This window comes from Phacochoerus africanus, chromosome 7, assembly GCF_016906955.1.
Source record: "Phacochoerus africanus isolate WHEZ1 chromosome 7, ROS_Pafr_v1, whole genome shotgun sequence".
NCBI lineage: Eukaryota > Metazoa > Chordata > Mammalia > Artiodactyla > Suidae > Phacochoerus > Phacochoerus africanus.
In genome coordinates this window covers 7271929-7416107 of record NC_062550.1, presented here as the reverse complement: position 1 = coordinate 7416107, position 144179 = coordinate 7271929, and the positions used below count along the sequence as shown (strand labels likewise).

At 44.5% G+C, this 144179-nt stretch overlaps 1 protein-coding gene and 1 non-coding gene across 2 annotated transcripts; both read left to right on the top strand.

Annotated features, from left to right (window-relative positions):
- The first annotated feature begins 60620 nt into the window (after nucleotides 1-60620).
- EP300 (E1A binding protein p300) lies at nucleotides 60621-142079 on the top strand. Its single transcript, XM_047786165.1, has 31 exons — nucleotides 60621-61679; nucleotides 82726-83363; nucleotides 93455-93631; nucleotides 96307-96574; nucleotides 97730-97843; nucleotides 99000-99245; nucleotides 105397-105490; nucleotides 106282-106419; nucleotides 107650-107767; nucleotides 108528-108702; nucleotides 112087-112164; nucleotides 112621-112730; nucleotides 114590-114727; nucleotides 115493-115930; nucleotides 117196-117375; nucleotides 117766-117910; nucleotides 120066-120184; nucleotides 121671-121910; nucleotides 122513-122601; nucleotides 124626-124706; nucleotides 126608-126664; nucleotides 127118-127195; nucleotides 129883-129950; nucleotides 131224-131374; nucleotides 131501-131647; nucleotides 132358-132471; nucleotides 133258-133423; nucleotides 134147-134311; nucleotides 135871-136032; nucleotides 138374-138655; nucleotides 138793-142079. Exons 1-31 carry the CDS (start codon nucleotides 61586-61588, stop codon nucleotides 140986-140988), a joined length of 7266 nt encoding a protein of 2421 aa, XP_047642121.1. The 5' UTR covers nucleotides 60621-61585; the 3' UTR covers nucleotides 140989-142079.
- On the top strand, nucleotides 130958-131059 carry LOC125131933 (U6 spliceosomal RNA). The gene has a single exon (XR_007136103.1). It is a non-coding gene; the product is annotated as a U6 spliceosomal RNA (small nuclear RNA).
- Nucleotides 142080-144179: the final 2100 nt, after the last annotated feature.

Below are 144179 nucleotides of genomic sequence, written 5' to 3'. Positions count from 1 at the left end.
GTCTGGCTTCTTGGAGTATCACCAAGTATCTCATCATCATTTAGAAGCACCAACAGTGTTGAAGTCACATAGCTTTTCTAAAAACAGGCCAGGAAGCAAATACTCCAAGGGGATGGCCCTACCTGGAGAGCCTGGGCCCTGATACACAGAAGGGCCCAGGGCAGCCGGGCTTCCGGCAGCTTCCCGGGGCCCACTTCCCTGCCAGAGGGAAAGGCTCTTTTATTGGCTTCTCCAGGCCCAGCCTGCTGCCTTCATCACTGCAGCTTCCGCCCTGCACAGGCCCTGTGCCAGAAGCCTCAGAATATTTAATGGGAGGAAGGAGCGAAAACCTGTGTAACTGGGTTTGTCCCACATGGAAGCGTATTACGGCACCGTTGCTAGATTTCTGCGCACATTTCCCTCCAGAGCAAGGAGGCCGAGGGGCGGTCTGCTGAGCACTGAGGTGCGGTGCCCAAGTGCCATTCCCATTATATAGACCAGGAAGCCGAGGCCCAGAGAGGCGATTTGCTGAGGTCACACAGATCCCGTGTGCAAGCGCTGCCTGCCCCTTGGGCAGCGTCTCTTCTACTCGGTCTCCGCGCCTGGGATCCCGGAGCCCTGAATAGGTGGGGGCGGAGCTCGTCAGTCCTGCGGTCGGAAGCCCTGACTCCACCGTCCAGCGCCCGGCCTCCCCCTGCCTTGCAGGGTTTCCTGGCCACAGCCTCCAGTGCGGCGCCGCGGGCCTGGCCGTTCACCGCACGGTCCAGCTGCTTCGCTGTACGGCCCGGGCACACCTGCCCCGGGTGGGGACCGGCCGGGGTCGGGGACTCGCGCCACTTCCGGAGGCTGAGCGGGAAGGGGCCGCGTCTGCTTTTAAACAAGCGATCGAGTCTTTCCTCCGGCCTCCGAGGGCCCAGGCGGAGGGAGGTGGGGGCGGGTCGGAAAAGGGAACTCGGACGGGAAAGCGAACCCCAGGCGGTTTCGTGCGCCCAGACCCGGACACAAAGGCGACTGCGGGCGGAGAGGCGCGGGGCGGCGGCCTTGGACCCGGCGGCTCGGCCAGCGGCCGCAGGCGCCCCCGGCTCTTCCGTGGAGGAGAGAAACCCGGGCGGCTGGGGGCGGCTCGCTCCGGCCACACCCCAACACCTGCACCCCGGCGCAGGAGGGGCCGCGCCCGCCCTCCGGCCCTGGCGCGGGCTGGGCCGCTGCGCCCTCGGGCTCTGCTCTTTCGAATCTTTGTTCTGGCCTCAACTCGAGATCCCCTGGGCCCATCCACCCACACCCCAGGGCTCTGCCCGGGCGTCGACCCCTAACCTTCGCTGCCCCTTTCACTGTTCCGCGATCACAGCCCCCATCCGGGCCCCGCTCCCGCGCGTCACGTGGCCGCGGTGGGGTCGGGGACGCTGGCTCCTGGGACCCCACGGCTGTACGTGCCGGGCCTCTGCCCGGGCGGAGCTCAGCGGGGCGGGGGCGCTGCGTTCTCGCCCTGCTGCAGCCAAGGGGGCTGGGGCTGCGGCTGTGAGGCCGCCGGAGAGCCGGCGGCCCCTGCCCGGGTGGAGCTCGGGGAGGGTCAGTGCCGCGCTAATGGCAGTTCATGGCAGTAAGCGCGCACCGCCTTGTCGCGAGGACAGCACCGACGTCCGACCTGAAAAGCCCGGTAAGAGTTTCTATCCACAAAGTTAGAGGAGTTGGTGATCTCGGAGTTTCCGTTCAGTTTCGTTGTGGAGGATTCGTATCACAAACGAAAGTCCTGTTGGTAAAATGAGCCCCGGTTGCACATCACTCAAATACAAGTACCAACTCATGAGCGTCCGGTTTTGTCTGCCCACCCCCCACCCCCCACCCCCCCACTGCCCCTTCCCATCCTTGGGAAGCAAATCCATGGCACCCGGTTGGGTTTCCGGCGTGCCCCCTGAAACAATCACTGGCGTTTGTTGAAAAAGCCCATTGTTTGTTGAGAAAACTTTAAAAACTGAGTAGATTAAAATGTTAAGGAGTGGAGATAAACATGAAGATAAGGAAATTAAACAGTGAAAGGAGTGGAAAGACTGAAGGGATGGGGGAAAGCCCTGGCAATGCCTCCTGGGACATCATGTTGCCCAGGTGAGAGCTTGAGCAGAAAGGAGCCAGGGAGCTGTGAGAAGAAGTGTGTTCCGGGAACTAATTGAAGGTAGAAGTGACCAGATTGGCTGATGGACAAGACAGGGATCTTGAAGGAGAGAGGCTTCCAGGATAGGACAGTGGATGAATGGCAGTGCTTTCAACTGGCATGGGGAAGACAGGAGAAGGAGCAGCTATGGGGAAAATCAAAATAGGGTTTGTCCCCTACACCTGAGCTGCCATTTAGATGTCCAAGTGGAGACATCACAGAGATAGGTGTTTAAAGACAATTCTCAAAGGTGAGAGCAGGGCTAGAGATTTAAATCCAGACCTTGAGAGCTTCTAGTGGACTCAGAATCATGGGAATGGAATTGGTATAGATGGTGGCCAGTGAAGTTGGAGGGAAATCAGGAGAGTGTGGTCTCCCAGAGTCAGAGGAAGAAAGTGTTCCAGGAAAGCGAAGGGATCAACAGTGTGAAATGCCACTGAGAGGTCAAGGAAGAGGAGGACCAAAAAAAAAAAAAGTGACCATGGATTTAGTAACAGGGACACGCTTGGTGACCTTGGCAGGTGTGACTTCAAAGGAGCCACAGAGGTGAAAGCCAAACCAGAGAGAACTGAGAAAACAGGAATGAGAGAGCGATGAATCTTTGAAGGAATTTTGATGTGAAGAGAAACTAGAGAAATGGGACCAAAGAAAGCATGAAGTCAAGCTACATTAAAACAACAAAAAAACCTTCTAATACAGAAAAACGTCAGGCTTACACAAAAGTAGATTAATATAATGAACCCATACTCAGCCTCCAGCATCAATGATTATCAACATACAGGCAATTTTGTTTCATCTATACCCGCCTGGTTATTTTAAAGCAAATCTCAGAATCCATTCTGTTTCAATCATAGACAGACTTCAGTATGCAGCTCGAACAGATAGGATTCAACCTTTAATAGTTAAGGACTTCATTCTTTATTTTATTTTTATTTTTATGTATTTATTTCTTTTTGTTTTTGTTTTGTTTTTTTGCCTTTTCTAGGGCCGCTCCCACGGCATATGAAGGTTCCCAGGCTCAGGGTCCAATCGGAGCTGTAGCCACTGGCCTACGCCGGAGCCACAGCAACGGGGGACCTGAGCCGCATCTGCAACCTACACCACAGCTCACGGCAATGCCGGATTGTTAACCCACTGAGCAAGGCCAGGGACCGAACCCGCAACCTCATGGTTCCTAGTCAGATTCGTTAACCACTGAACCATTACGGGAACTCCAAGGACTTCATTCTTTAATATAACCACAACATAATTATCCTACCTAAAAACAATTAGCAATAATTCCTTAATAGCATCTAATGTCCAGTCTCCAGTGTTCACATTTTCCTGACAGTCCTATAAGTGATTTTCTAATAATTAGTTTGTTACAATCAGGATCCAAATAGGCCCGTATACTGTATTTGGTTGATATGGCTCTTAAGACTAGATTATGTTTTAATCTATAACATTTCCTCTTCCTCTTTTAAAAAAAAAAAAAATTTAAAGGAGTTCCAGCTATGCTGCTATGGGTTAAGAATCTTACTGTAGCAGCTTGGGTCCCTGTGGAGGTGTAGGTTTAATCCCTGACCTGGTGCAGGGGGGGTTAAAGGATCCAGTATTGGTGTAGCTTTGGTGTAGGTTGTAGCTGTGGCTAGGATTCAGTCCTTTGCTCAGGAATTTCCATGTGCCACGGGTGCAGCCATTGAAAAAAAATTTTAAGAAACCAGATCATTTGTCTTTTAGAATTTCCCACATTCTGGATTTTGCTGATGGCATCCTTCTAACGCTATGAACTTCCTGTTGCGTCGAGTAAAGTCTAGTTGTCTCACTCTGTAGCTGATCAGGTGTTTTCAGCCTGATCCTTCTGTTATAAAGTTCCTCATCAGCCTTTCGCCTGTCACCCCATCAGCATTACAAACCCAATCGTGAGCATTCTTAAAAAAATAATGGTGACGAGAAATCCTTCCCAGGGGCAAAGCTTGGAGCAGACTGTTTCATTGTCCACTTGGTCTAGACTCAGACATGACCTGAGATTAGACTTCTGGGCGATGCTGACAGAGAGCAGAATAAGTAACAGGGAATCTGGAGAAGAGGCTTGTGGAGGGAACCCTCAGAACCGGCACAGTGTGGACATATTTGTGTCTTACGTGCATGCTCTTCAAAGGAGGTCTGTTGTAGAGGAGGCTCTCAAAGTCAAGTGGACAAAATGACACATTCTGTGGCTGTCAGTCAACTTCTCCCCAGCAGCCCTGGTTCAAGTGTGTCCACGTGGCAGGGATGGAGAACAGGCCTGGCTAATAAGGCCATCCCCTCGACACGCTGATCTGGTTACTGCCATTCCTGACAGCTTAACCTTCCAGCAGCAGAGACCAGGACCTCCCTCCCTCCATCGCATATGCCAACATCCCCACCCCCAGGGGAACCAGCCAGCCACCTGCTTGTGGGTTGATTTTGCTGCACCCCTCTCATCATGGAGGGGGCAGCAGTTTTTCTCACTAGAGTAAATATGCCTTCTGCACAGGATTTGCCTCGCCCTGAAGCAAAGCTCCTGCCAGCATCACCATCCATAGTCTTTTGGAATGCCTTTTACACTTTCATGGTATTCCGCAGAACAGTCCATCGATCCAAGGAGTATTTGCCTAGAAAAAGAATTAGAGCTGTAAGCATGCGTGCATAGAATTCAGTAATATTACTATGTACTCCATCACTTAGAAGCAGCCGGCCTGAAAGGATGGTGGAATGGCCTACTGAAGGTTCTGTTCTGGCGCCCGTTGAGAAAAGTACCCCGAAGGGATGGGGGTCTTACACATAATTTCAACCAGTGGTCAGTATGTGGTGCTGTTGGAAGGTCAAGAATAGGAGCAGCTCCTCTCACCATTACACTTACTTGCAATTCCTGCGACCACACCTTTTAAGCTTGATGGGAGGTCTTCGTTCTCATAGGAGGAATATTTCCTAATATTAGGGGATACATTCAACTGTGATTCCATTCAGTTGGAATATGGACCTTTGGCACTTCCCAGCCGGTAAAGAAAGAAATTACTGGCTGGGATGATTCACCCCAATTACCAAATCAAATTACTGCTTGCAAAGGTGGGCTGCAAAACTGTACCTGGAACCCAGAGCATTCTGTGTAGTACCTCTTATTATGTCCAAAAGTAAAAGGTGATAGGAAAGCAGCCCAACAAAGCAGAGCCACAGAGAATCCAAACCCTTTAGGTGTGAGGTTTTAAAGCACTCTACCTGGGGAGTTCAGTCGTGGCTCAGTGGTTAACAAATCCGACTAGGAACCATGAGGTTGCAGGTTCGATCCCTGGCCTTGCTCAGTGGATTAAGGATCTGGCGTTGCTGTGGCTGTGGTGTAGGCCGGTGGCTACAGCTCCGATTCGACCCCTAGCCTGGGAACCTCCATATGCCACAGAGGCGGCCCAAGAAATGGCAAAAAAAATAATAAAATAAAATAAAAGAGAAAAGCACTCTACCTGGTAAAGAACCCTCACTTGCTGAAGTCCGGGCTGAAAGCAGAAGAAATAGAGTGGGTAGTGGAGGAAGGAATTAATAAATAATAGCCTTGGAGTTCCTGTCGTGGCTCAGCAGTTAACGAACCCAACTAGTATCCATGAGGATTCGGATTTGATCCCTGGCCTTACTCAATGGGTTAAGGATCTGGCATTGCTGTGAGCTATAGTTGCAGATGCTATAGGTTGCAGATGCTATAGGTTGCAGATGCGGCTTGGATCCCGCCTTGCTGTGTCTGTGGTATAGGCCAGTGGCTGCAGCTCCAGTTCAACTGCTAGCCTGGGAACCTCCATATGCTGCGGGTGCAGCCCAAAAAAGACAAAAAAAAAAAAAAAGGAGTTCCCTTTGTGGCGCAGCAGAAACAAATCCGACTAGGAACCATGAGGTTGCGGGTTCAATCCCTGGCCTCGCTCAGTGGGTTAAGGATCCGGCGTTGCTGTGGCTGTGGTATAGGCCGGTGGCTGTAGCTCTGATTAGACCCCTAGCCTGGGAACCTCCACATGCAGCGAGTGCGGCCCTAAAAAAGACAAAACAAAAACAAACAAACGAAAAAGCAGCCTTGGGAGCAGTTCTAGACCCCATGCAGAGAGAGGACTGTGGGATTGAGACACTGCAGCTGTGCCTCTTAGAAGGTCATTCTAACATTGTCTCAGACCAGCAGCTTCAAGATGATGTAGTATAAGGTAGGATCAGTGTCAAGTTGGTCGAGATTCTCTAGGACTTGATGGTGATAGAAAGCAGAAGAGTTAGTGTAGGCCTGGGGTGAGACGATGAATGGGGCCTGCTCTTCATCACAGGTGAAAGCAATCTGCTTTGAGCCTCCTTCTTGGTAGCCATTGTTTTTTGGTTGGTTGGTTGGTTGGTTTTTTGCTTGCTTTCTTATTAGGCCTGCACCTACAGCATATGGAAGTTCCCAGACTAGGGGTCGAATCAGAGCTGCAGCTGCCAGCCTACACCACAGCCACAGCAACACCAGATCTGAAGCTGAATCTTCGACCTACATCACAGCCTGTGGCAATGCTAGATCAGTAACCACTGAGTGAGGCCTGGGGTGGAACCAGAGTCCTCATGGATACTAGTTGAATTCCTTTTTTTTTTTGTCTTTTTTCTTTTGTCTTTATAGGGCCACACCCACAGCGCATGGAGGTTCCCAGGCTAGGGGTCCAATTGAAGCTATTGCTGCTGGCCTATGCCAGACCTACAGCAACTCGGGATAAGAGCTGCCTCTGCGATCTACACCACAGCTCACAGCAACGCCAGATCCTTAACCCACTGAGCAAGGCCAGGGATTGAACCCTCAACCTCATGGTTCCTAGTTGGATTCGTTTCCTCTGCACCACAACGGGAACTCCACTAGTTGAATTCTTAACCTGCTGAGCCACAATGGAAACTCCTTGGTAGACATTGAAAGGAGTGTATTTGCCAGGTCAATAGCTGCAAACCAAGTGTTAGAGGCCGTGCTGCTCTGTTACACTAAAGATGCTACATCTGACACAGCAACTGTGATGAGGGCTGCCGTTTAGTTATGAGAGCCTACAGTCATCCACCATCATCCATTCGGCTTTTGCAAAGGTTAGACCGGTGAATGAAATAGGATGCTGATTTCTCCTAGCTCATCTAGAATGCAAGAGTGCTCTGATTTACTATCGAGGAAAGAACCCAATAGTTTCAGGGACTTCTCCTTGACTTTTCCAAACATAAATGTTCTTACTCTCTAAATCAAGAAATAAACGTGTGGGGACCTGCTGGCTGATAAGTAGATCCATTCTGATTATTCACTCAAAGATGTAGGAAATGACCAGAAGACCAGGAGTCCAGTTATCACCAGCTTCCATGTACCTTCATTCTAGCAAGGGGGCCATCATGGTATTTGGGTCTCCTTGTCTCAATGGCAGCTAAGACCTATATCCGAGAGCCCTCCAAAGATCTTACCATTCTGCTGTTCTGTGATATACAGTTACTCTGGTAAATGACTAAAAGTCCTTTTGGAGAAGCCACAGAAGTATGTCCTCTTCGTTGTGGCATTACAAGGTCCTCTCTTGAGGGGACTTGGCCTCCCTTCATTTGATGGGTTCTTGGCCTAAGAACCAGCTCATGTCTGCTACATAGGGGAGAGATTTAGACTTTTCCAATTTAATGCCTGACATCAGTTATCTGCAAAAGCTGTCAATCACCATGAGATCTTGGCATTAAAGGCCACCTGACTGCCATTGCCATTTTGTTCCCCATTACAAAGCGTGTCTACCTTGCCCCTGTTGATTACGTGCTACCACTTAGCCTCTGCTTTTTCAGAATGCCAACATGCAAATTAGCACTAGGGAGCCAAGGTACACAGCCGCATCTTTTATGGAAACCCTGGTCCACGGAGGACGACTACCATTGAGTTTCTCAACCATGCTGACCCCTCATCAGTATATTCTGTACTGCTCTAGTGAAGACAGTGTCTCCTAGAGATGAAGGTCAGGTTCGCTGGTTTTCCATAATAAATTCATCCTAATATGCTTATCTCTCTCAGCTTTATGACTCTTTCCACACACTGCCAAAGCAAGGCCAGCACTTCCATCTAATTTTTTTTTTCATTTTAAACTTTTTTTATGTTTTTGTCTTTTTAGGGCCGTGCCTGCGGCTCATGGACGTTCCCAGGCTAGGGGTCCAATTGGAGCTACAGCTGCCAGCCTACGCCACAGCCACAGCCGCAGCCACATCCATGCCAGATCCAAGCTGCTTCTGCGACCCACACCACAGCTCTCGCAGCAACGTCAGATCCTTAACCCACAGAGCGAGGCCAGAGAGTGAACTGGCGCCCTCATGGATACTAGTCGGGTTCACTAACCCCTGAGCCGCAATGGGAACTCCTCCATCTAATTTTCTGTAGGATATCATTGTTTCCCAGCAGTAAGGAGCTATTCCAGAGGGTGTCAGAACTGGCTCCCAAAGTCCTTGCCGGAATATTAAATCCTGACTTATGAGAGGAGTCCCCTCACATCAGTAAACTCTTCCCATTCCAGCCTTATGCTTCCAAGGACCACCCTCCCTGGTCCATCAGCAGCCAGAATCCATTCCTAGGAATGTTCTCCTTGTTCCTTCTGGAACATACTAGCCAAAAGTTCTAAAACACTTTTAGGGAGACTTGCCCCTAGTTTTTGTTCTAGAATCCTGGAGGGCAGAAAAGAGCAGCTCCCAAGGAGGACAGGTGTCATTAAGACACCTGCCTCTGATGAGGGCTTTGTGTGGTCTCCAGGTGATGGGAAGCTGTTTCCCCAGTGAAGGGAAGCGGATGGTTAAGGTGAACTTGGGTGTTCAAGGTTCTCGGCATCATCTACGCAAATGTCACCCCCAGGCCCCAGAGCCCAGCTCCTCGCCTCTCCAGGCCCTAGCAGAGGAGACTTGCTGGGGCTGCAAGCTCAGCCTCCTTTGTAACTCCTAAAGAAAATCTTTTATTTTTTGCTTTTTTTAGGCCCGCACCCACAGCGAATGGAGGTTCCCAGGCCATGGGTCCAATCAGCGTTGTTGCCACTGGCCTATGCCACAGCCACAGCAGCGCCGGACCTGAGCCTCATCTGTGACCCACACCGCAGCTCACAGCAATGCCGGATCCTCAACCCACTGAGCAAAGCTGGGGATCAAACCTTTGTCCCCGTGGATGCTAGTTAGATTCATTTCCTCTGAGCCACGATGGGAACTCTCCTAAATAAAATCTTGAGCCTGATTTTCAGCACTGTCTGTCCTCTGCTTACAGGAGAAGAGGGTCTCTTTAGATGCTGCCATGGAGACTTGCTGGCTTTCACATTATGCTCTGCATTGCCAGTGGACTGATTTGTGTCTATTGTTTTCTTCCTTCTGGGTTTTTGTGGCAATTAAAGCAGCCAGCCAGCCCCACAACCCTTGCACTAATCCATTATCCTTCCATTTTCAAGGGATAGCAATGTTGCACATGCCAGTGCCACTCTTCCACTCCCCACCTGCCAAAGGTGGGAGGCGTAGTCATTGTGCCAGGGCCAGCGTGTTTGTGGTCGTCTCCGTCCCACTCCTTGTTGCCAAGTGATCCACTTCCAAAATCCCATTCTGAGAGGAGTTCTCGTCTTGGCTCAGCAGTTCACGAATCTGACTGGCATCCATGAGGATGCAGGTTCTATCCCTGGCCTTGCTCAGTGGGTTAAGGATCCGGTACTGCCACAAGCTGTGGGGCAGGTCGCAGACGCAGCGCGGATCCGTTGTTGCTGTGGCTGTGGTGTAGGCCGGCCGCTGCAGCTCGGATTCCACCCCTAGCCCGGGAACTTCCATATGCCAAGGGTGTGGCCCTAAAAATAAGCAAAGAAAAATGTTGAAAATCCCATTCTGAGAGCCTCTTTCCTGGAAGCACTTCTAGTAACATCTTGTTTTCAATTCCGTCCAATACAGATCCTTAGGCAGGAATTTGAGAGCAAGCAGCTTATTTGGAAAATGATCCCAGGCAGCCACAGGTCGAGCAGTGGGAAAGTAAGGAAGCCAAAGTACAGGAAAGGTAAGGAAGCCGAGGTACAGGGTGGGGTTGATGCACAGGGTACATTAACGAGCGGTGCCCACCTCGGGTACCTAGGACACCGTGGCAGACCCCCTCTCAGAGCAGGCCTGGGGATCAGGGAAGCTTGGTATCTGTCCACTGACTTCCACCTCCCGTCAGTGAGGCTGCTCCCCGGCGGTGTTCACTTCCTGGCGCTCACACACGGCCCACCTCCAGGCTGAGCGTGTTCCTGTGGCCAGAGAAAGTCCTTTAGGCAGAGAGCCTGGGTGCTTTTGTACCAGGAAGCCTTGGGTTGCTTTGATGGATGCGTGCTTCAAGGCAAGGAGAGAGGCGATGCGTGCCCTCACAAAAGCTCCCTCAGGACTTCCCGTCTTGGCTCAGTGGAAACGAATGACTAGTACCCATGAGGATGTGGGTTCGATCCCTGGCCTCCCGCTCAGTGGGTTGAGGCTCTGGCATTGCCACGAGCTATGGTGTAGGTCACAGACGCGGCTCGGGTCTGGCATTGCTGTGCCTGTGGCATAGGCTGGCAGCTATAGCTCCGATTCAACCCCTAGCCTGAGAACTTCCATATATTGTGGGTGCAGCCCTAAAAAAAAAAAAAAAATTGGAAACCACCAAGGCAGCGTTTGGCTGTGCCTGGCATGTGGGTGGTTCCCATTTTCCTTTCCTGTCTGTATGTGGTCTTCAGCTTTATTTTACAAACATTCTCCTGCCCAGGGCAGCCCAGGCCCTATGCCTCGAGTGAGCTGTGCAGGGATGTGGGGCTGAGTTCTGTCTCAAAAGAGCTCTGAAATTGTTGTCTGAACATGGGGATTGCCTTCCCTGTGGCCTCAGACCTGCCATGCGGGTCCAGACCCCGGGCCTTTGCCTGTGATGTTCTTTTGCCCAGGAGTGTGATTTCTCCTGTTCGGCCTTCCTTTTTTTTTTTTTTTTATTACTCAATGAATTTATTACATTTATAGTTGAACAATGATCATCACAATCCAGTTTTATAGGATTTCCATCCCACACCCCCAGCGCATTCCCCCACCCCTGTTCCTCCATCCTTGAGACTCCTGCTTCTCTCTCAGGACCTAACTGAACTATTCCCTCTTCTTTCTCTGACTTCCCCATATGGGACTGTAGCTTCCTCTTTGGAATTCACACATGCATGTACACATCTATCATGGCCTGTATTACAACTCTTTTTTTTTTTTTTCTTTTAATCTCTTTTCCTCCAGAGTATGACCTCCTTTCCGGCCTCATTCATCCTTATATCTCTATTCATTTACGCAACAGATCTTTTTTGAGTCCCTGCCTATCCCAGGCGTGGGAGCAGCTCAGTCAATGTCTGCCGAAGGGATGAATGAATTGGTGTGCAGTTGCTACCCCGATGGATGCTGTGTTGCTAGGTGACCAACTCTAGTGATGATGAGAGAGGAGGGGGTGACTGCTGTTGTGTGAGAAGAGTCTACACATCTTCCTGCGGGATCAGGGAAACTCCGTGGGTGGAATTTCCACACTTGAGCACTGCCAGCGTGGCAGGGGTGAGGCTGGGCTTCCGACAGTGATCCTCCTTGTGCGTGGGGAGAGGAAGGACAGGAGGGGGGAGTTAGAGTCTTTCCAGTATATTAGAGGATGTCTTGCCTGCATCTTTCATGTTGAGAATCACTGAATTAAAAGCTTTCTAAATAAGAGTAATAAGGAAACCGAGTGGGCTGGGTTCAACACAAGAGTACACAGACGCCTGCGAGCACCAGGCAGGAAAGTCTAAGCGGGAGCCACTGATCGGAGAAGAGTGTGGCTCATGTCTGGAGGGAGCCGCTGCTCCTCAGCGTAGAGACACTTCTGGGACCTGTGGGCCCCAGATCTTCCGACTTTCTAGGAGAGGCCCCCAAGTCCAGGTTTTAATGTGAAATCTTCCGGGGTTTCAATGTCGAAAGTAAATCTGGGTTTTGCCAAGTCAGGGCTTTTCAGGCTCCGTCTCCTCCAGCCCAACCTGACTCTTCCCTCCACGCGTCAGCCTGGAGCGTGCGTTCCCAGGACACCCTTCCCCAGCATTGCATGGCCTGGCAGGCAGAAGAGCCTGCAGAAGAGTCTGCAGAAGAGTTAATTAAACCCCAGCTGCATGCGGGAGCTGTTTCCTGCTGGGAAGGTATCACTGGAGGAGTCTCTGCCCTGGCTGGGTCTCTCTTGACTCTGATTTGTTGGTTTCTGTGTCCACAACTGGCTTCCCCCTCTGTTCTGTGAGCATCCCGAGGGCAATAACCTCTGTGTTTGGCACAAAAAAGAACAGGAGGTGCTCACAAGAACAAGAGGTGACACCTCCAGGGGACACGGGCCTCCCAGGTTAGGTAGGGCCCAGGGGCAGAGCGGGGACTTTACAGTCGGAGAAATTAGAAGGAAGCATTTCTAACAATGAGATGGGTGGCCTGGAGGGAAGTGAGAAGCTCAGCATCCCTAGAGATATCTGAACAGAGGTGAGCTGACCATCCACGAAAGATGCTGGAAAAAAGGGGAGCCATAGTGGGGAAGAGGCTCTGCTAGATGGTTACCTGTTCCTTCCAGCTTCCTTGGTCTGAACTTTGCTGTTTCTGTAGAGCAAGATTGAGTAAACTGGGAGTTCCCTGTGGCTTAATGTTAGGATCTAGCGTTGTCACTGCTGTGAAGGAAAACAAAAGCTTTGAGTCAACTACTAAACTAGCCACAGAAGCAGTCAAGTGGTTAGAAGCATGGGCTGTGCTTCCAGGCAGACCTGGGTTTGAATCCAGGCTGTGCCATTTTGCTATGCAGCCGTGGGCAGGATGCTTCGCCCTCTCTGAGCATAAGTAGCTTCCTGCTTAGGGGGTCGGGTGCTTCCCGCCTCTTCTCTGCAGGGCTCTGACACAGAGCTAGCTCAGAAGGAAAGGAGAGCAGACACGAAAGCCAGCCATTGAGGTGATCTTTGCTCAGGGTTAAAGCTCCTCTTCCCGGGCGTTCCCGTTGTGGCGCAGCAGAAAAGAATCCAACTGGTATCCTTGAGGATACGGGTTCAACCCCCGGCCTTGATCAGTGACTTAAAGGATCTGGAGTTTCCGTGAGCTGCAGTGTAGGTTGCAAATGCAGCTCAGAGCCCGAGTTGCTGCGGCTGTGGTGTAGGCCGGTAGCTGTATCTCAGATTTGACCCCTAGCCTGGGAAGTGTGGCCCTAAACAAAACAAAACAAAACAAAACAAAAAAAACCTGCAAAATTGCTCTTCACAATCCTTGGGAAGGTGGCCTATGGGAGACTGTCGTGATCCACAGTAAGTTCAACACAAGTTTCCCTCCTGCTCTAGGAAGCAGATCGCAGGTAAGCACAGAGCAGGTGGTTAGCCTGCATCTCAAGGCTAATGTCCTATGAAAAATTCCCGTCCTTGGGCATCAGAATCACTTTTAGTAAAGCGGGAGGGCCACACTCTGCGGGGTCTGATGTTAGAATTGAGTAGATTGGAGAAATGGCAAACTAGGCTCTTTCGCTGCTGTGGGCCAGAGATTTAGAGGTGAGTGGTGGGTGGAGCCTATGTTATTTCAGTCCTTAGTTTTTCTCAGTCTCTCTTTTCTGTATTTGCCAGGCCCATATATCAGAATCTGCATAGCTTACCTTCTTTTTCCTTTTTTTAAAGTTTTTTTAAATTGAGGTATAGTTGATTAACAATGTTGTGCCAATTTCTGCGATACAGCAAAGTGACCCAGTCACACATATACACACACACACTCATTCTTTCTCTCATTTTATTTCCCATCACGGTCTATCCCAGGAGACTGGATATAGTTCCCTGTGCGGTACGGCAGGACCTCATTGCCCATCCATTCTAAATGTAATAGTTTGCATCTACTAACCCCAAGCTCCCCGTCCATCCCACTTCCTCCTCCCACCTCCTTGGCAACAAGAGGTCTGTTCTTCGTGTCTGTGTGTCTGTTTCTGTTTTGTAGATAGGCTCATTTGTGCCACATTTTAGATTCCACATATAAATCATATACGGTATTTTTTTTCTCCTTCTGACTTATTTCACTTAGTATGAGAATCTCTAGTTGCATCCTTCCCCCCCCCCATCCCCCCCCCCACCCCCACCCCCCGGCTTCCCTGCGGCACGTGGAGTTCCCTGGCCAGGGATCAGATCTGTAGTTGCAACTTACACCAAAGCTGCTGCAACGCCCGATCCTTTCCCCACTGTGCCAGGCCAGGGTCAAACCTGGTTCCTAGCGCTCCAGAGACACTGTGGAGGCTGTTATGCCACAGCAGAAACTCCTACATAGATTAATTCAGATAAAAGTACTCTGTGGACTGGGCAACCTGTAACTACGATCCAGGGCTTTGGGTTACCTGCGCTGAGAACTTCGGCCATGGGCCTATGTCCCACCTGCCTGCTCTCTCCCCCAGAAATAGACAGCTGGGTCCTTGGTGCAGCCTGACTCGACATTCTACCAGGTGGAGGTAGAAAAGCTGCAGGCCCTTGAGACCAGCCACCTGTCCCACACAGCTCAGCACACACAGAACAGAATGGCACCTGCCAATCATTTTAAAGTGACGCCGCCTAGCTCGAAAATGACCGTCAAGCTTTGCCTGTGGGGTTAGCTCCTCTTCCCTTAAGGAGCAAGGAAGGGGGAGAAAGAAAGGCTTAGAAGTCTTCTTTATGGGCATTAGGATGAAGGGCCCTCCCTTCCTGTTGGGGCAGCCACATGAGGAGGGGCTTGTAAACGTTCCTTCTCATCCTCACACACTTGCTGTGAGACCATCCACGTAGGGGAATTAGCACACTGCCTGGCACAGGGCGAGCCTTTAAAAAGTGTTCACTGCAGGAGTTCCCGTTGTGGCGCAGTGGTTAACGAATCCGACTAGGAACCATGAGGTTGCGGGTTCGGTCCCTGCCCTTGCTCAGTGGGTTAATGATCCGGCGTTGCCGTGAGCTGTGGTGTAGGTTGCAGACACGGCTCGGATCCCTCGTTGCTGTGGCTCTGGCGTAGGCCGGAGGCTACAGCTCCGATTGGACCCCTAGCCTGGGAATCTCCATATGCCGCGGAAGTGGCCCAAGAAATAGCAAAAAGACAAAAAAAAAAAAAGTGTTCACTGCAGAAGTCCCCGTCGTGGCTCAGTGGTGAAATAACCCGACTAGTATCCATGAGGACCCTAGTTTGATCCCTGGCCTCGCTCAGTGGGTTAAGGATCCGGCATTGCCATGAGCTGTGGTGTAGGTCACAGACACAGCATGGATCCCGCATTGCTGTGGCTGTGGTGGAGGCTGGCAGCTGCAGCTCCCATTCGACCCCTAGCCTGGGAACTTCCATACGCTGCACATGCAGCCCTAAAAAGCAAAAAAAAAAAAAAAAAAAAATATATATATATATATATATATATATATATATAGAAATAAAAATGTTCACTATAGCAAATAATAGTAGCCAACAATTACCATAATAAAAATACAGGAGTTCCCATCATGGCTCAGTGGTAACAAACCTGACTAGGAAACTTGAGGACACATGTTCAATCCCTGGCTTTTCTCAGTGGGTTAAGGATCTGGCACTGCCACAAGCTGTGGTGTAGGTCGCAGACATGGCTTGGATCGCGTGTTGCTGTAGCTGTGGTGTAGGCCGGCAGATGTAGCTCCGATTCAACCCCTAGCCTGGAAATTTCCAATATGCCGTGGGTGCAGCCATAAAAAGACCAAAAAAAAAGTATAATCAATATTTAAATGAAAATATCAACAATAACAAAAATAATAGAAGAGTAAGATAACATCAAACTTCGCTACATGTCAGGTACTATTACAGTCTGCCAAAACAATAACAATCATGTAATAATAACAACCACATATAGTGAGTACTTATGATGTATGTGTCTTTTTCATCCCCATTTTATTCAAAGATTTTTTTGTTTGTTTTTTTTCGGCAGTACCTACCACATGTGGAGGTTCCCCGGCCAGGGCTTGAACCGTTGCCACAGCAGCAACCCAAGCGGAAGCAGTGACAATGCCAGGTCTTTAACCTGCTGAGCCACAGAGGAACTTTATCATCCCCATTTGATAGATAAGAAGAATGAAGCTTAGGGAGTTCCCGTCGTGGCTCAGGGGTTAACGAATCTGACTAGGAACCATGAGGTTGTGGGTTCGGTCCCTGCCCTTGCTCAGTGGGTTAAGGATCCGGTGTTGCCAAGAGCTGTGGTGTAGGTCGGAGGCTATAGCTCCTTTTTGACCCCTAGCCTAGGAACCTCCATATGCCATGGCAGCAGCCCAAGAAATGGCAAAAAGACAAAAAGAAGAAGAAGAAGAAGAAGAAGAATGAAGCTTAGGGGAAGTCACATAATGTAACCAAATTGCACTGCTCGTGACAAAGCCATGTCACCGGGCTTTAGAACCAGGCTCATAAGCGTCGTTCTCCTTACTGCTTATCCGCATTTCACTTATGTGAAGAATCATCAGTAACTCTGATAATTCCAGTCATTGGCATCTCTGGAGACTATCGGGAAGAAATATGCCTGGCCTTCCTCTTGCACTGGTGTAGAAACTGGCTGACAGTTTACTGAGCAGGTGACTGTGAAGCCCCAGGGAGGTACTGTTGTGAGCACGGCTAGGTGGCACAGAGAGGGCGAGGCTCTCCTTTTCTTGACTCTGCTTGCCTCTCTTTCTCTGGGCATGTTTGTCTCATTCCTCTGGCCATAGCCAGACCCTCTCCGACTGGTGGGAAGGGCAGCTGCTGGCCACCCCAGTCTCCACCCTTAAATGTCACAGCCTCAAAGGAGAACCTGTTCCTCCCAGGGTCCCTAGGCAAGACGGACTGGAAAGAACTGATTGGCCCACACTGGGCTACCTGCCCCTTTGACCACTCACTTTGGACAGGAAATTGGGCACTATTATTGTCCACCTCTTGACTACTGGTCCCAGTCTGCCGTCAGGTGAGCAAGGCCCTGTGAGTGACCGTCCCTCCATGGGACAAGGTAGGGCCAGTCTCCCAGTGGAAAGAGGGGTGCAACAAAAACAAAAACAGGCTTTTTGCTGCAAGGAGGCTGGCAAATCATGGATTATTTCAACACACTGTGGTAGGTACTGGATTCTGTGAGTTGCTTCTCACTAGGGTTGAAGGAAGCCCGCTGGCTGGCATGGCCTGGCACCTAGGGTGGTATAAGCTGAGAAGTCCAGTTGTCCTCTGCTGTTCCCATTCTCCCTGGAGGCCCACTGCCTCTGTGATATCATGCCTTCCCCATCCTGGTACAGGAAAAAGAGCCAGAGATGAGAACACAGAATGCTAGAACTTGCGTCTAGCTCTGCCACCCTAGCTAGGTGACCTTGGGTGGGTGGCATCAATAAGGGAGGGCTTTGGACAGCAAGCTGTGAAGAGCAAAGAGGAGTGAAGGACCACCACTTGGCTCATCACTGAACCTCTCTGGACCCACCTCAGCCTCCTCCTCCTATGCCAGCCTTTCCCTCTGGTGATCTCTGCATTTGTCTGGTGGCAAGGAGGAAGACGAGAGAGAAAGAACTGGGTCTCAAACGGGAGAATGTGAACCTGGGCAGCCACTGGGTGGCCAATTCTATGTGGTTTTTTGTGTGTTTGTTTGTTTGCTTGCTTTTTAGGGCTGTGCCCACGGCATATGGAGGTTCCCAAGCTAGGGGTCTAATCGGAGCTACAGCTGCCAGCCTACACCACAGCCGCAGCAACATCAGATCCAAGCCACCTCTGCCACCTACACCACCACTCACAGCAACGCTGGATCCTTAACCCTCTGAGTGAGGCCAGGGATTGAACCCACAACCTCATGGTTCCTAGTCAGATTCGTTTCTGCTGTGCCATGATGGGAACTCCTATATATATATATATATGGGTTTTTTTTTTTTTCAAGGTAAAGGGGACTTAATGATAGAGTTTACAGAACTCCAAATACAGCCCCCAAATGCCTGCCCCTTAAGCCAGCCTAGGTGGATGAGTATCAGGAGACTAAACTGCTGCATAGTTGCCATGGTAACCAGTTTTGTTAGTGATAAAACCTCAGAGCAGCAACGCAGGGAAAGCTGCACCCTACCACCTGTTTGCAGGTTGAAACAGCCAAGTCCTGGGTGTTCGTGGAGGGAATCTCTGGGAGCGAGACAGGATGATGTCGTCTGATGCAAGAACCAGGGAGTGCTGAGCATCCCTGCACCGGTACAGCAAATAAGTAAACCCACGTGACAGCCTGGACCCCTGCTCAGAGGGGCAGAGACCTCACGCTGGGGTCTTGGGGACCAACAGTCTTTCGTCTGGCTTGGCTGAAGCCACCCAGGTGTGTAGGCAGGAGGTGGGGCCTCCCTCGACTAAAATTGCCCTTGTGGGCTTGCTGTGCCATGTGACCAGAGCAGTATTCACTCTTTTGGTTGTGTTCACCCTCCCCCTGCCCCAAGTCTTCCTCAGAATTCCACTCCTCTCTGTCTCCCTCGGGGAGCTCCTCATCTCCTCCTACAGCCCTGGAGGAACCTTAACCTCCAGTTCTGGAAACCCCTTTCAGATCTGGCCCTGCTCACACCTGACATCAGTTCTGCTCTGTTTTATTCCAAGGTAAATGGATCCTACCTAGGAGTTCCCTGGTGGCACAGTGGGTTAAGAACCTGGCATTGTCACTGCAACGGCTTGGGTTGCTGCTATGGCACAGGTTCCGATCCCTGGCCCAGGAACTTCCTCCCTGCCACAGGGACAATGCCCAAAAAAAAAGTCCTACCTAAACTGAATTCTCACTTGGCTGTGCATGGGCGAAAGTAATCAGTTGAGGTCCCACTGTGTATTTTGGGATGAGGACACCAGAAATTCTTCCCTAAATGTTCCGGCCCCTAAATCAGATTATTATCCACTAACCGTTATGATTTCTTTCCTTAAAATTATTTTTTTTTTATTTCTTGGTTTTCATTGTAATATTATCTGACAGAGGAAAATTTGGGAACTCACCTGTAAACTTTTTAAACTTTTTTGTGTATTTCCTTATAGTCTTTTTTCCCTCTTTATTAGGTATATTAAAAAAAAATTTTTTTTTTTTTTTTTGGCTGCACCCTTGGCATGTGGAAGTTCCCAGGCCAAGGAGCAAACCCATGCCACAGCAGTAACCCGAGCCACTGCAGGGACAATGCCAGATCCTTAACCTGCTACACCATAAGGGAACTCCAATTTTAAAAAAAATTATTTCTGGAGTTCCTGTCGTGGTACAGTGGTTAAAGAATCTGACTAGAAACCATGAGGTTGCGGGTTCGAGTCCCGCCCTTGCTCAGTGGGTTAAGGATCCGGTGTTGCCGTGAGCTGTGGTGTCGGTCACAGACGCAACTCGGATCCCGCATTGCTGTAGCTATGGCATAGTGGCAGAGGTTAAGGATCCAGTGTTGCTGTGGCTCTGGTGTAGTGGCAGTGGGTTAAGGATCCAGTGTTGCTGTGGCTTTGACATAGGCTTCCAGCTGCAGCTCCGATTAGACCCCTAGCCTGGGGATTTCCATATGCCTTGGTTTTAGTCCTAAAAAAAAAAAACCTAGAAATTTCTTGTACCCTTGCTATTGTTTAGCACAATGCCTAGCACCCAGGAAGTACTTAATATTATTATTAGTTGGAACAATGTAAAAATGTGTATGTCCCTTGAAGAGACCATGAAAGGAGCACACCAAAAATAACTGTGATTTTTGTGCTGAAGGGGTGTGATTTTTCACTCTATAAATTATATTCTCCAAATAAAAATTTGATAGTGCAAAACCCACAGCCTGATTAAAAATGGGATAGAAAAATGAATAGAGAATATGGACAGATGGTTCTCATAGTGAAAAAGCAAATGAGTCAAACAAATGAAAAAAATGTTTTCTCCCTCATAACAAGGGAAACATACATCATAATTAGCCTGACGTACTCTTTTGAGTCTATCAGATCGGTACGGTCCAAAGAGTTTGAAAGACTGTGTCTCAAGAGTATAGGGAAACAGGTGCTCTCCGACCTCGCTTGTGAGACTGTAAGATGGCACAGTTTGAGGCTGGCAATTTGGCTGTATTTACTAAAATTTTAAACGGATGCACTCTTGATCCACCGCTCTTCTAGGAATTTATCCTACAGTCTACTTACACTTATGCTAAATAGCATGAAAGAGTCTATATTGCCATATTGATCTAACACCAAATGATTAGAACCCATCTAAATGTCCACAAATAGGGTATTTGTTTGAGTAGTCCATACAAAGAAGCGCTCTATAGCTTTTTAAAGGGGTAGGGAGTAAGAGGCTGGGAGTATTAAGAGTATTAAAATGAACAGGGCTCAGTGAGCGTTGTGAAGTGACGGGAGCGAGGTGTGGAGCCGTGTGTCCACCGTGTTCGCTTAGTGTGAAGTGTGAATAAGAAAGGAACGCGTTGCGGAGTTCCTTTGTGGCTCAGCGGAAACAAACCCCACTAGTATCCATGAAGATGTGGGTTCGATCCCTAGCCCTATTCAGTGGATTACGGATCCCGAGTTGTTGTGATTGTGGCATAGGTCAGCAGCTGCAGCTCCAATTCAACCCCTATGCTGCAAATTCGGCCCTTTAAAAAGCAAAAAAAAAAACCAAAAAAAACAAAAAAGAAAGCAGAAAAAAAAAAGGAACGTGTTGGATTTCCCTTGTGGACAGTGGGTCAAGGATCTGGCTTTGTCACCGTTGGGGCTCTGTTTACTGCTGTGGCATGGGTTCTGATCCCTCACCTGGGCACTTCCACATGCTGCAGGTGTGGCCATAAAAGAAAAAAGGAATGTTTTAATCACACACAGTCTATCTCCAGAAAGATACACAGAAGTGTTTGCAGTGGTACGAGGGCCGGGGTGGTCCAGAGTCGCTGAGAATGGGAATAAGGCTTTGCATTGCATACCAATTGTGTAGCTCTTGGTTTGACATATAACCAATTCAAAAACTAACTAAATAACACCGTATTAATTTTTTAAATGTGCAAATGTTATTGCTATTCTTTTAAAAGTCAGGAGTTCCCGTCGTGGCACAGCAGAAACGAATCTGACTAGGAAACATGAAGTTGCGGGTTCGATCCCTGGCCTCACTCAGTGGGTTAAGGATCTGGCATTGCCATGAGCTGTGGTGTAGGTTGCAGATGCAGCTCGGATCTGGCATTGCTGTGGCTGTGGCGTAGGCCGGCAGCTGTAGCTCTGATAAGACCCCCTAGGCTGGGAACCTCCATATGCCTTGGGTGCGGCCCTAAAAAGACAAAAAAAAAAAAAAAGTCAGTGAGCTTGCACTCCCTGGTCACCTGGTTGGGTGGGATAGAATCGGGGTGGGGTGGGGGGGCTTTGGGGGTCTCAGGTCTGGTTCAGCCTCTGACTCAGTGGATCTCCGTGGCTGGTTTTATTCTGAGTCTCCCTTTCTCATCCGTACAGCAGTGGAATTGGTTTAGGGAACCCCTAAAATTCCTTTCGCTCTGTGAGTACCTTTGTAAACACCTTATGGTTTACAAATAAGAAGATAGCATTCACACACATTTGTTAAAGCCAACATTTTATTGAAGTAAGACACACAGGAAAGCACACAAACTTTAAGGGTCCTTTTCCTTCCATTCTTTTCAAGATGTAAACACAGGGTGACCATTGCCAGAAGGTAGTTGCCCTCCACCTTTGTTTCTACCACCGGCCAGTTCTTTGCTGTGAGGAATCCAGTGGCAAAGAACCCGACTACTGTTCTCCGTTCCGCTGCCTATTGCGATGTTAAAGGGAAAATGCCATTACAGACATTTCTAGACAAATCACACAGGAGCAAAGTAAACACGTGGAAGAACTGCCTGGAATGCACTCTCATCAGATAATGGAAAAATCCAGGCTGTCTTCTGGTGTCCTGCACTAACGTACCCTGGGGCGTGTGTCCGGGCTCCCCCCGCCCGCCCCCGCCCCCACCCCCACCCCCACTCCCACTCCCACCCCATCCCGGCTGTGCTCCCCCTGCCTTTGCCGGGTGGCCGCGGGCTGCCAGGGAGCATGTGTTTTGCGCATTAGCAGAGGCCGTGGGATTAGCCGGCTTCCTGTGCGCCCGGGTGTTCGCGCCGCGCAGGGGCAAGATGCGTGCCCGGCCTGGGGTTGGAGACGCAGGCTTGCAGGTCCCTGCTGGCCCTACAGCGTGTGATCGAGGGACTTTCACGTCCCACTTGGCTTATCCGTGTAGCCAGCCTCCCCTGGACGCCCTCGTTGCTTCTGTTGGGTAGTGCCTGTTGTGTCGAAAGACGTCTGCTGATGTAAGGAAAGTTCACCCTGCAAAAAGCCGGCCACCCTTGGCTTGAAAGGAACGAGTGGGGTTCAGGGGTGTGGGGCGGGGGAGGGCTCCGGGGCCCCTGCCTGCTCCCCCTCCCCCACCGCCAGCGGTGGCAGCAGCAGCCGCCCTCGGCGGCCGCGAGTCGGCAGTGATTTATGGCCGGCGGGGCCCAGCTGCTGGCGTGGACGCGGCAGCTGCTCAAGGTTAAGGGGCCTTATGTGAGGGCCTCGAGTCATGGAATGGCCTCGGTGCAGTTGTTCCCTCTCGGGGTCAAGGCGGTGATCATGTTGCCCGTCCCGGAGCCAACACCAGGGAAGGAGAGGCCAGGGCCCCCCACCCCGCCAGCCAGCGTGCAGGCGCTCACCCCACCCCAGCGAAAGCCCAGCGCCGGGCTCTCAGGCTGAGCTGGGCGGTCGCTGAGGAGCCCTGCCTGGGTCAGCCCTGCGGGGACACTAGCTAGTGGGAGCTGCTCGCCCCTGCCCCTGATTGTCCCCGGAGGGCAGGCATCCAAGCACGGGCTGAGAGGGGAGGGAACCTCCAGCTCTTCCTGAAGCCCTGCCGCGTCCAGGCCCCTGCCAAGTGCTTCACTTCCATTTCCTCATCTAACGCTTGGAACAAGCCAGTGAGGTTGATTTCACTAATATGTCCCTGAACCTCCTGAAAACTGAGGTTCCGAGAAGTTAAGGAAACTAACGAAGATCTCACAGCCAGCTGCCTGTCTCTGGAGCCAGAGCCGTTTAACCACTAAACTGCCCACTATGTGTCAGGCAGCTTGCAGAGGGCACAGCAGCACCAGCCCCATTCGGGAGCGGAGGGAGCTGGCGTGGATCTTTCCTAGGGTCACTTAGCAGCCGAGTTGAGATTGCCCTTGGTGTGCTGAACTCTGCCCTCTTTTTCCTACTCCTTCCCGGGACTACGCTCCCTGCTACATCAGGGAGGCTGCAGCCCGGCCCAGGCCCATGGTCGACTTTTTGCCAAAGGTGCTAGACAGTCTGGGGTTGGCCCTGCTTCCTGCTCGCAGCTTCCTGCTTACTCTGCTGCCTTTGACACACTCGATCCCTCCTCCTGCTTGAAACACTCTCCTCTCTTGGCCTCTGCTCGGTGTGTTTCTCGCACCCCATTGTCTGCTCCTATTTAGCCTCCTTTCCTGAACCTCCCTTCTTTCCTCTTTCCAGTGGGGAGAGGTCCCAGGACTTGATCATGAATCCTCTTATCCCTCTACTCACCATTCCAGTAAGAGCCCTCCCAGCCCGGTAACTTCCAGTTTATTTCTGTGGCCCAGTAACTTCCAGTTTAATGCTCCTGCTCCAGCCTCTCCTCTCAGGGGGCACACCGGAGTGCCTCCTTGACAATTTTTAACAACTGTATTGAGATGTAGCTCACATTCCATACAGTTTATGCACTCAGAGTGTACAAATTCTATGGCTTTCAGTATATCCACAGAGCTGAGCAGCCATCACCACTACAGTCAATTTTAGAATATCTTCATTACCCAAAAAGGAAACCCCATACCCATGAGCAGTGACTTCCCATTTCCCCCCAGCTTCCACAGGCTCTGGAAACCACTGATCAGATTTCTGTCTCTATAAATTTACCTATTCTGGATTTTTTTTTTTTTTCTTTTTACAGCCGCACCTGCAGCATATGGGAGTCCCAAGCTAGGGATCGAATCAGAGCTGCAACGAAGCCTATGCCACAGCCATGGCAACACAGGATCTGAGCGGCATCTGGGAGCTTGCAACAATGCCAGATCCTTAACCCACTGAGCGAGGCCAGGGATCACACCTGTGTCCTCATGGATGCTAGTCATATGCGTTGCCACTGAGCCACGATAGGAACTCCTATGTTTGATTTTTTGAGAAATCCCTAAACTGTTTCCACAGAGCTACACTATTTTAAATCCCTACCATCAGTGTCTGAGGATTCCTGCTTCTTCATGTCGTCACAAACACTTGTTATTGTCTATCCTTATGTGGATGTGAAGTAGTATCTAATTGGGGGTTCGATTTGCATTTCCCTGGTGGCTAATGATGTTAAAAATGTTTTCATGTGTTTATTCTTGATTTGTACATCTTTTTTTTTTTTTTTTGACCGCACCCGTGGCATATGGAAATTCCAGGGCCCGGCAATCAAATCGGAACTGCAGCTATGACCTACATCGCAGCTGCAGCAATGCCGAATCTTTACTCACTGTGCCCAGCGCAGGAGCAAACCCCTACCACCACAGGGACAACACTGGCTCCTTAACCCACTGTGCCACAGTGGGAATGTCCTGTATATCTTCTATTATCTGTTCAAATCTTTGCTCATTTTAAAGTTATCTGTCCTTTATTTATTTGGTTGTTGTTGTTATTTGTCCTTTTATTATTGGGTTGTAAATATTCTTTATATGTTGTGGCTGCATGATTTGCAAACATTATCTTCCATCTTGTGGGATATCTTTTCACTTTCTTTCTTTCTTTCTTTCTTTTTTTTGCTTTTTAGGGCAGCACCTGCAGCATATGGAGGATCCCAGGCTAGGGGTCCAATCAGAGCTACAGCTGCCAGCCACAGTCACAGCAACTCAGGATCCAAGCTGTAGATCTGTGACCTACACTACAGCTCATGGCAACGCCGGATGCTTAACCCACTGAGCGAGGCCAAGGATCAAACCTGAGTCCTCACAGATGCCAGTTAGGTTCGTTAACCACCGAGCCTCGACGAGAACTCCAGAATTTTTTATTTTTGATGAGGGCCAATTTATTTATTTTCCTTTGGTTATTTGTGCTTTAGGTGTTATATCTAAGAAACTATTACCTAATTGAAGGTTATGGAAGTTAGTCCTGTGCTTTCTTCTGCGGGTCTTCATAGGTTTAACTCTTACTAACTGTAAATTTAGTAAGATCAAATGGTCTGTGATCCATTTTGAGTTTTTGTGTATGGGATAGAGGTCCAACTTCATTATTTTGCTTATGCATGTCAGTTATCCCAGCAGGATTTCTTAAAAAGATTATCCTTTCCCTCATGAATTGTCTTGACACCCCTGCTGAAAATCAATTAACCATAAATGTACAGTTTATTTCTGAACTGTCTGTTCTTTCCCAGTGATCTATATGCCTTTGCTTATGCCAGTGTCTCCTCAAGATTTAAAATCAGAAAGTTTGAGTCTTCCAACTGTTTCCGGGGCCCTTACATTTTAATTTAAATATTAAGCTCAGTTTGCCAGTTTTAATTTTGGTATTTCTTTTTTGTTAAGTTGGGTTTTTGTTTTTGTTCTTTGTCTTTTTAGGGCTGCACTGTGGCGAATGGAGGTTCCCAGGCCAGGGGTTGAATCGGAGCTACAGCTGCTGGCCTACACCACAGCTCATGGCAATGCCAGATTTTTAGCCCATTAAGCAAGGCCAAGGATCGAACCCACAACCTCACCATTCCTGGTTGGATTTGTTTCTGCTGCGCCATGATGGAAACTCCTCTTTTTTGTTAAGTTTTATTGAAGTATAGTTGATGTACAAGGTTGTGATAATTTCTGCTGTACAACAAAGTGACCCAGTCATACATATCACATATCCCTTCTTTCTCAGATTATTTTCACACATGAATTATCATAGAATACTGGGTAGAGTTCCCTGTGCTGTACCAATTTCTTTTTAAAAAGGCAGCTGGGATTTGGGGGGAGATTGTATTGGATCTGTGAATCAATCAATCTTAAAATACTAGGTCTTTTTTTTTTTTTTTGTCTTTTTGCCATTTCTTGGACCGCTCACACGGCACATGGAGGTTCCCAGGCTAGGGGTCGAATCGGAGCTGTAGCCACCAGCCTATGCCAGAGCCACAGCAACACAGGATCCTTAACCCACTGAGCAAGGCCAGGGATCGAATCCACAACCTCATGGTTCCTAGTCGGATTCGTTAACCACTGAGCCACAACGGGAACTCCAATATTAGGTGTTCTGATCCGTGAACATATGATGTCCTTACATTTTTTTTACATCTGATGTAATTATTTCAACATTGTTCTGCTCTTTCCATTGTACAAATCTTACACGTCTTTTGTTAAAGCTACATACAGCTAAGTATTTTATTCTTTCTGTTGCTACTGTAACTTAGTTTTCTTCATTTCATTTTGGGAATGTTCATTGCTAACATGTAGAAATACAATTGAGGAGTTCCCCTCATGACTCAGTAGTTAACGAATCCGACTAGGAACCATGAGGTTGCGGGTTCGGTCCCTGCCCTTGCTCAGTGGGTTAACGATCCAGCATTGCCGTGAGCTGTGGTGTAGGTTGCAGACGCGGCTCGGATCCCGAGTTGCTGTGGCTCTGGCGTAGGCCGGTGGCTACTGCTCCGATTCAACCCCTAGCCTGGAAACCTCCATATGCCGCAGGAGCGGCCCAAGAAATAGCAAAAAGACAAAAAAAAAGAAAAGAAAAGAAATACAGTTGATTTTCATATATCGATCTTGTATCTTGCAACCTTGTTGAACTCATTTGTTAGTTCTAATATATTTTTAGTGGGTTCCCTAGGATTTTTTGTGTATAAGATTATGTCATTTGTAAACAGAGATCATTTTGCTTATTCCATTCTAGTCTGGATAACTTTTATTTCTTTTATTTCTTTTTTTTTTCCTTTTTTCCTGATTACCCTAGCTAGCACCTCCCAAACAATGACAGATAGAGGTAATGATAGTGGATATCCTTGTCTTATTCTTTTTTTTTCTTCTTTTTTTTGTCTTTTTGTCTTTTTAAGGCCACACCCGTGGCACAAGGAAGTTCCCAGGCTAGGCGTCCAATCAGAGCTGTTGCTGCCGGCCTACGCCAAAGCCACAGCAACGCCAGATCTGAGCTGCTTCTGGAACCTACACCACAGCTCACGGCAACCCCAGATCCTTAACCCACTGAGCAAGGCCAGGGATCGAACCCGCAACCTCATGGTTCCTAGTCGGATTCGTTTCCGCTGCACCATGACGGGAACTTCTCCCCTTGTCTTAATCTTAGGAGGAGATCATTCAGTGTTTCACCATTAAATCTGATGTTAATTATGGGTTTTTCATAGATTCCCTTTATTAGGTTTTGGAAGTCCCCTTCTATTCTTAGTTTGTTGAGTATATTTATCATGAAACGTTTTTGGATTTTGTCATGTTTTTTTCTGCATTTATTGAGATGATCATATGGTGTTTGTCCTTTATTCTGTTAATGTGATATAATACATTAATTGATTTTCATATCCCCAAGACCACCTTCAGGCTCAGTGATTCACAGGGAGAACTGGCAGGATTCAGTAGGTAGTCATACTTATAGCTAAGTTCGGTTATAGAGAAAGGACAGGGAAAAATCAGCAAAAGGAAACAGCGCATGGGCAAAGTCCAGAGGAAAGCAGCACAGGCATGCAGAGATCTCCCACTGGAGTCAACATAGGACACGCCCAGGTCCTCCGACAACAAATCCTGACAACACATGAAGTGTTGACAGCCGTGAAAGTGCATCTGAAATTCAGTGCGCAGTGTCTTTAAGAGAGGCTGGTCATATAAGCATCCTTCACCTAGCGTGTACCAGAATTCCCGACTGCCAGAGGTAAAGTAGGTGTTTAGCCTAAACCACATTATTTCTTTTTTCTTTTTCTTTCTTTCTTTCTTTCTTTCTTTTTCTTTTCTTTTTTTCTTTTTTTTTTTTTTTTGCTTTTTAGGGCCACGTTTGCGGCCTATGAAAGTTCCCAGGCTAGGGGTCGAATTGGAGCTGCAGCTGCCAGCCTACACCACAGCTACAGCAACACAGGATATGACCCAAGTCTGCAACCTACACCACAACTGGTAACAACACCAGATCCCTAACCACTGAGCAAGGCCAGGGATCAAACCCATATCCTCCTGGATACTAGTCAGGATCGTAACCCACTGAGCCACAATGGGAACTCTGTCAACCACATCATTTCTGCAAATAGTATAAGCACGGTGAGCTACTCTTACCAGTCCTGAAATCCACATTCCCAGATGCCAGCCAGGGGCCAGCCTTTCAAGCTGGCAAAGATAGCAGCCTCAAGCTGCATGTGTGAACTCGAACAAGATGTTAAACCAACCTTGTATTCCTGGAAAAATCCCACTTGATCATGGTGTATAGTCTTTAATATATTTTTGGATTCAGTTTGCTGATATTTTATTCAGAACTTTTTTGATCTAAATTCATGAGGGATTTTGGTCTGTGGTTTTTTTTTTTAGTTTTTTGTTTTTTGCCATTTCTTGGGCCACTCCTGAGGCATATGGAGGTTCCCAGGCTAGGGGTCAAATCAGAGCTGTAGCCGCCGGCCTGCGCCAGAGCTACAGCAACGTGGGATCCGAGCCTAATCTGCAACCTATACCACAGTTCACAGCAACGCAGGATCCTTAACCCAGTGAGCAAGGCCAGGGATCAAACCCGCAACCTCATGGTTCCTAGTCAGATTTGTTAACCACTGAGCCACGACGGGAACTCCAAGTCTGTGGTTTTCTCTTCTTGTGATGTCTTTGGTTTTGGTATCAGCAATTCTGGTCTCATGCAATGGTTGGGAAGTGTTCCCGCTTCTTCTGTTTTTAGAAGGGTTTATGGAAGGTTGGTATATTCCTTTCCTTTTGCTGCTATAACAAATTACCACAAAGTTAGTGGCTTAAAATTACTAATTTACAATTTCCCTTGTGGCCGAGCAGGTTAAGGATCTGGTGTTGTCACTGCAATAGCTGGGGTTGCTGCTTTGGCTCGGGTTCCATCCCTGGCCCAGGAGGACTTCCACATGCCATGACATGGCCAAAGAAACAAATTTATTTTTTTACAGTTCTGGAGCATGAGCATCCAAAAATCAGCCTAAAGTGCAAAAATCAAGATGTAACAGGGTAGATTCCTTCTGGAGGCTCCAGGAGAGAATCTGTTTGCTCCTTGCCTCTTCCAGCTTCTAGAGCTGCTCGTGGCTCCTCTTTCCTCCACCGTCAAAGTCAGCCGAGTAGAAGCTTCTCTTTCAGGCTCTGCTTCCCTCTTTCACGTGGTTTTCTGACCCTGACTCTTCCATTAGCCCTCTTGTAAGGACCTTTATGACTACATCACGCCCACTCAGATAGTCTACCCATCTCAAAATTCTTTTTTTTTTTTTTTTTTAAATTTTTTGGCCCTGTCCAAAGCATGTGGAAGTTCCCAGGCCAGGGACTGAACCCACACCCCAGCAGTGACCCCAGCCGCTGCAGGGACAATGCTGGGTCCTTAACTCACTGTACCACAGGAGAACTCCTCAAGATTCTTAACTTTAATCGTATCTGCAAAATCTCTCTCTCTCTCTCTCTTTTTTTTTTAGGGCCTCGCCCTTGGCATATGGAAGGTTCCAGGCTAGGGGTCAAATCCGAGCTACAGCTGCCAGCCTACACCACAGCCACAGCAACACAGGATCCGAGCCACATCTGAGACCTATGCCACAGCTCACAGCAATGCCAGATCCCCGACCCACTGAGCAAAGCCAGGGATCGAACCTGAATCCTCACGGATACTAGTCGGATTCATTTCCGCTGCACCACAACAGGAACTCCAAAATCTCATTTTTCATATAAACTAACATTCATGGGTTCTTTGGATTGGGACAGACATGGATAGCTTTGGGGAGCCATTATTCAGCCTACCATAGGTGGTATCACTTCTTTGGATGTTTAGTAGAATTCACCAGTGAAGCTATTTGGGACTGGACTTTTCTTTGTGGGAAGTTTTTGATTATGGATTTGATGTCTTTACTTGTAACAAGCCTATTCTTATGTTCAGTTTTCTTCTTGAGTCAGTTTTGGTATCTGCACTTTTCTAGAATTTGCCCATTTTATCAAATTATCTAATTTGCTGGCATACAGTTTTCATAGTATTCTCCTTTTCTATTTTCTTCGGCTTTATGGAGGTATAATTGAGAAATGAAATTGTATACCTTAAAAGTGTACAAAACAGGGAGTTCTCTGATGGCCTAGTGGGTTGAAGCTCCTGTGTTCTCACCACTGTGGCTCTGGTTGTTGCTGTGCAGCGTAGGTTCAATCCCTGGAATTCCCAGGAATTCCCACATACTGCCTGTGTGGCAAAAAAGAAAAAAAAAATACAAACAAACAAGAGAGAACCTGAAATAAATGTTGCAACTCTCATTTAAAAAAAAAAAAAAGTGGAGTTCCAGTCGTGCCGCAGTGGTTGACGTATTCGACTAGGAACCATGAGGTTGCAGGTTCGATCACTGGCCTTGCCCAGTGGGTTAAGGATCTGGCATTGCCGTGAGCTGTGGTGTCGGTTGCAGACACGGCTCGGATCCTGAGTTGCTGTGGCTGTGGTGTAGGCCGGCAGCTACAGCTCCTATTAGACCCCCAGGAGCGGCCCAAGAAATGACGCAAAAAAAAAAGTGTACAATGCAATGATTTGACATATGTATACTTTGTGAAATAATGACACAATCAGGTTAATGAAGACATCCATCACAGGTAGTTACCTTTGTGTGTGTGTGTTCAAGATACTTAAGTTCTACTCTCTTAGCAAATTTCAAGCACACAGCACAGTATTATTAATTCTAGTTGCCGTTCTGTACATTAGATCCTTAGGGCTTATTCATCTTGTAGCTCTTGTCCCCTTTGACCAGCATCTCCTCATGTGGTGTCCCCTTAAAATCTTTCTTAGGTCCATAGATTTAATAGTTATGTCCTCTTTTTTATTTCTGATTTTAGTCCTTTGAATCGTCTCTCCTTTTTCTTTGGTCAGACTGACTGAAAGTTTATCACTTTTGTTGATCTTTGCAAAGAACCAGCTTTGGGTTTTGTTGATGTTCGCTATTGTTTTTCTACTCTTTAGTTCATTTGTTTCTGCTCTAGTCTTTATTATTTCCTTCCTTCTCCTTGCTTGGGGTTTTAGTTGCTCTTTTTTTTTCCCCCTAGTTTCTTAAGGTGGAAGTTTGGGTGATTGATTTGAGAATGTTCTTCTTTTTAAAAATAGGCATTTAAGGAGTTCCCGTTATGGTTCAGTGGTAACAAAACCAACTAGTATCCTTGAGAAGGCAGGTTCAAATCCCTGGCCTTGCTCAGTGGGTTAAATGATTTGGCATTGCTGTGGCTATGGCATAGGCCGGAAGCTACAGCTCAGATTCAACCCCTAGCCTGGGAACGTCCATATGCTGCAGGTGGGGCTCTAAAAAGACAAAAAATAATAGTGATAATAATAATAGGTATTTACAGTAATAAATTTCTCCCTGAGTCCTACTTTAACTACATTCTATACATTGTGATCTTTGAGATTTAAGAGGCAGTGTTGCATAGGGGTTAAGGCCACAGGACGGGGAATTCACACACCCTGGGTTGAAATTCACCTCTGCTGTTTATTAGCTACTTGGCTTTAGTCAAATGCTTCCTCTGTAAAATGATATGATAATAATTATAAAGACCTCATAAAATTGTTGTGAGGATAATATATGTATATATATTAAAATACGTATTGGATGTAGGACAATGTCCAGAAAATAGAAAACAGTAAGTATAGCTACTATTATTTATTCAGTGAATATATAGTGAATCCTCACTACACAACAGGCTCGGTTTTCATCAGGTTTTTTTTTTTTTTTTGCTTTTTAGGGCTGTATTTGAGGCATGTAGAGGCTCCCAGACTAGGGGTCTAATCGGTGCTACAGCTGCCGGCCTACACCACAGCCAAAGCAACTCAGGATCCAAACCATGTCTGCAACCTGCAGCCACAACAACGCCGGATCCTTAACCCACTGAGCGAGGCCAGGGATCGAACCCACAACCTCATGGTTCCTAGTTGGATTCGTTTCCGCTGCACCACGACAGGAACTCCCTCATCAGGATTAACAAGAGTAGGTAGAGCACTGCTGTCCTGGCATTTATGTTCCAGTTGGGAGAGGCGGACAGTAAATTAATTTGTTAGCGGAAAGTGCTCTTTTGAGGAATGAAACAGGGTGATGTGCTAGGGACGGGCTGAGGGATTCCTTCAGATCGAGAGGTGGGTTAGGGAAAGCCGGATCCTGGGGAAGTCTGTCAGGGCCAGAACCTGCCAAGCCCAGGGAGGGCTCACGTAGAAGTCCTGCAGTAGGTACAGAATGGAATGTTCCAGACCCCGCAGGAGAGTGGTAACAGAGGAAGTCAGTCTGGGACGTTTAAATGGTTTTATGGGATTCCAGAGTTGGGCTATTCCATAATTTTTAAATATGCTCTTTTTTTTTTTAGAGCCACACATGTGGCATATGGAGGTTCCCAGGCTAGGGGTCGAATCAGAGTTGTAGCCGCCAGCCGACACTATAGCCACAGCAACACACAATCTGAGCCACGTCTGCAACCCACACAGCTCACAGCAACACCAGATCCTTAACCCACGAGGCCACCAGGGAACTCCTCCCTTTTAATTGGAAACAACGTTGCTAAAAAATAAAGGACGGCATTCCTGTTGTGGCTCCGTGGGTTAAGGACCCAACGTTGTCTCTCTGAGGACGAGGGTTCGATCCCTGGCCTTCTTCAGTAGGTTAAGGATCCAGCGTTGCCACAAGCTGCGGCGTAGATTGCAGATGCAACTCAGATCTGGGAACTTCCGTAGGCCACAGGTGCGGCCATAAAAGGATAAATAAATAAATAAGGAATCATAAAGTGGGGGATGGGACTGACTGGGGCACCGCAGGCACATTCTAAAAGATGCTCGTGCTGAGAAGTTAAGCCTTCAGGAGCTACTGAAGAGTCAGTTAGAACTGTCATTTATTAAGAGCTTATTATATGCCTAGTCCTCTACGTCCTTACATGCAAATTCATATTTCATCCTCCTACAAATACTCTGCTATAGCACTATTGGTATCCATCATTGTACAGCCAAAGAAACTAAATTAAAATAACTTGCCAGCAACAGTCACATGGCTCATAAGTGGGGTAGTCTGGATTTGAACCTAGGAAGCTTGACTCCACTTTCAAATTTAAGGACTATATCTGGTGATTGAAGAGGTGGGAACAGGTCAAAGGCAGACCAAGAACACAGTGTCTTCTTCCCATGTGGGAACAGCCCTGAGAGTTTTGAAAGAAATCACTGGTTAAAAAAGAAATAGAGGAGTCCACGTTGTGGCGCAGCGGAAATGAATCCGACTAGTATCCATGAGGATTTGAGTTCGATCCCTGGTCTCGCTCAGTGGGTCAGGGATCCGGCATCGTCATGAGCTGCATTGTAGGTCGCAGATATGGCTTGAATCCTGAGTTGCTGTGGCTGTAGCTCTGATTCAACCCCTAGCCCGGGAACTTCCACATGCTGCGGGTGCAGCCCTAAAAAAGCAATAAATAAATAAATAACATATTTTAAAAAGAAAAGAAAAAATTGCTTACCATTCATGATGTCTTGACTTTACACGCAGGTATCCTATGTGTAGATATTAGTTGGCTTATAATTAGCATCCTCCCTCCATTTTTGCCATTGCGATATAACTAAGTGGGCACACAGTCACCCAAAATAAAATTAAAATCTCTCACCCTCCTTGCACTAGATGTGGCCATGTGTCTAAACACTTGCTGATGGTACATAAGTAGAAGTATTTACATGGCAGTTTCTGGGGACAGAAAATAAAAGGCTCTTGGTATATTCTTCGTCTGCTTCTTCATCTCTCCCCAGCGTCTGCCTGGTTTGCAGATACTGACTTGGTGCCTGAGGCTGAAGGCCACGCATTAGCAATGGAGGGTGATCCAGGGAGCTGGAAGCAGCTGAGCAAGGAATTTCGTGGAGTAAAACTTCTATTCCTGCCCTGGGCTGCATCGGATATTTTCTTTTTTCTTTTCTTTCTTTCTTTTTTTTTTGTCTTTTTGCCTTTTCTAGGGCTGCTTCCCGAGGCATATGGAGGTTCCCAAGCTAGGGGTCTAATCGGAGCTGTAGCTGCCAGCCTATGCCAGAGCCACAGCATCTCGGGATCCGAGCTGCATCTGCGACCTACACCACAGCTCACAGCAACGCCGGATCCTTAACCCGTTAATTAAGGCCAGGGATCGAACCCACAACCTCATGGTTCCTAGTAGGGTTTGTTAACCACTGTGCCACGACAGGAACACCTCTTTTTTATTGTTGCTGTTTTTTTTGTTGTTGTTTTGTTTTTTGGGGGTTTTTTTTTTGTTTGTTTGTTTTTGATGCATCAGATATTTTCGATTCTAGTCTACCTCATTAAAAAAAAAAAAGAGAGAGAGAGAGAGAAAATGCCTGTTGTGGCTCAGCAGGCTAAGAACCCTAATAGGATCCATGAGGATGAGGTTTCAATCCCTGGCCTCGCTCAGTGGGTTAAGGATCTGGCATTGCCACAGCTGCAGATGCTGCGTAGCTCACAGATGCGGCTAAGATCTGGCCTTGCTGTGGCAGTGGTGTAGGCTGGCAGCTGCAGCTCCGATTTGACCCCCAGCCTAAGAACTTGCAAATGCCTCGGTTGCGGGCCTAAAAAGAAAAAAAAAAAAAAAAAGCTACGATCCACTGGTCTTCACAACACACGAATGGGTCACACGTGCCAGCTGCCCTCGAAGGGCAAGCTCCACACAGGGCACGCATGCTGGAGAACCAGCAGGGAACATTTCGCCGTCGAGTGTGTTGGATGCTGTTGGCTGCTTTCAGGAGTCTTCAGAGAGCCAGGCGCAGACTGGAGCACTCGTCTTCAGCAGAAATAGAAAGGAATGTACTCGCTGGCGGCCTGCAACCAAATTGCCCAAGAGTTCCCTAACACAAGGGCTGTGGGGACTGAAAGAAGCCATCTGCTTCGGTATTTCAGACCTAAGCAATTAGGAGTGGCTTCGGAGCCGTCTTGAGCGATAAGACTAACTTTCCCCCAGAGGCCATGAGCCTGAAGGCAGCAAAGGGATTAAGGTATTTGCCTTCCCACCCTGTTTTAGAGAGAGAGAGACTGAAGGTGGCTGTCCTTAGGTGCAGCACAGAGGCACCTTTGTAGACGACCAAGTGTCCAGGCTGAAGTTACTTCTAGGTGACATCTCTGGCTGAGGTCATTTGCACGTGAAGCGCATCATCTGGAAGGGCTGCTACGGTTCGAAAGAATTAAGCAGTCCTACCCCCATCATCTGACAAGTAATGAAACCTATATGTACTGTCATTTTCCAGCATCACTGCTCTTGCGCTTTGGGGCCATTGTTAAGTAAAAAAAAAAAAGAGTTACCTGGGAGTTCTCTTGTCCCACAGTGGGTTAAGGCTCTGGCAGCATCATCACTGCAGCTGCTGGGGTCACTGCTGGGGTGTGAGGTTGATCCCTGGCCAGGGAACTTACCTATGCTGCAGGCACGGCCTTTTTAAAGAAGAAAAAAAGAGTCACCTGAACACGAGCCCTAAGATACGGCCAGTGTCGATCTGATCACCCAAGGCTACTAAATGTCTGAGGGGCAGGAAGTATGTCCAGTGAGGAGACACTGGACAGACGGATGATCCATGTCCCTGGAGGGACAAGGGAGACCGGGCAAGATTTCCTTGCAGATGCAGAACGGTGTGCAAGTTCAAACTTATCAATTGTTTATTTCTGGAATTATCTGTTTAATATTTTCGGACTGTGTGTGACCTTGGGTAATAGAAACAGGGTAAAGTGAAAGCGAAACTGAAACCATGGGCTAGAGGGGACTACTGTATTACCAAAGAAACCACCAACTTGGCCTGAAAAATAATGTGTGACTACACAACCCCGAAGCCATTTCCAGGCACCAAAAAGACACCAGGAGGAAGCAGGCCCTGCAGAGTGCGTGGGTCCCAGGGGCCCATCTCCCCCACACCCACCTCTCCTGGGTCCATAGGGGATAACGGAAAAGGAAGAATCTCCCTGACGGCAGAGCTGGGGCTTATCAGACAGGTGCACTTAGGAACTGATCTGCTGAAGAGAAGGGGATCTTCACTGCTCCGGGTCAGAGGACGTTACTGGGGACAGTGGACCAACACTTTATTTTTATTTTTATTTTTTTTGCTTTTTAGGGCCACACTCATGGCATATGGAGGTTCCCAGGTTAGGGGTCCAACTGAAGCTATAGCTGCCAGTCTATGCCACAACCCTACCAGATCCGAGCCTCGTCTGTGACCTACACCATAGCTCATGGCAACACCAGATCCTTAACCCACTGAGCAAGGCCAGGGATGGAACCCGAAACGTCATGGTTCCTATTTGCATTCATTTCTGCTGCGCTATGATGGGAACTCCAGAACAGTCCTTTTTATTGTGATTATCTTGTTCCTACTCTACTAGCACCTATTTAAAGGTGGTTTGTCTTTTACTTTATAGATTGCACCTATATCTGGACCCAGTGGATAGTTAAAGGATTTGGTTATGGACTTTGAACTGGACACAGTGGGATTTGGAGAGTTGTTTGTTTCTTTTTGTGGTTTTTTGGCTGCACCCTTGGCATGTGGAAGTTCCTGGGCCAGGGGGGTCGAACCCACACCACAGCAGTGACCCACGATGCTGCAGTGGCAATGCCAGATCCTTAACACACTGCACTGCGGGAGAACTCCTAGGGATCTCTCTATTAGGGAACAGATGAGCACGTTTTATAAATGGAGATAAGAATATATAGAGAGTGACCATTTAATTTAGCATCCAAAGTAAGACATTTTAAAAAATATTTATTTTTAATATTGTTTATTCCTGTGTTAATGCAATTATGTATGCATGTTTAATAGTGTTCTAAAGGTGTAACTGACATATAAAAACCTGCACAGGGAGTTCCTGTCATGGCTTGGTGGTTAACGAACCCGACCAGGATCCACGAGGACTCCGGTTCGATCCTTGGCCTTGCTCAGTGGGTTAAGGGTCCGGCGCTGCCCTGAGATGTGATGTAGGTCACAGAAGCGGCTGGGATCCTGCGTTGCTATGGCTGTGGTGTAGGCTGGCAGCTGCAGCTCCGATTTGACCCCTAGCCTCAGAGCTTCCATATGCCGTACATGCAGCCCTTAAAAAAAAAAAAAAAAAAAAAGCAATAAAATAAAATAAAAACCTGCACAGAAGTTGCCTTGTGGCTCAGGGGGTTAAAGATTTGGCGTAGTTACTGCTATCACTCTGGTTACAGCCATGGCACGGGTTCAATCCTCGCCCCCTCCCAACTCCGTACTTAAAGCGTACAAATTGAAAAGCTTTGACATATGTTTTTAACAGCTTTTAAGTGTTTAGGGGCATCAAATACAATCACATGGTTGTGCTACCATCACCCTGTTCATTTCTAGAGCATTTTCATCATCCCGAAGAGAAACTCTTATACCTATTAAATAGTACCTCCTATTTCTTCCACCTCCCAAGCCCTTGTAACCACTTTGTCTTTATGAATTTACCCATTCTAGGTAATGCATATAAATGGAATCATATAGTATTTGTTATTTGTCTGGCTTCTTTCACTTAGTGTAATGTTTTCAGGGTTTATCCATGTCGTAAAAAGTATCAGTATTTCATTCCTTTAATGGTTGAATAATATCTCATTGCATGTATATTCTACATTTTGTTTCTCCATCAATCTGTTGATAGACACTTGGTTATTTCCACCTTTTGGTTATTATGGATAATGCTACCATGAATATTGCTGTACAAATATCTGTTTGGGTCCCTCCTTTCAATTCTTGGGGGTATATTCCTAGAAATAGAATTGCTGGATCATCTGGTAATTTTATGTTTAACTTGAGGACCCATCAAACTTTTTTTTTTTTTTTTTTAAAGGCTGCACACTCGGCATATGGAAATTCCCAGGATAGGGGTTGCGTCCGAGCTACAACTGCCCAGCCTACATCACAGCCAGAGCAACACAACAGCGGAATCTGCACCACAGCTGCGGCCTACCCCACAGCTCACAGCAATGCCGGATCCCCAACTCACTGAGCAAGGCCAGGGATCGAACCTGCATCCTCACGAATACTAGTCGGATTTGTTTCCTCTGCCCCACATTGGGACCTCTTTTTTTCACTTTTGGGTGAAAAGCAATTCTTTCCATCGTTTCGTGGGATAACCTTATGAACCGTGACTATCCCACACACCCCGAGATGCGTGGCGGTCTTTAGCGTACATAGATATATGGGAAGAATGTGGCAGAGAAAATTGTTTCGTAGTGTATGTTCTTTATTCCATCTATAAAATTCCAGTGTGTGTGTGGTCACTTAGCATGAAATCTGTATTTCCAAGGCTGCCTTGCGGGCAGGTGCGGCTGTGTAACTAAGTTCTGGCCCATGGGAAATGTAAAGGCAGCTGCAGCTTCTGGGCGGGTCCTTGCAGGAGCCACCTTCTCCCACTTCCTCCCCCTCCCACCTGGAACAGAAATGTTATCACTGCTGGAACTCGGAACAGAGATAACTGGGAAAGATGCACAGGACAGAGCAATGGGGCAGAAGGAGGTTGGGTCTCTGATTCTGGCTGGATTCCCTGACACCAGCCCCGGACCACCTACCTCTGGACTTTTACCAGGGAAAAAAATAAACTCATGTGTTTTCAGGTTTTCTGATTCTAATTCTTACAGGTACTCTTAGTAGCTAGTGATTGCTTTTTTTTTTTTTTAAGGGCTGCACCTGCAGCATATGGAAGTTCCCAGGCTAAGGGTCAAATCAGAGCTGCAGCTGCTAGCCTCCACCACAGCCACAGCAACACGGGATCCAAGCCATGTTTGCAACCTACACCACAGCCCACGGCAATGCTGACTCCTTAACCCACTGAGTGAGGCCAGAGATTGAACCCACGGCCTCATGGATACTAATCACACTAAACTCCTATTATTTTAATACTCGAAATAGTAGTAAATAGATACATGTTACTGATCTTTCAGTAAGTCTGTGGAAATCCTATGTGACCTAGGCCACAGCTGTGGTAACACCAGATCTTTAACCCACTGCACCAGGCCAGGGATCTAACCCTCAACTCGCAGCAACCCGAGCCACTGCAGTCAGATTCTTTTTTTTTTTTTTTAATTTTTAGATCTTTTTTTTTTTTTCTTTTCCCTCACTTTTTAGGGCCAAACCCACAGCATATGGAGGTTCCCAGGCCGGATCCTTAACCCTCTGAGTGAGGCCAGGGGTCAAACCCTCAACCTCATGGTTCCTAGTTGGATTTGTTTCCACTGCACCATGACGAGAACTCCCTACAGGCAGAGTCTTAACCCACTGTGCCACGATGGGAATTCCTCAGCCCTGCCTTAATCATGCTGCCTTTCCTACTGGGCTAGGGTGCACCGTCACTCTCTTGAACTTTTTATTATCTCTGCAGCTTCACCAGCATCTTTGACTCCTTCTGTGCTCCCACCCCCCACCCCCACCTCTGCCTCCTCTAAGGCAGGAGTCAGCAAACTTTCTGTAAAGGGCAAGATAGCAAATTATTTTAGGCCTTGCTGGCTTTTCTTCCCTTGTAGCAAGAAAGCAGCCATAGACAATAGGTAAATGAATGGGGAGGGGCTCTGTTCCAATAAAATTTTATTTACAAAAACAGCAGCTGTGGTTTGCTGACCCCTGCTCTAGGGCGTTGTTCCGCCAGGCTTTCCCGAGTCCCTTCTGGATTTTTTATTTCTTCCTCTATGCCAATTTCTTCTCCACGTTCTACAAATATATTTGAGTATCTGCCTCTTAATGGGAAAATAGCCGGAACAGGACAGAGGCTGCGTCAAGGGTGAGGGAAGGGAACACAGAACAGTTTGGGGCGGAACCTGAAGGAGAGGGAAATAGACTGAAAGTGATTTCAGTGAACGTAAGTCAAGAGCAAATCCTTGTAATGATAATATCTAAAGCATTAAAAGAGGAGTTCCCGTTGTGGCGAAGTGGAAACTTATCTGACTAGGAACCATGAGGTCGTGGGTTTGATCCCTGACCTTGCTCGGTGGGTTAAGGATCTGGCGTTGCTGTGAGCTGTGTTGTAGGTCGCAGACACAGCTTGGATCCCATATGGCTGTGGCTGTGGCTGTGGCCGTGGCCAGCAGCCAAACCTCTGATTAGACCCCTAGCCTGGGAACTTCCATATGCCGCGGGTTGGACCCTAAAAAAAATAAATAAATAAAATAAAGGCAAAAAATTGAATAAAAAATAACAAGAAATCAGCCCCTTTACTAATTGGAATAGTTTCCAGGGCTATACCAAAGGGAATTTGGATCACTTAGGATTAGATTTGGCTGACAGAAATTGGAAAATCCAAAATAACAATGGCTTAAACAAAAGTGTTTTTCTTTCTCTAAATAAAAATTGAGAGACATAAAGCCCACGGAGGAATGGTTCTCCACAATGACAGGGACCCTGGCTCCTTCCATCCTTTTGTTGTGCCATATACACTTTCCACTTCCAAGAGCACCTCATGGTACAAGGTGGTTGCTCGAGTTCCAGCCACCATCTCTGCCTTCCAGCCAGCAGGTAAAGAGGTGAGCATACTCCCCCTGTGGTGAGCAGCCACTGGCATGGCTCCCAGTTATCCGTGCCTCTCAGGATTCATGTCTTTGTGTAACCCCTTCTCCCTGAGTGTGGGCTGGACTTATTTATTCACTTCTAGGGAAGATAATACAGGAGAAGTGGTGGAATAGTACTTTCAAGATTAGTTCATGAAAAGATGGTGGTTCTGTCTGGGGTGCTTTCTTTCTCTTTCTCTTGGATGGCTCACTGTGGGGAAATCCAGTTGCCATGGAGGCTGTCCTGTGCAGAATCTCATTCGAGTGAATTTGGAAGTGGGTCTTTTGAGGTCCATCAATAGCCAGAAGAGTGAGCTTAGATACAAATCCCCCCCACGCCCCCAGTAGAGTCTTTCCATGACTGCAGCCTCAGCTGATGTATTCCTTGTAGCCTCTGAGAAAGAACCACGTCCTCATGGATACAAGTCAGATTCGTTTCCAGTGAATCACAACAGGAACTCCACGGGTCATTTTTAGTGTAACAGTAAATCATTAAAGCATTCATCTTGGAGTTCCCATCATGGCTCAGCATAAACGAATCTGACTAGCATCCATGAGGATGCAGGTTCGATTCCTGTCCTTGCTCAGTGGGTTAAGGATCCGGCGTTGCGGTGAGCTGCAGTGTAGGTCGCAGTCAAGATTTGCATCCTGCATTGCTGTGGCTGTGGTGTTAGCTGGCAGCTGTAGCTCCGATTCGACCCCTAACCTGGGAACATCCATATGCCTCGGGTTCAGCCCTGAAAAGCAAAAAAAAAAACCCATTTCACTAGGGTTGCATAACAGAGTACCCCAGGCTTGATGGCTTACACAACAGAAACATACTTTCTCACTTCTAGAGTCTAGAAGTCCAAGATCAAGGTGTCAGCAGGTCTGGTTCCTGCTGAGACCTCTCTCCTTGGTTTGTGAACGGCCACTATAAACTGTTTTGTACCACCACATGTGTGTTTTTTTCCACACCAACAACCAGTTCTCCAGCTCTTTTTTTTCCTTTTCTTTCTTTTTTTTTTTTTTCTGCTTTTGCAACCTCATGGTTCCTAGTCGGATTCGTTAACCACTGAGCCACGATGGGAACTCCCTACGTGTCCATTCTTGACCTGTTATATATCATGTCCCATATCAGCCTCTCTGTCCACAGCAGGCACCTCACACTGAACATGTCCAAAATAGAAGTTCTTGTTGTGGTTCAGCAGTCACGAACCCAACTAGTATCCATGAGGACACGGGTTCGATCCCTGGCCTCGCTCAGTGGATTAAAGGATTCGGCATTGCTGTGAGCTGAGGTGTAGGTGGCAGATGCATCATGGATCTGGTGTTGCTTGGCTGTGGTTTAGGCCAGCGGCTACATCTGTTTTTGACCCCTAGCCTGGGAACTTCCATATGCCGCAGGTGCGGCCCTAAAAAGACAAAAAAAAGTCCAAGATAGAACCTATTCTTTGACCCGTGAGGGTGCCCCACTTCCTGTCCTCTTGCTCTCAATGCTTTCACCCTTTCTGCATATATTCCCGTCTGTGGATTAGCACTTCATCAACTTCGCCTCTCTGTCCGTTTACCCCCACGTGCCATGAGCCAGCAAAGTCTTCCACTATGTTTCTCACTCAGTGTTTCTATCCGTTTCCAAAGCCAGTGATTTATTTCAATTCTTCATTATCTCTTGCTCAGACTCTTCTTACCTTCATGAACCATGCGTTCTCTAGCTTTTTCCTCTGGGTTTCTGATGCTTAGAATTAATATTTCCCTGGGATTGCTCCACATATGTCTCAGGCAAAGCCCAGGTGATATCACCAGGAACCACTGTCTTATCTCCTCCCTGCTCTGCTTCCTCTGTGCTGACGCTGTTCCTAGATTCCTTGCTCTGTTCCCCGTGTGCCACCATATCCCTGCCCTTTCTCATTCATATCAGCAATTAAAGACCTACGGTGGAACCTCCCCGGCTCTGATGAGCCAGATTTATGTCATGAGTCCTGTCTTGGACAGATCATTGTGCTCAAGAACACAGAATGTTCTTATTGGCTTAAGACTAGGTCACACGCTCCACCCTGGTATATGGGTAAAAGACGTTTCACCCAAAACGTAACGGTTGATAGTGGGGGAAGGATGGTCCCTTAAGAAAGCAAAACCAGAGTATCATTGTCACAAGAAGCAGATTTGGTCCTGAGCATTGTTTTCATCTCTTGTCTTTTCAGAGGCCACACCCATGGCATATGGAGGTTCCCAGGCTAGGGGTCGAATCGGAGCTGGAGCCGCTGGCCTACACCAGAGCCACAGCAGCGCGGGATCCGAGCCGTGTCTTCGACCTATACCAGAGCTCACGGCAATGCCGGATCCTTAACCCACTGAGCGAGGCCAGGGATCAAACCTGCAACCTCATGGTTCCTACTCGGATTCGTTTCTGATGCACCACAACGGGACCTCGGATGCTGAGCATCTTCTAGGATAAGCTTCCTCTTCCTGTATCCCTTTTCTTATTGAGTCATACCACCTTTAACTTAACCACCTGAGGTAATCCTTGGCACATTCCCCATATCCAGTCAAATCCCACCAAATACCAAGATTCGAATCAATTTTTCCTTTCTGTCCTCAGTGACATGTCGCTAATGCCTATCTTACATGTTCACAAGCATTAACTCCCTCCAACCCTTGACATGTTTCCCTGGTCTGTTAACCTTGGATTTTGCCACTTGATATGCTTTGGCCAGTGGGATGTGAGTGTGTGTGACCTTCGTCACAATTGAGCAGCTTTAAATGCAGTTGTGGGAAGTTCCCATGGGGCTTCAGCCGTAACAAGCCCAACTAGTATCCATGAGGTTGAGGGTTCGATCCCTGGCCTCGCTCAGTGGGTTAAGGATCTGGTGTTGCCATGAGCTGTGGAGCTGTGGTGTAGGTTGCAGATGTGGCTCAGATCCCTTGTTGCTATGGCTGGGGCTGTGGCCAGCAGCTGTAGCTCCGATTCAGCCCCTCACCTGGGAACTTCCACATGCCACAAGTGCAAACGCAAAAAGTAAGTAAGTAAGTAAATAAATAAATAAATAAATAAATAAATAAATAAATGCAGTTGTGTGGCTTGGCTAAGGGACTCTTGCTCTAACCTTCCGCTAGGAGAACAGCATGTCTCAGAAGGTGGCTCTTCTTTCAACTTGGCTTCCAGAAGGAAAACATTCGTGCAGCTGCATCAGGCAGAGGGGTAGTCAACCTGCAACCTTCATGTTATATGAGCAAAAAAATAAATGCATGTTGCCGTATGCCTGGAAATTTTAAAGTTGTTTGTTACACAGCATAGTGTAGAGGAAGCTAAAGTGGTGCACTCACCTGAGTCCAAGGCCTTATTCTTTCTACCCGGACCACTGCCACCACTCCCCACTCCCACCGCAGCATCCTCCCAGCCGGCCTCCTTGTTGGTCATCTGGCCTCCTCCTGCCCATTGTCCACAGTGCATCCACAGGGATCTTTTTATTTCTTTTTTCTTTTTTTTTCTTTTTAGGGCCGCATCTGCAGCATATGGAGGTTCCCAGGCTAGGGATGGAACCGGAGCTACAGCTGCCAGCCGATGTCACAGCCACAGCAATTGGGGATCTGAGCTGCTTCTTCGACCTACACCACAGCTCACGGCCACACGGCTCCTCAAGCCACTGAGTGAGGCCAGGGATCAAAGCTGCATCCTCATGGAGCCTAGTCAGGTTTGTTCACCACTAAGCCACGAAGGGAACTCCCACAGGGATCTTTCTAAAGGGAAAATCTGTTCACATGACCTCCCTGCTTACCTCCAAAGTCTCACCACTATTTCCAGGATAAAATTCAATCTCCTTCTTTAAGTGCACCCCGGCTTTTTCGGAGCTTGTCCAGAACTCCAACCTCGTCTCTTTCTCTTCCCCACACATGCACACATTGCCCTAATCTCACTGAATCCCACAAAGGTACGGAATGCAGCATTTTAAGTTAACAGTACCTCCACCCACACTGCTGGCTCTGCCAGCCGTGTTCTGCCTATTTCTTTCTTTCTCTTTTGCTTTTGTTTGTTTGTTTTTGTTTTTGTTTTTTTGTCTTTCTGTCTTTTCTAGGGCTGCGCCCGCGGCAAGTGAAGGTTTCCAGGCTAGGGGTGGAATCGGAGCTGTAGCCACCAGCCTACACCATAACCACAGCCACATCAGATCCGAGCCATGTCTGCGACCTACACCACAGTTCACGGCAATGCCAGATCCTTAACCCACTGAGCAAGGCCAGGGATCGAACCCGCAACCTCATGGTTCCTAGTCGGATTCGTTAACCACTGAGCCATTACGGGAACTCCAGTTCTGCCTCTTTCTTGTCTGGGTGTCACTTACTTGATCACCAAGATTTACCTCCAGCCGTGTCTTCTATGACAGAACCTCCTGTCCAAGGTGGATTTAGATCTCCTTTTCCCTTCCCCTGAGCTCTCCGGCAGCCTGTGCCCACCTGCCCCTCTCATAACACAAGTCTCTCTAAAGAGACTTCCTGGCCCTGAAGTTCCACACAAGGCCAAGGACAGGGTCTGGTTTGTCTCAGTGTTCCCTGGATTTGGTAATCCCCGGCACAAAGTGTTTGGTGATGCTTGGATGGTGACTAAATGATAACATAAATACATGTGTTGGATTTTGTGCTACCTGTTTCTCCAAATCAGCCAAGCTTCCACATTGCTGCCAGAGCTATCTTATAAACAAGCTTTGATCATGTGACCTCCCTGCTGGAAAAAACTGTCCTGGCTCCTCTTTGCTCTTATTTAGTCCATCTCAGTCTAGTTTCATCAACTCCTTTGACTCAGGCACTATTTGTACCCTGAGGATACCCAAATTTCCAGCCAAGGTCTTTCTCCAGTTTTATGTATAAAACTGACTATGGTTTGGGAGTTCCGGTTGTGGCACAGCGGAAACGAACTCAACTAGTATCCATGAGGATGCAGGTTTGATCCCTGGCCTTGCTCAGTGAGTTAAGGATCCGTCATTGCCGTGAGCTGTGGTGTAGGTCACAGACACAGCTCAGATCCTGTGTTGCTGTGGCTGTGGCAAAAGCCGGCAGCTATAGCTCTGATTTGACCCCCAACCTGGGAACCTCCATATGTTGCAGGGTGTGGCCCTAAAAAGCAATAAATAAATAAATAAAGAAGGCACCTTAAATTGGCAGAATCAGATGGTTCTGAGGTTTTCTTTCTCTAACCTTCTTCCTCTCTTGTGTTTTCTCTCAGTAAATGGCATTGTTAACCTCTCATTTGCCCAAACTTGACATCCAAGAATCACCCTTAAGAGATGGGTTAAGAGCATGAACTTGGCAGCCAGATAAATGGCTTCCAGTGCTGGTTCTACTACACAGTCCCTATGTGGCTTCAACCAAGTTCTTTAACCGCCTTTAAATCTGTAGACTCTCATGGTGGCAAGACCTACCTCCCAGATCCCTGACCACGGAATGGTAGAGTCATGCCGCGTGCTGGGCGGTGACCGCCACATGGCAAATCCTTACCAAATATTAGCTTTTATTATTAGAATGATCCTCTCTCTCCTTCACCATCATCCAGCCACTAAGTCTATAGAGTCTATATTGTCAAGAGCTCTGGAATCTGTCCCATACTTTCTATCCCCACTGCCAACTTCTTGATCCAGCTCCCTGACCTCTCTCACGTGATGATGGCAGAAGTTTCCTAAGCAGCCTTCCAACTCCACTCTTGTCCCTTTTCAATCCTTTCTCCATACTTCTACTCTGGCTTTTTCTGACAACCAGCTCAGCTCATGTCAACTTCCGGCTGAGCTGAACTTCTTTCAGTTCCTCAAATGGACCAAGCTCTGCTCCCCCTCCGCAAATGCTGTTTCCTCTGCTGGGGCCTGTGGTCTCTGTAAGCCACCTCCACAGGCTGTCTCTCTTCTTTCTGCTCCCCATGTCAACAGTAGGCTGCCTGCAAGTCTCTGTTAGATGTGCCCGCTCTGGGTCACCTTCCTCCAAAGGGCCTCCGTGTCCTCTCTTACAGCACGAATCACATATCACCACAATGATGGTTTCAGTGCCTGCCACCTGTCACTAGACCAGGAGCTCCATAAGGCAAAGTCTCTGTTTTGTTCACCACCGTATCTCTAGGATTAGCACAGGACTGGCCCATAATCAGAGCTCATTCTAAAATTACTTGACGTACTTTTAATAGGTGATACACGTACCTGGTAGAAATCCAAACGGGGCAAAGGGGCGTAGAGTAAAAAAATAATTCTTGGGCATTCCCACTGTGGCTCAGGGGGTTAAGAACCCAACACAGTCTCCGTAAGGAGGAGGTTCAATCTCTGGTCTCGCCCAGTGGGTTAAGGATCCGGTGCTGCCACAAGCTGTGGCATAGGTCACAGAGGCAGCTCGGATCCAGCATTGCCGGGGCTGAGGTATAGGCCTGCAGCTGCAGCTCCAATTCAACCCCTACCACAGGAACTCCATATACCGCAGGTAGGGCTGTGCAAAGAAAGAAAAAAAGATCCAATTTCAGAATTTGAAGCATGGTTTCTACTGAAAGAGAATTGCTTTTGCACCATCCTAAAGTTGAACCATCGTAAGTTGGGGACCGTCTTGGGGATAAATTCCTAGAAATGAAGTGGCTGAATGCAACCATACATGCATTTCATAGTGTGTTAGGCATGCCAAACTGATCTCATCAAAGTTCACTAATTTGCACGCCCATCTTTGATGTCCTCTCTACCTTCCTCACATGCCTGCCAATACCCTTGATCTTTGGCCAATCTGATAATAGCAAAAAGAATGCCAGCATAGTTTTGTCATCTCTTTTTATAACTGAGCGTGAGCATCTTGCATACTTAAGATCCATTTGCAAATGACAAATGGCAAAGTAGGAGATTATCAATCGTCCATCAGACAAAGACGAACAAACCAACAGAAAATTGAACAATAACTTGAACAATAATTTCAAGTTATGAAGTGAACTTCTTTCACTTCATAAAAGAGGAAATCCAAAGTGCCCATTGGCAGATGAATGGATTAAGAAGATGTGGTACATATATACAATGGAACACTACTCAGCCATAAAAAAGAACGAAATGTCATTCGCAGCAACATGGATGCAAATACAAATTATCATACTATATGAAGTAAGACAGAAAGAGGACAAACACCATATGATATCACTTATATATGGAAACTAAAATATGGCACAGATGAACCAATTTACAAAACAGAAACAGTCTCACAGGCATGGAGAACAGACTTGTGGTTGCCAGGGGTGGGGGAGGGAGTGGGATGGACTGGGAGTTTGGGGTTACTAGATGCACACTATTATATTTAGAATGGAGAAACAGTAAGGTTCTACTGTACAGCACAGGGAACTATATCCAATCTTTTGGGATAGACCATGATGGAAAATAATATTCTTAAAAAGAAGGTATGTATATATGTGTGTGTGTGTGTGTGTGTGTGTGTGTATACACATATGACTGAGTCACTTTGCTGTATAGCAGAAATTGGCGCAACACTGTATATCAACTATACATTTTTTTTTGCATTTTTTTTAGGGCCGGACCTGCAACATATGGAAGTTCCCAGGCTAGGCGTCGAATCGGAGCTACAGCTGCCAGCCTACACCACAGCCACAGCAACACAGGATCCAAGCCGCATCTGCGACCTATACCACAGCCCATGGCAACACGGGAACCTTAACCCACTGAGTGAGGCCATGGATACTAGTCAGGTTCGTTACCACTAAGCCACCATGGAAACTCCCCAGCAACTACACTTTAATGAAAAAGAAAAAAAAGAAAGAAAAAATCCAAATGGACATTAAGGAAAATACAAATTAATATCACACCAAGACTGCACCACACATCCACCAGAGTAGCTAAAATTGAGAAATCTGGCAACACCAAATGTCCTCCATGACATGGAGCAATAGGAACACTCATAAACTGCTGGTAGGAGTGTAAACTGGTAAACTCAGAAAAATTGAAGATACATGCCATGTATCTTAGAAATTCTATTCCTGGTATCTCTACTTCTTGCAAAAGCCTTGCCCCTGTGTACCAAGAGTTATGTGAATAAATTTCAGAGCAGAACTGCGCCTAATAAAACAAAAATGTAAAATCTTAAGTATCCCTCCATAGTAGGTTGTAAAAATAAATTGTAGTTTATTAATACAGTGGAAAACCATACAGAAGTAGAATGAACACATTACTACGGCGTGTGTCAACATGGCTAGGTTGCATAAAGATGTCAAGCTAAGTCACAAATGAAGAGCACAATTCCCTTTTTTTTTTTTTGTATTTTTGCCTTTTCTAAGGCCACTCTCGTGGCATATGGAGGTTCCCAGGCTAGGGGTCTAATCGGAGCCATAGCCATCGGCCTACGCCACAACTCACAGCAACACCAGATCCTCGACCCACTGAGCAAGGCCAGGGATCGAGGGATCGAACCCGCAACCTCATGGTTCCTAGTCAAATTCGTTAACCACTGCACCACAACGGGAACTCCACAATTCCCTTTATATAAAGGTCAAAATCAGGCGAAACTAAACTACTGTACAGTGTCTGAGGATGCATACGTGGGGGGAAACCTGTATTTAAAAGGCAAGGGAATGATAATGGCTGAAGCCAGTGTAGTGGTTACATCTTCAAAGAAGCAAGGAGTATGTAATAGGAGAAGCCACTCAGCCAGAGGAAGGGCTGCGGAGGTACTGCCCTGATTTTATTTCATGATCTGGATGACGGTCCACAAGGGTTGCCTTTGTCTTTAAAATCAGCATATGGGTTTTGTATTTTGTACTTCATAATACAGAAATAAAAATAAAAAGGGTTCAGAAGAGCGTATGGAAATACCACTTAAGAGAAAAAAAGTTTTTGGAGTTCCCATCATGGCACACTGGAAGCGAATCCAACTAGGAAGCATGAGGTTGCGGGTTCGATCCCTGGCCTCGCTCAGTAGGTTAAGGATCCAGCGTTGTTGTGAGCTGTGTGTAGGTCGAAGACGCAGCTTGGATTTAGCATTGCTGTGGCTCTGGCGTAGACTGGAAGCTGTAGCTCCAATTTGGACCCCCTGGGAACCTCCATGTGCCATGGGTGCGGCCCTAAAAAGACAAAAGGCAAAAAAAAAAAGAGAGAGAGAGAGAAAGTTTTAAATATATAAAGGAATATAAATTTGTTTCCTCATATATGCAGTGATTAGTAGCTCTGGAGGCACACGCAAGAAACTGGTAACAAAGATTGTCACTGGGGAGTTCCTGTCGTGGCTCAGCAGAAACAAATCTGACTAGCATCCAAGAGGATGCAGGTTCAATGCCTGGCCTCACTCAGTGGGTTAAGGATCTGGCATTGCTGTGGCTGTGCTGTAGGCCGATGGCTACAGCTCTGATTCAACTCCTGGCCTGGGAACTTCCATATGCCCTACAAAGCAAAACAAAACAAACAAACAAAACCCCACATATATATAATTAAAATATATTAAAATATTATTATATATAACCTACCTAAAATACATTTACTTTTTTTTTTCCTAGCTTTTTAGGGCCACATTTGTGGCACATGGAGGTTTCCAAGCTAGGGGTCAAATCAGAACTGCAGCTGCTGGCCTACACCACAGCCACAGCAACACAGGATCCAAGCCACATCTGCAAACTACACCTCAGCATACGGCAATGCCGTATCCTTAACCCACTGAGCGAGGCCAGGTATCGAACACGCGTCCTCATGGTTCCTAGTTGGCTTCGTTTCCTCTGCGGCATGACAGGAACTCCACATTTACTTTTTTTAAAAGTCCTTTTTGTGTTTCCTTTCCTGACCTATTGTTTTAGTTCTCTACTGCTACCTAACAAGTTACCACAAATTTAGTGCCTGAAAACAATGCATACATTTATTATCTCATAGTTTATGTGGGTCAGGAGTCCAGGCATGTCTTAGCTGGGTCCTGGGCTCAGGGTTTTCCAGGGCTGTACAAAGTGTTGACTGGGCTGCATTTTCATGTGGAGGCTCGAATGGGGAAGAATCTGAATCCAGGCTTATTCAGATGGTTGGCAGAATTCATTTCCTTGTAGCTGTATGACTGGGGGCCCCAGCTTTCTGTTGGCTGGTGGCCTCCTGTGGTTCCTTGCCACGTGGGCTGCTTCAAGGTGGCTGCTCTTGGTGCAATTTGCTAAGTCTTGATGCAGTGGCACATAACACAGCAAGATCCCATTACCTTGGCTGTATCCTATGGGTTAGAAGGGAGTCACAGATTCTGCCCACACTTGGGGGCAGTGATTACATAGAGGCATGGATCTCAGGAGGTCACAATTACTGGAAGTCACCTTAGGGTTTGTCAGCCACAGTGTTTATTGTTTGCGGAGGGGTTTTGCCAAATTTTTCTCTATTTTTTTTCTTTATTTGCAAAAGCCCTGTGGATTAAACTTTAACCCTTTGTTGTCACATGAAGTACCAATTCAGATCTTTTTTTTTTTTTTTGCCTTTTTAGGGCCTTGCCCACAGCATATGGAAGTCCCAAGGCTAAGGGGTCAAATCAGAGCTATAGATGCCGGCCTACACCATAGCCACAGCAACACAGGATCCGGAGCCACATCTGCACCCTACACCAGAGCTTGTAGCAATGCTGGATCCTTAAACCACAGAGCAGGGCCAGGGATCAAACCTGGGTCCTCATCAATACTAGTCTAGTTTATTTCCACTGAGCCACAACGGGAACTCCACAGATGATTTTTGATGAATTAAAAAATGACTTCACGAATCTCCTATTTGTTCTATACTAGTCGGATTCATTCCCACTGAGCCACCATGGGAACTCCCCCTTTTAACTTTCGTTGTGTGGAAATGTGGAAATTCCCAGGTCGGGGATCGAACACGTGCCACAGCAGCGATCTGAGCCACAGCAGTGGCAACACTGGATCTTTAACCTGCTGAGCCACCAGGGAACTCCTGTTCTAGGCACTTTTAGCTACAGCAACAGTGACTTCCTCAGGCCCTTGTAGCCTGTTTCCCTTGCCCAGTAAGCTGAGCTGAGTCAAAGCAAATTTAATTAAGGTTCAAGGATGGGTGAAAAGACTGATTTGGGCTTGACTTGAAATTGCTCTGACTTTGATTTATGCCAAGATGAGTCAAAGGAGTAGTGCTGAGACTAAACCTGCAAAGAGACTGCTGGTAGGGCGACCAGGCAGATATTCCACCTGAGTCTCGTGGCCATGCACCTGAAGTCCTATGGAAGGAGACATCTATTGGGTTGGCAGAGTGGAGAACTCTGGGTTTGCTGCCTTGTCTCGAATGCCCTCAACCGCCCAAAACATCTTACATCACCAAGCATACATTCAGCTCCCCAGGAAGCCACTCTACCAGTGACCAGTGTCCAGGTTCAGAGGCTTATGTTTGCTGTGCCAGCTCTGGGCACTCTCCCCTTACCTGTGCCTGGACTTACAGAGCCAAAGAAGAGGTGCTCAATTATTTCACGTAGGCTTCTCCTTTATTTATGTATTTATTTTTAACAATGATAACCACTCTGAATCATTCAAGACTCAGCTCCTAGGCTGTCTCCTCCAGGGACACCACAACTTCCAGGCCAAAGTAGTCATACCATCATCTTTTTTTTTTTTTTTGCTTCTTTTTTAGGGCCGCACCTGTGGCACATGGAGATTCCCAGGCTACGGATCCACATCGGAGCTATAGCTGCCAGCCTACACCACAACTACAGCAACATCAGATCTGAGCCGCATCTGCAACCTACACCAAAGCTCACAGCAACACTGGATCTTTAACCCAATGAGCCAGGCCAGGGATCGAACCCTCAACCTCATGGTTCCTAGTCAGATTTGTTTCTGCTGGGCCACAACGGGAACTCCCATACCGTCATCTTTGAGTGAACCTCTGTGTAGCCTTCACTACAGGGCATTGTCACTGATCATTTGTTTCTTTCACTCCATAGCAAGACCCTCCAGGGCAAGGACTGACTTTGATTTCCTACAGACCTGTGTGTCCAAGGGAGATCTCCACGTGGGTGTCTCACAACACATCACCATGTCCAAAGCCAAAATCTCCTGAAGCACCCTGAGTGTCCATAGAACACCCAAGCTCCTTTCATTGCATCTTGGATATGAGATTGTAATTTCCTATGTATGAGCCTATCTCTCCCACTAGGTAGTGAGCAACTGAGGTCAGAAACGATGTGAATTTTATTGGTCTTTGTATATCTGGAGCCCAGCATGATGCCTCCCATATAGAAGCTAGTCAATAAACAAGTGGTCCCTAAACAGAAGTGGACATCTGTATCTTTAGGGCCACGTACAGAGGGGTTACCTCCGAAATGCTCAGGACACATTGGTTACACTAGATTCTAGGAAACGTGCTTTTCCCAGAGCCCTCTGCCTGCCCTCCCTCTCCAGCAGGCTTGGATTAACACTGAGAGCCAATAGTTTGTCACATAGCAACAATAGTAAAGAATGAGCTACCGCCGAATAGAGCAGAAGCGTGCCTGCCGCAGAGAGCAGAGCAGAGCTATTTTGAGATCCTTTAGGTAGAGTCACAGTCTGATAGGCCCACACGTTGTGGCGATGGTTACCGTCAGCTTAGGGGTACAAGACATTGAAAACATCTCATTTGCATATCTGTCTCTTTTGCCACCCTTTAGAGCACCCTTTTAGAATATAAAGTACCAAATTTGAGGCCACGGTTTTTCTTATTTTGCAGTCAATCCGATTTTTATTTGCTATACTACTAAGCTATTTTAATATTCCACTGAATTACTCTACAGATGTGCCAATTTGTAGATCAAAGGACCACAAAACCCAGACAAAAAAGCAGGACTTAGGTCTCAGCCCCAACTTCCCAGCCTGGCACACACAGTCCTTTGTGGCCTGGCCGGGCCCAGTTTTCCGGCATGCTCTCCTGCCTGGCCGTTCTTATTAGCGAATGCTCAGCCTTGGTGAGCAGCATCCAGGCACCAAAGTGACAAGTGGTTTTGCTCATGAATTATCCATTCTTGTTTGCCTTGAGTGCACCTCTGTCACTCTGTCCAGGAACTATTTACCTCTCTGAGTTTCTTTCAAACCAGATGGGGTGCCCGGGAGACAGGATCGCTATCTTTTCCGTGTTGGAATCCGCAGTATCCAGCGACGTGCTGGATACCAAGAAGAGGCGCATTAAGGATGGTTCAGGATATAAAGAGTGCACGTTCTTGGGTTACCTTAACCTCTGCTAGTCCACTTCAGTCCTGATGGTGGGACACCTTGCCTAATAATGTGGACAGTTACGAGTTGAAGTTCTGTGGCTGCTTCTGTGGCTTTGGCACTCTGTGTTCTTCTTCTTCTTTTTTATGATTGCACCTGCGGCATATGGAAATTCCCAGGCCAGGGACTGAATCTGAGCTGAAGCTGCGATCTATACTACAGCCATGGCAACACCGGACCCTTTAACTCACTACAACAGGCTGGGGTTAAATCCCCAGTCCCCTGGGGTGAGCCAAGCTGCTGCGGTCAGATTCTTAACCCATTGTGCCACAGTGGGAACTCCTGTGTTCTTATTTTATAGAAAAGGTATTATGAGTGTGTTTATGTATAGAAGTTTCTTCTCCCTTGATTCGTTCATTCATCCGTTCATTCAGTCAATCAACAATTACTCCTTGGCTATGAATTCTGTGGCAGTTTCTGTAACAGGTGCCAGAGATGCACGGAAGCTGCTTCCTGCCTGAAGGCTTCAGTGGTAAGGGGCCTGTATGTGATGTTGAAAGACCTGAGTTCAAGCCTTTCCTTTGCCTCAGTTTCGGGTCTCATGAAGGACATTTTACTTGCTTTAGAGCCCCCGGTTTCCCAGATCATTAACGAATACAGACATCATTCTCTTTCTGTTGTAATTAAGAAACAGTTCAGGTCAAGGTACTTATGATTCCAAGAGAGGAGTTCCTGTCGTGGCTCAGCAGGTTAAGAACCCTACATAGCGTCTGTGAGGATTCAGGTTCGATCTCCAGCCTTGCTCAGTGGATTAAGGACCTGGTGTGGCCACAAGCTGCAGAGTAGGTCTCAACTGAGGCTCAGATCCCTCTATCCTGCAGGTGCAGCTGGGAAAAAAAAAAAGAGAGAGAGAGAGGGAAAGAATGGCTGGCCCTGTGATAGACAGATAAAATAGGCCATGTCCTTTTCAGGGCCCAAAAGTCCTTGTTGCTGCAATAAAACTGATGAGGACAGGCGGGGAGACCCACCTACCCTGACCAGATTCTCAAATCAATGGTATCTGTTAATTTGCTCGAGAAATTGGAGTTGAGTTCTCATTCTGCATCAGGTCCTGAGTTAGGAGCTGGGGAGAGGGAGATGGATAACACGGTGGCCCTCCCTGCTGCCACAGGGAAGGCGCACAAGGACGATGACAAGGTGAAAGGTGGGGCCATTCAGAAGTGTAGGATGTTGAGTTCCTGCTGCGGCGCAACGGTAAGTAATCCAACTAGTATCCACGAGGATGCAAGTTCAATCCCTGGCCTCGCTTAGTGGGTCGAGGATCCAGCGTTGCCGTGAGCTGTGCTGTAGGCCGGGGCAGCTGCAGCTCTGATCCCACCCCCTCGCCTGGGAACGTCCATATGCTGCACCTGTGGCCCTAAAAGGCAAAATAAATAAAATAAAAATTTTAAAAAGTGTAGGATGGTCGCCCTGGAAGGGCATGGCGGGAGTTGGAAACCTGGACTCAGGGAGTGGGGAGGACTTGACAGAAAAAGGGATGTGTGACAGCACTTGTCACCTTCTAACATAGCATAAAAGTTTCTTAATTTATCGTGTCTCGTAGCTACTGTTTCTCCCCCAGCTAGGATGTACGCAGAGGTTTCCACCTATTTCTTGGTATTCCAAAAGCCTAGACCCATGCCTGGAAGACAACTTATGAGCAATTGATGTTGAACCACAAAGGAAAATTGTTTTGGTTAAAAAAAGGGTGGAGGGGGGAATGTGTGAGCTGAGATCTGAAGGATGATTGGGAATTAGATGAGTGGACGGGAAGGGGGTGGTGAGTGTTTTAGACAGAAAGAATGTATGTGTGAGTGTCCTGGGGACAGAGAGAGCATATAGCACAAGCAGAATAGAAATAATTCCACTTGGCTGCAAGGAGGGAAGTTGAGAGAAATGAGATAGGTCGGCAAGGGCCATTTCTTGAACATGAAACTTTACCCTAACAGCAAAGAGGAACTATTGAAAGTTTTTGAAAAAATGCTTTTTGGTTCTGATTTCACAGACCACGAAAATTTATAATTGAGAATAAAAGCACCCCGTAGCACTGCTTTCACCCCAACGCCTGTAAGAGTTTGGTGCATATTCACTCTGTTTCGAAGTCATTATTATTATTAATTACAGTGCTGTCCTATGATTTTCTTTTTGCCCTTAGGAATATATGGACATCGTTCTGTGGTGGTACATATCCACCAGCTAGGTTTTTTTTGCTTTTTTTTTTTTTTTTTTTTTTTTTTGCTTTTTAGGGCCATACTTCCGGCATATAGAGCCTTGCAGGCTAGGGGTCAAACCGGAGCCGTAGCCACTGGCCTGCACCACAGCCACAGCACTGCCAGATCTGAGCTACATCTGCAGCCTACACCACAGCTCACCACAATGCCGGATCCTTAACCCACCGAGCAAGTCCAGGGATCGAACCTGCATCCTCATGGATACTAGTCAAATTCAGTTCTGCTGAGCCACAACAGGAACTCCTCTACCTGCTCGTTTTTAATGACTGCTAATACTCCATTATCTAACACTGTTTCGTGTTTTTTTAAATGGTGGTTTATATATATAATTTTCATTTTCACCATTTTAAAACTTTGAAGTAAGTGGTGGTAAAATACACATAACATACAAGTTAACCATCATAATTATGCTCATGTGCATAGTGGCATAAAGTACATTCACACTGCTGTGCAGCCAGCACCAGCATCCACCCCCAGAGGAGTTTCGTCTTACCAAACTAAAACGAACTCATTCTACTTTGTCTGTGAATTTGACAACTCCAGGTACTTTATATAAGTGGAACCATATCCGCAGTTGGCTGTTTTTTTGTTTTTGTTTTTGTTTTTCAACCATTCATGTAGAGATGGGCTGTTGGTTTGTTTCCCCTTTTTGGGGTGGGGGAGGGACTGTCACAATGCTGCAGGGACAGTCTTATCTCTGTGTACTTAGAGAATACATCTTAGACATACTGGGTTTCTCTAAGTCTATAAACATTTGTTATGAACCTTAATGTCTGTGCCATGCTCTGTCCCACTAACAGTGTGGATCAAAGCACCCATCAAAGCATCAAAGCTCCACACCTTTGCCAATACTGGCTATTAAAATTTTTTCTAAGAACAGACCTCATTGAATGTGTGACATGAAAAAAATGTGTTCTTGCAGACGTGGACAACATTTCACAAGGATATATAATATATAAATCAGGGATTCCTTGTGATGGCTGTGCAGCCACTCTTACAACCCCGTCCACATTCTCATTTGCAGGCACAAACCAATTTCGTGAACTTTTTTCCCTTGATGACAAAGGCTTTGGAAAAATTTGTGGAGGGCACACCTATAAAGGCCGTTATTAATTTAATTTCTGTGACTAGGCGGCACTTGCACATGGTTCAGCATCTTGCTTTGGAAGACAATTCAGGAAGTAGAATCCACAGGACTTGATGGTTGAGGGCAAGGAAGAAGGCATCGGGAGGACTATGTGGACTTGTAGATGGTGTCCAGATATCCAGCTGGACAAAGAGACAGCAGGATTATTCAGAGGTGTAAGAAACACAAAACAAAAGGTATAGATCCTGGGGAACGGGGGTTGGAGTGAACCAAGACTACTGCGCCTGTGGGTCATATGGGTAGCATCTTGTCTACATGCAGCTGATGGATTCACCCTCGGGTAATACCTTTCTCCTTCTATTTTTGTGCCTACTCTCTAGGGGTATCCTTTTGGCCTTCAGGGTACCTGGGGAGCTAGATTAGTGATCAGTAAGTGGCAAGATAAACAGAGAACATCTCAAAGGAGTTAGATGACCCTGTGAGGCATTTCCTTCTGACTGTGGAGAAGCCAGTGTGGTAGCCAAGGAGCAATGGCCAGGCTCTGGGCACTGCTAATCACCTTACATTGCATTTTCATTCTCCATCCCTTTTGGAAAGGATAACTACAAACAACTAAGGCGTGTTGAGTACTTTCCGTATGCTAGGCACTGTAATAAGCATTGTTCATAAATTATGATGTTTACTTTTCACAACAATAAAGAAAGTCTAATCAAGAAATCCAGGAGTTCCCTGGTGGCCTAGTGGTTAAGGAGTCACTGCTGTGGCACAGGTTCAAACCCCAGCCCCAGAACATCTGCATGCTGTAGGCATAAGCAAAAAAAAAAAAAAAAGAAAGAAAGAAAAGAAAAGAAAAAAGAAAGAAATCCATTTTACCTATGAGGAACCGGCCCAAGTCACAGAGCTGCTAGGTGACAGAGCCAGAATTTAAACCCAGTGTCCCAGCTCTTACTTCTCATATGCCTCTACTGTCTCATGTGCCTCCCTTCCCTGCCCCCACCACACGGCTACTGGCAGACAATTCTTTCTTCATGAACCCACTCTTCATCTATAAGTAGCACTCCACAATCAATTAAATTTATTTGATTAGATAATGGCATCTAATAAAATATCCCCATAACTAAAAATAAAATAAAATAAAATAAAAAATATTTTATTAGGTTAGCTATAAGCCAAGCTGAAGATTCAATTCTCTGGTTTTGAACATACCTGCAGTTTCACCTTGATTGCATTTTGTGCGATAACATTTCTCCAGCCACTTCCAACATGGCTGATTTCAGGGTTGGACTCAGGGTAAAACCCAGAGGAATCAATCCCAGGAAGAAGTGCCATACATCAGAATCCCCTGTGTACAGCAGAGCCTTTCCTTTGGGGCAGGCCCATGGTCCCCTGACTCCTCTTTCTTAGCAGAATTTTCTCACGAGATGTCCCTCAGATCTTCGAGCCTTTCCTATACCTAGTCCCGCAGTATATTTGGCTAGGTGTTTGAACACTGTTTAGTCTCTGCAAAACTAGGCAAATCTTTGCCCAAAAGTCAGAAACTCTTCGAAAAGTCAGATGAGCAACCTCCCCTGAGGAATATACAGGCGAAATTTGCAGGTATTGTCCACATTTCTCTCCTCTGTCCTCTTTACTGAGAGTGTGGGTAAAACAACTAAAAATAATTGAATCATTCTGACCCATTCCGACCTTAGCCCTACCTGGTGAATCCAAACAACTTTAAGGTAAGTCGAACTGTCCTTTTCAATCTGCCTGCTTTTCTACTGCAGTTGAGGTGAATGAGGCCTGAAATCACACCACAGAATTCATCCTTGGTGGCAACCTGAGTTGCTTCGTTAAGATTTTCACTCCTAGGCTCTTAAAAGTTATTCTCCTATCATTTAAAATTCAATAAACAAGTAGTTCAATTCTGGGGAGAGGGGGAGGCAATAAACAACAACAAAAAACAAAGTAAACTCGACAATAGGCAAACATCAACTAAGGAGCATGAGACTTGAAATACGCTTTAAAAGTTTTTAACTATCTCCATTGATACTACTGATAGAAGTTTCTTTAGGGAGACCTTGCCACTTCGAGTACCAATTTACCCAAGGCCAAACACGGAGGAATCCTGTAACGTGTAGGAATGCGAAAGAATGCTGGTGAGGCCCTCCTTTGCACAACAGTTGTCACACACACATTTTATTTATATTCAAGCATTTTCCCCCATCATTACTTCTTTTTCTGTTTTTTTCCCTCCTTACATTACCTTAAGCACAGTATGTTTCTGCTTCTTTTCCCACACATTATCTTTAAGGCACTGCCTAAACGTGTTTGTTGTTGTTTCAAGCTGGTTTTTGAGAGTGGGCTAAAAGAAACACCCTAAAATGTCTTCAGGTCCAGGACGTGTTCAGAAAATAATTCAAGGCTCCTTTGGTGAGAGTGCTACCTGGTAGGGGCGTGTGTCCACGTGGTGAGCAAGAAATAATTTGGATCTGGTCTTAAAACATCTACTCACTGCTGTGATTTTTGTTTCCTGATTATCAAAATAATGTATGTTCATTGGCAAAAAAAAAACTGTAAAGTTAAGGGGAAAAGGAAACAACAACTCGTAATCGGCGTGGTTTCTGGATATGAGCTTTTCCCTTTGGTTAAGAGATGGAGAAGAACGCACTGTCTCTGGCCCGGAATATCGAGCGGCAGGGTATCCTCTGCCTGCTAAATTCATCGGGGTTCGGAAGACCAGCCAGCTAAGGGCCCGGGGCGCAGGGCCATCCCCACGGCGCTCCTATTCCGCCACCTGTGCGGTGACTTGGCGCCTTCCCGGCGTAACTGCTGGGCTCCGTCACCCCCGGTTCCCACCGGGCTCCTACGCAGAGAACCAGCCCAGGCACCTTCCCTGGTAAGTGTCCACCGACTGAAAATAGATCCCAAGTCTGCCCCTGACCCCCCCCCCTCAAAACCTCCCCTTTAAAGGGAGCCACCGGGTGACGCCGGGGGAGTTTGCGGAAGCGCCAACCGCGTTGGGGCCTTGGGCGGATCCCGTGATTGGAGCCGGCCCCGCCCCCGGATCCTCTTCCCCCATTGTGTGAGCCGCTAGGCCCGAGGCCCCGCCCCCTGCCACCTCCCTCCGGAGGCCCAACCCCTCCCCTTTTTTTCACCCCCCCCTTTGGCTCATTTCCGGCCGCCGCTGCTACCGCTAGCCTGTAAGGAGGATTCGGCAGAGGGAAGAAACAACAGCCGCCATCTTGTTTGTGTGCTAGGCTGGGGGGGAGAGAGGGCGAGAGGGAGCGGGCGAGAGTGGGCAAGCGGGACGCCGGGCTGAGTGCGAACTGCGAGAGCGAGAGTACGGAGGGGAGCCGGGCCGGAGAGAGGCGGCAGGGGCCGAGACAGTGGCAGGGGGCCCGGGGCGCACGGGCTGAGGCGACCCCCAGCCCCTCCCGCCCGCACACACCCCCACCGCGGCCCGGGAGCCGGGCCGGCGTCGACGCCTAGGGGGGACCATTACATAACCCCGCGCCCCGCGGCGCCTTCGCCCGCCGCCGAGGGCGGCCCCGAGCGGAGCCCCGGGGGGCGGGCGCTCCCGGCACCTGGTCGCCGGGGGTGGGGGCCGTAGCGGCGGCCGTATTTATTTATTTTCCGCGGGAGGGAAGAGCGAAAGAGGAGAGCGCGGCGCGAGGGGAAGCCGCCTGCGCCGCCCGCCAGAGCGGGGCCTCCTCGGTGGGCTTGGTGTCGGCGCGGGCGGCGCGGCTCGGCCCGGCCCCCTTGGCCCTCTAGGTCGGCGAGCTCCGGGCCCGGCGTCCTCGCCGCGCCTCCGCCGCCCGCCGCGCGATGTGAGGCGGCGGCGCCAGCCTGGCTCTCGGTTCGGGCGAGCTCTCTGCGGCCATTAGGGGCCGGTGCGGCGGCGGCGCGGAGCGCGGCGGCAGGAGGAGGGTTCGGAGGGTGGGGGCTCAGGTCCGGGAGGGGGCACCGGGAGGAGGTGAGTGTCTCTCGTCGCCTCCTCCTCTCCCCCCTTTTCGCCCCCGCCTCCTTGTGGCGATGAGAAGGAGGAGGACAGCGCCGAGGAGGAAGAAGCTGATGGCGGCGGCGGAGCTCCGAGAGACCTCGGCTGGGCAGGGGCCGGCCGTGGCGGGCCGGGGACTGCGCCTCTAGAGTCGCGAGTTCTCGGGAATTCGCCGCAGCGGACGCGCTCGGCGCATTTGTGTGCCTGTGCCCTCCTCCGGGCCTGGGCCCAGGCCCGGCCCCTCGCGCTCGCCCCTACCTTTTCTATCGAGTCCGCATCCCTCTTCAGCCACCGCGATCCGGCGAAGAGAAAAAGGAACTTCCCCCACCCCCTTCGGGGGCCGGCGGAGTCCCCCAAGCCCACCCCAGGGATCCGGGCGGGGACCCCGGCCTGAAGAAGAGATTTCCCGAGGATTCTCGTTTTCCTCGCCTGTATCTCCGAAAGAATTAAAAATGGCCGAGAATGTGGTGGAACCGGGGCCGCCTTCAGCCAAGCGGCCTAAACTCTCATCTCCGGCCCTCTCGGCGTCCGCCAGCGATGGCACAGGTTAGTCTTGGGAGCCCAGGCCTCCCACCTCCTCCTTAATCTTTTCTGCTCGCTGCACCTTTATTCGTCCATGTTTTCTTCCTCTCTTCCTACTTCTTTGCCTCTTGATTAATTTTAAAGGTGTTTGAATGAGCTGGTCGAAGGCGTCCAGTAGCCCAACCATTTTCTTTGCTTCCTAAAACATTCATTGCAACACTATGTCATATCGATGTGTGTTCTGGAATTAGAGCTCCTGAGTGGTGCTATAGAAATGGCCTTTATTGTTGCTCCCATACAGTTTAATTTTGGAATTGCCAGTGCGTTTACATGTAAGGGTTTTTTATGCAGTTTGACTTTTAATTTCTTTTGTTGTTGTTGGTATATGAGAAATTGTCAATCTTTTCTTCTTAATCTCACTTGTCCTGTTTCCTTTCTACTCTTCAAGAATTTCTCTTTGCATAATTTTTTCTGTTGAGAATGGGTGTGTAAAAAGTCTTGGTTTTAATTATTTGTGTGTATGCGATCCAGGATTTTAAGTTTGACGTGAAGTTAAACGTCAAACCTGAAATTTAGCGTGAATTACTTTGCCTGCCATTGCTAGCTTTTTTTGCTTCCACTCCTTATTTGCTTTAAAAATCAATGTGGAGCGCAGTTCATTTTATTTCTCTTATTTCTTTGGTTTAAGATCGAAATGTCTGAAATTCTGGGGTTTTGGGTTGGGAGAGAGTAGAGGCTTTTTCTTTGCAGTTTGTAGTTACTTTCTCTTTGGGGAAGATTGAGGGGCATAACTGGTTTTATGGAGTTATGTACTTGGCAATCAAGATTAGCAGTGAAAGAGCACCAATCATGAACTGCAAACATGAATTGATCACACAAAAGTTTAAAATGTACATTAAGTACGTTTCCTGTGTGTGTATTCTTTTTACACTTTAAACATATATGGAGATTCAGGTATCAGTTTAAAAGAGCTCTTCAAATTTTTTCCTTGGTTGTGGACTGGCCCTTTGGTCAAGGAAGACTTCCATCTATTCCCTTGCGATTAGTTTGGTGCTATCCTGATGGCCACAGGCCTTCTCTTTTGCTCTCATAGTTGTTGGAGGTGCCAGGATAATGAAGACTAAGAATGGCTGACCATCTGACAGTCTACACGCTGTTCCCCTTACTACGGAGCATCTCTTTAACTCCCTGAGAGCAGGCTCAACGTCATCCCTCCATCTGCTATGGAGGGTGCATAATGGAGTTAAATGTACCCTTCGAGTTTGTAGAGAACTTGTAAAAGCATAGTTCTAAGTAGGCTTCGTTTCTTAGAACTATGCTTGGGTGAAAATGTGAGGATATGGCAAATACTCTGGATTCTTTGGTTTTAGGAGAAAGTTGTATCATGAGCCTGAGGTAACCTGCAGTAAGACTTTTGCAGAGTCCGTCCACATTAGGCTTCTAGCATTGGCAATACATGAACTTTGATCTGTCTTCATTCCTTGCAGTGTCTGTAGTCTTGAGAAACTTTTTTTTAACCTGTTTTTTCTCGGAATTCTTACACATATTGAGTATGGTATTACTTTGCACTTAGTAAAATGCACTTAACTAAATGCAGAAGGATATTTAGATCATGTTTAGACATGTTTTTCACCTGTAGGTTTTTGGTGGGTTTTAGTTTTTGTGTACTGTGGTAGTTGTTGCTTTTTTTTTTTTTTTTTTTTTGGTAATGTGGTATTGGATTTTACATTTGAGTTAGCTGGTGACTTGGGGTGTTGTAGAGAATTCTTGTTACATACATTATTTTGATGACTCCTGATTTGAGCAGCTTTGTCTTGAAGTAGTACAAGTCCTGAGAGGGAAGCTGTGCTCGGTTGGGACTGTTCAGGTGCACTACTGCATTCTCCATATTTGATATGTGTACTTGGTAACTTTAGCTAATTCAGTTTGGTAGTGTCTCGCCTGACTAATACACAGAAACTGTTTTGCTACTTGAAATATCTTTGAATAATTATAAGAGTCCTAAATGTATCAAGTGGGTTTTTATAATTAAAAAAAAAAGAACCTCAACACTGAGATTAACTCAGTCTTGGTTAACTCAGTCTAAGGGTTTATCTTAGTCTTGATTACTTTTCTCTAAGTTTTGTAGTGAACTTTGGTTTTGTTCCTCTTGCCCCTTTAAAATTCTGTCTACTCCAGGAATTGTCTGGTATCCTGCAGTTTTTAATCCTAACCAGTCTGGATTTTTTGAAGGGGGAAAGAGGAGAATGGGTATTAAGAACATACTGTCCCCTTGTGAACTTAACTTCAAGTTGGGCACCATTACATTTTGATTGGTTTTTGCATCCAGCACTTTGTAGTCAGTGTAAGTTTATAGGCAACTTTTAACAGAAATACTTTTAAACCTTACGTTTCAAACTTTTTAAATGATTGAGGCTTGCAGGTTTTTTTAGTAGTGTAAGTGTACCTGCCAAGAATGTTCGCATGTGCCAGTTTTATAGGAAAGAAAATTGGAATCCACTTGGGTTGACATGCTAAAGCGTTACAAAACAAATTACATCTCAAATTTGGAATTTCTAAGGTTATCCACTGATGCAGAATAAAAATGATGTATTTAATTCTCAGAGTCTTCTAAAAAGTTTCCAGGTTGGTGATAATTGGAATTAAGTTTAAGTTTTACATGTTGAAATGGGGAGACTTAGAGCTTTTGTATCTTAACGTTCTGGTTTCAGTGTTTGCACTTGATCCATTAAAAACTTTATTTAACTTGGTATTGTTAGGTCAAAACTGTTTGAGAAATCAAATGACTTTCTTCCTATCTCCTCCACTCCCTCACCCCACTCCCAGAATCATAAAGGCCATTTGTAAGTTTTTTGGTAAAGTTATTGACCGAAATAGTTAATAGGTAAATTCTAGAAATACTTCTTGACCCTATTTCTGATGATAGCCTGAGTGTTGGGAATGGTGAGGATGATATGTTGCCTTTGCTGCTCATCGGGCATGTTCTGTCACTGCTTTGTAAATACTTAATTCTATATGCACTGAAAGAACAGCCTTTGGAAAGAGAGGTGACAGCACTAGGATCTGGCGTATATTGAGTGAAAGATCTGGTCTTGGTACAGTTTTGTGGCCCTACTGTGTTGTATACTCATGTGTCAGCATTGGCTTGGATTTTATGCCTGTTTTCATTTTGAAGACCCTGGGCAGATATATCTACATTCTGACCACTAGATTAGTGTACACAGTAGAGCAGTGCCAAGGATTTTTTTTTAATGTCAGCTTTACTTTCTCAAGACACCATTGTGTCTTAATGGTTTATCATCTGACCAGAATATTTTTGGTGGAGGTCATTTTTTTCTCAGCTTTTAAACCTGTGATATTATGTTTTATTTTTATTTTTTGGTCATGGGTGTTTACAGGAGAGTCGTACTTCTGAAGTTTTTTAAGTTATGGCTCTTTGGTCCAGTGAGGTATTCCTGACCTCAGTTTTAAATTAAATTGCCAAACATTTTACTAAGTGCCTTGAACTACAGTAATTGCTTATTCTCAAGGCTTTGTAAGTTCATTTACAGGGCTTCAAGAAAGCTATCTGTGGTTGATAGTGAGATAAGGTGACTTTTGTTAAGTTGTAAATCTTGTATGTGTTACAATAAGGGTGCCCTTTTCCAGCTGGAGTTCACATACTGTTGCAGAGGTAAGAAATGTGTTGGCATGTCCAGGGAATGACTGATGGTGGGGAGGAAAGGGTTTCTGCCCTGGATTGCCTTTTAGCATTACCTTCTCTGTTTCACTTTACTTTTTCTACCTTCTTCTGAGTCTGTTTTATAAGGGGGGGGGGACAAGAAGTTGAAAATTAATACATAGTGGTGTTTCTGAGGACATTAAGTTGTAGATAGGAAAGGAAAAAGAGTAGGAAGAATGTTGCAGATACAAGTGGGAGTATAAAATACTTCTTCCTGGTATATTTACAAAAACAATTCAGGAGTCATTCTGCCAATTCATACACCCAACAATCAGTGGGAAAATAAGACAACTTGTTCTGTGTGTTTTTGAGATTTTAGGGTTTCCTGCTTTGAGAATTTCTGAAGTTGAATTTTTTTTTTTTAGTGTGGCAAGCATTAGAGAAATTAATGGGCAGTTTGAAACTTAATTATGCCAAGTGTGAAAATATTTAAAACATTGGCTTTTGCAGATGATTTTTTTCCTGAGATGGATGGTAGTTTCCTTCTAAAATTTTAATGGGAAAGATTTCTATTACTCAGTTCTCAAAAAATGTTTAAGAGTAAATATTAAGGCCTTAGGTCTCTTCCAAACAACTTGGATATTATTTGTTTTTAGATGTAGGTCTTTTTTTAATAAATGCCCCAAATGGCAATTAGGAGTAATTTAGTTAAACCTGAGTGTAAAATTTAACCTACCCCAAAAAATGAGTGGTTGAGAGAATGGGTTTTGGAGTCAGACTAGTAGGGTTCAGATCCCACACCTGCCTTTATTAATTGTGAACCTTGGGCCTGTTACTTAACCTCTCTGTCTCAGCTTCCTCACCTGTAGTACCCACCTTATAGGATTGTTGGGAGAATAAGTGAGAATTCTCTTTGTTAAATGCTTAGCATAGTGCTTCTAGGCAGCTTAGTATGTGCTCATTAAGTGTAACTCTTTAACCTTACTGCTAAATATACCCTCAAAAAGCAGTAATGGATTTTTTTTTTTTTTTTTTGGTCTTTTTGCTATTTCGTGGGCCGCTTTTGCGGCATATGGAGGTTCCCAGGCTAGGGGTCGAATCGGAGTTATAGCTGCCAGCCTACGCCAGAGCCACAGCAACGCAGGATCCGAGCCACGTCTGCGACCTACACCACAGCTCACGGCAACGCCGGATCCTTAACCCACTGAGCAAGGGCAGGGATCGAACCCGCAACCTCATCATTCCTAGTCGGATTCGTTAACCACTGCGCCACGACGGGAACTCCATAATGGATTTTTTTAATGGATGTCCAGGTAGAGTGGGTACAAAGAAAGCCAAGTGCATACATAAAGTTCAAAGAGTAGTCTTTATACCTAAGGCTTATGTTGCAATTAGCCTATACATTCATCTACTCAAAGATTAAGTTTTTTGAGAATGTAAGTATACGGCAGCAGAGGTTATAAATAAGAATGAAAGGCTGTGTACTGTCACATGGTGAGTCTTGTATGTGTTAGTAATTGAAATGAAAATAAATGGATATTTAAGGCATAATGAGAAATCAAATAGTTCTTATTGGAAATGCTCAAGGTAAGAATGGCTTTTTTTCTAAATTATCGTGTTGTTGAGCATTATTTTTTTATCTGGGTCTTAAAAGACTTATTTAAAGGAGGAGGAAAAGTAGAAGGAGCAGTGCATTGCTTTTCAAAATTTTTTGACCGCTCCCAAATAAGAACTGCATTTTATATGGAGAACCAGAGACCCTATCTCAGCAAGTCAGCAAACAATACTTACCCTACTTGCCTTACTACTTGTAATAGACTCTTATTTTTTATTGCATTTCATTTTTAAGTGTCACTTGTGACCTACCGTATTGATTTCATGACCCATTATGGCTTCTTACAATCTGAAAAATACTAGTTTAAAATAGTTGACAAGCTACCAGTTGTATTGGACCAGCATTTTCTGTATGCAGGGCATTTATCTTCAAAACAGGGAATCCAAACAAACATGGACCCTTCCTTCCTTGAGTTTATGATAAGGGGAGAACAACATTCAAGTCTGATGTCACCAGTTTTATATTTAGGGGTAGTACAGGGTACAGTAGGCGAAATGGGGGACCTGACCTGTTGTTACTGTTACCCTGATGGCGGTCTTTGTGAGGAACTGCTTTCTGATCTTGGGATTTGAAGGATAGGGTTTCTAAGGGTAAACACAGGTTGAAAACACGAGTATGGTTTCTCAGGGAATCTGTAAATTTCATCTGGCTGTGGGAAACAGCAAAAACTAGACCATAGAGGTGAGCAATGGGCCGGCCATTCATGCATAACTTAGTGGAGTTATTGCTTGGTGTAGTTTAGACTTTCCATTTTAGCTCTTTTTTTTTTTTTTTTTTTTTGCTTAGGAATTGAATCCAAGCTACAGCTGCCGGCCTACACCACAGCTCATGGCAACGCCAGGTCCTTAACCCATTGAGCTAGGCCAGGGATCGAACCCAAATCCTCATGGATGCTAGTCGGGTGCATTTCTGCTGTGCTACAGTGGGAACTCCCTCCATTTTAGCTATTTTAAATTTTTTTATTATAGTTGATTTACAGTGTTCTGTCAATTTCTGTTGTACAGCAAAGTGACCCGGTTTTGCATTTATATACATTTCACATTATCCTTCTTCATGTTCCATCCCAAGTGATTAGATATAATTCCCTGTGCTATACAGCAGAACATTTTAGCTCTTTTTTAGGGGGGGGGCGCACCTGCGGCATATGGAGGTTGCCAGGCTAGGGGTCGAATTGGAGCTGTAGCCTCCTGCCTACACCATAGCCACAGCAACACCAGATCTGAGCCATGTCTGGGACCTACACCATGACTCACGGCAACACTGGATTCTTAATCCACTGAGCAAGGCCAGGGATCAAACCCGAAACCTCATGGTTCCTAATTGGATTCGTTTCCACTGTGCCATGATGGGCACTCCCCATTTTAGCTCTTTTAAAAGGACAGAATTGTACCATAGAAGATTGGCTAAAGTGAGGAATGGTTTCAAAAGGAATAGGGGAAAATAGGCAGGGTGACAAGTGAGATGGTTTTTTCAGAATACCGCCTGTGATGAGGGTAGCCTGGATTAGTAAATGGAAAGAAGCAAAAAGATATGAGAGGGTGTGAGTATTCCACAGAACTTGGTGAATGATTAGATGATTAGAGGAGGCAAGGGTAATTCCCAGGTTTCAAGTTTGGGCAGCAGGATTGGCGAGGATGTTATTATTTATAAGACAGCAAACATGGGAAGACAAGTATTCATGTATGGATATGGATGGGGTGGGGTGAGGGGTTGTAATGAGTTAAATTTTGGACATTTTAAAGTCACATGACTCTCCTGAATTGAGTAGTCACTGTTTCATTTTAGCCAACAAACATTGACTGCCAACCAAGTTTTAGGTATTTGGAATGTAAAGATGAATCAAGGTGCAGGGCCTTTTCTCAAAGCCTTTAGGATCTGGTGTAGTTGGTATACATGTCCACACAGTTTTCCTGTGAGTTTCTCAGAAAGGTTTTTCGAATATTCTAGATAAAGCTAGAGGATATGGATTATTTCTGACAGGGTGGGTTTTTGGAGTATCAGGGGCAAAAAAAACTTCATAGAGAAAATGTGTATTTGAATGAGGATGGGAGAGTATGACCTCCTTTTTCTTGGAAGTAGAGAAAGTTGGAAAGGTATTTCAAGTAGAACAAATACAAGTGGTTTTTATGTGACTGAAACATAGACCATATGGTGGAGTTAAAAGTCCTTTTATGAAAAGACAGAAGTATGTTAAGAAATTTGACATTCATCTCAATACCAGGGTAAAAATTGGGTAAGAGTGATGTGATCAGGGGTTCCTGCTGTGGTTCAGTGGAAACGAATCCCACTAGTATCCATGAGGATGTGGGTTTGATCCCTGGCCTTGCTCGGTGGGTCATTGATCACGGTGAGCTGTGGTGTAGGTTGCAGACCTGGCTCCGATCCCATGTTGCTGTGGCTCCAATTTCATACCCTGGCCTGGGATCTTCCATTTGCCGTGAGTGTGACTCTAAAAAGCAAAAAAAAAAAAACGTGATGTCATCAGGGAAAGAATGATTCTAGTGACACTGCACAGAATGAGGAGCAGGAAGGGAACCTAATGGCAGGAAGACGGAAGGTTTGTTGTTTATCTCTTGAAATGTACCTATCATTTGTCTTTGAAGTTTTTGGTAAATTGTAATTACCAAAGTGAATTGTTTATTTTTTTTAAGACCTGAGTTTTGTTTACATATACACATTCATGTAGAAAATATATCAGATAACTCAAAAAAAAAAAAAAAAAGACCCAGATATCCTCCCCTTTTTATTTATTGGTTATACAATTTCTAAGAGGCTTTTTAAGAGATGGTATGATAGCTTTATCATCTATCTACTTAAGCAAACAAATCCAGCCCTCACTGCAAAGCTTCTCACAAGATGTTAACTATACTCAAAATCAAGAAATGATCAGTGGCAGTTAACTTAGCATGTCATCTTTTACTTAATTTCACATCAAGAAGTATCACTGTGTTAATAAATTGATGAAGAGCTAGACAGATAGTGTAAAACTTCTAAAAGTGGGCCCCTGGTCACATTCTTGCCCAGTTATGGCACTCAATCTCTGTTTAAACTTTTGAGACCTAACTTAAATGTGTTGGGGTTAAGAATAAGACTTCAATCACTTCCTAAAATATAGGTACACTTTTTGATTATTATGGTTGCAAGGCAATGTTAAGAGTGCCTTTTTTTTTTTTTTTTTTTTTGCTATTTAGGGCCGCACTTGCTGTATATGGAGGTTCCCAGGCTAGGGGTCTAATCAGAGCTGTAGCTGACAGCCTACGCCACAGCCACAGCCACAGCCACGCCAGATCCGAGCCGAGTTTGCAACCTACACCATAGTTCACGGTAACACCAGATCCTTAACCCACTGAGCGAGGCCAGGGATTGAACCTGCAACCTCACGGTTCCTAGTCGGATTCATTTCCACTGCTCCACAACGGGAACTCCCTAAGGGTGCATATTTTGAAAATTAACTTGCACTTTTGCCCTTTTGGATTTCAAAAGGCAGTAGCTGTCAACACGCATAACTATGTGATTATCATCTTCAGTAAAATTTGTGTGTAACTCGAAGGTTGTTACCAATTATTTTGGAAAGTATTAGAAGTCTTACCTATCTTTCCAGTATGGATATTTCATTACATTTTCTTAGTGTTGCTTCAAATTAAGTAGTGTTTATGCATCTTTTACTTGATGGATGGGTTATTTATGATTAGCTTATTTTACCTTTGTTTTCAGAGTATTAAAATAGTTTCTCTTAAATAAAGTACTGACTGGAGTTCCCATCGTGGCTCAGCAGAAATGAATCTAACTAGCATCCATGAGGATGCAGGTTTCTTGCTGGCTGTAGTGTAGGCCGGCAGCTCCAGCTTCAATTCACCTCCTAGCCTGGGAACCTCCATATGCTGTGAGTGTGGCCCTAAAAGGACTAAATAAATAAATAAAACACTGAATAAAAGGATAGTTATTTTAACCTAATGAATTCATGAAGTTTGCAAAATCATCTCATGTTAAAGGCCACAGGTGTTTTAAAATGTTTCAGGAGTTCACTTCGTGGCATAGCAGAAACAAATGTGATTAGGATCCATGAGGACACAGGTTCGATCCCTGGCCTGGCTCAGTGGGTTAAGGATCTAGAGTTGCCATGAGCTCTAGTGTAGGTTACAGACATGGCTCGGATCTGGCATTGCTGTGGCTGTGGCATGGGCCAGTAGCTACAGCTCCAGTTCGACCCCTAGCCTGGGAACCTCCTTATGCCGCAGGTGCAGCCCTAAAAAAACAAAAAAAAAGTTTTAAATGCTTTTTAAGCACCCAAAACAGCTGAGTTAATGTAAGAATAGAAATGCCCCAAATCAGTAAGGAGGAGAGATCTTTGTGAAATTCATAGTTTCACGTCTAGTCAAACTGTTTTCAGAATTATTAAAGTTCTATAGATTTGACTTTCATCTCCAATCATTGTCTTTAAATCCCAGATCCCTGCTCACCTCTTCAGTCTCCTGGTTCCTTCTAGTTTGAATTCCCTCAGTTGCTGTGGCTTAAGCTTGAGTTGTTCACATCCTGTTCTCCTTCTCTTCACTCTTCTTGTCCAGCTCCTACTCATCCTCTGGCCTCACCATTGGGATGAAAGAAAGGTTTTAAGATTAGAATGTTCATTTTTTAAAAAGCATTTTAATACCACGGGGAAAAACTAACAAAGCAGAATCGATGGGTGGATTCTGTTTTCTAAGTGGATATTTGAGAAATGACTAGCTTTAGAATAATTCTCCAGCTTTTTTTTTTTTCCGTGTGGCATATGGACTTTCCTAGGCTATGGGTCAAATTGGAGCTGCAGCTACTGGCCTCTGCCACAGCCACAGCAACGCCAAATCCGAGCCACATCTGTGACCTACACCATAGCTCACAGCAATGCCAGATCCTTAACCCACTGAGCCGGTCCAGGGATGGAACCTGTGTCCTCATGGATACTAGTCGGGTTCATTACCAATGAGCAACTATGGGAACGCCCAGGTATTTTGCTTAATGTATACAGTTTAAGAACTGAGTTTTTATTTGCCTTCAGTTAACCTGAAATACAAAATTAAGCCTGTTTTATTCAGAAACAGTGTTTGAGGAGTTCCCGTCCTGGTGCAGCGGAAACAAATCTGATCAGCATCCATGAGGACACGGGTTTGATCCCTGGCCTCACTCGGTGGGTTAAGGATCCGGCATTGCCGTGAGCTGTGGTGTAGGTCACAAACAAGGCTCAGATCTGGTGTTGCTGTGGCTCTGGTGTAGCCCGGCAGCTACAGCTCTGATTCGACCCCTAGCCTGGGAACTTCCGTGTGCCGCGGGTGCTGCCCTAGAAATGGCAAAAAGACAAAATAATAATGTTTGAGCCTTCTAAATGGAAAAATTTGTAACTGGAAGAGGTATTGTTATGTCGTAGAATTATAATTTGAGCCAAAATTGTTGCAGTTTTGCACCCTAGTTTATAACTTCAAAAAAAATCTTTTTTTTTTTTTTTTTTTTGACACGCCCCTGACATCTGGAAGTTCCCAGGCAAGGGCTCGAATCTGAGCCATAGCTGCAGCAACACTGGATCCTTAATCCACTGCACCACAGCAGGAACTCCAAAAAAAAATCTCAGAGACAATGCAGTGTTTGGGATTATATTGTTAATAATCCTAATTTTGCCTTTTTTTTTTTTTTTTTTTTTTAAAGGGCCGCACTTGTTGCATTTGGAAGTTCCCTGGCTAGGGGTGGAATCAGAGCTGTAGTGCTGGCCTATGCCACAGCAGCTCAGGATCTGAACCACTTCTGCAGCCTATACCGTGGCTCATGGCATGACCAGATCCTTAACCCACTGAGTGATGCAGGGATCAAACCCCTGTCCTCAGAGATACTAGTTGGGTTCATTACTGCTGAGCCACAACTGGGAACTCCAGTAATCCTCATTTGAAGGTTATACTTCATTTATGTGTTTCTTATGGGAAATATTTGTCTAATTTCTCGGAGTTCCCACTGTGGCTCAATGGTTAATGAATCCGACTAGGAACCATGAGGTTGCGGGTTTGATCCCTGGCCTTGCTCAGTGGGTTAAGGATCCAGCGTTGCCAAGAGCTGTGGTATAGGTCGCAGACGTGGCTTGGATCCCACGTTGCTGTGGCTCTGGCGTAGGCTGGCAGTTACAGCTCCGATTCGACCCCTAGCCTGGGAACCTCCATATGCCGCCGGAGCGGCCCAAGAAATGGCAAAAAGACCAAAAAAAAAAAAAGTGTCTAATTTCTCACGTATCATGAAATTTGTCTTTCGATTTTTGGAAACCTAAGTGAACAGAATACTTTACGAGAGGTTATATGTCTGAATCTGTTGTAAGGACCACAGCAATGTAGAACACATCAAGGGGGACCTGCAGAATCCGTATGTAATAATAATGAAAGGATGTTTTGACTCAACACTAGTTTCCCATGTTTAAGCCAAATTTGTTTTTGCTTAGATTGTCGCCTTTCTAAAACATGGTCTATTGGGTAAGTGTATTATGCTAAACTTTTCAAATCCGATTTAAATCTGCCCTGTCAGTCACATTTTGTGTCTTTGGATCGAATGTACACTCAGATGAAGAAACATTTTGCTCAGTCATTTTGCATTTGAGCATCTGGAAACTTGTCAATAAACTGGTAAAAGTAGTCTGTTGATGATGTTGATTGGTTGATATTTTAGAAAGTACACTGGAAATGTCTTTCTGGAGTTAGTGTGAGTTCATTCATTGAAAGCTGTTTGTGGTAACTGTACTGCAGTATTTGTCATTGGGTAATTTAAAGATAATGGGATAAATTTCAGATTTGTAAATTTCTAATCAAAGAAAGGGTGGGGTTTAGCAGCAAATTAGATATGTAAGAGCTCACCTTAATATCTAGAAAAAGTACTTGCCGTCATTTACTTTCTTACCCCCTACTTCTCAATCCACTGTAGTCTGGCTTTGCTTTTTACAACTTGGCTGAACTACCTAGATTACTAAATACCATCTATTATCTGTATTCATTGAATTCTCTCTAGAGCATGGAACCCCACTGACCTTTCTTTCTTGGAACCTGGTGTTCAAGGACAGTATTCTTGGTGGATGTGCTGGGCAGTGTTGAGTTTTAGCATTCTTTGCTGGTTAAGATCATTGTCCCTTAAATACTGGCATGTCTGGTTGTCCCCTTAATGTCCAGTGGCGACTTAAGCTCCTCATTTCTCTCTCATGTTGCCAGGTGTTCCGCTGATTGCCCATCTGGATAACTATACTCTTAGGTTATGCAAGCCTGAAATTTAGGAGTCATTCTTCTCTTTCTCTTCCTAATCCCCTACATATAGATCTTTTGATTGGCCTCTCTGGTGCCTCTGGCTCTTTAGCGACAGCCTCCTTACCACTCTCCCTGATTCTAGGCTTGTCTGTCCAATTGATTCTTCATCTTATTTGCCTCAGTGGGCTCTAATAAATGCAGATTTGTGTATATAAGTTTCTGCTTAGTATTCTTCAGTAGATCAGTTTTCTCTCTATAGTAAAAATCCCAAGCTAGTATGTCATAGAACCCTCTAGGTTGCCTCTTACATTTGTTGACCATATAAATTTTATTCACTGATCTGAATTCTCCATGAAGAGCAAGCCCGAGATGATTTATTTCAGCTTTAATTTTTTCCCTTTCATTGAAGGAAAAAGGAAGAGCCTGAGGAGCTTAGGCGTGGATTGAAGCTGGTCAGTACTAAAACCCGCTGTCAGGAGTCCCCACTGAGGTGCTGTGGACTAAGGGTACAGACTTGCCACAGCTGTGGTATAAGTTGCAGTTGTAGCTCGGAGGGATCATCCCTGACCCAGAAACTTCTATATGCCGTGGGCGTGGCCAAAAAAACAAAAACCTACTCTAATAAATTATGACATTTAAATTTCCAATTACTTTTCCCTTGCATCTTCATACATACTGCTTTTCCACTAGTTTTAGCCCATCAGTGGGGTTTTTTTATTTTGTTTTGGTTTTGTTTTTGCTTTTTAGGGCTGCACCCGCTGCATATGGCAGTTCCCAGTCTAGGAGTTGAATCAGGAGCTGCAGCTGCCAGCCCACACCACAGCCACAGCAACGCGGGATTCGAGCTATGTCTGCAATCTACACCACAGCTCATGGCAACACCAGATCTTTAACCCACTGAGCGAGGCCAGGGATCAAACCCACATCTTCTTGGATACTAGTTGGGTTTGTTACCACTGAGCCATGCCAGGGACTCCAGACCATTGAGTTTTATTTGGTATTGATGATAAACTGGTTAAAGGTATAAGTTCTTATTGTTAGTAGCCTTTTTCCAATATTCTGCTCATGAGCTTGCAGCCAGGTTATTTCTGAAAAGTCCCTTGCAGAAGGACCTGATGGGATTTTTTTTTTTTTTTTTTAAGAGCTGTACATGGCAGCTTGTAAAAGTTCCCAGGCTAGGGGGTTGAATTGGAGCTGGAGCTGCCAACCTGTGCCACAGCCACAGCAACTTGGGTTCTGAACCTCGTCTGTGACCTACACCACAGCTTGGGGCATTGCTGGATTCTTAACCCACTGAGTGGGGCCAGGATCAGACTGCACCCTCGTGCGGGTTTGTTACCGATGAGCCATAACAGGAACTCCATCATTGGAAATTTGATGGTTAAAATAAAATCCACATATTTTGAGCTTTAGTACTCTTTACTAGTATAGTATTGACTATTTACAATTTGAGTAATTTTTCTTAATCTGGAAATATTTAAATTTTGTTTAAAAATTGTTTTCTCAGTTTAAAAGTATGTAGAAAGGTTTAGTTCTCATAATTTCAATAATTAAAACAACTGCTAAAAATGAAGCTCTTTGCTTATTGCTTACATAGAACATTCACCTGGGATTTAGGAAACTTAATAGTCTGTATTCAATAGGCAATAGTACGATCTTAGGGAACCCAGTTATGCACAAGTTTCTGCATCTATAAAGTGAGAGAATCGGTAATTTCTAAACTTGGGCCGTCCTTGGGAGGGGCAGTGTTTTAAGAGGCCTGAGGAAAATGAATCTTCATTCTCCCAATTCCTTTGCACCCAATATGGTTCTGCTTTTTTTGTCTGTGTTTCTAAGTAAACACTACTAGATGATCCCGAAGGATCCTTTGCTCTGTCCCACCTGGTATGTAACTTTTAAAGAGGATTAATAAGTTTACACATACATATGTAGACACACACATTTATATGATTTAGAATCTATCTTTTAAAATATTAAGAAATGGCGTTCCCGTTGTGGTGTAGTAGAAACGAATCTGACTGGGAAACATGAGGTTATGAGTTCGACCCCTGGCCTTGCTCAGTGTGTTAGAGATCCGGTCTTGCCGTGAGCTGTGGTGTAGGTCTCAGGCATGGCTTGGTTCTGGCCTTGCTATTGCTGTGGCTGTGGTGTAGGCTGGCAGCTGTAGCTCCAGTTGGACCCCTAGCCTGGGAAACTCCATATGCCATGGGTACAGCCCTAAAAAGCAAAAAGAATAAAAAATAAAAAATTAAGGACCATCTCATTGGTTCTTAACTCCATGAAGGAGGTAGAGTAAGTTTTACCGCCTTTTTTTTTTTTTTCCCTCACCTGCAACATGCAAAAATTCCCAGCCAGGGATTGAACCCACTGAGCCCCCAGGGAACTTTTTTTTTTTTTTTTGCTTTATAGGGTCAAACCCACAGCATATGGAAGTTCCCAGGCCAGGGATCAAATCACAGCTGCCAGCAACTCAGGATCTGAGCTGCATCTGTAAGTACACCACGGCTCACAGCAACACTGGATCCTTAACCCACTGAATGAGGCCAGGGATCAAACCTGCATCCTCATGAATGGGTACTAGTAGGATTCCTTTCTTTTGAACCACAATGGGAATTTCCAGAACTTCAAATTTTACTATCTTTTGATAGAAGAAGCAACATGAGCTCACAGGAAAATAATTGGTAAATGAGGTAGTGTAGGATTTGCATTTAGATCCTATTTGGACTCCTTGAGCAGTGCCATGTTGGATACCAGTGATGGCTAATAGCATTCAGGAATCATAAAAGTTCAGAACTTTGAGCTACAATCAGAATGGCTTAGGAGTAATAAAGACAGTGATACCAGCTGAAATAATAAGGTATATGTTTAATCATGGATCAAAGTATGTATGACTTTTTTTACATAGTCTTCCAACTTTAATTAATATAATAATTGAAAATAACACATTTTAAAGAAAATTTTTATATAGGAATTCCTGTCGTGGCACAGCAGAAACGAATCTGACTAGGAACCAAGAGGTTGTGAGTTCGATCCCTTGGCCTCGCTCAGTGGGTTAAGAATCTGGTTTTGCTGTGAGCTGTGGTGTATGTCGAAGACGCAGCTCGGATCTCGCGTGGCTGTGGCGTAGGCCGGCAGCTACAGCTCCGATTGGACCCCTATCCTGGGAACCTCCATATGCCTTGGGTGCAGCCCTGAAAAGACAAAAGACAAAAAATAAAAATAAAATAAAACTTTTATAAAGTTATAAATACCCAATCAGATGTAGTTATAGTATGCAATTGCAGAATTGTTGGAAATGTTTATCATCAAATTCATTCCTTAAGTATGTGCTAGGTGCTATGGGAAATAGAAATAAATATCTGTTAAATTAGACCTTTATCCTTCAAATACTTATAATTTGATGAAGTAAAAGATGCACACAAATATTTAGCTGTAACAAAAGATAGAAGATACAAAGTACATAGTTGAGGTCATAGTAAAGTGAGCCATCTTAGGAAATAGTATTTGTTTTTGTTTTTTGTTTGTTTTGTTTTTTGCTTTTTAGGGCCACACCCAAGGCACTTGGAGGTTCCCAGGCTAGGGGTCTAATTGGAGCTACAGCCGCCGGCCTACACTACAGCCATAGCAACACCAGATCTGAGCCGCGTCTGTGACCTACACCACAGCTCACGACAACACCAGATCGTTAACCCACTGAGCGAGGCCAGGGATCAAATCCGCAAGCTCATGGTTCCTAGTTGGATTTGTTTCTGCTGTGCCACGACAGGAGCTCCAGGAAATAGTATTTGAATCAGTCTTTGCATTGAAATCTGAGTGGGTCTTTTGTAGTGTTCACTGCAATTATGACAGTTGAAAATACAGGATTGCCATTAGAACAACAACCCTCTACCCTTTTATTTTTTCTTTCTTTCAGCCCACACCTTCAGCATATGGAAGTTCCCAGGCTAGGGCTCAAATCCAAGCTGTAGCTGCCAGCCTACACCACAGCAGTGCGGGATCTGAGCCACGTCTGTGGCTACACCGCAGCTCACGGCAACGCTGGATCCTTAACCACTGAACAAGGCCAGGGATTGAACCGGCATCCTCATGGATACTACTCAGATTTGTTTCCACTGAGCACTCCCTAACCTTTATTTTCAAGGTCTGCTAGTGTCAGTGTTGTCTGCTTCAGTGTGGAGCCTAACTTTGTAATGTGGTGTTACCTGCTTTACTTAAACCTGACACAACAAGCAAGTGTAGCAGATTTGGCTATAGGACAGGTTAAGTTAAAGTCCTCAAGACTGGGGCCTAGAATAAGACCTCTGTATTACTTAAGTTGATTTCTCCTCAGTGAACTCTCTACATGTGGTTATTATCTACTTCTGAGAATGAGAATTAACAAGAATGATCCAATTATTGAGGAGCCACACATTGAAAGTACCTGATAAAAACTTGCTCTCATTATTATAAGCCAGTCTTATCTCCTAACAAAGTAATGATTCCACTAAATAAGAATTAGCAGGTAACATTTTCATTGTGCTTAATATATGCCAAGCACTGTTCTGAATAATTAACTCGTTGAATTCTCACAGATAACCTATGAAGTGGATACTTTCCATTTACACAGAGGTGGAAACGAGGTCCTGTGTATACTTTTGAATTATCTGGTTCTTTAAAAAACTTAGAATTTTGATTGGCATTGCATTGAATCTATAGATCAATATTGGGGAAGAGTCAATGTTTTCATATAATATTGAGGATTTGTACCTAGGTATTTGTGATATTATTCTATTTAGGTTGTCTTTAGTTTCACTTTACCATATTTTCGAATAACGTTGACAGATATTTTCCCGTATTTTAAAAATTATTTATACTCATTTTTTACTGATGTACAGAAATGCTATTTAATTTCTTTATATTTGTGGTATATTCAGTCACCTTGCTAACCTATCACTATTTCCAGTTTTTTGCCTTGGATTTTCTGTGTTGACAGTCATATCATTTGCATACAGTAAGTTGTGTTTCTTCCTTTTCAGTCTTGACTCAAATGTTTCTTGTATCATTGCTTTGGCTAGAGACTCTGGTACAGCATTGAATAGAAGTGGTTGTTAGGGATATCTTTTATTGTTCTAATGCTCAGGATGCTCCTTTTTTTTTTTTTTTTTGGTCTTTTGTCTTTTTAGGGCCACACCTGCGGGCATATGGAGGTTCCCAGGCTAGGGGTCCAATTGGAGCTGTAGCTGCCGACCTACACCACAGCCACAGCAATACCAGATCTGAGCCACATCTGCAACCTACACAGCTCATGGCAACACCAGCTCCTAAACTCACTGAGCGAGGCCAGGGATCAAACCTGCAACCTTATGTTTCCTAGTCAGATTCATTTCCCAGCTGCACAATGCCAGGAACTCCAGGATGCTGCTCTTAATGTTGATCCATCATCCATATTTGCTATCAGTTTTTATGTTTTGGAAAAGACTTTTTAAAAAAAAATCAATTTAAGGAAGTTCTGTCAGGTTTTTTTGTGTGTTTTTGGCCATGCCAGTGGCACTATAATTTTGACACCCCTACCCCTGTATACAGTCTTTTTCAGCTGGATTTTTTTTTTGTGGGGTATTGTTTTTTTGTTTGTTTGTTTTGGCCTTATCTGCCGCATGTGGAAGTTCCCAGGCCAGGGATTGAACCCATGCCACAGCAGCAACCCAAGCCCCTGCAGTGACAGTCCCAGATCCTTAACCCACTGCCCGCAAGGGAACTCCTCTGCTGGAGGGTTGGTTTTTTGTTTGTTTGTCACTTTAGGGCTGCTCCCATGGCATATGGAAGTTCCCAGGCCAGAGATTGAATCCAAGCCACAGCTGCGTCCCGAGATTGAACCTGCACCACCATTAGGACCCAAGCTGGTTCTTAATCCACTCTGCCGCAGTGGGAACTCCTCACTTTCTTTCTTTTCCTTTTTTTTTTTTTTTCTCCTTTCCACCAGCTGAATTTGCACTTTACTGTTTGTATCAAGAGTTAGTCCATGCTCGGTTTTCAGACATTTTTAGACTGGAGAAGCTTTGCAGCCTATAAATGAGTAACTCCTAAATGGGACTCTATATGAGCAGCAAAAACTGAAATATGAACTTTAAATCAGTGCCATGCCTTCTCAGTTGATCCTCCCCTTCCCCCAGTACCTGCATACATTTACCCTAAAAAGCATTGCTGTCACTAGTTCAGCCTCCTTCTCAAGGTCCAGAACCGAGGCCTGGAAGATGTTGACAATATGGGCCTTCCCCATAGGAATCGCCATCGATTATGGGAGTTTAGGGGGTGTTCTTCATAACGGTTTTATTCAGTCCAGAATAAGATAGGTGGCTTTCTGTATATGGAGTTCGAGAAAATCTCCCAAGTAGGGGGACCTGAACCGATGACACTGTCCCCAACTCCTGCCTGCTGCCACGTCTTTCTTTCTTAGCTGCAGCTGCCTGCCCTCACTTTGTCTTTTTACTGTCTTTTTTCCCTAGCTTTCCCAGAAGTTTATCTTTTATTACTCTCTTCAAAGAACCAACGTCTGGTTTTGTTAATAACCTCTTGGTTGTAGCTCTGTTTTTTCTCTTTTGTTGTAATTTTATGCTTTTATCTTTGCTCATTTCTACTATTCTTTTTCTAACATAATAAATTGGATATTTAATTCATTAATCTCAAACTTTATTTTCTAACATAAACCTTTCAGTTTTGAAATGTATTTTTATTATTCCTCCTTTTCTTGTGATTTCTCTTTTAATTAATCACTTACATACATGTGTACTTTTCAAATCTCTAAATATAGGTAGAGATTATTTTTGTTTTTTCCCTAAATGTTTAACAGTAAAAATATGCTGATGGTGGAATGTTTCCTTATATACTCCAGGGGGAAAGTAGAATGCAAAATCACTTAAAAGTATATATGATTCCTGTTTTGTGAATTATGTAAATAGAAGGAAATGATGAAGGAAATTTGTCATTATATTAAGCAGTTGTCTTTTGAGAAGTGATGTCAGGTAAATTTTATTTGAAATCTTGTTTATATTCCAAAACTATTCACAAGAGATTTTTATGATGTAGGAACACATACGATTTTTCAAAAGGAAAGAGTAATTCTGTAAGTCTGAATTGTAAATCATGTCCTGAGATCGTGGGCTGCAGTTCAGTTCAACTAAAACGTGACCAGTTGCTTAACTCTGTTGGGCATTAGGCAAGGAGTTGGTGTGTAAGACATGTCCTTCCCAGAGCTACAGACCAGGGTGCATGGGTAGGGTGAGGAGTGGTGCTGGGGAGAAGATGGCAGGAGAGGAGGGGAGAGAGAAAGACACAGGTACTGTTTCTGTGCCATGATAGGATGCCAAAGAATGGGAAGGGAACATAGAGGAAGAGTTGTGCTTATGAACCAAGGGTGATTGGACCAAGAAGATCATTAATAAAGTGGTATTTTGTCTTCACTGGATGGTTTTTTAAATAGGATTATCATTGCAGATTCAAGTATAATTTAATTATTAAATACCCAATAGTGCCCTGTTAGTGTGAAAACTACCTGGAGAATTAAAACTTAATGTTTACCTCGATCTATATAATAAGTTACTACTGTCAGTAGATCAACCATGGACAGTTTTGTGTTTCCAGGGGACATTTGGTGATATTAGGAGACATTTTTAATTGTCACAAATGGGTTTAGGGCTACTACTGGCGTTAAGAGGAGAGACCACAGATGTGCTGAGTATCTTAGAATGCACAGAATAATCTCCCTTTCCCCGAAACAAAGAATTATCCATCCAGCTTAGCATGTTTAATAGTGCCAAAGATGAGAAACTCTAGGTTAATTTATAATTTGCATTTTCTTTTTGACAGGGTTGGGGCAGAGGTGGTTTGGTAGTGGTTTTGGTTCGTATGTTGTTGAAGGTACTAGAGGCATGGTTTTATATCCTATTCAGCTAGATTTTGATTAAGGAAAACTAATCTGTAGTCTGAGGTTGGATGAAAGCAATTTCATTCAGCTTTGTGGCAGGCACTGTGATAGGAATTTGATAAAGAGTGGTAGGTAGACCCTGTCTTCCTGGAACTTAAACTGAATGGCAGGCCTTTTTTTAATCAGGTGTCTTTCTTTTATTATTATATTTTAAAATCTTTTGTTTCGTTCTGAATTTAGTTTGTGTATTGATAAGTTATTTCAACCTCTTCTAAAGAATTCTGGAATAACATACAATTGTATGTCTTTTTCATGGCTGTCAATACAAACTTCCAACAACTTGTGTAAGTGTTGTATTAAGATGTATTCCTTTTCTTTGGTCTTACTTTAGGTGCAGTTTAGAAGTGTTTAAACTTGGCCAGACCAAATATTCTTTAATTTTTGTGTGTGTGTGTGTAAAATATAACATATATATATATATAAATATATAAATGTAGCAAAACCTTTTTTCAGTATAACATAAAAAACTGAAATACAAATAGTATTCCATGGAGTAAGGTTCAAGAATGATATTTAATGCCTGTCAAGAACAAAATATAGAGAAATTTGTAATTTTGACTCTGACATGCTTTATCTTTCCTTTTTGTTTCTAGATTTTGGCTCTCTATTTGACTTGGAGCATGACTTACCAGATGAATTAATCAACTCTACAGAATTGGGACTAACCAATGGTGGTGATATTAGTCAGCTTCAGACAAGTCTTGGCATAGTACAAGATGCAGCCTCTAAACATAAACAACTGTCAGAATTGCTACGGTCTGGTAGTTCCCCTAACCTCAATATGGGGGTTGGTGGCCCAGGCCAAAGCATGGCCAGCCAGGCCCAACAGAACAGTCCTGGATTAGGTTTGATAAATAGTATGGTCAAAAGCCCAATGGCACAGGCAGGCTTGACTTCTCCCAACATGGGGATGGGCACTAGTGGACCAAATCAGGGTCCTACGCCATCTGCAACAGGTATGATGAACAGTCCAGTAAATCAGCCTGCCATGGGAATGAACACAGGGATGAATGCTGGCATGAATCCTGGAATGTTGGCTGCAGGCAATGGACAGGGGATGATGCCTAATCAAGTCATGAACGGTTCGATTGGAGCAGGCCGGGGGCGACCTAATATGCAGTACCCAAACCCAGGCCTGGCAAATGCTGGCAACTTAATGACTGAGCCACTGCAGCAAGGCTCTCCCCAGATGGGAGGACAGACAGGATTGAGAGGCCCTCAGCCTCTTAAGGTAAGTGCAGTTTGGGTTTGTGTGCACCATCAGCATGTTTTAAGTGTCCTGGTGATGGAGGAGTAGGGCTTGAGGGCAGTTTTTCATTTATTCTTTACTCCGCATGTTTAATCTTTTTACATAGTATAGCATTTCCCATGTTATATGCCACAGATCTACTGTGTTGTCACAAATTTTATAAAGCTCTTTCTCATATTAAATGTAAGTAATACATTTATTTTACACCTGCGAAGGTATTGTAATGTTACCAGCTCTTCCTTTTCCCTGTGGCACCTCTGTTAGAATATTTTCATCTCTTGTACGTCTTATAGTCTTCCTTAAAAAAAGCATTATTACTCTTTTCAGATAGACTTAGTTTGTTCCTGTTGCTTACAGTGTCCTTGGACTCTTAATAAGAAAAATTTTTTTTTCTTATTAGTTGATGTAAATAAAGATTCATTAGTTTACTGTGAAAACCTCACCCAACCTCCCTGGTGTTCCAGTTAACCTGATTGTAGCTATTTCTTGAAAGGCTCTGGGTTTTTAAAAAGCCTACTTTCTTAGCCTTATTAAGTAGAGAATGCTAAATACATATTTAAAAACCTTTTAAATGTGTGCACTCTATGTATAATTATGATGTTATAAACATATTTGATGCTTATTTCTCCATGTTTTCCTACACACAAAGCCTTTTTTTTTTTTTTTTTTGCTTTTTAGAGCTGCACCCACGGCATATGGAGGTTCCCAGGCTAGAGCCATGGCAATGCCAGATCCTTAACCCACTGAGTGAGACCATGGATCAAACCCACAACCTCATGATTCCTAGTCAGATTTGTTTCCGCTGAGCCACGACAGGAACTCCAAAAGCCTCTTTCTTAAAATGGCATCACACTGTAGTTGCCAGTGCTTGGCATGTAGTTAGTAAATATTTTTTGAATGAAAGAGATGGCTTTGCTTGCTTGGAAGGTGATATTAGAGATGGCTAAGCTTTTCACAAGGAGTCAGGAGTAAGCTTGCTGTGTAAGAGGGGTCATTTGAGCAGGCATTAGAATTTTCTGTGTTCCTGAGAATAATGATGGTGATAGTTCAAGGATGAAATTAAGACATGGATGAATTGGAAGTTGGAGGACTGAGGTCCCATGTATTTATATGAAAACCTTTAAATATTTTTATTTTGCTGTACAATGAAGTCATATTAGGAAAGGATTTTGTTTGGCATCCCTACCTACTCTCTAGGTTCTCCCCCTCTGGCAGTTTTCTGTTGTTGTATTGATGTGGTTTACTTAGAATATTTGGGATGAAAACTAGAAACAAAAAGATAAAATATTTATTAGTTACCTCTTAGAGATTATAGAAATATATTTATGAAGAGTCCCTGCCTGCCCCCCAATGTTTATATGGGGTGGGGGGCGGGCAGGGATGCCAAAAATTAAACCTTTACTGATTGAGCAGATCTTTACGGAGTCCTAGCTCTGATGCTGAAGATAGTAAATAAACTCACTTTGTGGAACTTACTTTCTAGTGTACACATAGATGTAAATTTATAGTATTCCTGGTAAGTGCTATGAAGAAAAAGTAAGAAAAGTAAGGAAAGGCTCATTGGCATTCGCCTAGGTAGAGTGGACACTGTCCTATTTATAATCTAAAAAACAAATTTCTTGCACCAACATTGTTTCGGGATTGGATATATAGCAGTAAATTAATCGGACCAAAAAAATCTGTCCTGTGGAGCTTATATTTTCATGGGAGGGGGCATTCAAATACAAATATAAAAAGTTTATTATTAAAGTTATTATTAACTTATTTAACTTTATCATTAACTTTATTGTTAAAATATTTTCTTATTTTAAATGAACCCCACCTATAAAATAGAAGTTGATACAAACCATGTAACATCAATGCCTGACACATAAGTGTGCTAAATGTCTAGTAAATTAGTTTTTTGGATTATGGAAGTTTAGGATGAGATAATTTTTATGCAAGTGAGAACTTACGTAAATAAAACAAATTTTCTCTTTGAGAGGAAAAAAAGCCTTTTCCGTATTTTCCTGTTAAAGATTAAAATAAATTGGAGCTCCTGCTGTGGCCCAGCGGGATCAGCAGCATCAGGACACAGGTTCAATCCCTGGCCTGGCACTGTGGGTTAAAGGATCTGGCATTGCTGCAGCTGCGACATAGGTCAAAACTGTGGCTTGAATCTGATCCCTGGCCTGGGAACTCCATATGCCACCAGGCAGCCAAGAAAGAAAAATAAATAAATTCAAGTCAGGTGTTCTAGTTGTTGGCTAGCAGTTGCCCTTTCACAGTAGCACATCCTAAAACTGCTTCCTAGATTTGATTATATATTCATTACTTTTTTTCTAAAACTCTTAAAAAGAGTTCTGGTGATGTTTAAGAATGAAGAATTAAGCAAGGAAAACTGAGACTTGATGACTTGAACCCTGTTGGCAAATGGCAGTGGCTTTTGTGTATAGTTCTTACTATGAATGACTCTGGTTCGAAACACGCCAGGAAGGTTGAGACTAATCTTCAAAAAGTCTCGCTAATGGTGACTTACGGGAAGAAACTTGGATCATACCCCTTTTTACTTTAATCTGTAACTGTAGAGTCAGCATAAAATAATCAAAGACAGAATGTTTCGTCTTAGAGTTCCCACTGTGGTGCAGTGGGTTAATGCTCCAGTGTTGTGTCTCTGGCGGCTCAGAATCATCCCTAGCCTGGGAACTTCCGTATGCTATGGGTGAAGCCAAAAACGAGAAAAAAAAAAAGTTTTGTCTTAAAGTTTTTCTGACTGATGAGTTCAGGATGTTACAGGTAAAGGCAGAAGAGTGTACTGATTCTGATCCGTACTATTGGAGTTGAAATCTGGGCTATACCATAATCTTCCTCTTTAGCTGTATATTGTGAAGCTTTTCAGTTAAATCATATCACTCCCCAGTAACTTTACAAGACATTATATTTTGAGACATTCCTCCTCAAAAATGCAGGTGACATGGGAGTTCCCACCGTGGCTCAGTGGTTAACAAATCCGACTAGGAACCATGAGGTTGCAGGTTCGGTCCCTGCCCTTGCTCAGTGGGTTAAGGATCCGGCGTTGCCGTGAGCTGTGGTGTAGGTCGGCTACAGCTCCTATTTGACCCCTAGCCTGGGAACCTCCATATGCCACGTGAGCGGCCCAAGAAATAGCAAAAAGACCAAAAAAAAAAAAAATGCAGGTGACAAAAATAAGTTTTTGAAAACCCTTTCTAAAATAGTTACCCTTGGAGTTCCCTCCGTGGCACCGTGGTTAACGAATCCAACTAGGAACCACGAGGTTGCGGGTTCGGTCCCTGCCCTTGCTCAGAGGGGCAAAAAGACAAAAAATAAACAAATAAATAATAAAATAGTTACCCTTTATGTATGAATAAGCATCACAGTTAATGGTGTGGACTCTGGAGCTGTGCTTCCTGCATTAAAAATGGACTCAGTCATTCACATAGTACTGTGTTACACCACACCAGTTACTTGCTATACCTCAGTTTTCCCATTTGTAGAATGCAAATAATACGAGTAGGTGTCACCTGCCTCGTAGGATTTTTGGAGAACTAAATGAGTTAATATAAGTAAGCTATTAGAGCAGCGTAGTAGTAGCAAGCACATAGTTTTAGAGTTCCCATTTTGTGACGTTCCGGCAGTATTTTTATGGGAAGAGGAAAAAAATCAAACTCACATCATGTAGTTAAGCTGGAGTCTCTTAGAAACATAGCTGTCAGCTGTAATAGGAAGGTCAAATCAGTATACCCCATGAATAGCAGTTGACTGGAGGATGTGGATGCTAATAGTAGAGACTTCAGTGGATTAATATTATATAAATTTGATGAAAGGTTTACTGTCTTTGAAAGTAGGACTTTTTTTTTTTTGCCACACCCACAGCATTTGGAAGTTCCCAGGACAGGGATTGAACCTGAGCCACGGCAGTGACAGTGCCAAATTCTTAACTGCTAGGCAACCAGGGAACTCAGAAACTTGAGGCTTTTTAAAAATTTATTTTAATTTTTTATTGAAATACTGATTTATAATGTTTCAGGCGTATAGCAATTGATTCAGATATATATACACATGCACATATGTATACACATACGTATATAATGGTATATATACAAACTTTTACTTAATTTTATTTTTGTCTTTTTGCCTTTTCTAGGGCCACTCCCGCGGCATACAGAGGTTCCCAGGCTAGGGGTCTAATCAGAGCTGTGGCCGCCAGCCTACACCAGAGCCACAGCAACACGGGATCCTTAACCCACTGAGCGAGGCCAGGGATTGAACCTGCATCCTCATGGATCCTAGTCGGGATCGTTAACCGCTGAGCCATGAAGGGAACTCCCCAAACTGTTTATTTTAAATTTAAGCATTTTGGGGACTTCTATGTCCACATTTCACAGCTTTCTGGAATTTGGGGGTTTTTTTCCCCTTAGAAAATAAAAACAAATCTGTTCTATGAAAGAGCTTATTGTATATGATTAGGAAACTAGTTACAGAATGTTATTAAAATAACAGTATCACACAGTATAATTGTACCTATGTAGTGTTAGGCTCCGAATGCTATGAGTGTCTGAATATTAATAGGTGTCTACTGTGTGTTGGGGCCATGAGCCCTACGATTGGTAGTTTTATTCATACTGTACAAGTAAGGAAACCAAGGAGGAAATACTACAGAGGACTTTGTCCTGAATTAAAGTGTGTGTTCATAACTATAGTACAATGTCATTCTATTATTATGATTCTTACATTGATAAAACCCATACAGCTAAAAACAAATACTAGGTTTCTGTGTTTGCTGTGTCAGCATTTTACGTCCTGGCTTGTTTATAGTCTTATATATGCACGATCATTGCTAGACTGAGACCTAGAAGAGCAGGAACCATGCCTGTTTTTTCTAATTCTGCCTTAGTGATCCCTGGACCTTTCACAGACACAGCTTTGGAGCCTCTTAATGTATTACTTTCAGTTACTCTGTAGCCCTGGGCCTAAGGAAAAGAAATACAAATTCAACCTTCTTTTGACTCTGGTTATCTCAAGTGCTGTGAAGAAGTGTGTGTTACCTGGTACCCAGATAGATTGAGATCCACTTTTTTTTTTTTGGTCTTTTTGGGGCCACACCCATGGCATATGGAGATTCCCAGGCTAGGGGTCGAATCAGAGCCACAGCTGCCAGCCTACACCACAGCCCCAGCAACAGCAGATCCAAGCTGTGTCTTCCACCTACACCACAGCTCACTGAAACGCCAGATCCTTAACCCACTCAGCAAGGTCAGGGACTGAACCTGCAATCTCATGTTTCCTAGTCAGATTTGTTTCCGATGCGCCACAACGGGAACTCCCATATCCACATTTTATATATTTTGTGTGTGCACTACATCAGTTTGAAAAATAGTCCCTATGGGGTAGTGAAGTCCACTAAGCTAAGGCAGTGGTATAAAAGTAATGGAGAAGAGTCTGAGGAATGTTTAGGCTTGGGTGTAGGTTCTGAGAGATCCCCAGTCTTCCTTGTTTATCAGTGTATACCTCCCTCCCTGCCTTGGTTAACATAGTGCCTGACTTGGGTATAGATGTGTTTATCAAATCCAGTAGGTAGGAGGACTTGTCAAGATGTAGTTTGTGGAGTTCCCATCGTGGCTCAGCAGTTAATGAATCTGACTAGCATCCATGGGGACACAGGTTTGATCCCTGGCCTCTCTCAGTGGGTTAAGGATCCACCATTGCCATGAGCTGTGATGTGGGTTTCAGACACGGCTCGGATCCTGTGTGGCTGTGGCAGTGGCGTGGGACAGTGGCTACAGCTCTGATTCACCCTCTATCCTTGGAACCTCCATATGCTGCTGGTGTGGCCCTAAAAAAAAAGATGTAGCTTGTTTTTGTCTTTTTAGAGCTTCACCCGAAGCATATGAAAGTTCCCAGGCTAGGGGCCAAGTCGGTGCTATAAATGCCAGCCTGCACCACAGCAGTGCGGGGTCTGAGCCTCATCTGCAACCTACACAACTCAGCAACACCAGATCCTTAACCCACTAAGCAAGGCCATGGATCAAACCCATGCCGTCATGAAAACTAGTCAGGTTCATTACCACTGAGCCACAACAGGAGCTCTAATTTATTTATTTTATTATTATTTTTTTTAATGGCTGTGCCCACAGCATGAAGCCATTCACAGGGCAGGGATTAAACCTACACCACAGCAGTGACGATATCAGATCTTAACCTGCTGAGCTATCAGGGAACTCCAGATTTGTTATTTGGTGGCTCTTAGAGTAACATTTTCACATTTAGTATCGGTGTGTGTTACTGTTACTGCCTGCAGGTCATATTTAAGGGATTTTTTTGCCCCAGTGTTAAATGTCCGTAACCTGCAATATTTGTTGTGTTTTGAGCACTACTTTCTATTTGGCAGTGATTGTCACCATCATGTGTTTTAATGTGTTCCTGTGTTCCCCAGGTTTCTGCTTTTAATGTATTGAACACTTAGAGTCAGATTTCTTTTGAAAGAAAGATAAACAGTCCCCTGCAGGTAAACAGGCTAGAAATGTTTGTGGCTTCCTGATCCTTTGCCTTTTCAGTTTAGGTGGAGATCTGTATCGCTGTGTCCAGCTAGGTGGTGGGTAGTTGGTCATCTGGATCACAGTAGCTACAGAGAAGAGAACATGATCAAGTAACTAACTACAGTATAGCAGAAATTAAGATCATTGTATTCCCTTCCTAGTCTCTTTGGTGCGATTGTGGAGGGTGGCTGGATAAAAAGGGTAGGGTTTGGGAGGATTGGCTGTGTTTTATTTCCTAACCCTGGCAGCAGAACTCTGAGGAAAATGGGGAAGCAAAAAGCCTGAGAGTCTTTGTCAGAGTGACCGGAAGTGTCAGGAATGGATTACTGCCCGCTGACCAGCAGTTAGTGCTGTCTGTGTATCTGAGACCATAGTCTGCTACAGAGTGAACTTGGAGTTTCTAGGTAATGCGTAGTGACTGAGGGAACAAGCAGTGTCGGGAATTGAAACTCACCTGGTGTAGGCAGACAAGGCAGTGTCTGTGTGAACAGACCTTTGAAGAACCACAGTCTGGAGTTCCCGTCGTGGCTCAGCAGAAATGAATCTGACTACTATCCATGAGGATGCAGGTTCAATCCCTGCCCTTGCTCAGTGGGTTAAGGATCTGGCATTGCTGTGAGCTGTGGTGTAGGTCACAGACTCAGCTCGGATCTGGTGTTGCTGTGGCCATGGCGTAGGCCAGCAGCAACAGCTCCTATTCGACCCCTGGTCTGGGAACTTCCACATGTCCTGGATGCAGCCCTAAAAAGACAAAAAATAAAAAGGACCAGAGTCTACTAGGATATGTTTGATAAACACATTATGCTTATTAGCAAGAGACATCAAGGCATCTTACAAATCCCAGCATTTTACTTATATAAATTATGGGCTCTGAAAAGCATAATTTATTATCTTTTGGTCTTTGATGGTCTGTCATGCGGGTTCTATGATAGAATAGCTTTTGTTTTATGTCAATCTGAATTTTCATTCTAATAAGAAAGGCAAGTGAAATACAGCTCCCTCAGATATAAGCAAGCATGTTATTGGAACTATATTAGTATAAATATTATTACTTAAAAGGCATATGTAGCCATAGCACTCCCAGCCACATTTGAATCTCACAGAAACCTGAACTTTGCCTTTAAGCCTGTTTTTTTATTTAATTGTCCCTACAATCTTACTTGCCAGATTCACATAGGAAATTCCAATTATTAGAGACAGTAAATGTTTTACTCAAAATGCTTCCCATTCAGGCTGTGCCATTTTTCTATGCTTTTACCCAGACTTTGCTCTTCCCTCTGTCTCAATTCCCTATCATTATCCCTACCTCTTTTAGAACTTCTTACTGATTTCCTTTACAGGTTAGCATTCAGAAGTCAAATAGGAAAGTATGTGTCATTGCCCAGTTATAGGCAAAGGGAAAAGCTTAAACAAGTGCTGGAGACTCAAGAAGCGTGACGGTCTTAGGTTTCCAAGTTAATGGGTGTGGGAGATAAGGAGGCCATGGAGAAATAAGTAGTCCTCATGAAGACAGTGAAGGGTCTCGTATGCCATGGTTTTCCCCCAGCAAGAAAACCTATTAGATACAGTCTTCAAAAGCTGTGATGATGGGGCTTGAATTAAGACAGTGACAGTGGGCATGGATCCATGGGAATGATGAGGATTGGGTAGTTAGAGGTAGAATTCGAAGGACCGTTTGATAGAATCAGATCTGAGAAGGATATAGAAATCTAGTATGACTGCTTTTCATTGGGCAGTGGCCTTAGTATCCTTGGGTTCTATTTTGAGTGCTTGCTGTATGTTTCTAGTAGGTGATGATTGACTTACAGTGGGGTCTTATGTGGAACAGGATTTTTTTTTTTTTGTCTTTTTTGTTGTTGCTATTTCTTGGGCCGCTCCCGCGGCATATGGAGGTTCCCAGGCTAGGGGTTGAATCGGAGCTGTAGCCACCGGCCTACGCCAGAGCCACAGCAATGCGGGATCCGAGCCGCGTCTGCAACCTACACCACAGCTCACGGCAACGCCGGATCCTTAACCCACTGAGCAAGGGCAGGGACCGAACCCGCAACCTCATGGTTCCTAGTCGGATTCGTTAACCACTGCGCCACGACGGGAACTCCAGGAACAGGAATTTTAAGTTGCATCATTGTTATCAGTCAAATACTTGGCTTTTGAATAATCAATACTCTGTTCTTTAGGTTGATCATTACACAGTATAATGGTTCCAGATGGACTTACATACACACAGGAACAAAATTGATTTTTAAAGTACATGGAGGGAGTGGGATGGACTGGGAGTCTGGGGTTAATATTGCATTTGGAGAGGATAAGCAATGAGATCCTGCTGTGTAGCACAGCGCATCATATCTAGTCACTTATGACGGAACATGATGGAGGATAATGTACACATGTATGTGACTGGGTCACTTTGCTGTACAGTAGAAATTGACAGAACACTGTAAACCCAACTATAATGGAAAAAATAAAAATCATTAAAATAAATAAAGTACATAGCGAGTTCCTATTGTGCCTCAGCGGTAACAAACCCAACTAGTATCTGTAAGGACGCAGGTTTGCTCCCTGACCCCGCTCAGTGGATTTGGCATTGCCATGAACTGTGGTGTAGGTCACAGGCGCAGCTTGGGTCTGGTGTTGCTGTGGCTGTGGTGTAGGCCAGCAGCTACAGCTCTGATTCGAACCCTAGCCTGGGAACTTCATATGCCCTGAAAAGACAAAAATGTACATAGGGATTGCACATATATTCAGATTACTTTAAGGGCCATGGAGCTAGTTTAACTAATAAAGCAGCTAGGTGTAAGACAGCAGGGACTGATGCATATCCTGAATTTGCATGCCGTATGTAAAGGATTGAGATTAGAAAAGTTTTAAAATCACTATTCTATCATGTCCCTAAATAAAAAAGGACTACCAATTTTCTACCTTTTATATAAACAAAATGCTGGAATAAGCTTTCAAGTGCTTTGATATATGAAGCTCTGGAATATATTTAGGAATTAGATGGTTTATTGAGTTATAGTTTGTGCATTAAATGAAAGTTATTTAGTGGAGATGAAAGGAGTTCTGTTGTGGCACAGCAGAAACGAATCCAACTAGGAACCATGAGGTTGTGGGTTCAGTCCCTGGCCTCGCTCACTGGGTTAAGGATCTGGCATTGCTGTGAGCTGTGGTGTAGGTCACAGATGAGGCTCAGATCCTGCATGGCTGTGGCTGTGGCTGAGGCCAGCAGATGTAGCTCTGACTAGACCCCTAGCCGGGGAACCTCCATATGCCCTAAAAAGCAAAAAGAAAAAAAAAAGTGGAGATGAAAGACAAACCCTACTTAGATATAGCTAAATGAAAACACACATTTTTCTAAAGCATTTATCTCATATTTATAGAAAACAGCTCTAAATTGTACCTGAGACCCCTAGGTTACAGTCTGTTTATCTATACAAAGAATTTGTCTTTGTAAATTAGGAAATGGAAAAGGAAAAGCTATAGTAATATTCTTTTAGTGGGGGAATAAGATTTAATTTCTCTCCTTTTTCTTGTTCTTAGATGGGAATGATGAACAACCCTAATCCTTACGGTTCACCATACACTCAGAATTCTGGACAGCAGATGGGAGCCAGTGGCCTTGGTCTCCAGATACCGACAAAGTCTGTACTACCAAATAGCTTATCTCCATTTGCAATGGATAAAAAGGCAGTTCCTGGTGGAGGAATGCCCAATATGGTGGGTAGTAATCAATCTACAAATTTGTCTTTTGACACTTTAAAAGTTTTTTTATTTATTTTCTTTTTCAATGGCTACATCCACGACAGATAGAAGTTCCCAGGCCAGGGATTGAATCTAGATCCTTAACCCACTGTAGTGCAGTGGGTTAAGAATCTGACTGTAGCAGCTCAGGTTGCTGCAGAGGTGAGGGTTCAATCCCCAGCCCTGCACAGTGAGTTAAAAAAAGGATCCAGCATTGCTGCAGCTGCAGCCTTAGTCACAGCTGTGGCTGGATTTAGTCCCTTACCCCGGGAACTTCATACACCATGAAGTGCGGCCATTAAAAAAAGAAAAGCATTATGTTACACTTTTATGTCTTCTGCTGTATACAGTAGGGTGTAATGGATGGCTCTTGTGATCAGGGAAGCTGGTGCCTTCCTTCCATTTCACTTGAGGTTTGACAACCTCAGGTGGTGGTTTTTCACTTGAGATACTGACAGGTAAGGGTGCTGGTCCAAGTAGAAGCAAGTGAGGCTGCTGCAGTGAAAGTTCTGGGGTCCTGCTATATGTAGCTTCTCTTTGTGAGTAATTCTTCCTGTAGGACAGGAAAGTAGAACCATCTTCCTCTTAGGAAGGACTCTCTGGCAAAGGATTCTAACCCTGACGACCATGTTTACTGATTTGTGTCTTCTATTACACAAAAGTAATTTCCTTCTCAAAGTTATATATATGGTTTTGTTTGTTTGTTTGTCTTTTTGCCATTTCTTGGGCCGCTCCCGCGGCGTATGGAGGTTCCCAGGCTAGGGGTCCAGTCGGAGCTGTAGCCACCAGCCTACACCAGAGCCACAGCAACACGGGATCCGAGCCGCGTCTGCGACCTACACCACAGCTCACGGCAACACCAAATCTCCAACCCACTGAGCAAGGCCAGGGATCAAACCTGCAACCTCATGGTCAGATTCATTAACCACTGCGCCACAACGGGAACTCCTATATATGTTGTTTTTAACAATGATTTTTGTTATGGGAAAATCTCCAAAGCTTCTAATGTTGCTGTTTTTCTAAAGTAAAGCTGTTTCTAGTTGTAAATATGTCGGGTAGTCCATGTTCATCTTTAGAAAAATTGTCCTATAAGGAATTTTATTTTCTTGCCAGATTTTTTTTTTTTTTTTTTAGCTTTTTCTTTTTTGGCTACACCCACTGCATGCAGAAGTTCCTGGACCAGGAATTGAATCTGTACCACAGTGGTGACAACAGCCAATCCTTAACCTGCTGCTCCATAAGAGAGCTCCTCCATTTCACATATTTATTCCGTCCCATATTCATTGATGCCTATATTTCAGATATTCCACTTAAGTACTGGATATAGAAAGATGAATAAAACACAGCATCTCTGTCACCAGAAATGTTTACTTTTTTATTGGAGAAAACACATTTCTTCCAGACTTTATAAAAACTCATTTTTCACCCACTTGAAAGACCCCTGCCAGGTCTCTCAAGAAACACTTCACTATTAAAAACCTAATTTTGGGAGTTCCCGTCGTGGCGCAGTGGTTAACGAATCTGACTAGGAACCATGAGGTTGCGGGGTTCGGTCCCTGCCCTTGCTCAGTGGGTCAACGATCCGGCGTTGCCGTGAGCTGTGGTGTAGGTTGCAGACGCGGCTCGGATCCCGCGTTGCTATGGCTCTGGGTAGGCCGGTGGCTACAGCTCCGATTCAACCCCTAGCCTGGGAACCTCCATATGCCGAGGGAGCGGCCCAAGAAATAGCAACAACAACAACAACAACAAAAAGACAAAAAAAAAACCCTAATTTTGACATTCTCTTCACTACAGATTCCTTTTCTCCTTGGCACTGGAGTTTGCCATGTCCTTCTCTTTCTTTTGCTCTCTGTATGTTATTCATGCTTTGATTATATTGCTTGGTAATGTAGTGATTCTTTTTCTTACTAAATTGAACTTATTGATCATAGAAGCCATCATTTATCTTAGATGTCTTAGAACCCTATACCAAAAAATGGGGTCTGCTGTGGAGTTCCCATCATGACTCAGCAGAAATTAATCTGACTAGGGTTCCAGAGAACGCGGATTTGATCCCTGGCCTTGCTCGGTGGGTTGGGGAATGTCCAGCGTTGCTGTGAGCTGTGGTGTGGGTCACAGACGCGGCTCGGATCCCACGTTGCTGTGGCTGTGATGTAGACCAGAGCTGTAGCTCTGACTCATCCCCTAGTCCGGGGACCTCCGTGTGCCGTGGGTGTGGCCCTAAAAGAAAGAAAGAAATGGAGTTCCAGTCGTGACACAGTGGTTAATGAATTTGACTAGGAACCATGAGGTTTCAAGTTCGATCCCTGGCCTTGCTCAGTGGGTTGGGGATCCGGCGTTGCCGTGAGCTGTGGTGTAGGTTGCAGACGAGGCTCGGATCCCACATTGCTGTGGCTCTGGGTAGGCTGGTGGCTACAGCTCCGATTCAACCCCTAGCCTAGGAACCTCCATATGCCACTGGAGTAGCCCTATAAAGACAAGAGACAAAGAAAACTTTTTTTAATAAAAAAATTTAAAAAAAAAGAAAAAATGGGGTCTGCAGTATAGTAGTTCTTAAAGATGTTCATTGAAAAATCTGCAAGTCCATATTTATTAAGGAGGTAGCACCCTATGAGACCTAACAAATGTATCTTTATTATTTTATCCCTCAGGGCCAGCAGCAGGCCCCACCCCCACAGGTCCAGCAGCCAGGTCTGGTGACTCCAGTAGCCCAAGGGATGGGTTCTGGAGCGCACACGGCTGATCCAGAGAAGCGCAAGCTTATCCAGCAGCAGCTTGTTCTCCTCTTGCATGCTCACAAGTGCCAGCGCCGGGAGCAGGCTAATGGGGAAGTGAGGCAATGCAACCTTCCCCACTGTCGTACAATGAAGAACGTCCTTAACCACATGACACACTGCCAGTCAGGCAAGTCCTGCCAAGGTGAGTGGGCTCAGAGGGTTTTTGTGCTCAGCACTTAATACTTATATATAGTTAGAGTGATCACATTTTCTCTTTACTCTATTTTGAGACTCCTTACTGATAATGCCTTACACTATATTAAGTTATGATACAATTCAGTTATCAGTCTATGAAGGAGTATCTAGAGAGGTAGTAGGAGAGGCGGTTTTAGAGACTTTCCTTTTGTGATGATTCTTTCTGACTTTTATTTGCCCTACTTTAAATATTATTAAGGGTTTGCTAACTGTCATGTGGGCAGTGCTAACATAGTATTACACAACTTAATATAATTTGCATATTTTTGGAGTCATTAGAAATCTGTTTTTGGAGTTCCCGTCGTGGCTCAGCAGTAACAAACCCAACTAGTACCCATGGGGACACGGGTTTGATCCCTGGCCTTGCTCAGTGGTTGCCATGAGCTGTGGTGTAGGTCAGACACAGCTCAGATTTGGTGTGGCTGTGGTGTAGGCCGGGAGTTACAGCTCCACTTCGACCCCTAGCCTGGGAACTTCCTTGTGCCACGGGTGAAGCCCTAAAAAGACCCCCCCCCAAAAAATCTGTTTTTATAGATTTTTATAATACAAGTAGATTGCTGAGCTTTGTGGTGAAAAATAGGGGCTCTGGAAGCCAGACTGCTTGAGTTTGAATCTCACTTTGTATGCTCTGTGACTTTGTGCAAATTACTTAACTGGTTTTTGCCTATTTTCTCAACTATAAAATATCAATAAATATTCCATGAATGTTAATAACCTCTCTGTGAATATTAATAACTACCCTATGAAGAGGCAGGGGGTTTAATAACATTTGTAGTACTTGTGTGATCAATAAGTTAGCTAATAGGGAGTTCCCGTAGTGGCTCAGCAGAAACCAATCTGACTAGTATCCATGAGGACACACATTCAATCCCTGGCCTCACTCAGTGGGTTAAGGATCCAATGTTGGGGTGAGCTGTGGTGTAGGTCACAGATGTGGCTTGGATGTGGCATTGCTGTGGCTGTGGCAAAGGCCAGAGGCTACAGCTCTGATAAGAACCCTAGCCTGGGAACCTCCATATGCCATGGGTGCGTCCCTAAAAAGACAGATAAGTAAGTAAAATAATTTTGCTAATAATTAAAGCACCATTTTTCTTCTTTTTAGTGGCACACTGTGCATCTTCTCGACAAATCATTTCACACTGGAAGAATTGTACAAGGCATGATTGTCCTGTGTGCCTGCCCCTTAAAAATGCTGGAGATAAGAGAAATCAGCAGTGTAAGCAATTAAATCTTTAAAGTTTCTATATCAAAAGTATTCTTAGACTGTCACCAAAGAAATTTGGTGAGATTTAGAGTGCCTCTTGATTGTGTGACGTTCCTGCGACTGCTTAATGCTACTAGATTATTTCCACTTACCAGTAACTTCATATTAATAAGATTAGACTTAAACCACTTACTACCTAAAGTAAGACCCAGAAAGATCTTGGGCAGGCTACTTAACTCCTTTATACTAGCGATCTAAATATTTAGATAATTTGAAATTATGTAAAGATAAAAATAGTTTATTATTTTAGAAGCCTGGGGTGATGAGCTTTTCTTAGAGAAAAGACAAAAGTAGAAGATGCAGCCACCACACCTTTAGAAACAAAAAACACTTAGCATTTAGGACAGAAAGACAAATTTGGAATTGTGTGTATAACATGTTAAAAAAAAAAGGCATTAAATTCCATAAATAATGAAGAAATTATAAATAGCCCAGTAGAGAATTTAGACTAGAAAATAGACAATTCACTAGAGCTTGGAAATAACCCCAAAATCCCCATTAATTAAGAAGTGAAGTTAACTACCATTTCTTTCCTGTCACATTGACAGAAGTGACGTTACCTCAGAGTTCCTGTCGTGGCTCAGTGGTTAACGAATCCGACTAGGAACCATGAGGTTGCGGGTTCGATCCCTGGCCTCCCTCAGTGGGTTAAGGATCCGGCGTTGCCGTGAGCTGTGGTGTAGGTTGCAGACTCAACTCGGATCCCGCATTGCTGTGGCTCTGGCTGGAGGCTACAGCTCTGATTTGACCCCTAGCCTGGGAACCTCCATATGCCGTGGGTGCGGCCCTAGAAAAGTCAAAAAGACAAAAAAAAGAAGAAGTGACGTTACCTCATGTTGGCCTTTGTGTGGCTGTGAGGCATTCATACAGTATTGATGGGAACATCGATATGGGAAGGCTTTTTGGTGTTTTGAATCAGAAGCCTTTCATGCCAGTGATCTCCTCTTGACCAGTCAGTTCTTCGTCTAGAAATTTTTTCAAAGAAGTAAAGGAAAATAAGATGCATATATTTCATAACCCCGTAACAATAATTCATGTTTAAGACACAGTATTGTTTTCTTTCTCACTATCTTTAATGTTATAATACTGTTTCTTTTGTTTTCTCTAGCAATTCTGACTGGCGCACCAGTTGGACTTGGAAATACTAGCTCTCTAGGAGTGGGTCAGCAGTCTACTCCCAGCCTAAGCACTGTTAGTCAGATTGACCCCAGCTCCATAGAAAGAGCCTATGCAGCCCTTGGACTACCCTACCAAGTAAACCAGATGCCCACACCACCCCAGGTGCAAGCAAAGAGCCAGCAGAACCAGCAGTCTGGGCAGTCTCCCCAGGGGATGCGGCCCATGAGCAACATGAGTAAGTTTGGGTCCTGCTAGTGACAGATGTGATAGCAGTTGTGTGTGTAAATGCCATGTAGTACGCAAGACCACTTCTCAGTTTATTTTAGTCTCTCTGTGTGTCTGTCTCTCTCTCTCCCTTGTCTCCCCTCTTACTTTTCTTGTTACTGAGTAATTTTTTTGAAGTAACTTTTAAAAGATTATAGTGTAAAAAATCCCCTTATAATCCATATACCAGAAGCAACTGCTACTGGTTTATTTGCTTCTTAATCCTATTATACATTTATGATTTTAGATTTCTAGAAATGGGATCCCATGTGTTACAACAGAATATTTCTTTACACAATGTGGATGACTTTCAGTTTATCAAATACATTTGTTTGCCTAACCTCTCTTCCTATGATATAACTGAGAGGGAAGCGGAAGCGTGAGCAGTGTTCTAATATCCTCATTTGGGGTGGTTTTTATTTTCTAACTGTATGGTAAAATAAAGGAGATTTGTCGTATGATTATCTTTACTGTCAGGCAGTTGAACATCTAAGCAATTTTGTACAAATAGTTTAAAAACCCAGCACAAGTAAGCTCATGACTTTTAATACTTTGCCTTTTTTTAGTTTTATATCAGAGTATAGTTGATTGCCTCACATTCTAAAATGAAGTTCTTTTGTAACTAGAAAACAGTCTGATTTGCCATAATCCACCATGTTTTTTCCTATGAAACCTTCCCATCCTTCTGTTAATAAGTGCAGACTTTAGTTCCTGCACATTACTGTTTGATTCTAAATGAGAAAACAAAATTGGGCTCAATACTCTTTTTTTTTTTTTTTTGCTATTTCTTGGGCCGCTCCTGCGGCACATGGAGGTTCCCAGGCTAGGGGTCGAATAGGAGCTGCAGCCACCAGCCTACTACGCCAGAGCCACAGCAATGCGGGATCCAAGCCGCGTCTGCAACCTACACCATAGCTCATATCCATAGCTCAAATCCATAGCTGGATTGTTAACCCACTGAGCAAGGCCAGAGACCGAACCCGCAACCTCATGGTTCCTAGTTGGATTCGTTAACCACTGAGCCATGACGGGAACTCCCTGGGCTCACTACTCTTGTGAAAATGTAGGATTTTTGTTATTTTTAACTTAAGGAAATGTACACTGTTTTGTAACAAGCAATGCCAACTTGTTAAATAATTCTTGAGAAAGAAGTTTTAAGAAGTGGACTAGAGGAGTTCCTGCTGTGGCCCAGTGGGTTAAGAGTCCTACTGTAGCAGCTTAGGTTGCTGATGAGGTGTGGGTTAGATCCTTAGCTGGGCTCAGTGGGTTAAGGATCCCATGTTATCATTGCTGTGGCATAGGTTGCAGCTGTAGCTCAATTTCAATCCCTGGTCAGGGCTGCAGGTATTGCCAAAAAACTATACTTTTGGATGATGTTTGGACCAGGGTTTTTAGAATATGAGGGGTTTTTTGTGTTTTTGTTTTTTTTCAGGAGTGATCCTTTAAGGATTCTGTCATCATTACTGTTCTATAATGGATTTAACTAGGAATATAGTGGGTTTTTTGTTTTTGCTTTTTAGGGCTGCACCTGCAACATATGGAGATTCCCAGGATAGGGGTCAAATCAGAGTTGTAGCTGCCGGCCTATGCCACAGCAACGCAGGATCCGAGACGCACTTGCAACCTACACCACAGCTCATGGCAATGCCAGATCCGTAAGCCACTGAGCAAGGCCAGGGATTTAACCTGCATCCTCATGGATGCTAGTCAGATTCGTTAACCACTGAGCCACAACAGGAACTCCAGGAATATAGTAATTTGAGTAATTATCAGAAATATGACTCTGGAGTTTCAGCTTGGCCCTAGCCTAGTACTCTTATTATCAGAAAAAAACAAGTAAATTCAGAGTTGTTAAATTTTCAAATTAGTGTTATTACTGTGCTCTTACTCTTGACATCTTTTATGATTTTTAAATATTAAGCAAAGCTCTTTTCACTTTGGTTTCCTTCCACTGATGATCCTTATTTTAGGATATTTCAGGTTCGGACTAGATCTGGTAGGCCAAATTCACAAACAAGATTATATTGTGTCCCCTTAATAATGTAACATTTTTATCCTGTTTGTAAACAAAAGCAACTTACATAAAAGCATCAGTGTATTCTCCCTGACAAGTGATTTAAAATATTCCAGGTTCAGAGTTCCCGTTGTGGAGCAGCAGAAATGAATCTGACTGGGAACCATGAGGTTGGGGGTTTGATCCCTGGCCTTGCTCAGTGGGCCAGGGATCTGGTGTTGTCGTGAGCTGTGGTGTAGATCACAGATGAGGCTCGGATCCTGCATTGCTGTGGCTGTGGTGTAGGCCAGCAGCTGTAGCTCCAATTAGACCCCTAACCTGGGAACCTCTGTATGTCACAGGTGCGGCCCTAAAAAGCAAAAAAAAAAAAAAAATTCCAGGTTCTTCTTTCATAGTTGTTGCAGATTTAAAGATAGTATTTTCGTGACGTTTTTCCCCTGTATGATTACATTTTTTCTCTTAAATTTCAATTTGGAGTTTTCAGACCTACCTAAAAGTTGTTGTAGTTCACTGAAGATAGTAGCATATACTGTTTTTCAAGATGTGCTGATTTTCAACACTTTTGCCACCTTAGCTTTGTCTCTGTGTGGACTAGAGATACCCTCACACCTGACTACTAACTGTTTCAGCATGTGTTTCCTAGTAACAAAGGACAGTCTTTTCCATACCACTGTATTGTTACCACACCTGCAAAACTCAACATTGGTGCAGTAAATATACAATCTATATTTTAATTTCTGTAATTGTCACCCCAAATCTGTGAAGTATTTCGTATTCATTTTGTTGTCTTTTTGTCTCTCAATCTAGACGTCATCTCACTTTTCTTTATTCATCACTTGACTTGATGAGCCCTGTGGATTGTCTCATAGTTTGTATCTGTCTGATGGTTTCCTTATCACTAGGCCTTGGTTAAACATTTAGGGGACGAGTATGTCGTGGATGGTGGTGTGTATTCCGTCAAGTTTTAATAATTTTGGCATAGAAATTTCTTTCTTTTCTTTTTTGTCTTTTGTCTTTTTAGGGCCACATCTGACATATGGACATTCCCAGGCTAGGGGTCCCAATTGGAGCTACAGCTGCCAGCCTACACCAGAGCCACAGCAACTCGGGATCCAAGCTGTGTCTTTGACCTACACCATAGCTCACAGCAACGCCAGATCCTTAACCCACTGAGCAAGCCCAGGGATCGAACCTGCAACCTCATGTTTTCTAATCAGATTCGTTTCCCCTGCGCCATGATGGCAACTCCCATTGGCATAAAAATTTCTTGGGACTCTTCATTTGCTTTTAGCTAGCCTTCGCAGTATCCTTATTCTCTTGTTTTATTGCTGACCTTCAAATCATTGATTACCTAACTTTCAACTATTTTATGGAAATTGTGGAACTATTACTGTCAAGAACGTCTGGGTTTTGTTTTGTACCCTCTTCTGGAGGTTTTATATCTGACTTGTTAGACATGGTCCCTAGTTTGTTTCCACGGGCTGTCAGATTTTTTTAGAAGTATGTTCATGTTTATGGTTTAAGAATCTTTGTCATACAACCTTTACCTGAGGTGTGTGATACCGAGTAGGATGAAGCACCTAAACACACATTTTTACTAACTCATGGGGAAAATATTCACAGAAACAACTTGGGACTAGAGATGTGTCTCACTGTGGCAGAACTGGCTATAATGCTGGGACATTCTCAGAGTAATAAATTTTAGGTACCTGTGATTGACAAGGGCATTCGAATAAATAATAGCATTCACTTCAATGTGCTGTGTGCTAAAAACAAACATACTAAAGGAACATGATCCCTCCTTTGAAACATCTCAGGTCTGGATGTACACGTAAGTGAGTAAATAAACAAAAGAATAGGATTTCTACTGTGTATATCAGGCTTTAGAGATTCTGTAGCAGGGAGGGAACAAGGAAGCCCAAACCAGAGCTGACTAAAGCCCTCTGAGACCGTATTTGACCACATTCTTAATTTTCTAGTTACTGTTAAATTCACTTATTCTCTAAAGATTTCATTAGAGCTTAGGGAAAATAGGTCATCTCCTAGGGCTTAAGGATTCCTCCTAGAGCTTAAAATATATACATGGGGTTGCGTGAGTGATATTCTCACTGGTTTTTATGTGCTATGAATTCTTTTTTGTTCTTTTTTTTTTTTTTTTTTTTTCTGACTTAATTGTCTCTGCCAGTAGTGTCTGACCATATGGTTGTATTCTCAAATGAATGCTCACTCTTGGGGTCTTAAATACTAACCTGGGTAAGGGCATTCCTTTTCACGTTAGGATTGAGCCATTACTTACAATTGATGCCAGGTATTAAATGGACCTTAATACTTTGGAGAGGATGTTTGGCTGTGTTTTCATGTGCCATCAGAAGGCAGTAAGATAAGCAAATTAATATGCAGTGTAATTACTTTTTCTCCTCCCTCCATCCTGTTGCCACCGATAAGTTTGTGTTAAGGATACATAATTTTTCTACAAATGAGTATACACATGGAGTAAACAGACCACCAGCAACTATATTTCAGAGCCACCCTGATGCTGACAGAAGCAAAGTTTTGCCTGAGCATTTAGAAGCATATGAAAGAAGGCAACAGGGTTTTTATTACACATTATTTAGAAATCTAGTCAATTATTTGCATTTTAGTGGAAAGTTTTTTTTCTTGATTTTAGCTAAAATATCTTGAGTATATTAATAGAATTGTCTATCAGAATTTTTTAACCACATGAAAATTTGGTATGAGTTTGGCTGTTGGGTTTTTTTGTTTTTAAACAAATAGAGTGTTTATTAAAATTGTTATTATTTGAAAAAGTATTATTGGCATATAGAATTATTCAAGCCAGTTTGAAGGTGTATTCAATAAAAATGTCTAATTTTGGAGTTCCTCTTGTGGCCCAGCAGGTTAAGAACCCAACATAGTATCTAGGAGGATGCAGATAGGATCCCTGACCTCAATCAGTGGGTTAAGGATCCAGAGTTGCTGCAAGCTTTGGTGTAGATTGCAGCTGCAGCTGATTCCACCCCTGGCCCAGGAACTTCCATATGCTGCACATGTGGCAGTTAAAAAAAAAAAAAAAAGACATTTAATTTTAACTCAAACATTGTTTTTCATTCCCCTCCCTAGGGATCTTCATACTTAGGTTCCTTATGTCCTTATATAGATTGTGCTTATGAAAGCATATGCATGTATAACTTAATTCCCTGCAGTTTTGGTTTTATTTTTTACTCCTTTTAACATCATTACTGTTATTGTCTGTGTGTAATTTGTGTTCGTTTAAAAAAATAGTAAGACAAAATATGTAGAATGAGTATGTCCATTGAAAATGCTTCTTTCCCCAAACCTTCCTAAACATTTGGTATTCTCAAACTTTGAAAACCGTTTTCACCATTTTATACTGGAGAAATACATTGAAATTTTATTTTAAATGCAACAGAGCATATTTGCATTTTTAAAGCTGTTGTATTTTTATGTAAGTTGCCTGTTCTTTTTTTAACTGGTTGCTTGTAAGGTACTTTGTGTATTAGCCCATACAGAGGTGCTCCTATAATTATACTGCAAGTAGTTATTCATCGTGTATATTGCTAGCACCCCCCCCCATTTGTCATTTCTTTCTTTGTTTATGGTGATTATTTTACTTGTTACTCAAATTTTTTAATGTTCTTAAGAATTCTGTGTGGGTTTTTTTCGTTTTTTGTTTGTTTGTCTTTTGTACTTTTAGGGCTGCACCAGCAGCATATGGAGGTTCCCAGGCTAGGGGTTTAATCAGAGCTACAGCTTCTGGCCTACGCCAGAGCCAAAGCAACGCCAGATCCGAGGTACATCTGTGACCTACACCACAGCTAATGGCAATGCCGGATCCTTAACCCAGTGAGCAAGGCCAGGGATCGAACCCGCAACCTCATGGTTCCCAGTCAGATTTGTTTCTGCTGCACCACCACGGGGAACTCCAAGAATTCTGTTTTGAGTCTTACTTTGGAAGGATAAAAATTTCTTGTGATGTTTTTTCTAGTACTTAAGTAGCTTTTCCTTCTTCCTTTCTCTTCCTTTTTGTTGTTTTTGTTGTTGTTACTGATTTTTGAAGTACTTTATCTTGTTTTTTGTTTTGACCTAGGTGCTAGTCCTATGGGAGTAAATGGAGGTGTGGGAGTTCAAACATCGAATCTTCTTTCTGACTCGATGTTGCATTCAGCCATAAGTTCTCAAAAGTAAGTTTTGTCTTTGTTGCCCTTTGTCAGGTTTCAAGCACTTGTTAGACATTCCTTGTCTGAGTTTTTAAATTTCCTTAATTTGGAGATACCTTGATGAATGAAGACAAATAGTATGTTTGAGTTTATTCTTAACATTCTCTAGAACCTGTTTAGAAATTGTATCAGTTATTTGGGATAACTGACACCTTCCCAAATATAGGAAGAAATTGCAAAGTCAGCTAATTAAATTACGGGTTTCGGAGTTTGCACTGTGGCACAGTGGGTTAAGTCTCCAGCATTGTCTCTGCAGTGGCTTGGGTCACTGCTGAGGTGCAGGTTTGATCCTGGCCTGGTGTAGTAGGTAAGGATCTGGTATTGCCATGGCTGTGGCATTGGTTGCAGCTATGGCCTCAGATTCGATCCCTGACCCAGAATGTATATGCTGTGAGTACAGCCGAAAGGAGGAGGAAGAAAGAGTTTGCCCTATCCTAGAGACAATCCATTGCCCAGTGGATTCCCTAGGATAAGCTCTGTCAAAGTGACAGCTTAGTCTTAAAATAGAAGATTTAGTCTTTTTAAACAAAGACAATTGTCTACCCTTCCACACACTGAAATATTGTGGGTTTAACTGTTGTCCCTCACACAAGTATAAACACATACACACCGTTTCGCCTAGACCTCCTTATACAAATAGACGTGTCACAGTGTTTTGGCCCTGCTGTAGTCATTACTGTCAGCCCTACTTAAATGAGATCCCCTTCTTTCTCCTACCTTCTTCACTAAAACTATTTCATGACTCCTTTTTAAAGCCCAATGATGAGTGAAAATGCCAGCGTGGCCTCCCTGGGTCCTATGCCAACAGCAGCTCAACCATCTAGTACTGGAATTCGGAAACAATGGCATGAAGATATTACTCAGGATCTTCGAAATCATCTTGTTCACAAACTGTAAGATTGTAGGCATGTTTTTTAAAGAGTTACCAGGTCAGCATGCTTCAAGTCAGTCTGCCAGGCACTTAGACACAGAAATACTATTGATATTTTTATAACCTGGCCTTTTCTGCCAGCACTTCTCTTGTGGCTTTCTTGCTTCCTATTCTCTTCTTCACCATGAAATGTTAGGAGTCTTTCAGCCTTAACAGTGTGTGAACGATTCTGCCTAGTGACAGTAATCAATATATTAGTTAAAAAGTCTGCACTTTGGAGTTCCTGTCGTGTTGCAGTGGAAACGAATCCGACCAGGAACCATGAGGTTGCGGGTTCGATCCCTGGCCTCGCTCAATGGGTTAAGGATCCAGCGTTGCTGTGAGCTATGGTGTAGGTCGCAGATGTGGCTTGGATCTGATGTTGCTGTGGCTGTGGTGTAGGCCGGTGGCTACAGCTCCAATTCAACCCCTAGCCTAGGGAAAGGTGCCGCCCTGATTGATTAATTAATTAATTAAATTGTACCTAATGTCTTTGTGGTATATAAATGAGAAAATACTGGGAATTCCCTGGTGGCTCGGCAGCTTAAGGATATTGCGTCACTGCTGTGGCTTGGGTTGCTGCTGTGGCGTGGGTTAGATTCCTGGCCCAGGAACTTCCACATGCTGCAAGTGCGGCCAAAAGGGGGGAGGGAGAGAGAGAAAATAATGATTAGGAAGACTTTAAAATACTCTATATTGGTGTTCCTGCCGTGGTTAAGAATCCAAATGCACTGGCTCGGTGCTTTGGAGGTCTGAGTTCGATCTCTAGCCCAATGCAGTGAGTTAAAGGATCCAGTGTTGCCACACCTGCGGCATAGGTTGCATCTGTAGCTTGGATTCAGTCTCTGCAAGTGTGGCCATTAAAAAAATAAATGAAATACTGTGTATTTCTTTTCTTTCTTTTTTTTAAGGGCTGCTCCCGTGGCATATGGAAGTTCCCAAGCAAGGGATTGAATTGGTGCCACAGCTGCCAGTCCATGCCACAGCCACAGCAGTGCCAGATCTGAGCCACATCTGCATCCTATGCTGCAGCTCATGGCAGTGGCAGATATTTAACCCTCTCAAAGAGTCCAGGGATTGAACCTACATCCTTATGGATCCTGGTTGGGTTCATTACTGCTGAGCCACAGTGGGAACTCCCAAATACTGATATTTCTATGATGAAAACAAAAAGCTGACATGATATAATAGCGGTAGGATTTTCTATTTCTAGTGTTCAAGCCATATTTCCTACTCCGGATCCTGCTGCTTTAAAAGACAGACGAATGGAAAACCTTGTTGCATATGCCCGGAAAGTGGAAGGAGACATGTATGAATCTGCAAACAATCGAGTAAGCATCTGTTTTTTCTAGATAAAGTCAAAAATGGACCTTTTTTGGTTGTTTAGTTTATTCCTCTTTGTTGTCTGTACATTGGATACAGTGCTTTAGGGGACACCCTTTAGCCATCCTGTCTTATTCTCACTGTGGAGTCACGACAACAAAGCAGTTTTCTTAAAGTGTGTGTCAAGAATCTTACATTTTTTCCTCTTAATAATGCAGTGTACTCGTGTGGCACTTTATCTGGGTTGTCCTTCTGTCAACTCAAAAGTGGTTTAGCTGTTACCAGCTCTGTGCTATTTTCACTAGAATATGGTGAATCAGCTGCTTATTAGTATTTTCATCTCAAGTAGTATTTCCGTATCAGTTGAACTTTCTTCTCTAAATTGGCACTTCTTCAAAATGTAGTATATTCTTTCCACATGCTGTAAATCGTAAACCGACTTTGAGAGGTCATGTTTTGCTCTGTCAGTTCTTTATAAAGCATCTTTTCACGTGATCATTCCAACCATGAGCTCAAATTTGGAATGATCTAAGAAAGTAGATTAGCTTGATTCTTCTCTGTTTTTGTTTCTGCCTACCTCTTTTTTTTTTTAATTTTTAAGGAAACTTTATCCTTTGTGGAAGTATAGTTGATTTGCAAGGTTGTGATAATCTCTGCTGTATCAGCCTGCCTCTTTAAATGAAACTAATACCTGTTCTCAGTTCATATTTTCTGTTAGCTGATGGTAGTTCATCTTTCCCCTCATCTCTATTTCTAAAATACAAAAAGGCGGAATACTACCACCTGCTAGCTGAGAAGATCTATAAGATCCAGAAGGAACTAGAAGAAAAGCGAAGGACTAGACTGCAAAAACAGAACATGCTACCAAGTGCTGCAAGCATGGTGCCAGTTTCCATGAACCCAGGGCCTAATATGGGACAGCCACAACCAGGGATGACTTCTAGTAAGTGTTTTTTATTATAGGTATTTTGGGGAGAAATTGTAATAAAATGGTTCCTTACCAAATTCACTAATTTGCATTAGCTGATGTAACTATTCTAGAGTCTTCCAATGACCCTTTTGCCTTTCCAAAGAAAATAATTCTCTACAGTATATGAATAGTATATTGAAGATTTCTGGACTTGCTTCTTAACGTGTGTTTGATGATATGGCTTCATTTTTAGTGCCAAAGGATATTTCTGATAATGACACCTAGGAAGTGATAGCCCACAGGTTTTTCTCTGACTTGCAGATAGGAGGCACCCAGTAGATGTAGATGAGCAGGTTCACAGTCCTCACTGGCTTTGATACAGCCAAAGCAATCCATGTCGTGTTACTAGCATTGTCACACCTTCTTAACACAGTATGTTCAAAGGCTAAGAGCTTCTTTTTTTTTTTTTTGTCTTTTTGCTATTTCTTGGGCCGCTCCTGCGGCATATGGAGGTTCCCAGTCCAATCGGAGCTGTAGCCGCCGGCCTACACCAGAGCCACAGCAACCCGGGATCCGAGCCGTGTCTGCGACCTACACCACAGCTCACGGCAACGCCTGATCGTTAACCCACTGAGCAAGGGCAGGGACCAAACCCGCAACCTCATGGTTCCTAGTCGGATTCGTTAACCACTGCACCACGACGGGAACTCCCTATTTATTTTTTCAGAAGCATCATTTCAAATTTATCTTGACAGTTTAGTTTCAGTGTTCTGGTTATAGCAGCCTTCTTGACCTAATGAATTAACTTGACAGCCAAGGTGATTATACATTTGACTCATTACTAGTTCCAGGCATCGAAACATGGTGTTAAGTGCACAATAGTGAGGAGGAATACAGGCCGTTTAAGTGATACATGAAAGGCTGTGATGGAGAAAACCTGTATTTCTTGAGTCAGGGAAAGCTGGTTACCAGTCGTTAGTACCAACTAAGCCAGCTGGTACCAACTCTTAGGCTTTTAGTGGATTATAAGTAGGCTGAGAAATTTGCCCCCTCCAGGCCTTAAAGTAATAAAGTGGAGAACTGTTGACTGCCACTAGCCTTTAGCAGCCTCATTTGTTAACCATAGCGTGCTAGATGTATTTTCTTATTGGTCCATGATGTGAAAGGAATTGAGAACAGCAGTAGCATTTCTGGCAGAGGGAATAGCATACATGGAGGCCCCACGGGCAAGGGAAAATGCAGGTATTTTTTGAGTAGGTAACAAAGTCATGACTAGAGTTGAGGACACTTTAAGTGCTGATGACTTGAAACTAAGGCTGTAACTAAGGTATAGAGACAAGTGGACAAATTTGAGATATTTGAGTGTGATAGGATGTACTTGAATTCGGTAGAAATTTGAGCCAAGTTAAAGGTCTCTCAGGACATTCCCATGTGCGCAGCAGATTCGATCCCTGGCCTGGGAATTTGCACATGTCATGGGTATAGCTCCCCCCCCAAAAAAATCTCAGATATTAAATTGTAGTCTTAGGTTAAAAGAAAAACAGAGTGGTACTGGTGCAGGCAGAAGCAATGATATTTAGGAGTTCCCGTCGTGGAGCAGTGGTTAACGAATCCAACTAGGAACCATGAGGTTGAGGGTTCGATCCCTGCCCTTGCTCAGTGGGTTAACGATCCGGCGTTGCCGTGAGCTGTGGTGTAGGTTGCAGACGCAGCTCAGATCCCGCGTTGCTGTGGCTCTGGCGTAGGCTGGTGGCTACAGCTCCCATTGGACCCCTAGCCTGGGAAACTCCATATGCCACGGGAGCGGCCTAAGAAATGACAAAAAAAAAAAAAAAAGAAGCAATGATATTTAAACTTTAAACAAAAAATCAAAAGTACTACACAGAATATTGAAGAAAATATAAAATGAAATGAAAAGTCTCTAAACTGAACAGTACCTGGAAGCTTTGAAGAAAAAAAAAAATTCATAAGCACAATTAATGGCAAACCCAAGAAAATATTTTCATGTTAAAGATGCTAAGTTCCTGGAGTTCCTGTCGTGGCGCAGTGGTTAATAAATCCAACTAGGAACCATGAGGTTGCGGGTTCGATCCCTGCCCTTGCTCAGTGGGTTAACGATCCGGCATTGCTGTGAGCTGTGGTGTCGGTCGCAGACGCGGCTCGGATCCCTCGTTGCTGTGGCTCTGGTGTAGGCTGGCAGCTACAGCTCCGATTCGACCCCTAGCCTGGGTGGGAACTTCCATATGCCTCGGAAGCGGCCAAAGAAATGGCAAAAAGACAAAAAAAAAAAAGATGCTAAGTTCCTTAATATACATATAGAATAGGAGTCCTACTCATTTGTTGCTATTTAGTGCATCGAACTTTTTAGTAAAGGATCACTGGTAACAGGAAATTGTGAGAGTTGTCTGAAGTGGTGGGCTTCTCTTTAGAGCACAGTCTGCCACACGTGGGACTAGGGCCTGTGCATAGCCCTTTGGGTGGGGGTGCAAGGTAGAGCTGGGTCACTACACTACAAGCATCCTGGGATACAAAAGAAACATTTTTTTTGTGCCTCATGGTGTGAAAAGGTTGGGAACCACTGTTAGAGAATGTGCAGATAATCTAAGAAAACAATTTACATATGTATATTTAATCATTCTGGATTATTTCTGTTTTTGTATTTAAGAGGCATATGATACATAGCACAGTATAATATGTGTATTTTAAAGTCAGTGTTCACAGTGGGCTTGTATGCATAAAAACACATTATTGCTATACACAATCAAATTTGGCCGTCGGATGAACTCTGTGACTCTTGACTGCAGAGATATTCTCTATATCAATGAAAGAATAAGGATTAATCACCAACAGCATATTACATACTATATTAGTCTTTTCAAATATAAGGTCTTACATCATTTTCTTGTCAGTGGTAAAAGCAACCTGGTTCAGAAAGATATGTTCTAAGAGTTCCTGCTGTGGCACAATGGGATTGGCACCTCTGCAGTGCCAGGATGCAGGTTCAACCCTGGCCCAACACAGTGCGACTAAAGGATCCTGTGTTGGTACAGCTGTGGCGTAGGTTGCATCTGCCTGCAACTCAGAACTGATTTCTGGCTCAGGAACTCCATATCCTTCAGGGAGGCCAAAAATGGAAAGAGTGTGTGTGTGTGTGTGTGTGCGCGCACGCGTGCGCGCCTATAATCTTTTAAAACCATTTGGAGCCATTTTCCATTCCAAAACTAGCATTTTCATCAGGTTCCTGTCTAGCTTCATTCTTTTGATATTCCAACTGAATTCTCTAAGTTATTACTACACTTTCGTAGGGTTTTTTGGTTGTTTTTTGTTTTTTTTTTTTTTTTTTTTTTTTTTTTTGTCTTTTTAAAGGGACTAGCTACCTGAAAGATGCATTTGTAACCATTTCTGTATTCCACCTAGACGGTCCCTTGCCTGATCCCTCTGTGATCCGTGGCAGTGTGCCAAACCAGATGATGCCTCGGATAACTCCACAGCCCGGTAAGTTAGGAAAGAAATCCACATGCTTAAGCACGGCCTTTTTTAGTTCCTAGTGTATTAGAAGATTACACCCCCCCACCTTGTTTCCTGCCTCGGGCCAGCAGCAGGTGAAACCAGAAAACCTTTTAGAGCAGGAGCCCAAGGAGGAAGGAAGGGTTAAAGCGCAGGTTGGCTGGCAGGTCAAGGGGCAAAAGACATTAAATGATCAGGCATCCATTTAAAAACAACTGGCCGAGATAGAGTTTATTCCAGATTTTAAAATTTGGTTCAGAGACCATCCCTTAATTAACAGTTCCTTTCTGTGGCTGCTGTGGATGAAACATTCTTCCACAGTTGGAAGCAGGTTCCTTTTTTTTTTTTTTTTTTGTCCGGATAAAATGACATAGAACTCTTTTATTCTCCAGTTACGTGAAGGTGTTCAGATCTCATCAGTTCAGTGAATTGATTCACTTACAGGTTTGAATCAGTTTGGCCAGATGAGTATGCCCCAGCCCCCTATTGGACCTCGGCAAACCTCTCCTCTTCAGCACCATGGACAGTTAGCTCAACCTGGAACTCTCAACCCGGTAAGTTTGACCTCTGGGTAATCTTTTTGGCCTTTACCTGAATTTTTTTTTTTCTGTGCCCATGGCCTGTGAAAGTTCCCGGGCCAGGGATCAAACCTACGCCTCAGCAGCAATCCAGGCTGCTGCAGTGATGACAGCCACTGTACCACAATAGAACTCCTCCTTGATATTTTAAAAATCTCTTTTCTTTGTTTATACTTTGTAAACAAATTCTCACACTTGCTTAAACAGCTAACTATATGTAATTAATCCTTAACCTTGATTTTTTTCTGTAGTTCTGTTGCATTTGGCCCTTAACGTAGACAGGATTAAATAATTAAAACTAAAGAATATACCACAGTTAGTCAGTAAATACTAAAGTCATTCGTTTTCACCTACCTTTTTTGCCTATACATTGTTTTTAGAAATCTATCCTACAAGAATAATCTCTGAGATGCTAAAAGAATTTAATTTGAAGAAAGTTCAGCATTCCTGTTGTGGCTCAGCAGTTGAGGACCTGACGTTGTCTCTGTGAGGATTCGGGTTCAAACACTGACCTCGCTTAGTGTGTTAAGGATCCTGCATTTCTGTGTTGCAGTAGTGGCATGGGCTTCACCTGCAGCTTCAGTTCAAACTTTAGCCCAGGAACTTCCATATGCCACAAGTGCAGCTATAAAAAAAGAAAATTTAGAAAAAAGCCATATCCATGGAGTTCCCGTCGTGATGCAATGGAGGCGAATCTGACTAGGAATCATGAGGTTGCAGGTTCGATCCCTGGCCTCACTCAGTGGGTTAAGGATCCGGCGTTGCTGTGAGCTGTGGTGTAGGTTGCAGGCGCGGCTCAGATCTGGTGTTACTGTGGATCTGGCATAGGCTGGTGGCGACAGCTCTGATTAGATTCCTAGCTTGGGAACCTCCTCATGCCATAGGTGCGGCCTTAAAAAAAAAAGAAAAAGGCCATCTCCTGAATATACATTTAAAGGATTCATTATGATTAAACTATAGTTAGCTGTAAATTTGAGTGCTCTATAAGTGATCATTTCAAAACATATATGATGTCATGAAAGCTGTTGCTTCCAAATGCTATTGATAGTCACAGTCCTAGAAAGCTTATAAGAGCACCCAGTCACCATTGCTTGGAGTCACAGTGTTGAGTAGTCTACGTACTTGGACAAGTCATCTCTCTTCCATGATGCTTGTCTTCCCCAAACATAGAACCTACCCAGCTAGGAAACTGTCAGCAGGGTGATGGTGGGGCAGTTGCCTGGTTCTCAAGACTGCGGAAGAAGGACTGTGAGCATCTCACTGGTCCTTATCTTAAACCTGTCCTCCGCCTTCCCACATTGGCCTCGCCTCTTAGAGTTAGCCAGTGCTTTCTGTCGTTGAGCCTTTTTGGAGTTGTCTAGCACCATTCAGCCATGTTTAATGAGAGGTTTTAGTCTTCCTTTTAATCTGTAAGACAAATACCTTTCTTAGATTATGAAGTTTTGTCATGTTGTGCTCCATAATTACTCACTGTGGGTTTTTATTTTGTGCTTTTACAGTACCCCCTCTAAGCAAACACCTCGTAAAATTGTGATTGGTTGTCTTCACTTTAAAAACAGAGTGTGCAAAGAAATAGAAACCTCTGCACCTTGTTCTGGGTGCATTTGAGTAATTTCTTTAGAGTGGGCTTCGGTAAGCTGTGAAGCTGTTCTTCCATTATCTTGGCGTGAAAGTTAGCTGCTCTCATGCCAGATTGGAGTACACTTTCTTCTTTCCTATTCCACCCTCCTGATAGCAGGGCCAGAGCAACTGGTGATTCCAGCTGTTGTAGAATAACTGAAAAGAAGCAATTTGATGCTCTGTGTTTTTGTTTTTGTTTTTTTATGTGTGTACAGCCCATGGGCTATGGACCTCGCATGCAGCAGCCTTCCAGCCAGAGCCAGTTTCTTCCTCAGGCTCAGTTCCCAGCACAGGGAATGAATGTAACAAATATGCCTTTGGCGCCATCTGGCGGTCAAGCACCTGTGTCTCAAGTAAGTGTCACAAGTGGATTTTTTTTCTCTTCTCTCTTCTTGTGTGATTTTTGAAACTTCTCTTGATCTGGATTTTTTTTTACAGGGAAGGTTGGCAGCAAATAATGAGTGAAAATAGATGATTAAGTTTTTAATAAGAACAGTTATGGACATTTGGTATTCTGAACATGAAGGGGTTTACTCTGTGACTTAGTGCTATTAATAACGTATTGATAAGAAAAGGGTTAAATTTTAAATAAAATACTTTTAACCATTAGTAAAGATAGTGAATGTTTTTTATACTGATATCTTACTGAGAACTACAATGCAGAAAGAAGAACTCTGGCTGAAGAGCGCATGGGACAGCCAGAAAACACTGTGCACTCACTTGTCCCATGCCCCTGCAGCAGCTGAGGCCATTCTGCTGAAATTTTTAAGGTCCTCTCTCTCTTTTTTTTTCCCCCCACTCCCTCAGCGTTCGAAAGTTCTAAGGCCAGGGATTGAACCTGAGCCACAACAGTGACCTGAGCCATTGTGGTGACAACCCCAGATCCTTAACCCACTGCACAAGAAGGGAACTCCTTAAAGCCTTCTTAATTACTATATTGGTTGGATTTTCCAAAGATATGCCTGCAAAAATGGAGTTTTCAGCATATTTTGAGTTAGAGGCTTTCATTGATGGTTTCTGTTTGATCAGTTGGTGTTTTTAAATGTATATAGCCTACCTATGTAAATATTTCTTCTGTTCTAAATTGCACCTTGTTCTGGTTTTTTTTATTTTAACAGGCACAAATGTCCAGTTCTTCCTGCCCTGTGAACTCTCCTATAATGCCTCCTGGGTCTCAAGGGAGCCACATTCACTGTCCGCCTCTCCCTCAACCAGTTTTGCATCAGAATTCACCCTCTCCTGTACCTAGTCGTACCCCCACCCCTCACCACACTCCCCCAAGCATAGGGGCTCAGCAGCCACCAGCAACAGCAATTCCAGCCCCTGTTCCTACACCTCCAGCCATGCCATCAGGGCCACAGTCCCAGGCTCTACATCCACCTCCAAGACAGACGCCTACACCACCACCAACCCAACTTCCTCCCCAAGTGCAGCCTTCACTCCCTGCTGCTCCTACAGCTGACCAGCCGCAACAGCAGCCTCTGTCACAGCAAAGTACAGCTGCCTCTGTTCCCACCCCGACAGCGCCACTGCTTCCTCCGCAGCCGGCAACTCCAGTAAGCAGAGATGGGGTTAAGCAGTCATTTCAGCTCTGCTGTAGTGTTCCATTGCTTCTGTGCTGTTTTTATTCTCTATTGTTTTTTCCCATGTTGTCTCCTCAGTTAGCCTAGAATCTCTTTGTAGTTTCAGACTTTCTTTCCTTTCTTTTTTTCTTCCTGTGGTGATACCTAACATAGAAGGAGCTCACAGACTTTGCTTAGGTCTGATGTTGACCATGGTCGTGTTAAGGTCTAAGGCCTGAGAGCACGTAAAGGGAGGTGACAGGGAAAGAGTCAGCGGTGTGTTTCATACACCATGTGAATTTTACACATAATCAAAGAATCTTTTCATACAGTCTGAACTACTGTATTTAAGAGCAAATGAAAAAAATCATCGATTTATGGTTGTCTGTGGTCCTAGCCAAAGTCAGAAAATCATGATGTAAGATGAGAAAAGTATGGGCCTGGACTAGCCTGGAGTTTCCTTGCAAAGGGCTTGTCTGTGTAGTAGAGCTCCAGATGCACATCCAGTAGTCCCATGCTTGCTTCTCATACTCTGTGTGTCATGATACAGAACTTGCTCCTTGATCACTGAGGCTAATATTTCAGTTCTCTCTCATGTTGGCAAAATGAGAAGCCCCATGTGTCCCAGCAGCTTCGTAAAACTGTTCATCAGTGACTTTCATCTAGCCTCTGATAGGTAAGGAAAGGCAGGATGCAGAAAGGAAACCATTCTGTGTAGGATAGTCTGAAAGTACTAACTTCTCACTATGAGGTAAGTTATTAGACGACTTGGGGAAAAAGATGGCTAGTTATCCCACTAGAATGAGATGATTCAAAACAGCTGCTCCTTGTGGAAGTTCATGATATTCTCTTTACTTTTCTGTACATTTGAAACTTTTTCTAATGAGAAGTTGAAAAGAAGATTGCCAGTCATCCTTATTTGCTTTCCATTTCTATATAAATTTGAGCTCCTCGAGGCAGTCATTTCTCAACCCCATTACCGAGTGGGTTCAGTAAGTGCCACAGAATGAGTTACTGAAGAAACAGTTGCTGGCTCTTTTATCCTCAACCAGCCAACAGGTATTTGCAAGTCCTCGTTCTCCTGTTCTTAAACATAATTTACTTCCAGGGGGTGAAACAGGTAGAGGAAGTGCAAGCACCATAAATGGAGAACCTGACACTAGCCTAGAAGTAGGTGGTTAATTGTGCCATCTTGTTGTACAGCCTAAATTCTGATTGTAAAATAGACAAGCTTTTTGTTTTTCCCTCTTTCTACCCAGCTTTCCCAGCCAGCTGTAAGCATCGAAGGGCAGGTGTCAAACCCTCCTTCTACTAGTAGCACAGAAGTGAATTCTCAGAACATTCCTGAGAAGCAGCCTTCACAGGAAGTGAAAATGGAGGCTAAAATGGAAGTGGATCCACCAGAACCAGCAGATACTCAGCCAGAGGATATTCCAGAGGTGAGAGTTGGGCAATCACTACTGTTTTTTGCCTAGGACCTCCGTCTAGGAACCTAGTTAGACACGTTAACAGCAGAGTATTCTGGTAATTAGATCTCATTTTGTTGATTTCCTTAAGAGAAAGGGTTTTGGGTTAGTTGGTTTGTTTTTCTTCTTCTACTGCCCCATGGCATATGGAGTTCCCCAGCCAGGGATCAGATCCAAGCCACAGCTGCAGCAACACCAGATCCTTTAGCCCACTGTACCAGGCTGGGATCGAACCTGCATGCTGGCGACATGGAAATACCAAGAAAGGGTCTTCAGATATGACCACAGGAGCAAATAAAATGATGTTATTGCTTCTCAGTTGTAGGTCTTTGAAATACTAAAAATTCCTACTTTGCCTCTTAGACTAAAGCAGAAGACTGCAAAGTGGAACCTACAGAAACAGAAGAGAGAGGCACTGAATTAAAAGCTGAAACAAAAGAGGAAGAAGACCAGCCAAGTACTTCAGCGACCCAGTCATCTCCAGCCCCAGGACAGTCGAAGAAGAAGAGTAAGTCTCCTAGGCTCTGTATTTGTGGAGGCGGACAGAAAACCAAAGACCTTAGTAGAATGAGATTGGGCTTCATGGGCCTTGAAGTTGAACTTTAATGTGAGTTCATTAAACTTGGAGCCCTTGGCCTGGCTGCTTCATTATCACTAATGTTGTAGAAGAAACTGGCTTTCTTTTAGGTATATTTGAACGCTTCCTATAGTCACTGGGCGGCTAACTTCTCAAAATTACCTTTGTCAGAGGAGACAAGTTATTAAATAATATCCTCGACTAAAATGCAGGAGGTAATACCATTCATAATATTTTATGTATCCTATACACTTGGCACTGTGCCACACACCTGCTCCGTCTCATCCAAGAATTTCACAGCATGTCTGAGGTTACTGATCCTCATTTTTTACAGGTGGGAGAACTGAGGTTTAGCAAAGTCAAGTAACTTGCCCCAGCTTACTCAGCCCAGGCAGACTAATTCAGAGTCTCTGCTCCAAACCACACTGCTGAATATTAATGAATCAGGCCGAGCAAGCAGCAGTGCTTAGCAGAGAATGTTAATTCCCACAGAAATGAATTTACTAACTAGTTTCGGACTAGAATTTCCTGTGGCTCTACTAACCCCTCTTGGGCACAAGTAGGACTTATCTCAAGGGGGAATCTACTGGCTCCTAAAAATGATATGTAAAAGTGCTCCATGAATACAGTATGCTTTAAAATGGCCAGATTAAGTTATTTTCATTTAAAAATAAAGTTATGTATTGAGGTACTATTTTAATGTAGGCTGCAACAAACCCAGTCTTACTATTAGGAATCTGTTTATAAAACAGCTTATCTCACAAATTTACTCAAATTCTGTTTTTTTTGAGCACAGTAAAGTATGAGAAACAGCGGAGTTCCCATCATGGTGCAGGAGAAACAAATCTGACTAGGAACCTTCAAGTTGTGGGTTCAATCCCTGGCCTGGCTCAGTGGGTTAAGGATCCAGCATTGCCGTGAGCAGTGGTGTAGGTTGCAGACGCAGCTCAGATCCCAAGTTGCTGTGGCTTTGGCGTAGTCCGGCAGCTACAGCTCCAATTAGACCCCTAGCCTGGGAAACCTCTATGTGCCTCGGGTGCGGCCCTAAAAAAAGACAAAAGACAAAAAAAAAATTAGGAACAAAAAAGCTCCTCCCATCTATTTGTCTGATTTTTTTCATGGCAGCCCCAACCACGTGGTGAAAAATACACAAGGTACTGACAAATGTACTCTCTTGAAGATAAAGTTAATTTGCAAACAGAAGAAATAACAAGGCCTCTCCTCAGAGTGATTTTAAAGCTCGAACTAGACCCTTAATGGCCAGCCTCTTAAATAGTAGTTTAATACCATTTGGGGCACACCAGCAAATCTTTCCTAACTTTTGGAAAATACTATACTGAGGATAAATTTGAACATCATTTGATGGCCTTAGTTCATCATTCTTAAAATAACAATTCTCTTTCTTTAGACTTAAACCCAATATTTGCAACTAACATAGTAAGAAAATATAAGGGAGTTCCCCAGTGGTCTAGTGGTTGGGACTTGGTGCTTTGACCGCTGTGGTCCAGGTTCACTCCCTGCTAAATGAGATCCCACATCAAGCTGCTGCATGGCACAGATGCCCCCCCCCAAAAAAAGTAAATAAGTCTTGTTCTAAAGCTCTAAAACCTCAAGCATTTTAGCAAAGGACTCTTGCCCTTCAGTGGTTCCGATTCCTTTGGTGATAAGTCTAATTTCTGGCTTATTATATGCTATTACTATGAAGAAAGGCTTTTTTCTGTTACTGCTCAACGGTATTGATACCTCACCTATTGTCAGTATGTTTGGGAATATTCTGATAAGTCTTTTCACAAATTTTTGGAAGGCTTAGGATTCTGTTTCTACTTGGTGAAGACTGTCTTAACTGGGTTTCTGGCTAAGAAATTAGCTGAGTCATGAAGGGTATTTAAAGGTGAGTAGACAAGGTGTTTTAAAGGCTCTATCCAAAGACAACCAGGAGTTAGAAACAGGGGGGGTATTTCATGGGGACAATTGGGGGAATTTTGTGTTTTCTGAGTCTTGAGATAGATTTTATAGCTTTAGCTTGAACTTTTTTTCTTCCGCTGTTTATTAATTAGTAACTAATTTCAAATACACTCTTCTTAAGTTTTCAAACCTGACGAGTTACGACAGGCACTGATGCCAACATTGGAGGCACTTTACCGTCAGGATCCAGAATCCCTTCCCTTTCGTCAGCCTGTGGATCCTCAACTTCTGGGAATCCCTGTAAGTATGTGGTAGTACTTCTCGTTTCTATTAAAATTTGCTGAAAGCTTTATTTGGATGAAATTTACGTGTCATACAAGTCACCCATTTATAAAGTGTACAATTCAGTGGGTTTTCTGTATTAACAGACTTGTACAACTGTCTCCACAGTTTTGTATCGTTTTCATCACCCCAAAAAAGAAATCCCATCTCCACAAGCAGTCACTCCCCATTTCCTCCTGCAGCCCCCCTTACTCCTAACCACCTGCTGGTCTACTTTCTGTTTCTGGATATATCTGTTCCAGACATTTCATCAAATATGGAATCTTGCAGTATATGGTTCTTTGTGACTGGCATCTGTCACCTGGCATAAGTTTTCAAGATTTGTCCATATTGTAACACAAGTCAGGGCTTGATTCCTTTTTAGGGCCCAGCAGTACTCCATTGTGTGATAGACAGGCATTTTCTTTACTCATTCATTAGTTGATAGACATTTGGGTTGTTTATATACATTTTGGCTGTTGAGAATAGGAAGCCTAGGGAGTTCCCGTCGTGGCTCAGTGGTTAACAAATCTGCTGGGAACCATGAGGTTGCGGGTTTGATCCCTGGCCTTGCTCAGTGGGTTAAGGATCCGGCATTGCTGTGAGCTGTGGTGTAGGTCGCAGACGCGGCTCAGATACTGCGTTGCTATGGCTGTGACGTAGGCTGGCGGCTACAGCTCCGATCAGGCCCCTAGCCTGGGAACTCCATATGCTGTGGGAGCGGCCCTAGAAAAGGCAAAAAGACAAATAAATAGATAAATAAATAAATAAAATTAAAAGAGAATAGGGAGCCTATGAATATTTGCATACACATTTGTGTGTGAATGTGTGTGTGCATCTTTATTTCTCTTGGATATATAGCTCATAGCGGATTGCTGGATCATATATAGCTTATTTATTTTTATCACTTGAGTAACAGTTCGTGAAAAGATGGACCCAAATTAGCTTTATCTGCTTTTTATAAAGTTACCTTTACACACCAGGCTGCTGACAGGTTTCATTTGAGGATTTTAAGTGGTATTGGATAAGGAATTGGAGTGCTTTGAGGAGCAAAAATCCATTAGAGCCTTTTTTTCCCCCTGTATTTTTCTATGGCCTTAGATGGGTCACTGACCTTCTCTGGGCTTAGTTTTATCTTTAGGTCCCTTCTAGTAGTAAAATGTTAAGGGTTTTTGACCTCTCACTCTGAATTTATCACACATATACCAAGGTAAAGTCTCTGGAATTGCTTTTGTAGATGTCAGCTTGCTAGTCTGTAGTAGTTTTTATTTTCTCTGCCCCTGGATGCTTCGTTTCTCTGTAGACTAATGATTTAAACAAGTGATGGGCATCAGTCATTTCTTTGGAAATATACATCGAAGACTTCACGTTTTCTAAAAAACCAGTGATTACAGCAAGATACGCTGTAGACCTTGAGTGTACTGAGTGAGGCTTTGGGCAATGTTGGTGTCCCTTTCCTTTCTAGGATTACTTTGACATTGTGAAGAGCCCCATGGATCTTTCTACCATCAAGAGGAAGTTAGACACTGGACAGTATCAGGAACCCTGGCAGTATGTGGACGACATTTGGCTCATGTTTAACAATGCTTGGTTATATAATCGGAAAACGTCACGGGTGTACAAATACTGCTCCAAGCTGTCTGAGGTCTTTGAACAAGAAATTGACCCAGTCATGCAGAGTCTTGGATACTGTTGTGGTAGAAAGGTAAGAAATTCTTGCACAGAATTGCACCAAAAACTAGACCAAATAAAATCCTGAATCATCAGATGTTAGGAACTTGGTCATAGTTGCCTGTGGTACACAGTGCCCAGCATGAGCTAATTTTTCTGTGCCTGCCAGTTCACAAGGAGTTCCTCTTGTCCTCCTGAGTTCTTTGGTAATGGTGGAAGGATGTGACCATTAAGCTTACCGCAGTGGTGAGATAATACAGTAGTAAAGTAGAGTGGTTTTAGTTCCGTGAACTGTGTTGGAAACTGACATTGCCCATGATGAGAGCCAACATGAGAATTAAGACTTCAGAAAAGTTTGTTTCTGGTGTTCCTGTTGTGGCGCAGCAGGTTAAGACCCCAACATAGTGTCCATGAGGATGTGCAGGTTCAATCCCTTGCCTTGCTCAATGGATCTTGAGTTAGTGCAAGTTGCAGCGTAGGTCACAGATGGGGCAGCTCTATTCTCCCCCCAGCCTGGGGACTTCCATATGCTGCAGATGTGGCCATAAGAAAAAAATTTTTTTTTTTTAATTTGCCAGTGTAAATGTTTTTTAGCTCACCCTTCGAACCATATTTAACCAATGGTTTCTTTTGCAGTTGGAATTCTCTCCACAGACACTCTGTTGCTATGGCAAACAGTTATGCACAATCCCCCGTGATGCCACTTATTACAGTTACCAAAACAGGTAAGCTCCACTGTGTGAACCACGGTCACAGTGTCCGCGTGTCTAGGGAGTGCATGCGGATGGACCAGCACACATACAGTCATGGTGCGTGTGTAACTCGCTCGAAAACAATTGTAAAGCACAAGTTCTGGTCTTTGCGTTCTGCCTTTGTTTGCAGAATCATATAGTTTCCCAGGAGAAAGTAGCTTTGTGTTTGTTGTTGGGGCCCTTATTTTTAAAAGGCAGGAACCGAAGGCATTAAGAAGTTAAGCAACTTTATGAGTTGGTGTCATACATAGGATTCACTCCCAGGCCTCACATTTCTTTCCATTGTCCGTTTGTAGCTCACCACAGCCTTGGGCAAAACAGATAATTTTCAAACTAGTCTTTCTGCTTGTCCATGAAATTGCTGTCAGCTATTGATTGCTATTCCCAAAACTACCGAGAAAACTTTAACCAAAAGTTTGTTTGCCAGCTGTATCTTTTAGGAAATGTTTCCTTTTTGTGTGCAGCCTATCCCTGAGTTTTTCTTGGAGTACATAAAAACAGGATTGTTGTTCCCTTATGACTCAGCGGGCTAAGGATCCTGTTTGTCACTGCTGTGGCTTGGGTCCCTGCTGTGCCATGGGTTCAGTCCCTGGCCTGGGAACTTCCACATGCCACAGACATGACCAAAAGGAGAAAAATTAAAAATAGAGGATTCCCAGGTATTGGCTTTGCTATATTAAGCAAATAAAAAGGAGTACCTCCAAAAATAGCTCTGTACCAGACTGTTCCTTGAGAAAGACTTACATGTGACAGTGGCCTTCTAATAAATTAGACACTTCTCCTTTATTTTCTCCTGCTCAAATAAGGCTATAATCACACAAATTATATTCACTAATCTCTCTTAATCATGATTTATCTTTTATTTTGTGTAATCAGCCAATAGTATAGCTGACATGCGGCATTTACTTGAGGCTCTGTGACAGTAATAGCAAGGTGTTTTATCTTAGGTTTTTTGCTGAACTTGTGTGCTACAGTTGTATTTCTAGCTTTGAAAAAGTAACTTAAACTTTTTGTTTTATTTACAAAAAGTTAGGTGCATTCTCCTAATGCTTTGTAGTCATTAGAATCTACCTTTTTTTTTTTCCACTCATTAAAACCTAGGAAAAGTGGGTCTCAAATTGTCATAAGCACCATGTATTCAAAAAAAGCAAGTGACAGTGGGCATAAAACTTCTTGCGCAGTAATCTTGGCATTTATATACCATTTCTGGATTTTTAACAGTGATCTGTGTGCTTACAGGCTTTGTATCAAGGACTATGTATGTAATCATTTACCTTCACACACCACTGACTTTCTTTTCCCTTGTAAACTATGTCATTGGTGGCTAAAATCAGGATTTAGCTGTGCAGACTTTTTATTGTACTTATGTAGCTTCCATGGGATCTAAAAGAAATTTTGTGGTTTTATTTCAGACCACAGTTGTTTTTAGATGATTATTTCCTTGTACTGTATCCATTCCATAGTGGGTTTTTCTTTGTTACATAGAATTGCAATTCTTCTCTCCCCGGTATATATTTATTCTCCTTTTGACTATTTGCATCAGGAAGCATTAATTACTAAAATGAAAGGGTGTAGGTCTGTGTGAGACTTGTTTGTTTTATTTGCTGTAATCATTTGCTACTTGTGATCCCATTGAGATATTTAATGCTAATCTGTGCTTTGCCTTGGCTTTCTGCTTTGTGTTGTCTTGTCTTGCTTTTATGTTTTTTGTTGTCCTGCAATCCCTCATTTCTTCGTTTGTTTTGTGTTTTTTTTTTTCTCCCTCATGCTTGTCGTTGTCTGCACTTGGCTTTGATTGCAAAAAACAAAACCAAAAACAAAACCCAAACTGTGGGGTCCATAAATCTGCATCATTGAATGTCCTTGTCGCCGTTGATGACCTGCTCTCTGCTCCCGTCCCCCTCCTTGGCCTGCTGTGATTGGTGGCTTCGTTGCTTGGCTTGGGCTGTGTTGTGTGAACGGAACAGTTCACCCCAGTATGGCCTTCTTGCCGACAGGTATCATTTCTGTGAGAAGTGTTTCAATGAAATCCAAGGGGAGAGCGTTTCTTTGGGGGATGACCCTTCCCAGCCTCAAACGTAAGTAACTACATTATTTTGGAAAGTACTGTCCTATTTCTCAGTTTGTTATCAGGTGATTATGTTCAGGCTTCTAAGTAGCCTTGGGTTATGCTATCCAGTAGGGTAGCCGTTTGCCATAGATAGTTATTCAAAGTAAATACAACTTAAATTCCTAGTTTCGGTTGCTCAGTTGACATCGCGTGGCTAGTGGCTACCATATTGGTCAGTGCCGATGGAGGACATTCCACCGTCCGGGGATACAGCGGTACCGGATGTCATGTTAGGTTTTATCATTTTAAGATATGTTTCTTTTATGAGGAAACAGTCAACTTCTAACACATATAAGGGAACTTCATTCTTAGCGTTAGGAGTTGGAGGGGAAATGAACCAGTTACACCTTCTCGTAAAGGTAACAGTGTGAAAGTCACCGTAATCATGCACATCCTTTAACAGCATAAGAGGTTTCGGAGTCTGTGAGAGTGACTCTTATGGTTGGACTTCTGCAGCCTCAGAAGCTCTCGTGGTTTGGTAAATGCCAAGAAAAATCTTCAGACATGGCCTAAACTGCTTCACAGGTCTTCTAATCTCTAAGATTTAGTTAGACACTCAAATTTGGACTGTTTTTAGGGAAAAAGAACTAGTTGGTGTCTTTTTTAATATCAGCTGCTTTTTCAATTTAACCTGTAATAAGCAGAAGCAATTCAGAACATTTCCCAAAAAAGTGTGGAATTACTATGTTACTAGTAAACACAGAACTTCTGAGAAAAATTGAATGTTTCCAAATTGGGTTTTGAAGTTGTACTTCCTTCAGTCACCATTGACATATAATATAGTGGGGTCTGGTACTGGTCTGAGGAGTAGGTACTGGGTCCCCTTGAATTTTAGGGAGGTTTTCTGACCCTTGGCTAAACCAGGGAAGTCTCATCTAGCCAGGTTTCCCTGATGCAAGAAAGGGAGGCAGCCTGACCATTGGTGCTGTCGAGTGGCTCACCACATGCTCTTTACCTTAGGACAGCACATCACTGGCTTTGAAGAGTGTAGAGATCCCTCTTCCGGTTCTGCAGATCAGCAGCAGGCCTGAAAACATGCATTACTAACAAGTTCCCACTCCTCCTGTGCTGCTGGTCTTCAGGACACTTGGAGTAACAAGGTCTTAGACCGTTGACCCTTGGATCTCTAGCCTGTAACTAGTAGAAAATGGTTTAAGTGTGGAGATGTCCTCATTTTTGTGAGGAGGAATCACAGAAGCCAAAGTTCAGCCACCTGAAGTCTGTTCTAGGTAGAGGGTAAGATGGTTGGTTTCTGTATCTGGGGGGATCTGAGCAGTATGGTAGATTTATGGTAGTATAAATCTATATCTGCGCTAGATTTCAGGATGGGAGACCATGTGAAAATGTTTTTTGGCGAACTATAAGTAACCTGAAATATGTACTCCTGATACTGAAATTTTCTATTAATATAAAAAGTTGTTTGACTAAGCTGTGCTGGAAAAAAAAATTTTTTTTTAAATAATGATTTAACTCCCTCTATATATACCTCTCTACACATATTGTGTCTCATACACAGTCTAGGAACATTAAACTAGTAAAAGGTATAAATACTAACACTGAAAGGAGTAGGCAAGATTTTAAAAGGAGAAGAACAAATTCATATTTTTAGTCCTTACTGGGTTCTCCTTTTCCTGTAAATGGTAATAGATTTACTACAAAGTCCTTTCCAAAAACATGGGCATTCCTTTATATAAATGTGCATTTTGTGGGAGCCAAGGCTGTTCCTTTTTATTGTATCCTTGGTATATTTTTGGAAGATTTAAATAATCCACTTACAGGGTGGGGTTTTTGTCCCTTTGGTTAGAACAGTAGTCTGATTGATCATCTTTTATGTCACTTTTTCTCATTGTCTCCCTCTTCTTTCCTTAGTACAATAAACAAGGAACAATTTTCAAAGAGAAAAAATGACACTCTGGATCCTGAACTGTAAGTCATTCTCCTTGAGTAGTCAGTACACTTTGATTTTCTTTCTTTTTAAAACTATTGCTTCAGCGAGTTCCCACTGTAGCACAGTGGAAACAAATCCGACTGGTATTCATGATTCATGTGGATGCCGGTTCACCAACCCCTGGCCTCGCTCGGTGGGTGGGTTAAGGATCTGTCATTGCCGTGAGCTATGGTGCTGGTTGAAGACGCGGCTCAGCCCAAGTTGCTGTGGCTATGGTATAGGCTGGCAGCTGTAGCTCTGATTCGACCCCTAGACTGGGAACTTCCATATGCTGCGGGTTTAGCTCTTTAAAAAAAAAAAAAACTGTTACTTCAGTTCTTTCCACATGATCTTGGCTCTTTTTGGAATTGTCACAAATTGAGAAATATTGGATGTTTTGACCTGGTTAAAGATTTGGACTTAATCTTGGCACTTTGACCTTTCACTTCTAGGTTTGTTGAATGCACGGAGTGTGGAAGAAAGATGCACCAGATCTGTGTCCTTCATCACGAGATCGTCTGGCCGTCTGGGTGAGACATCAGTATTTTCCCTAGACGTTTTCTTTGTCGTGGGTTTTAGCAAGTTTTTGTCTTCTTGGCAGTGATTTTATCTTCAAAGTTACTATCTCTAAAAATTCTTCTTTGAATTGGAAAAAGAAAATTAAAATCCAGTATTAAAACATTAAATCAGCATTCCCTTGGGGTGCAGGGGATTAAGGCTCTGGTGTTACTGCAGTCAGGGGCACAGCAAACAAAAAAATTTAACCTAGAATCCAAAAATAGAGATCTTTCTCTTATTTGCATTATTTCAACCCATATACAAATACTTCATTTTGCTGGTTCTTCTTTAATTTTTATTATTTCTTTTTAGGGTTGTACCCAGGGCATATAGAAGTTCTCAGGCAAGGGGTTGAATTGGAGCCACAGCTGCCAGGCTACACCACAGCCAGTGGCAATGTCAGATCCAAGCCGCATCTGTGGTTCATGGCAATGCTGGATCCTTAACCCACTGAGTGAGGCCAGAGATCAAACCCGAATCCTCATGGATACTAGTCGGGTTTGTTTCCGCTGTGCCACAACAAGAACTCCTGCTGGTTCTTTTTTATTTGCCTTTTTTCTGTTTTTTGTCTTTTTTTTGTTTTTTTTGGGGGGGGGGGGGGGGTTGTTGGGGTTTTTTTTGTCTTTCCAGGGCCACACCTGCGGCATATGGAGGTTCCCAGGCTAGGGGTCGAATCAGAGCTGTAGCTGCCAGCCTATGCCAGAGCCACAGCAACACAGGATCCGAGCCGCATCTGTGACCTACACCACTGCTCATGACAACACCCACTGAGCAAGGCCAGGGATCAAACCCGCAACCTCATGGTTCCTATTCGGATTCGTTAACCACTGCACCACGACGGGAACTCCTTTTTTTGTCTTTTTAGGGCCACACCCTCGGCGTATGGAGGTTCCCAAGCTAGGGATCTGATCAGAGCTCTTGCTGCCAGCCTATACATCAGAGCCACAGCAACACCGGTTCTGAGCCACGTCTGCGACCTAAACCCAGCTCACGGCAATGCCAGGTCCTTAACCCACTGATCGAGGCCTGGGATCGAACCTGAAACCTCATGGTTCCTAGTTGGTTTCGTTTCTGCTGTGCCATGACGGGAACTCCTGGTTCGTTTTTTTAATCCTTTGGTGGTCCTATGGGAGTTACCTCTGTGGCACAGCGAAATCAGTCACATCTCTAGTGCCGGGATGCAGGTTAGATCTCCAGCCTGACCCAGTGGGTTAAGCAGTCCAGCGTTGCCGCAGCTGGGGCAAGTCACAACTGTGGCTCAGATCTGATCCCTGGCCGGGGAACTCCATATGCTGTGGGGCAGCCAAAGGAGGGTGGGGGTGGAGGTAAATACTTAGTAAAGACTTATTAATCGAGGTAGTAATAGGAAATTGGTAGCACCTGGGAGCTAGCAAGGAGGTGTTAAATTTGGCAGATTTTGAATGTTACTTATATTGCAATAGAAATTTAGAAGATACAGGCAATGGATGGCGCTGTGGGGACACCTCTGTCTCTGACTCTGAGAGAACATTGTTCGGAATGGTATACTACTGTCCAGTGAAAGCAGAGTTGCATGAAAAAAAAAATTAGATGCAGACTTGAATGAACTAGGTATTCTGGGACCTCATTTTCTGTTTCAGAGTACTATCTGCATATTTACCCAGGCTGCACACCATCAGTGGCTTCCATAGCCCACAGGTCCATTGTGACACTTACCTGTTCACTGCTGTGGGCCGTCTGTCACTCTCCAGGAGTAGGGCTGGTCCCAGCTCTGTTCCGGGGGAAGGGGGAGGTGTCTGTGCATTAAGGGATTCTTATTAGGACAAAACCTCTGCTCTCTGCTTTGCTCTCTTCTTGGACTGACTGTTGATGTTAGTTTGAAGGTCACAGGAGAGGGGGCTAACTAACAAATTTCCAGGAAACAACACTAAGCTAATTTGCAGTGGTTGATGTATATATGGCTTTAGATAGGCCTTTATATAGTGCTCCCCTTAATTTCAGAGTTGGGTAGGAATAATTAAAAGACTTGGAGTGATCCTTGCAAGTGAGGATCAGCCAGCTGCTGATTTCCATAATGTCCATTTTTCTAAGAATTCTACTTAGGCACATATCCTTATGTAATCGCAGAAACAGAATGTAATGTTTAAAATCTGTTAGTGCTAAGAGTTCCCTGGTGGTCTAGTGGTTAGGGTTTGGCACTTTCACCATGACAGCCTGTGTTCAATCCCTGGTCTGGGAACCAAGATCCCACAGCAAGTGAGGTGTGTGCTGCAGCCATGAAATAAAGTCGATTAGTGCTGTTTGCAGAATGTACTTGCTTACATTGCCACCAGTAGCACATAGAGGGTTTGCCAGTGTGACTGGCCATAAAACTAAATTCCTGCTTTAATCTGTAATTCTTCAACATCTTTGCACATGTAAACCAGTTTTTATGCCCTTCACGTTTTCTCATGTATTTGGCCTATTTTTCAGTTAGATTTTTTTTTTGTCCTTTTTCTCTCAATATTTTCTAAAAAATCTTTGTATGTTATATTAAATCTCTGTAATGTATTTAGAAATATTTCTCCCAGATTGTCTTTTAAATTTCAACTGTATATACACATAAGAGAGATTTTTATGGTATGTACGACATTAAATGTTTCTCTGAGTTATTCAAGCAAAGTCTTGGTTTATGTTTTAGATTTGTCTGTGATGGCTGTTTGAAGAAAACTGCACGGACTAGAAAAGAAAATAAGTTTTCTGCTAAAAGTAAGTTTTATTCTCACTTTACTTAAATTTACTTAGGTACATTTTGGCAAAACTTCACTGAAGCATAGTTAAAAATAAACATCCAAAATGAATTATTTTGTTTCAACATTATTTAAAATATTAAACCAAATTAAAAATCAAAAAATTTTTCCATGGTCTATGTGATGTACTTTCTGGTGTGAAATTCATGAGACCTGATGATTTATATAAAGGAAGTTAAGTGGAGTTCCCGTCATGGCTCAGTGGTTAATGAACCTAACTAATATCCATGAGGACGCAGGATCGATCCCTGGCCTCACTCAGTGGGTTAAGGATCTGGCATTGCTGTGAGCTGTGGTGTAGGTTCCAGATGCGGCTCAGATCCTGCATTGCTATGGCTGTGGCCAGCAGCTACAGCTGCGATTCAACCCCTAGCCTGGGAACCTCCGTATGCCACGGGTTCGGCCCTAAAAAGACCAAAATAGATTAATTAATCAAATAAACCTATATGGTCTTTTTGGTTGGGTGGAGTGGCAGTCAGCTTTCGTCTTATAGATGCCTTTGCATGGTTTTTTTTGCTCATCTCCTGGTTGCTTTTGTTCCTGTGCAAGGTGAAGCACAACACTCAACAGTTGTTATTTTTTAAATATTGAAATCAGGGCAGATTGCATATGGAGACTTACTTTTGTCTCTTCTGAAATAGAAAATATTTTCAAAGTAAAACGTGAGAAATAACATTTAAAAAGCATTCACTACCCCAGAGTTTCCGTTGTGGCTCAGTGGTTAACAAATCCGACTAGGAACCATGAGGTTGCGGGTTCGATCCCTGGCCTTGCTCAGTGGGTTAAGGATCCGGTGTTGCCGTGAGCTGTGGTATAAGTCGGATCCCACTTTGCTGTGGCTCTGGTGTAGGCCGGTGGCTACAGTTCCAATTAGACCCCTAGCCTGGGCACCTCCATATGCCAAGGGAGCAGTCCAAGAAATGGCAAAAAGACAAAAAGACAAAAAAAAAAGTATTCACTACCCTGCTTGTTTTGTTTGAGCTGAGCTGAAATTAGAATGATACAGAGAAGATTAGCATGGCTCTCTGCAAAGATGATACACAGACTCGTGAAGTTTTCTACATTAAATTTTATCTTTCTAGGTATTGGCTACATTGCTAACTTAACAAAATCCAGCAAGGTATCCTATTAGTATTGAAGAACCAGAAATGAGACTTGGTTTGAACCTTAAGACTGACAGTAATAAATTTGCACCTTGGTTACTGCTGAACTTTCAACGTTTGCATTCCTAGGGTTGCCATCTACCAGGCTTGGCACCTTTCTGGAGAATCGTGTGAATGATTTTCTGAGGCGACAAAATCACCCTGAGTCAGGAGAGGTCACTGTTCGAGTAGTTCATGCTTCTGACAAAACTGTGGAAGTCAAACCAGGAATGAAAGCAAGGTATCAAAGGATTCCCCCTTTTCTTCTCATGCGGCTCCACTGTTGCTCGAATGCTCGAACATGGTTACTGTTGATTCTAATCTGAGTGGGATGTTGTGGTTTTTCCCTCCAACATGAATTGTACAGGTTTGTAGACAGTGGAGAGATGGCAGAATCTTTTCCGTATCGAACCAAAGCCCTCTTTGCCTTCGAAGAGATCGATGGGGTTGACCTGTGCTTCTTCGGCATGCACGTTCAGGAGTACGGCTCTGACTGCCCTCCACCCAACCAGAGGTAGGGTTTGCTATGCTACGGCTACTTCTTGTTTGCCTGCGAGATTGAAGTTACCGTAAGATGAACAAGCATGATGGATGAGAAATTGTTTGATGTGCCTGTTTTAGAAATCCAAGGTTTCAAATGCACAGTGCTAAAGTGAAACCAAAACAAAAAGCAAAACAGGAAACGCTGCTCAGAGAGTTCCCTCATGGCCCAGTGGATTAAGGATCCAACTTTGTGACTGCTGTAGCTTAGTTTTGATCCTTGGCCCAGGAATATCCCCACATCACGAGCAAAGCCAAAAACAAAATACTGTGGCCGTGGTAATAAGGAAAGGGATATGAATAGCAGCCTAAAGTTCAGAATGGGAAAAAAACGACTACTTTTCAGAAACTGTACTTAAAAATCCAGGTTGTGTCAGCTGCCTTGCTGAGGTGTATATGAAAGAATGTCATACAAAGGGGATAAAGTATGGTTTAGAGTTTTCCATTTCCAAAATGAGTCCTGCCAGAATATATCTAGCTCAGTCAGTACTGACGGGCGATACAGTGTCTCAGGCCCTGCCAGGTACTGAGATGTAATAGAGCCACGGGCCCACTAAACGTCCCTAAAGGGCTCCCAATCTAGTCGTTGTCCTAAAGAACTGTAATATTGTGCGATGAGCATTACAAATGGCAAAAGCGAAGAGGAACTCCTGTGACTTGGTTTCTTTCTCCCCTTCGGTACAGGAGAGTGTACATATCATACCTCGACAGCGTTCATTTCTTCCGTCCTAAATGCTTGAGGACTGCAGTCTATCATGAAATTCTAATTGGATATTTGGAGTACGTCAAGAAACTAGGGTGAGCATAAAAAAAACAAGTGCTGTTTTTAAAAACAATCTGTTTAATTGGTTTTAAACTAGTCACCACTGTGGTGGTGTGGTGAGAAAAAGGTTAAAACATGGAAATGTGTGACCTTTTGCACTTTGGCTTTCATCTGGTGGAACTGTAATCTCAACTTAGTTAGAGATCCTTTGATGTTAATTTTACCAATGGGAAAGAAATGGCTGTCTTAACCCTGGTTTTACCCATCCCACGTTAATGTGATTTTGTTAAACAGTTTGATTTGAACATTGATACTCATTTAAGGCCAGAATCTTAAACTGTACTTGATGCTTTTACACTTGAGTATCAAAATCAAACTAAGGTCTGGAGAAAGAAAAATTTGTCAGACTGGCTCCTTACCTTCAGGGTGCCTGAGAATATTCAGCATCTCACCTTGCAGGTTTCACTCTTAACAGTTTGCGTTTCACTTAGCTCTCTTGTTGACATGGATTCATTTTCCTTTGCGTTATCCCCCCCCCCCCCCCCCCGTTTTTTAAAGTTTCATTGAAGTATATTTGATTGACAGTGTTGTATTGCATTGTACCTTTTCTTTGGTCTTTAAATACAAATTTAGAGTTTTATGATCATAGATTTTGCCTAGTTCTGGCACAAGACTTTTTATATGATGTGGATCGCACACTTTGTGTGATCTTGGGGAAATCATTGGTTTCCGAACGGACTCCACTTTTGGTTTAAAGTGTAGCGTTCTTTCTGGTCTGGGTAATCTTTTCTTTTGTATGTTTCTCCTCTTTGTATTATTAGATATACAACAGGGCATATTTGGGCATGTCCCCCAAGTGAGGGAGATGACTATATATTCCATTGCCATCCCCCCGACCAGAAGATACCCAAGCCCAAGCGACTGCAGGAGTGGTACAAAAAGATGCTCGACAAGGCCGTGTCCGAGCGAATTGTCCACGACTACAAGGTCAGGAGTGCGGTGATGGACTGCTGCTGCTCTGCATTCTGCCATTTTTACCATCTTAAAAATCTTGTGTTTGTTCTCCTTCCTTTATGTTATTTGTGAAATTAAGCTAATTTGATAAGGGAGGGGGTTATTTTCTTCAATTACTACTAAGATGAAGTGTAACTGGCAAAATATTTAATCACCGTTCATGATTATAGGTATCTCATGATAACTTGGAACCACTGAATTTATCTGTACTTACTCCTGAGAAGGAAAACATGAACTCAGATGTTTCCCTAACAGCACAGCAGATCATCCTGTAGCCATGTGATTTCCAGTGTCTGTAATTTGGGTTGTTCTGAGCACATTCAATGAGGTGTGCAAGGCAGGTGTCCCCCCCCCCCCCCATTGCCCTACATTCTCTCTGAAGAGTGGTAAAGGCCTTGCCGTCAGTGATGCGGCCTCTGCCATTGTTCCTGGCAGGATCATTTGCCACTTGGTTATGTAAGGGCAGATCATCTCCCTGTCCTCATGGATAGAGGAAAGAAGCAACCAGAAATACCAGACCTCGTGCTGTCTGTGACACTCAGCATCTCCCCGGGCATTGGGCTGTGCTATAAAATCTCTGCCATCTTCCAGAAGACAGCTAATTCTTCATGTTTTCTTGTGTTCATCAGCTGTGACCGCTTCTGTATAGTAAATGCTTTTTTTAAAAAAACCAAATTCTTATGGATACTTTCACAGGATATTTTTAAACAAGCTACTGAAGATCGATTAACAAGTGCGAAGGAATTGCCTTACTTTGAGGGTGATTTCTGGCCCAATGTTCTGGAAGAGAGCATTAAGGAACTGGAACAGGAAGAGGAAGAGAGAAAGCGCGAGGAGAACACCAGCAGTGAAAGCACAGACGTGAGGACTTTGCACTCTCCTTTCCGACCTCTGCCTCAGCTCTCGCCTACAGCCCAGAAGTGGGCTTAGAGCTCTCAGCTCTCTTCAGTTGAGCGAGAAATATTAGTGTGGTTACAGTAGGTTTTTTTTGGGGGGGTGTCTTCCTAAGGCCACACCCGCAGCATAGGGAGGTTCCCGGGCTGGGGGTACAATCAGAGCTGCGGCTGCTGGCCTACGCCACAGCAACACGGGATCCAAGCCGCATCTGCCACCTACACCACAGCTCATGGCAGCACCGGATCCTTAACCCAGTGAGCGAGGCCAGGGATCAAACCTGAAACCTCATGGTTCATAGTCGGATTTGTTTCTGCTGTGTTACAACAGAAACTCCATCTAGTTCAATAGTTTTAAACCTTTTATCACCAGATCCCGTTTTTAAATGAAATCTTGAATTTCTAGTAATGGAAACCAAAAGCAGGAAAACCTGAAAAACTAATAGAAAATTACCCATCTAGAATGTGGGGTTGGGGAGTTCCCGTCGTGGCGCAGTGGTTAACAAATCCGGCTAGGAACCATGAGGTTGTGGGTTCGATCCCTGCCCTTGCTCAGTGGGTTAACGATCCGGCGTTGCCGTGAGCTGTGGTGTAGGTTGCAGACGCAGCTCGGATCCCGCGTTGCTGTGGCTCTGGCGTAGGCCGGTGGCTACAGCTCCGATTCGACCCCTAGCCTGGGAACCTCCATATGCCGCAGGAGCGGCCCAAGAAATGCCAAAAAGACAAAAAAAAAAAAAGAGAATATGGGGTTGGTAAACTTTTTCTGTAAAGGTCTAGATTATGAATATCTTGGGCCTAGCAAGCCATTTGTATCTCCAGCCTTTTTTTTTTTTTTTCTTTTCTTCTTCCTAACGCTTTATAGATGTAAAAACCAGTCTTAGCCCCAGAGTCTGCCAGTCCCCCAAACAGAACCTGCACTGTAGGAGGATCACCAAGGACCTTTTCCTTGTCAGTCACTTTCCTGTGACTTACCTAGATCACCCTTGCTGGCTCTGAACCACTAAAGTCACACCCCACACAGTCTAAGACCCTTTACAGCCTGAGATTTAGACTCATTAACTGAAAGTTTTACAGGGATTTTTTTTTTCTTTTTATGATAGGCCCGTTAAATTAGAATGTGAGTGGAAGGAAATTTAGCCAAGGTTTTTGGCTCCCTACTCCAATCTCTTCACTACCCCCACATTGCCACTCACTGCTCCCTGTCCTCAAATCTGGGAGAGCATGGATCCATCGGAGGGTCTCCTGCTCTGCAGGTTCTTCTGGTCAAAAAGGCTGCCATTGCCTTAGTAAAGAGACATTAGTGCAGATTCTTCACTGGGAGAAAAACAGTGTGAAAACGTTAGTAAACCTTCGCTTACTGTAAGCAACAGCTTTAAAAAAGAGGATGAGTGAAGAGAGCAGCTAATGGAAGATGAAAGGTTATAATCTCTAGTTTCAAAAAATGGAGTCCTTGCCATTAGTATTGCTCAAATCTCGCACTGTTAACAAATAGTGAACTTTGCTTTGTCCCCTTGTGTTAACCTGCAGGTGACAAAGGGAGACAGCAAAAATGCTAAAAAGAAGAATAATAAGAAAACCAGCAAAAACAAGAGCAGCCTGAGTAGGGGCAATAAGAAGAAGCCAGGCATGCCCAATGTATCTAATGATCTCTCGCAAAAACTCTATGCCACCATGGAGAAGCACAAAGAGGTAAGATACAGCCACCAAGAATGGGAAGGGGGGAAAAAAAAAAGAGGACAGGATTTCTTTAAAAAAATAAACAAACTGCATACCATGATTGGTATTTATGACTTGAGCACCAAAGCATCTGAAATTCAGAAGGAAAAAAAATCACTTGATGGGGAAGAAGGGACAAAGAGGCTGCTGGCGTAGACGGTCAGGAGAGGAGACGGTGAGAAGGCTTTGTGTGTAGCTCAAAGTTCCATGGCATTGGGAAGAGTATAAGCATGTTTGTAATCTTATACGTGTTTCTGTCGGTTGTTCAATGAGATTGGCTCGTTGGATATCTTTGTTTTATTTTAGACCAAGCTCCTTAGAACTCCATTCGGCCATTCTAGTTTGTCATAATAGAACTTTGGCAAAACAAATGATTTAAAATGTTGCTTGCTTGCCTTTCTGAAAGGGAGTTGAAGAATGGTTAAACTTTCATATATGCTCTTATAACCCCTTCTTGGCAAAGTTAGAATTTTTAATTATTGTATGTCTAGATTGCTGATTCATTGTTACAGGTGGTTTGAGCACACAACTGGTTGTGTTGCGGGTTTTTGTTTTTCCCTCAACCTAATCATTGATAAGGACTATTGAGGGTGATTGATGTCCTTTTTTTCCACTTTGGCGTATTTTTGACTCTGCTCAGACATCATGTTCTAATAGGGTGTATTCTAGTAGGTGTGGCATAATTTGTGGCTACATCGTCTAAAGACAGTGGCTGTTGGTGTCACCCCTCAGAATCTAGGATTGTCACCCTCAGAATCTAAGGTTGTCTTAGCTCAGGGGTGATGTTCAGTGGGTCCGTCCTGCTGGCTGTTAGGGAGGGTTGGCCATCCTGCAGATTTCCTCGGGAGTCTCCAGGTGGTCTTTCTGCCCCTGTTGTGAATGGGTCATTAGAGTCAATCCTTTCCTGTGTGAGCCCATCTTCGGAATGCTCTTTCTTGCTTTATGAGTGCTGCCTTTGAGCCAGTATCAAACCGGTATTACAAGGTCAAGCACACATCACAGTCGCCCCTCGATGCTCTTAACTTTTGGCGTCCGTTTTGCTATGTGTGTCTCCTCACTGTGTTCTTGTCCTATGCTCTTTTTCTAGAAACACATGCTAAGACTCTTGTTTTGTGTAAACAGTGCTGCCCAGGTGTGACTACAAGTGTTACTGCCAGTTTGCCGATTTTTCAGGCTCCCCAAAACTGCTAGAATTTAATGGGCAGTACAGCAGTTGCTCACAAGTTCTTGATCTCTTGAAGGTTCCATTTTACATTTAATATTAGATATGTGACACCAGCTTCCTCTTGCAGCCTTTACACCAGTGGTTAAGGTTGTTGGGTGTTTTCAAACTTCAGTGACGAAAACTTTTGCTGCTTCTCTAGCAAGGATGAAGGAGGTTTTGATTTTTTTTAATTTTCCATCCCAATCAACGTTATCCTCCACACTTTTAGGAAAGTTACATAGAAGACGCCTCCCACACCCTTCACTTAGGTTCACTACTGTTGTCAACATTCCACTACATTTTCTTTACCCCAGCAAGTACCTTCTAAGAAGGGATATCCTCTGTAGGACCCAGGGCCACTGTCTCACGTCTGCTCCTCAGGCTCCTGCGAGGGCCACGTGTTGGGCTGAGTTGCCATGTCTCAATTCCTGGTCTTACTTTCTTTCATGGCCTGTGCATTTGTTGACTCCAGGCCCGTCGCTTTGTAGACTGTCCATCAATCTGGATTTGTCCTGTCTGTTTCCTTATGATTAGAGTCAGGTTAAACCTTGGATTGCCTCTGAAAATAGACCATTTAGGGGCAAAATGTCCACTGTACCTGTGCTGCATCCGACCAGTCTTATTTTGAAGGACTTACCGAATGAGGTAGAAAAGAGAAGATGAAGATTTTTAGGCCTGTTGTAGTCGTAGAGAGCAGAGGTATGTGAAATGGGAGGCCTGGGTCCGGTGACCGGGTGGTGCGGTCGCACATCCGGTCAGGCTTCTCTGCTCCCAGCACCCGAGGTGCTCCAGTTAGTTCCAGGGTCCAGTTGAGACTTGTCTGTTTTGCAGGTCTTTTTCTTTTTTTTTTTGTCTTTTTGCTATTTTTTGGGCCGCTCCCTCGGCATATGGAGGTTCCCAGGCTAGGGGTCGAATCGGAGCTGTAGCCACTGGCCTACGCCAGAGCCACAGCAACGCGGGATTCGAGCCGCGTCTGCAACCTACACCACAGCTCATGGCAACGCCGGATCGTTAACCCACTGAGCAAGGGCAGGGACCGAACCCGCAACCTCATGGTTCCTAGTCGGATTCGTTAACCACTGCGCCACGATGGGAACTCCTGTTTTGCAGGTCTTCTTTGTGATCCGTCTCATCGCTGGCCCTGCTGCCAACTCCCTGCCACCCATCGTGGATCCCGACCCCCTCATCCCCTGCGACCTGATGGATGGGCGGGATGCCTTTCTCACCCTCGCAAGGGACAAACATCTGGAGTTCTCCTCCCTCCGAAGAGCCCAGTGGTCCACCATGTGCATGCTGGTGGAGCTGCACACCCAGAGCCAGGACCGCTTTGTCTACACCTGCAACGAGTGCAAGCACCACGTGGAGACGCGCTGGCACTGCACTGTGTGCGAGGTAGGCCCCGGCAGCGGGAGGGGCGGGCGCTTGAGGCTCTCTCGGAAAAGGGGCTTTTTAACCCTAGCAGGATATGCAGATGCTTCCAAAGGACCTAAGTCCTGGGAGGTTGACTTGCACCTGTGTTTCCCCCCCAGGATTATGATTTGTGTATCACCTGCTATAACACTAAAAACCACGACCACAAAATGGAGAAACTGGGTCTTGGGTTAGATGATGAGAGCAACAACCAGCAGGCCGCGGCCACCCAGAGCCCAGGAGACTCCCGCCGCCTGAGCATCCAGCGCTGCATCCAGTCTCTGGTCCACGCCTGCCAGTGCCGCAACGCCAACTGCTCACTGCCCTCCTGCCAGAAGATGAAGCGGGTCGTGCAGCACACCAAGGGCTGCAAGCGGAAAACCAACGGAGGGTGCCCCATCTGCAAGCAGCTCATCGCCCTCTGCTGCTACCACGCCAAGCACTGCCAGGAGAACAAGTGCCCTGTGCCCTTCTGCCTCAACATCAAGCAAAAGCTCCGGCAGCAGCAGCTGCAGCACCGGCTCCAGCAGGCCCAGATGCTTCGCAGGAGGATGGCCAGCATGCAGCGGACGGGCGTGGTGGGGCAGCAGCAGGGCCTGCCCTCCCCAACTCCTGCCACTCCAACTACACCAACGGGCCAACAGCCAGCCACCCCCCAGACGCCCCAGCCCCAGCCCCCCTCTCAGCCCCAGCCCACCCCGCCCAACAGCATGCCGCCCTATTTGCCCAGGACTCAAGCCCCTGGCCCTGTGTCCCAGGGCAAGGCAGCAGGCCAGGTGACGCCTCCAACCCCTCCGCAGACTGCTCAGCCACCCCTTCCAGGACCCCCACCTGCAGCGGTGGAGATGGCAATGCAGATTCAGAGGGCAGCGGAGACCCAGCGCCAGATGGCCCACGTGCAGATTTTTCAACGGCCGATCCAGCACCAGATGCCCCAGATGCCTCCAATGGCCCCCATGGGTATGAACCCGCCCCCCATGGCCAGAGGTCCCAGCGGGCATTTGGAGCCAGGGATGGGGCCTGCAGGGATGCAGCAACAACCACCCTGGGCCCAAGGAGGGTTGCCTCAACCCCAGCAACTCCAGTCTGGGATGCCGAGGCCGGCCATGATGTCAGTGTCACAGCACGGTCAGCCCTTGAACATGGCTCCCCAGCCAGGACTGGGCCAGGTAGGTGTGAGCCCTCTCAAACCAGGCACTGTATCTCAACAAGCCTTACAAAACCTTCTGCGGACTCTCAGGTCTCCCAGCTCTCCCCTGCAGCAGCAGCAGGTGCTCAGTATCCTCCATGCCAACCCCCAGCTGTTGGCTGCGTTCATCAAGCAGCGGGCTGCCAAGTATGCCAACTCCAACCCGCAGCCCCTCCCTGGGCAGCCTGGCATGCCCCAGGGCCAGCCGGGGCTGCAGCCACCTACCATGCCCGGTCAGCAGGGAGTCCACTCCGGCCCCGCCATGCAGAACATGAACCCCCTGCAAGCAGGCGTCCAGAGGGCCGGCCTGCCCCCGCAGCAGCCACAGCAGCAGCTCCAGCCGCCCATGGGAGGGGTGAGCCCTCAGGCTCAGCAGATGAACGTGAACCACAGCACCATGCCTTCACAGTTCCGCGACATATTGAGACGACAGCAGATGATGCAGCAGCAGCAGCAGGGAGCAGGGCCAGGAATTGGCCCCGGAATGGCCAACCATAACCAGTTCCAGCAACCCCAAGGGGTTGGCTATGCCCCGCAGCCGCAGCCTCAGCCGCAGCAGCGGATGCAGCATCACATGCAGCAGATACAGCAGGGGAACATGGGACAGGTGGGCCAGCTCCCCCAGGCCCTGGGAGCAGAGGCAGGAGCCAGTCTGCAGGCCTATCAGCAGCGACTCCTTCAGCAACAGATGGGGTCGCCTGCTCAGCCCAACCCCATGAGCCCCCAACAGCACATGCTCCCGAGCCAGGCTCAGTCCCCACACCTGCAAGGCCAGCAGCTCCCTTCTCTCTCCAATCAAGTGCGTTCTCCCCAGCCTGTCCCTTCTCCACGGCCGCAGTCCCAGCCCCCCCACTCCAGCCCTTCCCCAAGGATGCAGCCTCAGCCTTCGCCACACCATGTCTCCCCACAGACCAGTTCTCCACATCCTGGACTGGTAGCCGCCCCGGGCAACCCCATGGAACAAGGGCATTTTGCCAGCCCAGACCAGAATACAATGCTTTCTCAGCTCGCTAGCAATCCGGGCATGGCAAACCTCCATGGTGCAAGCGCCACGGACCTGGGACTCAGCACCGAGAACTCGGACTTGAATTCAAACCTCTCACAGAGTACACTAGACATACACTAGAGACACCTTGTAGTATTTTGGGAGCAAAAAAATTATTTTCTCTTAACAAGACTTTTTGTACTGAAAACAATTTTTTTGAATCTTTCTTAGCCTAAAAGACAATTTTCCTTGGAAAACACAAGAACTGTGCAGTAGCTGTTTGTGGTTTAAAGCAAACATGCAAGGTGAACCTGAGGGATGATAGAATACAAAGAATATATTTTTGTTATGGCTGGTTACCACCAGCCTGGTGTTTTTCCCTTGTGTGTGTGGTTCAAGTGTGCACTGGGAGGAGGCTGAGGTCTGTGAAGCCAACCACATGCTCCTGCCTTGCACCTCCAATAGGTTTTATTATTTTTTTTAAATTAATGAAAATATGTAATATTAATAGTTATTATTTACTGGTGCAGATGGTTGACATTTTTCCCTATTTTCCTCACTTTATGGAAGAATTAAAAAAGAACATTTCTAAAACCAGAGGACAAAAGGGGTTAATGTTACTTTAAAATTACATTCTATATATATAAATATATATAAATATATATTAAATACCAATTTTTTTCTCTGGGTGCAAAGATGTTCATTCTTTTAAAAATGGAAAAGAAAAAAAAAACCCTCCCCCTTTCTCCCCTCAAGTCAACTTTTGTGCTCCAGAAAATTTTCTATTCCATAAGTCTGAGCGTAAAAACTTCAAGTATTAAAGTAATTTGTACATGTAGAGAGAAAAATGACTTTTTTCAAAATATACAGGGGCAGCTGCCAAATTGATGTATTATATATTGTGGTTCTGTTTCTTGAAAGAATTTTTTTCGTTATTTTTACATCTAACAAAGGAAAAATTAAAAAGAGGGTAAGAAACGATTCCAGTGGGATGATTTTAACATGCAAAATGTCCCTGGGGATTCTTCTTTGCTTGCTTTCTTCCTCCTTATCCTGCCCCCCACACACACACACACACTTTCTGTAAAACTTGAAACTAGAAAGCAAAAACCCTCAACTTGTAAATCATGCAATTAAAGTTGATTACTTATAAATATGAACTTTGGATCACTGTATAGACTGTTAAATTTGATTTCTTATTACCTATTGTTAAATAAACTGTGTGAGACAGACACCTGACTTTGCACTTCTTGCCATCACATCTTCGTCTTAGAATATGCATCAGTTTAAATGCCTGATGCATGGGATTCCTGGGGAAGGCTGAGAGCACTAGCTTATAGCCCTCCCTGTTAAATCAAGTCATTTTTTTAAAAAAAAAAAAAAAAAAAAGATTTTTAAAAATAGATTTTGGTAAAATTGTCCAAAAGTTCAGGGGAAAACACAAATACCAGCTAAATGTCTATTTTATCAACATGAATTTATATTAATTGGCCTCTGACAATTTTATATATAGGTCCTTCTTCCATGGTCCCCTATGGATGACATGGTCTGGAAGGGATAAGGAAGCAGCTGAGAGAGCTCCTATCGCGGCTCAGCGGGTAACGAACCCGACTACCAATGAGGATGTATGTGGGTTTGACCCCTGCCTGGCCTCACTCAGTGGGTTAAGGATCCAGCATGGCTGTGGTGTGGGCTGGCAGCTGTAGCTGCATTTCTACCCCTAGCTTGGCAACTTAACCTGTGCCATGGGTACGGCCCTAAAAAGCAAAAACAAACAAAAACAAAAAACACCCGAGAGGTGTCCTATCTGCCTAAGTCACAGGTAACTCCTTGAAAGAGCAGCACTTGAAGTCAGGGCGACAGCAGGTCCCTGGTCTCTGTTACACTTTGCTTTTGCTGACAGCCGGCCAAGACGTCTTTGGGGGAATGAATGAGGCTGCGGGGAAGGAAGATGTGGAAATAGGGCCCAGCAGGCTGAGAGGTGACAGCATGAAGTCCGGTACCATGCCAGGATGGAGAGGCTGCCAGGCCACCCTCCAGCTGAATACCACATTGGCAAATGAGCTTGAAAAATTAGGGGGCCACTGCTAGCAAGCTGTCTGGCATTTGGCAGGTTTTCCTTGTTTACTGCAGTGGAGCTTTACACTGGCCAGGCGGTCCCCTAAGGGCTAAGGAAGGAAGATCTCCCTCTAGGTACCTTGATTCAAACCGCTGTTCTTTCTACTGCTTGACATCGTCTCAACGAAAATAACCAGGACCCCAACTTAATGAGCTAGACTTACACACTCAGCATTAACCAAGGCCTGTTCCAGAAGGTGCTACCAAGTATCCACCTGCCTCAGGTCGAGGGTCCAGCAGATGAACGCGCAGCGCCTGCGTCCTGTGCCAGAGATCTGAAAGAAGACAGAATGATGTGTTACAGGGTACACACAGGGAACAGAGGGAGTAGGTGGGAAGGCTTCTGGCTGTTGGGAAGAGTTTCTGGAAAGATAGCTCTAACCTCTTTGGCTAATAGCGTTAGTATTAGATAGTGTTAGTATTTTCACTACAATATTGCCAGGAGAAAAATGAGGGCAGAAATAATTAAATGGGGGAGTTCCTGTCATAGCACAGCAGAAACAGTCCAACTAGGAACCATGAGGTTGCGGGTTCCATCCCTGGCCTTGCTCAGTGGGTTGGGGATCTGGCGTTGCCGTGAGCTGTGGTGTAGGTTGCAGACGTGGCTCAGATCCCGCGTTGCTGTGGCTCTGGCGTAGGCCGGCGGCTACAGCTCTGATTCGACCCCTAGCCTGGGGACCTCTATATGCCATGAGCGAGGCCCTAAAAAGCAAAAAAAAAAAAAAAAAAAAAAAAAGAGAAAAGAAATAATTGAATGGGGAGGGGGAAAAAAAGCTGTCCTTGCCCAGGCCAGAGGCAGTGCTAGGGAGGGGGAGAGGTGAGTTAATCTACAATCAGGAATACAAGAAGGTGATTTCAAGGTTTGTACGTATTTGAAAATTGCCACAATGAAAAGTTGGGAAGAGCCAGAAGGAGCCACAAATCTCCAACTGGGCTGTTTCTAAGACATCAGTCTAGGAGATGAGCCCCATAGAGGCGAGCAGCATCCAGGTGCTTTCTCATTAATTACTTCACTTAACTCAGTCCTCAAAAACAGCCCCCAAAACTGCCAGATGAGAACACTGCAGCTCAGATGTGTGCGCCAGGCCACACAGCCAGAGGAAGCCGAGGGTCTGCCGGATTCCAAAGCCCGCCCTCCCCTCGCCCTTTCTCTCCCTGTAGAGAAGCACTTGCGATGGCGGCACGATAGCTAAGGACACAAACAAACTCAAGAT

Coding starts and splice junctions, on each gene's coding strand:
- EP300 (XM_047786165.1), top strand. CDS start 61,586: ATGGCCGAGAATGTGGTGGAACCGGGGCCGCCTTCAGCCAAGCGGCCT. Junction 108,703..112,086: donor ACAACCAGGGATGACTTCTA/GTAAGTGTTTTT, acceptor TATTCCACCTAG/ACGGTCCCTTGCCTGATCCC. Junction 129,951..131,223: donor AAATAAGTTTTCTGCTAAAA/GTAAGTTTTATT, acceptor TTGCATTCCTAG/GGTTGCCATCTACCAGGCTT.